The following is a 125,026-nucleotide window of genomic DNA, read 5'->3' as shown; positions in this document are numbered from 1 at the left end:
CCTGCCAGGAGCTGGAGTCCAGCTGCCTCTTGCAAGTTTACAGGTTGCCCACCAGGTCCCAGTGGAAGAAAAGCTGGATGGGGATTAAACTTCCACTAACTTTCCTGACAGAGAGGCTCAACCCTCCTTCCGTCCTCCAATTTACTAGTTGGGCTTGCTCATGGCGGAGCATGGGAAGGGGGGGGCAGTCAGCATCTTCTTCAGAGAAGTCTTCCTCCATGTTTAGCTGCCCCCTGGTGTTCCTGCTCCTTCAATGGCGGCAGGGCAGGCAGACATTATACAGGCGCAGCTGCTTTCTGGAGGCTGCTGGTGGCGAGAGCTTCACCTGTTGATTATCTGCCTGCACAAAGGTGACAGGCTGCAGGGCGCTCACGGCCGTTTCCCGGCCTCCTAATAGCTTGTTGTGGAAACTCTTGTGGGGATAAACATGCCTGGAAATACTTCGGCACCCACCCTGCCCCTCCAGGCTTGCTCATTTCCCCTGGCAACTTAGGTAATGCATAAATTTGGAAGAGGTGGTGGGAGGATTTCTCCTTCCCTCTGTGGAGGGATTCTTGTCCACTCGAGAAGGGGAGGAAGGGGCCAGGCCAGGAGCGAGTCCCCGCAGAAAGCAAAACCACGGCCTAGAAAAGCCTCTCTGCCCTCCTTTTTCTCCTTCCTTTCTGGGACCTAGTGGTGTTGCGGGGACACAATTTGCAAAATCTCCAAAGGTGCCTGTGGTTTGTGGAGCCCAGCCAAAGTCAGCAAGGCTCTGGAGACAGAAGAGAAGGGATTGGCAGCCTCTGTGTGTGTGTGTGTGTGTGTGTGTGTGTGCGCGCGCATAACACATATCCGTGACTGTATCGTTATGACTACCCCTGTTTTTAGCAAAGCTTTGGTTAACTCCATGCATGAAATCACACCGCCTGTAAAATTAGAAAGAGGGCTCACAAACCACAGAGTTCACAGGAAAAAAAAAACAGACACACACACATGCACACACACTCAAAACATTTCCATTTGCAGCACTCAAATAGCTTCCACCTAGAGGAGGCAGGAGGCCTTCAGACCGCCGCCCCCAAGGTAAAACAACAGGAAGGGAAGGGGGAAAGGGACAAGGTTCCCCCCAAATTCTTCAGAGCACCATTGCTCGACAGGGACTCTGTGATGTTTAACAAGTAGGTGACATGCAGGCATCCAAGAGGTGACGTTCCCCACTTTTCATTCCTCAGTGCAAATAAACTCTAGGCCTGGAAGTAACCCTTGGGTAGCTCTACAATCCTAGGAAATGACTACAACTCCCACCCTGACCATTGGTCGTGCTTGCTGACATTGTGAGAGCCCAAGCTTAGCAACAGATTCCCTGTTTCTGACTTAAGCTAGGTAAGACTTAATTTTTTACTATTTAAAAGATATCCTGTGGGGTTGTGGGAAGTGAATGTACAATACGGGGATTTTTTGTTTTGTTTTAAAAAATTAAAATGCATTTTAAATTTATCACGTACCTTAGTGTCTTCTATAGCACTTTTAAGGCACAGTAAACTTATATACGTCTCGTCCACCCTTCATCATATGATCTGAGACAGGGAAAGCCAGGGTAAAAATACCGGTAAAACAAAAATGGAAAAGTACAGAAAAACGAGTTCGAACAGAGCTTATGAAATCAGACAAAAGCACAACTCTTGTCCGTCTATTATGCTGATTTCCAGCAGCTTTCCTGGGTCTCAAGCAAAAGTCTTTTTGATTGTTTTCTAGGACCTCCTAACTGGAGAGATTGAGACTTGAACCATATATTGCCTGTATGCAATGCATGTACTTTCCCATCAGGCTATGCTCCCATCCTAATACAGGAAGAAAACCAACAGGTGAAGCCTCATCCATCATTAACATCCCCCCATCCCCCACAATGCCAGGGAAACCTGCGCTTGCTGAATTTATGCATGTTTTACAGAGTTTACATGAACAGGAGCCCTGCCCCAGAAGGTGGCAGTAGCCCTAAGGAAAGACGTTGCAGGATCACATTGAGCAACTTATTAATAGCAACATTTTCGTTCTTGGAAACTTATGCTGACAAGTTGGGGAAGGGACAAAAGGATATGAGGATTTAGAATAATAATCGGATTTACACACATTCAAGGTATCTTTAAGCTTAGTATTGTAATAGCACTTAAGGTACAGACAGCATGCTTTATAATCCTGTGAAGTACAGTGGTACCTTCGGGTTACATACGCTTCAGGTTACAGACTCTGCTACCCAGAAATAACGTTTCAGATTAAGAACTTTGCTTCAGGGTAAGAACAGAAATCGTGCTCTGGTGGCGAAGTAGCAGCGGGTCCCATTAGCTAAAGTGGTGCTTCAGGTTAAGAACAGTTTCAGGTTAAGAACGGACCTCCGGAACGAATTAAGTACGTAACCAGAGGTACCACTGTATTTCCATTATCTTATTCATAGGAGGGCCTTCTGCACATAGTTATGGACAAGTGCTGTAGCACCGTCCAGCAAACTGTTCACGGGGTCCCAGCTCACCTCACTCAGTGAGCAGGCCATTATCTCTGTAGCTCTGCAGATGTTTGGTTAAGAACTTCCAAGGGCATTTGCTTCCTTCTGAAAGGATCATTACAGGGAGATTAGTCTGCCCCACCCAAGGGCTAGAAAATAAATTCAGAAATATGAGCATGTAAGCAACATTCAGGAGCGAGGAGAAGGGTCACGGCTCAGTCAGTAGAGTAGAGTACAGGGGTCAGCAAATTTCAGCAGGGTGCCGGGGGAACTATCCCTCAGACCTTGTGGGGGGCCGGACTATATTTTGAGGAAAACAAAACAAAACACGAATTCCTATGCCCCACAATCACCCAGAGATGCATTTTAATAAAAGGACACACATCCTACTCATGTAAAAACACGCTGATTCCCGGACCGTCCGCGGGCCGGATTGAGAAAGTGATTGGGCCGGATCCAGCCCTCGGGCCTTAGTTTGCCCACCCATAGTAGAGTACATGCAGGAATTCCCAGGTGCAACCTTCAGTATCTCCACTGAACAAAAATCAGATGGCAGTTGATGGGGAAGTCCTTTGCAGGACACCCTGGAAAGCTGGTGCAGGTCAAAGTGGATGATCAGGGGCTAGATCAAAGCTTTCCAAACTTTTCATGTTGGTGACACACACTTTTTAGACATTCATCATTTCGTGACAAAGTAATTCAGTTTTACTAGCAAACCAGAGCTTAAACTAACCCCTTTCCAGCCCCAGGAGGAAAGCGGGGAGCATTTGTGCGACACCCACACCCACACACTGCAGCCGACACACGAACGTGTCGCGACACAGTTTGGAAAGCTCTGGGCTAGATGGACCTATTGCCTGACAGTGTAAGAACGTTTCCTATTATTGCTCCAGGCATCATATTATATGGCGGTATTTCACTTAAAGCTAGGTTTTGCTTGCTTGCTTGTGTGTTGATGTTGTTGTTTAAAAAAAAAAAACTTCAAAAGCTAGTCACTTTAAATGCAAGAAGAGTGTGCCAGGTGGGAAATTAGTTCTGATATCATTGCTATGGTATCACAATCAGCTAATGCTTTTTAAACAAAAAATAAATCAAGTTATTGTTTGTACAGTCAAAGCAAGCTGCTAAAGTAACTCTGCAGCTATTTTGTGACAGGGTGTTTTGTAATGTCCGTTTCAAGGTAATCGTCGGCTCATAGAAATGGACTGAAGCCAATCCTGTGTGTGGAGTCTAAAGTCAATAAGCATGGGGAACCTTGTGGCTCTCCTGATGTTGGACAACAGCTCCTATCACCCCCTGACCATTTGCTATGCTGGCTGTGGCTGACGGGAATTAAGAGTCCAACAACATCTAGAGACTACAAGTTCTGTCTCCTTCTACGCTGCTCAGCTTCCCTTAAACTTAGTATGTACAGAGCCTTTTCCTTGAAGTCCTTTGTATCTATAACTTCAAATACATTCCTGATCGTTACCCCCAATTCTAACTGGAGCCTCATCCTGAAGTTGAGGCTCAGTACTTTGGCCACCTCATGAGAAGAGAAGACTCCCTAGAAAAGACCCTGATGTTGGGAAAGATGGAGGGCACAGGAGAAGGGGACGACAGAGGATGAGATGGTTTGGACAGTGTTCTCGAAGCTACTAACATGAGGTTTGCCAAACTGCGAGAAGGCAGTGAAGGATAGGCGTGCCTGGCGTGCTCCTCGTCCATGGGGTCACGAAGAGTCGGACACGACTGAACGAACTGAACAACAACAACCCAACCACACAATCCAGTATAGGTAGTCAGCGGTCTCGCTGATTCATGTAGTTAGCAGCATGCAATGTTACTTGCGCCATTAAGTTCACTGCATTCTAGATACACCTCCAGATATCTGACAAGTAGGGGAACATACAGACATGTTTAGCTGTCCCTTTTCCAGAATATGTGGCTGTAGATTCATGGGATACTTTTTAGACTACAGAACGGCCTTTATCAACCTGGTGCCCTCAAAATGCTTTGAATTACAACTCCCATCGGCCACAGCCAGAACAGCTGATGGGAGTTAGAAACATTCTGGAGGACACCAGGTTGATGGAAGCTGCTGCAGAAACATAGCATTTTGAGGAGAGGTGAAAGGTGATGGGATTCTGTTTGTTTTCCCACAAACCTACCAGTTGATCAAATGAATATCTCGCCGAGGTAGACCCTTAGACTGGTGCCTGCAATGCGAAAGTCTGTTAAATCTGTTATAGAGTGCTGGTTGAAAACCATGGCCACATTCTAGGGGTTCTTAGAACAGACATAGATGCCTGAGTTTATTATGACAGTGCTAGAAAGTGTTTGCAGAGACAGAGAATTCTAGAACTGGGTCACAGAAAAAAAGGCAACTTAAATGTTGCATTTGGAAGTGTCTGGAGCAACACCAGATCTTGGTATAGTTGGGCAATGTTTTTGGCCAACTGCAAGCCTACATAAATTTATTTATTCATCACCAATAAATTAGATTAATAAAGTGAAGGCCTCTGGCTTTCATGGGTTGTAGGGAAGTCTGTGTGCTTGCCTATTCTGCTTACCATAGTATGACATATCAGCTCTTGCACGAGAGTCTGAGCGGGCCACAGCTGCAGTCCTTAGGTGATGATAGTTCTGAAACTGTCAACAGGGTTTGCCTTCTTAGGATCCACAGAGTTTTGAAAAACAGAACTACATACCTAAGGGAGAATGGTTACATTTCCACTATTTCTGACTGAAGGATTGCCTTCTCAGGATTTGACGTATAATAACTGGCTTGCTGAATCAGACCATTTAGGTCACCAAAAAGCTCACAAATTGTACAAGATGGGTCGGATAGCCATGCTGTGTTCAATCTTAGCATCTGCTACTCAGGGATAGAAGGGAGGTTTCATTCTGAAAATAGGGAGTGCCAGACTGAGTATGGTTTGAAGAAATATGAGGGGCTACCACCTTTCTAAAGCTTGGTGCCACAATACATGCCACCTTGCATACAATGATAGTCAAAAGCTGGGGTACAAATGTCCAAAAATCAACAAAAACTACAACTTTATTATAACCAAAAACCATTGACAGGCTTATCCTTCATGAATAGCATGCTGCAGTTATGTAGACACAAGCGTTGAAGAAATAATTGGGTAACCTGCAGTCCTATGCATGTCTACTCAGAAGTAAGCCCCAGGTAAATGTGTATAAGGTTGCAGTCTTAGTCACTTCCGCTCTTGACAGAATATCTCATTCTAATATTTCCACTAAGTCGGTATTTCTTTGACTCCACTGCTAAATTAGATAATGCAAAGAGGACTAAGGTGTTAAGTTTTGGCAGTAAACTTACCTTATTTCTTCCTGGTTGGCTTATCTTAATGCCCGTCTGTAGCTAACAGGAGTTGCATGCTGAAAAAAAGCTTTTTGCACCAGTGCGATTTATAGACAGCATTTGGCGCTGAAAAGTTAAGTCACTGCAACTTACTTATCTCTAAGGTTTCCTAGTTTCTATTATGGGATGTATGGCACAACCGATCATTTGATTAGCAGGTTTCATAACCATTATCTATCCGGATGCCGTTTTTTGAATCACTCCAAATACAATAAGAGTTTTGCTTTTCATTATCTGGAACAAGATCAGGGCAACACATACCCAGCAAACAGACACTGATCTACCAGTCTTACCAATTCGTGGGTAGCATTGAAAGAATCACAAAATGAGCTGTCTGATCCCTAGAAATGCCTGGACTCTGTTGTCTGACCTCCAGGCTGCACGTCTAGCTATTGTGAAACCAAGGGGGACTTCAAAGTGGTTTAGAGTATGGCATGGTTTGATGGGGAGAGATATGTCTGCCATTCAAACACAAAATGCAAAAAAAGGTTCCCCTGTGTTGCAAGTCTCAAGCAGAATATGAAAAAAGGCAACATGTAGACCAATGATAGGGCAAAATGTTTCTTGTAATGTCAAATAGTATACAGCAAACTTTTATAATGTCAAATAATAAGCAACGAAGACAGCATTGCGGGTAAATACACTGTTTCGGTATGTCTTCTGCAGTTCATAACTTGATAAACAAACATACGGCCATGACCACTACTCCACGCAAGAAGTTTGTTTATCAAGTTATGAACTGAAGAAGACACACCGAAACATACCGAAACAGTGTACTTACCCGCAATGCTGTCTTTGTTGCTTACTATTTGACATTATAAAAGTTTGCTGTATACTATTTGACATTACAAGAAACGTTTTGCCCTATCATTGGTCTACATGTTGCCTTTTTCATATTCAAACACAAAGACATTCTGCAGCACCCAAGCAAGACTTTGGGCCTGGCCCATGTCTCCAGATCTGATTCCACAGCTACAAGGAGCACGTTAGTGTTTTAAGAGCAACAATATTTTATTCACTTCTGTAATCAAATGTCGTAGAAAGAACTTTTGTCACCTCATCTTCTAAACGAAGCATAAAATGAAGCCTAAGGCGGCACTGTGGTTGTCACAACTGACAAGATAATTAGAACTCTTCTAGCTCCTTGATCTCCGCAGATTTGCAGGTATGCAGGAGAGGAACAGGTGAATGCAACTAGCAAACTGAAATGCAGGAGAGTGTGGACAGCTCTGCGTGAAGATTTAACTTGCTGGAGACAGTTCTCTGTAGCCATTTGAAGCAGAGAAGGAGGAAAGGGAGAGAGTTTAAACCAGGATGGGGAACTTGTGGCCCTCCAGAGATTGGTGGACTTCTCCATCCCTGATTATTGGCTGTACTGGATTGGAGCTGATGGGAGTTGTTCCAGCAACATCTGGAGAGCCTTGCCTCTGGTTTAAAACCTAATTGAAGAAACAGATACAGAGCAAGCATCTCTCTCTCTCTCTCTCTTATGGGCTTGAACATGAGAGCAGAGCTAGCTATTACTAAAAACATGGATCTGCTGTAGAGAATGGAAGCACTGTGTTCAGTTTTTGCCTTCTACTCCAGGATGCATAATACAACATGCAAATACACCGTGCATTTAAACCACATTTAAAGTGCATTATTGTCGTCGTCCCCAAAAAAAGAATCCTGGGAATAGTAGTTTGTTAAGGATTCTGGAAATTGTCTCTTTGTTAGGGGTCTACTACAGTTCCCAGAATTCTTTGAGGGAAGTAAAGTGCTTTAAATGCATGGCATGTACTCAGCCATAGTGTCTTGACATCACAATGCATCTCTGCCTGACTTCACTTGTTGCTGCCAACAGGGACAAGTGAGTACTGTACATCATATAATGACTGACTGCAGGGCGGAGGGTAAACTTTGTGATATACTGTGGCACATGGGAGGGACCTCTTGACACAGGTTTTTCATTTTGGATGACAGCCTTGAGTTCCATACGTTGTCTGGTTCTGTCCTTAAAATATGCATTCGAAGCCACCCTAATGTCTTCCTGAATCCATTCAGTTTCTAGGCCAAAAACCACACATGATGCTCCCTTGTTATGAGGATGTTTCTATCTTCACCGCTTCCAATGTGTGCCTGCATTTACCCAAACTGCTCCTGGGAAGCTGCAATTTAGAGCAGAGGTTTGTGCAGGCAAGCAGGTGCTTAACTTCCTGCGTGCCCCTTTTCTTATAAAATCTACCCCCTGCAAAATTCATTTTTTCCCTCGAGGGTGGGGGAAATCTCTCTCTTCTTCTGTGGGGCGAAAAGCTGGACATGTGGCGTATTTGACAGGGAAAATGGGAGTTAAGCATCTCCCCTACTGTTGTGAACGTATTGCAGCTTAATACGAAAGTAGGCACGCTCTGCGTGCACATTTACTTTCCACGTAAAAGCAAACTCCAAGATACAGCCTGTTGCTCAGTCTCTCTCACAAGCACCTGTGCAATATGGCAGTTACTGCAAGATCATTGCACTTCACTGTTTAATGTGTTTTATGGCTAACCTTCCAACTGAATTTCTCATGCCACCGACTGAAGAGCTTTGCTTTTGCAAAGAGACCTGCAGCTGGTGTTGCCAACGATAGACAGGCAGATACTTCTAGGCAACCTCAGCTGCCCAGCACCAGGTGCAGAGGTTGCCAGCTGCTTATATTTGGATTCCCACTGGGGAAGGTAAAGCAGATGCAATCTACAAAGAAAACTAGACACAGAACTCAAAAACTATTTTTTGCTTTTGGGAAACGGCATCATTTACATCTGAATGGGGGCAACATTCACCCCGCAGTCCAGTGAAACATCAACATTTGTTCGGAGAAATGCAGTTCAATGATTCCTGTATGCTGATAAAATAGCCAAAGCAAAAAAAAAAAAAAAAAACCAAAAAAAAAAACACACACACACACACAACCTGAAAGTTAGAGCAGCTCATAAGGCTGTTTAAGAATTTCCTGGATACCATCTATTTATATGAGCAGGCCTTCCAGACAAACCTATTTCTTCCCCTGCAATTTTCAGCTGATTGGGTTTCATTGTTTGGGCAGCAATCCTGTGTATGCTTACCTGAAAGAAAACCCAACTGAACTCAGTGGGACTTATTTCCAAGTAGACATGCATAGGAGTACAGTGTTAGTCAATTAAGAACGTTGACCCTTTGAACTAAAGCAATCAAAAGATACCATTCAGAAATACTGACATGGAGTCCAATCTTCGAAATGTTTACTTTTATTTCATTTAGAGGGGCTTCCTCCCAGGTACATGAGCAAATCTTAGCACTTTTGCTTAGAAGTAAAATTTACTGAATTCAGTTTGAACTTCTGAATGCATATAATTAAATTCAGGGTATTGGGTAAAGAGATTTGATTTGATGTAATATTTGTATTCTGCTTTCCTCACAACAAATGTTCAGCTCAGAGTGACTCAATGATAGTAGCATTAAAATCATCAAACATTACAATAGCTACAATATAAAAAGGAGCATATTGATAAAGCAAAAAAGCATCAGAACAAAGCAGCACTCAGCAAAAATTGCTGTCATGTCACATAGAATGTTAGCAGAAGTCCACTTTTGCAAGATTTTTTAAATAATTGTGTAAATACTAAAAGTTGAACAGCATGTATCATCATCTGGATTGTACTTCAGTGCTCTCATGAAATGCAGTCAAGAGTAAACTAACAGGAGCGGATTTTTAGAAGTTCAGATGTGTTTCATAACTTTTTGTGCTAGCTGCTTTGAGGACACATACAGCCTGTATATATATTCACTTGAAAGTACATCGCACTGTGTCCAGCTGAGTGTGCATAGGATTTCAGCTTTAATCTGAAAACTCACTCCAGATTACATAATTTTGGCCCAATCTCTTTCCCCCTGAATAGCTTGCGTCATCATCCTAAGTTAGGAAAGACAATTCCCCCCCCCCCCCGACACTTTATTTCAAACATCACATCATGTTCTTGCTGTCAGGTTATTGTTGTAGTTTTTTAAAAATATTTTTATTAACTATTTTCTTGGTTTACAAAAGTATGTGCAATGTCTCTTTTTTCATGTCTTTTCTACTGATCAGTTACATTTGATATGAGACATTAGTGTTTTGTACAGTAAAAGGTTGGGGAAGAAGGGGGGAGAGGAGGGGTGGGATGGTAAAACTTAGATTCTTTTATATAGAGTATTTGTGGGGTTGTGTCAGTGTCAACTGGGTAGGTTCTTTTTCTATTCGCTTATTGATTTGTATGCGGTTGGTGGGTTCTTCTTGTTGTCTTGTTGGGCTGTGTATGTGATAAAGGGAAGCCAAACTGGGTTAAAGGTATGCTTGTGCTGAGAGCAGGTGGATTATAAACTCTTTATAAAGTGAGTGGTCATTATTATCTTGGAAAATGTTCAGTAGGGTCAGTTCTGGGGTGAATTCTAATACCTGTTTAGGTTATCTATCTATCTATCTATCTATCTATCTATCTATCTATCTATCTATCTATCTATCTCCTGTAGGACTACCGTCCAGAAGGGTTGGATTTGGGAGCATTCCCACCACATGCGGAGGTATGTGCCTGTGGAGGTGCAGCCTCTCCAACATCTAGGTGAGGTTCCTAGGTATATCAGCGCCAGTTTCCGTGGAGTTAGTTACCATCTGTAGATGAGTTTCAGAGTTGAGTTCCCTTCTTTTGGCTGAGATGGATTCTAGTCCATTGGATGGGGTTAATTTCATAGCCCATGTCTTGCTCCTGTTGCTCTTTGATTGCATCAATGGGGGGGTTGTGGGTTTTTGGAGCAGCATTTTGTATATTGTGGATACCATCCCTTTGCCGTGTCTCTCTGCTGTCAGGAGAAGGTTTTTTAAGCTGGTCAAGGGCCTAGCGGCTGCTGATTTAACTGCTGGATTAAGAAGGTGTGTAGTTGGTGGTGTGTTAGCCAGGGTATTTGAGTGTCAGGAAAGACAATATCTGAGAGCTGAAAAGAAGAAAGTTATGCACAGAGTACAAAAAATATGCCATCTTTTTCATGAGGGAGAGTTCCCTAAATACTTATTTCTCCTTAGATATTGTACTGAATTATCAGCAGTGTTTTCCCCTGCCTAAAGTTCAGCAGGGTTTTTGCACCACCAGCTGCCATTTCTTTGATCTCCATCCTCACTTTTTCCTCTATGGGGGGGGGGGAGGTGTCACTATTTTTTCTTCCTGTGGCCCACATCTTTTTGTGAGTCCCTCTGTGTGTTTCTTTTTCCCCCTCTCCTATTCTGCCCTGGATTTATCTGCTTCCTGTGGTTGCTGCAGCAGTTTCATTAGTAATTTCTGCATTTTTGTTTCTCGCATGGCATTTTTACCCCATTTTCTTCTAGATTTTTCCATTTCTTCCTGCAACCAGTCCTAGGTTTCTTTCTTCCTTGTACTCATTCTGCAGAGCATCTGTGGCATAAACTTCATTCTTCTGATTGCTTTTGTTTACATGCTGCTTTCTGATTCTCTGTCTTAAGCTAAGTAATCTTTTCATTTTCTTATTCATAATTATCATATATCTCCAAAGTGTATTTTCCTGTTAGTAAACATTTTTGTATGTTTTGTACTATTGTTGTATTTTTTTCTTGATTTTATTGTTATGTAGTCAAGGGTAATAATGTTCAGCTGTTTTAATAAAATAATGAACAGCAAAGGCAGCTGGTGAGTGAAGTTAGATCTGTCCATTGCCTCATTTCAATGCACATTCCCATTTGATGGACATCTCACCAGTTTTATTCAAGAGATTTCTATGCCACCTCCAGTAAAATTCCCAGGGCAGTTTATAGTAACCGATACAGTATTTTGAGAAACACTTGAACAAGTAACTGTTTAGCATCTATTAAATCATGGAAAAAATTTATTATATAGTTACATATACACAAAGTTAAAATTCCAGTCAATAGTGTCATTTGGAACACATTTCAGTAGGGCATGAATCTGTGGGTCATTTGGTAAGCAGAGGTCTTAAAACTAAAATTAGTGTTTTTGCCATTTTTCTCATAAACATTTTCCAATTTTACTTGGTTTAAACAGAATTTCATTTCCTTTAAAAATGCTGAGACCAGTCATATGGTAACATTTACACTTTCCATACAAAATTCAATGTACATTTTTATGCAGGGCCAAGGATATATAAATATATACAAAATAGACATTATTTGTAGTTAACATACTCTGATCAGGTCCATTAGCAACACATCAAAAGCAGATGCACAGAACAGTTAATAAAGGTTTCTTTAATCCTTTAGAACGAAGTGTGACCATTAATTATTATATAAAATAGCACAAGTAAAGGCTTTAGATTGGAAACTTTGGTGGTTTCCAATAATAGAGGTTATTTTAATTAAAAATAAGACACTCAACCAGATAAATGTAATATCTGATACATCCATCATGATCACAAACAGTTTATGTAAAAAGACACATTTGTTCACAGAGCATTAAATATTGCACAAGTACACTTTTCCTTTGAAGACTAAGGACTTCTCATGTTTACAAACTGTAGTATGGTCCTTGAGTGGGAAGAAGTTGTGAGTGTGCATTTTCTAGCATGAGAAGCATACGGGAAATATTAATACTGTTAGAGTTGACATCCACCCAACCTCTTCCCAGTCCTACTCTATGGCAACAACAAGTTGGAGATAAAAGATTTGGCAAACACAGAGGCCAATAGTAAGGTGCAACACATCACACGTCAGGTAAGATGTAAGAGCCAGTCAAGTCCAAGAACTTTAAGACAGTCCTCTTGACCGTGGAATAAGCTCCTAGAGAATGAAGGCCAATAACATTCACAGTGATCACACAGTAGTAGAGTAAGATTCCACTCTTTTTTGGTTATTTTCCTTCTGAACGATTGTGTCTGGTGTTTCAGTGTTTTCAGTATCACTGTCACTACTGTTTGCCGTGGCTGGAGTCAAGTCCATCGGACCAGTCCTCCTGTGCAAGTGAAAATGGACCCCAGACTCCTGAACGTGGTTTGAGATAAAGTCTTCATCGGACGAATGCAAGGACTCATCATCTCCTATCAAATGGTTCACAATATGGATCCCATCAAAGGCGTGTGGGCCTGGGAAGGGCGTCTTGCCTTTTAGGCTTCTGATCTGTAAAAAGAAAGGACAGACACATACAAGCATTAGCCAACAGGCCTATCATTTCAGCTCAAGAAAGGAGAATATGCCCATATTCAACTCATCATTTATATCTTAAAGGACATCCACAAGTTATAAGAACAGGAGTAGCATTTGAGTGTACTAAAAATCACTGCTCACCCTCACCAGAAACAAAAACAAATGCATGTATACATATATAATGATCCCAAGCTATCCGTCCTTTCATGAGCTGCGTTCATGCTGATTGAAGATGGGAGGTGATTTTTGCCAATTCCTCCTTCCTCCCTGTGACCCCCAGCCATACCGGTACTTCCCCTCCCACTGTTCAGGAAAGTACCCCAAGATTTCTAGGTGGCAGAGGGGGTTGCTTCCTAGACAGCATTACACGGCATGAGGCAGGGGTGGGGTGGGAAATCTGGGGTTTGACATGGTGCAAAGGCCAAAGTTCAGAAAAAAATGTGTTATAGTAAAGAAGTACTTTCCCCTTAAGAGAAAATAAAACAGAACACAAGCACAGCAAGCTTTCACACTTTTACTCCACTGTCTCCTTCAATACAGTGGTACCTGGGTTTGCAACCATTTTAGATTACATCTGTTTTGGATTACGACCACGTCAAACCCTGAAGTGTGTGTCCCTTTTTTTGGATTACAACCCATTTTTTTTATTACAACCAATTTTTAATATTTTTTTTTGGAGGCCCCATTGGCGAAAGCGCGCCTTGGGTTACAACCTGTTTTGGTTTAGAACCGGACCTCCGGAACGGATTATGGTTGTAAACCAAGGTATCACTGTACACCTTTAGTTCACTATAGCATTCGGTAATCAGCAGAGTACATAAACACAGCCACATTTACTTAAAATTCATGTTAAAGGCACCATCTTCTGTTCACATTGACTGGACAATTAAATGCTATTCCTGGTGCCCATTCTTAGAATTTACAGTGTAATGGTTAGAAACATAAAAAGATAGAGCAAATACTCTTGCTATTAAAAAAAAAGGGGGCGGGGGAGAGACATTGACTGAGGAAAAGCTGCATTCCAGAGATTTCTAAAGCCATTTCGCCAGCTTGTTGAACAAGCGCTTTATTAGTGCAGTGATCTATACATTTCAATAATTCTGCAAATGGAACAACCTAGATGCCAGGCCAAAGGGTGACATGCTCAGTCCCTACATGCAAAGCACTTTAAGTAGGATGTTACACTGTAAACAGAGGGACTGCTGAAATGAAATCAAGATGTTAGATGGGGTCAGGAACCTTTTTTTCTGCTGAGGGGTGTGTTTTGTGGGGGTACTTTGTTAGGGGTGCATGCTGGAGGTGGGCAAGGCAAAAGGCAAATGTTTGGCAAGGTATTTCCCTTTCCCCACTTTCTCCTTCCCTTCCCACGTTGAAATTAGGCTGTGGTTCATGTGCAGCCCCCAGGCCGCAAGTTCCCCCAGTCCTGAGTTAAGCCCTTATACAAACTGAAATTGCCATGGCTGCTTTGCATGCAGTTTATGCACAGTGGGCGACTCAAGCTGAAGCCACATATTGAGCTATGAGTTTTATTTAAGAGTATTTCACAAGCGACACTTTGTGGGATAGTCCACTATAGCTAGCAATGGTGTCTGACAGAACTAGGAGCCCTCTCTAAACCTGATCTTGTGTAAATATTCACAAGCAGAGCTGTAGAATTCCTCTTTCTGGTTCTGTATTATGACAAAAAGAGGGGGAGAGACAGAAAGACACCGTATGGGACATTTTTCAACTTTACGCATGAATAAACCAGCCACCTTAGGACCAATTTCAACATCTTATTTTGAAGCTTTCTTAAGTTTTAAAATAGACATATTCACATCCAAATGATCCTTAAAGTGACCCACACGCCTTCTGAATACCTCGCAATATTTAAAAACAGCACAGTAATATAACCGAAAGGAACAAACGAACAGCGAAATCACTGTGGATAGCTCAGTCAGCAGAGCATAAGACTCTTAATTTCAAGGTTGTGGGTTCGAGCCCTACCTTGGGCAAGAGATTCCTGCACTGCAGGGAGTTGGACTAGATGACCCTCGTGGTTCCTTCCAATTCAACAGTTCTATGATTCTCCTTATGCTGCTATTGTAGTACAAGGGGTTTGAAAATTTGCCTGAAACGTGCAATGATGCAACATGTCCATGACGGGCTCTTGAGTTAATGAGATGGTTAGTGTTCAGTATGTGTCAGGATTAAGGAAGGCTCCATAGGCTTTAGACAAAAAAGTTTTTTAAACCAAGGTTCAACAGACGGACAAGGAAGCTATTCTCTCCACCTCAACAAAGTTGGCTATGAGTTTACCCTAAGTGAGAAGATACCACATTCCAAAATGGGGAAGAGTACTGTGACCTTCCAGATAGAGGAAAAATGATCAATAGTTCTTGTCCCTAGTTCCAGCCCTTGACACCCTCCTTCCACTTGTTTGAACATCACACAGAAGGTGGGTGCCATTTCCCAGTTTATAACTAAGGAAGAACATTCCAGGTCTTAGCTCCAACTGCAGGAGAGGGGCCTATTTTCAAAACCAGAACTGGAACAAGTCATACTGTTTGTATCCCTTTTGACGGAACAGAACTAGGGATACTGATCACGAAAGAACATTCTTTGTTAATACTAAAAAGCGGCAGAAAATCTCTTGTGTTACCGAAATAAATCTGAATTACCCATTCTAAATAGATATGTGGACTCAAGCCCCTTTTAATTTGGTTTAATGGAAGAAGCATGGCATCAGAACACGGGGCTGATCCACGGCGCATGGTATTAAGGAATGGAAATTCTCAAGAGATCCTGCCAAATTTAAATATAAGACACCATAGCATGCTGGCTACTGTCCCAACTATCCCATGGCTTTTATGGAGTTGTCAAAAATTACAACTGCCCATCATTAATGGTCTCCAGTTATGGTTGAAAGTGGCAAAATTGACTAGTGGCTCAAAAGTACCTGATTATACTTACACTTTATGTACTCATTATTTACCAGGCTGTGGATTATTATATTTGAGAACACAAAGTAGCCATGCTTAGGAAAAGTAATCAAATTCATTCCACTTGAACTTTCTCATAACATGCTCTTACCTGTTGCTGACTGTCAACCCAAGCATAAGCAAAAAGAAAAAGACAGCAGAGAAAAATTTAGAGGTTTAAACATTCCTAAATAACCCAGATTAAAAACACACAAACTAAGGTAGCATGTTAAAATACAAATATGTGCTTGAATCAACTCAAGTTAATTTCAAGGGCAGATTGATTTTTCTGGGGGAAAATAGAATATTAATTTCTATAGTCATTTCCTTGTTAAGACTGTGTGTGTGTGTGTGTGTGTGTGTGTGTGCGCGACTGTAAACATTTAGTGCAAAATTCAGTGGTTAAGTCAAAGTTTGTGAAGAAGCTAGCTGTATTGCCTTGATATCAAACATGAACTTTCTGAAAGTAAGATCTTTAGAATTACGGTACTTCCATTACCACAAATATAAAAGGTTAAAATCTTATCAGTTATTACTTCCTTCAAAGAATCTTGTAGAAATGCAGTTTTGTGGTGGTTCTGAGAATTATTAGAGATCTCTGCTTTTTTGAACAGTTAGCATTTAACTCTTTCTCCTGTGTTTCCCTGATCTAAACTACTCTCTCTCAAGCTGCCATTAGCTCCACATTGGCGTTTTCCACCATATGCAGGGATGGTAGGAAGTGGAAACCAACAACTTACGGGGGGGGGCAAGTTCCCCACCCCTGCTGATGTATATAAGATATCAACACAGTTCACATGTCACACTAAACCAGTTTCATGAGATGCAGAAAACCAGGAAGGAGCCACCACAAGCCTTAGTTTCCCTGTCCCTTTTTGTGTCATGTGGACAGTTTGTAACAAATTCTGGTAACTTTCAAAACAAGCCAACTTCAAAAATGTGTTTTTGAAGCTGCCTTTTTCAACTGGATTTTGTTTTAAACCTTTAACCCAGATCTCAAAATATCTCAGTTGGTAGAGCACGAGACTCTCAGGGTTATAGTTCAAGCCCCACATTGGGCAAAAAGATTCATGCACTGCAGAGAGTTGGACTAGATGACCCTCGTGGTCCTTGCCAATTCTACAGTTCTTTGATTCTATGATCTAGATAACAGGACAAGCCAACTGAGGGGAAGTGAAATTTAATGTTGCTGAAGTCCTTCTCCTGACCATATGAGGAGAGGAAAGGGATAGAGTGAGCATGTGAGCCTGAGGATCAGAGTGGTTCCTCCCTGTTCATGTTTGTCTTACAAAACAAACAAACAAACAAACAAAATAATTTATTTATACCCCATCTGGCTGGGTTTCCCCAGCCACTCTGGGTGGCTCCCAGCAGAATATTAAAACAGAATAAAACATCAAACATTGAAAACTTCCCTAAACAGGGCTGCCTTCAGCTGTCTTCTAAAAGTCAGGTAGTTGTTTATTTCCTTGACATCTGATAGAAGGGTGTTCCACAGGGCGGGCGACACTACTGAGAAGACCCTCTGCCTGGTTCACTGTAACCTCACTTCTCACAGTGAGGGAACCGCCAGAAGGCCCTCGGAGCTGGACCTCAGTGTTGGCTGAGCAATGGGGGTGGAGACGTTCCTTCAAGTATACTGGGCTGAGGCCGTTTAGGGCTTTCAATGTCAGCACCAACACTTTGAATTGTGTTCGGAAACTTATTGTGAGCCAATGTAGCTCTTTCAGGACCATAGTTTACTGTGATGTATGCAACAGTCCACTGTAATGAAGCAGCTTTGTCACAGCAAACCTCCCTAGGTTATGCAGTTGACAAGAATACAGAAGCATGAAGGCTGTACATTTAAGGTTATGTAAAAGACTTAATATTGAATTTCTAAATTTCCTTTGTTCTGTTTTAAAAAATATCAAGGTGGTAGTGGTTGGGGTTTCCAGCTTTTAGCAGTTATCAAGAGCAAAACAGCCGAAAGGAAACAAGAGGCTAAGGCAGGGCAGCTGTACTGCTTACATGACAAAGATCAAAACTAGCGACACACTGAGACCAGAAGCTTTCAAGTCAGAACAGGAAAGCAACAACTTGATCAGGCAAGGTCATGACTTTTTCATCAGAGCATTACCATATAATCAAAAGTTTTGAAATCTTAATAGAAAGTACGTGATTGAAAAGATAGCAAGTAGTCAGAAGAACAGGCTTCCATGTCGTACTATGTAATTGCACCATCAAATTTCACTTCTCTCGTATGTTGTAAAGACGTTTAAAAGGCTTTTGGTGAATTTGGCCCTCGGGTGCCATTTTCAAGCAACACGTTTCAAAACAGAGAGAAGTTATTTAAAACAACAGCAACAAAACCCTCTCCTTTTTAGGTTGACATATAGAAATCAGCAACAAAAATTAAATGTAGGATTACAATCCTTGGCAGCTATTCAAGTGCCATGGCTCTGAGGCTATTTCTAGATCTCAATCCAAGTTTTTTTCTAGTAAACAGCTGGGAAAGGAAAGGTTGTTTAAGGTGACAGATTATGGCCTTGATGTCTATAACTGGGCCAGGAAAAGAAAATGATTTTTTTTTTTGTTCACTTATGTGTCAGCATCATCTACCGATTTTCTGTGATCTGTGCACATTCCAATTCTCGAAAAATCCACTCAGCCCTATCTAACCATAGCTAAAATTATGTCCAGACTTCATCCACTATTTCATTCCAACACCCCAATGCTGAAGTTAGAAATCTGCAAAATACAGTTTTCCGTCAATTTCTCTGAAGTGGGATGATTATAACCAACTCCCTTCTCTCTGCCCTTCTCTCAATGTTATTTGCCTATCAAAACTTTCTATTAAATGCATATATTGATTTGATATATTTTTCAGTAGTTTCCTCTCTTTCGCTATCTCTCCTCTCAAGGATGTCTCATGACTTAATGAAGGGAAAAACTCAAAAAAATAGAATATCGCGGAAAAGTCCATTTATGTAAGCAATTGTTTTCATTAGCTACTGGAGTTGAATATATGAGACAGACTCATGACATGCAAAGCGAGATATATCAAGCCTTTATTTGTTATAATTGTGATGATTATGGCTTACAGCTGATGAAAACCCCAAAGTTGAAATTGTTAATTTGGGGTTCTCATCAGCTGTACGCCATAATCATCACAATTATAACAAATAAGGGCTTGACATATCTCGCTTTGCATGTCATGAGTCTATCTCATATATTAGTTTCACCTTTTAAGTTGAATTACTGAAAGAAATGAACCTTTGCACGACATGCTAATTTTTCAAGTTTCACCTGTATGTGTTTTAGAGGTTCAGCAAAAGAGACATCTCTTCCACTAGATCATGGCAATAAACATTATTGAGAAGGAAACCATCAGCTCTGAAAGTGAAGTACTCCTTTTTGGGGGGCGGGGGATGCTAAACTCATTAACGAACATGAACAACATGATTTTCTAGAATTCTGTAGTGTTTCACCGACACTATACTGTTCCCACATACCTATGTTCGCCACTAAGATATAAGAATGAGGTTGAAAACAAAGTATGGAGCGAAACCCTATTATGAAAAATGCTACTGAATCCTCCGTTTTAAGCTATTCAGCATGAACAGCAGGTCTGGGTCTAAGAACGCACAAAACACAGCAAACACAGCTGAGGAACTATACTTATTTTAACTTAAGGTCCACCAAGCTGCTATTTTAGATTGGGTGTTTGCTAACCACATGACCTCACAAGCGCTATCTTATCACATCACAGTTTCCTCAGACTGACCACAACTATTGAAATCAGACTCCGGCAGCATAGAGGCTCAGTATCTGACACGTACTAGCAAAAACAGCAACTTTCTAGCTGTCCAATAGCTGCGCTGACTTATGGGAGGGCAAATCTGGTGGTCTTGTCTTAACTGCATTTGCAAGATACCATGTAAGGAAAGCACATGATTTATTGCTCTGTAAGCTTCAACCGCAAGTTGAAAAACTCACACTTTAAATCTGAGAGCTAACATGTTTCCTTTTCATGTCAGGGGGTTATGGGGCAAAAAAAAGTAATTTTTTAAAAAAAGGTTTGCGTTCTCTCCCATACTTGATTTGGGCTACAATGCTGCACCGTTGTTTGTTTGTTTTTGTTATTTAATTCTACCTAGAGTAAATGGCATATTACTTATTTATTTAGAGGGGGGGAAATCTCACCCTTAATCTTCCGAGTTGAGGCAAAGCTTTTAAATGCTTATCTTAAGATTATCGCAATGGCTGCACTTCAGCGTATTGAAAAAGCTTTGCTCGTGAAAGCCTGACAAGCATCACTCTGGCAGCGTGTGCCGATGAGCCCAAGGGCATGCAGATGAAGACGACAGCAAAGTGCTATGATAGACCCACAAAGCTGATGGAATTCCATTACAGACCATGATTACTGCAGGGGGTGGGGAACCTGCGGCTTTCTAGAACTTTGTTGGACACCAGCTCCCACCGACCTTGGCCAGCCTGGTCAATGGCCAGGGCTGATGAGGAGTTGTAGCCCAGCAATCAGAAGCTATGAATGCCATCAACAATGGCCATCTTTTGGGATGACTACTGCTAAGCAGTAGCTCACTCTTACCAGTCTGAAAGGTCTCCTAAGATGGTGCTGCTGGATGGAATGGCTGTTCCACCTCATGGAAACTGTGATGCGACACAGTTTCATCTTCCTTTACTCTAATATCCACACGAAGAAGCTGGGAGAGATTATCGAAAAGGTTTTGAAAGCAAATGGCTCCCATTTCTCTTTTTTTATCTGAACCAAGTTAAGTTGCAGAAGCTCTGGAGATGTAGGTAGGCTGGAGATCAGCAAATGAACTGAAACCAACATAAACCAAACCAACATGTCATTGGCTGGTAGTTCAATTAACCCTGTTTTGAATGGGGCTGCACTCTTCCTCCATAGTTTCAGGGTGCTTCTGGAAGCTCAGCTAATGATTGTAGCCAGGAATGTGTTCCCCCACCCCAGCTTCAGCCAATTTTAGCTGCAGCTGTTTCTGGAAAATAATAATCCGAAGCCAGTTACACTTGCTACAGCAGTTATCTTCAGGATGTCCTAGCCTAATGTAATTCACCTGGGGTTGCTTAAGAGTGGCATTCGGCATGTAGGCAGGAGTTGGGCAGCGGGAGTTCCCAATCAGCTTCTGGACCCAATTCAACATGTTTACTCTGACCAATAAAACCAAAAACAGATCCAGTTGGGGGAAAAAATATTGGAGAGAATGCACTTAGGTGGTCAGATGGGGCCCTGATCCAGACGCCAGCATGGTCTTAGACTGTCCTGCACAAAGGAAAGGGTATTTTCTTCAATTAACACCGTCATTATAGAATTCTCTCACTAGAAAGGTTTGGCAGCTCTGCTTGCTTCGTTTATAGAAAGGTGGTATACAGGTATATGAAGTAGCTCCATCGGCATGAGGATTTCCATTTACGCAGTGGAGCTTATCCTCCTTCTCCTTGTGCACCCCTACATCCCCCCAAATCTGATCTGGAGGGTAAAGGGAACCCTCAGAACAGATTCAGGCGGCATGTGGGCCGGGCCGGGCAAGTTCTGTTGCGCAGCCAGAGGCCACTTTGTTGGGTACTACCCTTTGCACTTGCTATATATTGCTATTTACCGTATGTTGCTTAAGTTAATTTTCTTGTGCTGGCGACAGGTCATTGTTGGTTTTAACAATGGGCAGAATGTGGCGGGCAGTAGTGCAGCTACGTAATTTTAGATTCTCGACTCAAAAGGTCTTCTGGGGCTGCCCCTTTAGACAACCATGTGTACTGCTTCGTTCGTGAAGCACAAATGACACAGCATTTTTCACTCCCAACTCTAGGGATTGGACACCATGCAGCAATCCTTATGTTGACCATGGTTCAATTTAGCCAGCACATGATCCCTTCCAATAGGCTTACATGTTTTAAAGAAAGAGAATTCCTAAAGTACAGTGGCAGTTTGAAGAAGCTGCCCGAGGAAGAGCAAACACTTATCAGGTGACTGGAAACGAATGCCAACCCATTCTCTTCCAAATACAATAATGCAACACTCTGTATAGCTTAACCATGGTGGTCTTAGTTATCTTACTTCTCCACGTTCCAAGAACATCATTAATCTACAGGGAGCCACGTTGCCCTAATGTTTTCTGTTTTGGATCAGCCTGTTCTCTGGTTAAAGAGGAAAAAACCTGCCAGAATTCAAGTGTTTTGTCCAATGTATATTCTGCGAGGTCTCAAGTAATTTAACTTTGACTCAGGGAATCATTCTGTGGAAAATAAAATTAGGAACCTCAACTTCAAACGATCTAGATGGGATTTTCCACTTATTTAAGGTTTATTCTGCTAGTAACTTTTCTGACTGAGATTCCTTTAATTCAGTTTCCTGGGTAAGTCTGGTTAGTTCTCTAGAATACTATTTCCTGAAGTCGAAGTTTTATTTAGCACATTTATGCCCTTTTGAAAAGCTCAAGGAAGTCGGCACTCTTAAACTCAGTAGAACAAAATGATCAAGTTACTAAAAGCGGAACAAGAAAATTGCAAAGCAGATATTAATGTACCTGGGCATCTTTCAGCAGTACATGTATTATTATTATTATTATTATTATTATTATTATTATTAAAAAGAGGGGGGAAGAGATCACTACAGGAACTTAAAAACCATACATGCCTCCAAAAGCCTTCTAAACAGAAATGTTTAGCCAACCAGTAGAAGGCAATTTATGATGGGCACGATGATCCATCCTCCCTTGAGAGAAATTGCAGAGCCTGGGCGCAGTGAAAGAAAAAGGTCCTTTCCTGCTCCCAACTAAGCACACTTCTGGGGAAACATAGGGAAACCTCTGGTCACAACCAGCTCGCCCAGCGAGGCAGAGCTGCATCAATAGCTTTCCAATGAGAAAAACAACCATGTTGGAAATACATGAGTGCCCCAGTGGAGCCAACCTGGCAGACCAGAGCTTGCCACTGCTGAGCGGCAGTGATTCTGCTGCCAGGAAACCATTGCTGTGGCTCCAACTCTCCAGGCAGGCTGCTCCAGCATCTGATGAAGATCTAAATACATGGGCAGGCTTGTATGGGAGTGGAAGGTCCTCCAGAAACCCTGGCCCCAAACCACGAACAGCTTTTAAGACTCTTCATCAGGAACAAAACTGGGAGACCGTGCGGCTGCTTCAATAATGAAGTTATATGCTCCCTGTTAACAGTTGCCACAGTCTGGACCGTTTATAGTTTTGGTGCTCTTCTCATAAGCAGCCCTATGTATATATTGCATAGTACAGAAACCCAAGTGCGATGTAACTAAGGCGCATGTCACCATGACCAGATCAGGAAAGCAAGTCCCTACATATGCTCCCTCTATTCAGCCTCGTCCCAAGGTGGCCCTTTGCATATATGGTCTGAATTATTTATCCACGAGTAATTACTTAGTGTTTACAATTTCATTTTTACAAGCGGAATCGTTTAAAAGCAGGGCATTTGATCTGCAGCTGAATGTCGATCTTCATTAAGTCCATCTTGAGTTAGTTCGAGAGAAGCACGATTGGAAGTCGAGATAGCGCCTCTATCAGAATCTGTTACCGTTTGCATTAGGTTGTTAGGACAGAAATATCAGATGGGTTGGAGCATAAGGTGCATGAAGATAGCAAGAATGAGCCTCAAGCTCTGATGCTGGAGAAAAAGAAAGTGCAATCTTTCTTTCTTTTTCGCGAAAAACTTCCTATCTGAATAAGCCAAGCAAGTGTTTTTGGTGTGGTTGGAAGTCAATGATACACAGCAATGATTGTTTACATATTATTTAGCTAAAAAGCATTCCCTTCTTATCACAGACCCCACCTGAGCAGTTTTGGGCCCCAGCTTATCTCATCTCCCCTTATGTGGAGAGCAAAAGAAGTCAAGCCATGAAGAGGCCATAAACGGGGTTCTTTGGGGCTGATTATATGAAATTGTGTTGTGCATATAGTGCTTGGGGTGAGTGCACATGAACCCCCAGCAAGAATAGTTTTTTTCTGGGCTATAGCTGGGAACCACTTTTAAATCACGCCAGGCATTATTATTGCTTGCACAGGCTAAAGAAGGAAGACTAGTCAAGGTTTATTGCATGCAGTTACTCTTCTCACAAGAAATGATACTAAGTGTGTGAAATATTAGTAAATATAGACTTACTTTTATAAATACCAATACCAGTATGTAAATAATATTACATAATGTATCCATTTAATTGCAGGGGGGAAAATACTGCATGCAGTTCATGCAATGCTCTATCCTAATAGAGGACATCACAGAATCCAACAATTTTTGAACTGGAAAAATATAGGAGGGGCTGTTTCGGAATAGAAAAGTTTTCAGAACAAGGTATCGGATGGAGTCTCAACTACTTCACCATATGAAACTGGAGGTTCAATTAATTCTGCAAAAACGCACGACAGCAAACAATCTGCTTTCGGCTCTCCCTTGGAAGAGTCCCTCAGCATTATAAATCAGGTATTACTGCCATGAGATTTACAATGCAGAAACTAGCTACTGTTGTTGTACAGGAAAATGCTATCAGAAGACGGAAAGGGTCAGAATCTGCATATTGTGGAACTACAGCAGACACAGAAAACTGTACGACACAAACGTGGGTTTTTTTTTTTTTTTTTGCACAGTTCCAAAGTTCTTCTTCAACTCTACGACTAGAAGCCACTATTCCTTGCTTCTGCCTCCCAAAGTATTTTGTGGTCTGCTAAGTTTGTGTGAGAAAGGCTATCAGTTGTAATCTTATGCACCACTCTTCTAATCTACATCGCACATTTGTTCCTTGCAACATCCAACAGGAAGCCAAGACAACTGTTTAGGAATACAGAGCATATAAAGAAGTAGCAGAAACTCCCCACTCCCCACCCCGCTGGGCAGTTTAGGCAGTTTATAAATCAATCAGTATGAACTGGGAACTAATGCAAGCGAGAGAATATACTCTAACACGGTCAACAATTTATTTTAGTCCAGACAGAATGAGGCTGTCTAAATATTTGTTCCGCTGACCCCTTCAAGACCCAATTTGAACTGATGATGGTTCCAATGCACCTTCCATTCTATGCATGGAACAAAAGTGGCAATGGAGCCAATATGCCTGACCTTTATGTCAAGCAGGAAGCACAAAAAGCAGGTGCTCCTTTTGTGTATCCCACCCCCCCCCCCTTCTTCAGCTTTCTCATAAACAACAACCATTTCAAAGCAGTTGTGGCCTTGCTTTCATAGAACGTAATAGTGGCCAAGAACAGTTCTGCTTCGAGTGGAAAGCCATCTTAAGTAGGGCTGCCATATTTCAAAAAGTGAAAATCGAGACCCAAAAGTTGTTGAGCTTTTTTAGTTTTGGGGTGGTGGTGGTGGTTGTTGTTTTGCAAAATCTCCTTTAAAAAATGAAGTTTTTGAGCTACTTTTAAAATGAAATTCGCCAAAAACCCACACTTCCGACATGGGTTACGTCTGGATTTTCACGGACATTTCAGAGATTTGCACCCGTACACTGTTTCTGAAGGCCAAATTCCGGAACCTTATCATTAGCCAAAACATGAGATAACGGCACTCTAGTCCAGTGTTTTTCAACCACTGTTCCGCGGCACACTAGTGTGCCGCGAGATGTTGCCTGGTGTGCCGTGGGAAAAATTGAAAAATTCAAGAGAATTACTTTATATATAGTCAATATAGGTACAGAGTTAAATTTTTTAACATTTTCTAATGGTGGTGTGCCTCGTGATTTTTTTCATGAAACAAGTGTGCCTTTGCCCAAAAAAGGTTGAAAAACACTGCTCTAGTCTGCACTACACAGGACAGAAAGCCCTCACACAAAGTCATCTTATTATTTTGCATCTACTGAATATAACTTTGGAAAGGCAAGCGAAAGGGCAGACCTTATTAAAGACCAAAGACCTTCCCAATGTTTCACATACACCACCTACTCTACTGGCACCATTGGTATAGTTTCACCACCAATTATTTAACAGAGACTATTTCATAATCTGGGGCATTCACGTAGTGCCTAATATTTTGCTAACTTTTAGGTGCAAAACTGAAATCCACTTGGTCTTCCTGAGAACTTCCATTTAGGTCAACTCCATCCAGACACATGATTTAGTCACCTATAATTATTTTTAAAGGTTTTATCTATTGTATCCTTTGCTTTTAATGATGATTTTTAAATATATTTATATTTTATTGTTTTGTGGATTTTAGCCATGCTTTAACTTTATTTATCAACCACTTAAAGAGGGTTTTGTGGGTCAGCAGTTTATAAATAAATAAATAAATAAATGCTCTACCTGCTGTATACTTCCAGTTTTTAAACATTGTTGTAACTCTTGTATACAAACATTTCAATTTCTCCTTTTGTTTTGTTTTTTTTATTTGTTAGATGCCTTGGGAAGATTTTAATGGAAGGCTGGATAAAATGTTTTAAACAGACCCCCACCCCCCACAAAATTTTTGCTTATAGTGAAGATTTTGGTGATGGCCTGTCCAAAAGTGAAGGGATGAAGAGCTTCAAAAATAGGGTTGGGAAGGTGAAAAATCCTTTTCCGCCCCTTAGGAAGGAGGGGGAGTTGCGGGCATCACGAGCCCAGCACGTGCGCAGGGGATGATCGCATCCCCTGCCATCACTGGCTGAGCCCTGGGCGCGGTGCCCAGCGTGCTGGCCAACCGGCTCAGCCGTTGGGTGTGGCTGGCTCAATTTAAGCCAGCGCGCGACCAGGGCTCAGCCTGCTCCTTTCCTGGCCCCTTCTGCGCGATTTCCCACCCTCCCACCCTCTAGGTAGCGCCCCTTAGTGTCCCATTAGGCAGGTGCTTTGACCTTGCTATGGACTACGGTTGGTCACCGTTAAGGGGCCTGGTAGGAATTTTTCCATTTGGCAAATTGGCTTCCGCCTGGTGGTTTTCGCCTACCTCGTAGCAACTCGTCACAACTTTGGTTTGGCGGTTAGGCATTGGATTATCCCCAGTTAGCATCTTGGGGGGGGGGAGGTTCGGCCATCACCTCCCCCCAGGCTCTGAAGGGTACTTAGAGTTTTGGATTTGGATTTACTTCAGTAAATGAGTCCGGGGGGGGCGTGTCCCTGTCCGAAGCCACGGTGGGTGAGGGCCAAAGGCACGCCCCAGTCCGGTGATCACTGGGTGAGTCCCTAGCTGATGTGCAGCAGCAGGGTTTCTCACCCATCAGTGGTTAACCCTTCTCGGACTGCCAGCACAACGTGCTGGAGTCGGATATTGTTAGTTAGTTCCAATGCCTAAGCCAATACCGCTCAACATCCGTAACCTATAAAGTTGTGGCCTTTTATGCCCATTAACCTTATTTTCGGTGTCCTGTGTCTTCATTTCACCACAGGAGGGATCGGGTATTGACACGCAAGAGGGGTTAGTACCGGTAGTTGCATGGAGTGGGATGGGAAGCTCTAGGGGGGTTAATGTGACTTGTTAAGCAGAGCACCTCATAAAAATATAAATACACATTAGGGCAGATCTTCAATAGGTAAAACTTTGTTGTATCCTATTTATAGCAGCTTAAAACATAAACAGGACCAGATTTTTTTGGTTGTTCAAAAATAAATAAATAAATCAGGAGTACCATACACTGATTTGTCTTTCAAACTTGAAAGTTGCAGGCATGCACACTAAAGTAACTTCTATTTCTTTCCCATGTTTTGCTTAGTCATCTGTGAATGTCTCCCTCGTTCAGTTGGCCAAAAGGTTGTGGTCGCATTGTGTATGCCACAACTTTAAAGGGAAGATTAGCTTACAAGGTTAACCATAGCATGCCTGTGAATGTTTAGAGAAGGCAAAGTGAGAGGAACCTTTAAACGTTTGGAGGGCAATTTTTTAAAAAAAATTTGCATTTATTGAGTACAGTCATACCTCTTCTTGCGAACGCTTCATGTTGCGTTTTCTTGGGTTAAGAACGCGGCAAACCCAGAAGTATTTACTTACGGGTTTCGCCGTGCGCGCACACGCAGAAGCGTTCTGAGCATAGCTGTCAACTTTCCCCTTTTCTTGCGAGGAATCCTATTCGGAATAAGGGAATTTCCCTTTTAAAAAGGGAAAAGTTGACAGCTATGGTTCTGGAGGAGACTCTTGAGAGTCTCATGGACTGCAAGAAGATCAAACCTGCAAAGATCATGGACTGCAAGAATATCAAACCTAGCCATTCTCAAAGAAATCAGCCCTGAGTGCTCACTAGAAGGACAGATCCTGAAGTTGAGGCTCCAGTACTTTGGCCACCTCATGAGAAGAGAAGACTCCCTAGAAAAGACCCTGATGTTGGGAAAGATGGAGGGCACAAGGAGAAGGGGACGGCAGAGGATGAGATGGTTGGACAGTGTTCTCGAAGCTACTAACATGAGTTTGGCCAAACTACAAGAGGCAGTGAAGAATAGGCGTGCCTGGCGTGCTCTGGTCCATAGGGTCACGAAGAGTCGGACACGACTGAACGACTGAACAACAACAACATGGTTCTGAGCGGTTCACACATGCGCAGAAGCACCGCTCTGGTTACGGACTTTTCAGGGTGCGAACGGCATCCTGGAACGGATCGTGTCCGCAACCAGAGGTACCACTGTATAGTGTTGTATAAGATATGCACTACAAGTCAGAGTGTGATTCTGAGGAAATTCCTGCTTCAATATTTTTTATTTATTTAATATATTAAATGAAATTACATCCCTTTGAAGTTGTGACATTTCATTGTCTCAGAACTCAAACCATTTGGCAAGTGGTTGGATGGCTTACTGCCAGGGGAACAATGCCATGTTTGGGATGGACTGCTGGGTAAAACTCGTAACTGCCCTTATCTATCCGCCTAGGATGTCTTCTCTAGCTCTCCCTCTGGGTTTTGAGACTTCAAAAGATGATCTATAAATTTTATACCTCTTTACAAAAGTCAGGTCAGAAATTCTTGGAATCCCAATTTGCATTAAGATTCATTAGAAGGTGTTTATATAACGCAGAAAGATGTGTTTTGTCATCCTGAAGTGCTGAACAACTCCAAAAGAGAAGATACAAGTGAGGTCTCTATTTAGAGTGAATAGGTAGATCTTCTAACAGAACTTTCATGTTAACATTAGCAGGTCCTAATTTTCCACAGAGTATCACAGAAGCAGAGTATTAATTTGATGAAAAAGCTGCATTCCTATGCTTGTTTATCTGGGAATAAGCCTCACTGTACAATGGGACTTGGCCACTATTCTTCCTTATTCTCAAACTTCTCTTCAATTATTAGGAGGTTTGGTTTTTTAAAAAAAAAAAAAATTAATAGTCTGCAAAATAATAGAATTATAGGATGTAGGCTGCAGTTCTTATACAGCGGTACCTCGGGTTACGAATGCTTCAGGTTACAAACTCCGCTAACCCGGAAGTAGTACCTCGGGTTACGAACTTTGCCCCAGGATGAGAATGGAAATCGTGTTGCGGTGGCAGCAGGAGGCCCCATTAGCGAAAGCGCGCCTCAGGTTAAGAACGGTTTCGGGTTAAGAACCGATCTCCTGGAACGAATTAAGTTCGTAACCTGAGGTACCACTGTATACATTTGGAAATACCTCTCCCCCACAGCCCAAATTGCTTTCCAAGCAGGTACTGGACTGAAAACACTTGCTTGAAGTCGCACATAAAATAAGCTCTTAACCTGCAACACCCTATATTAGAATGGGCGTCTGGGATATGGATCCCATTCACAGCAGGGCAGGGCAGTTAGACTGCATCCTTACATGGATACAAATTCATTTCAGATGCATATCTGAATCTTTACTGTATGTCCACAGTTCCAAGTCCACCAGCAAGTGATATGCACCTGTAGGCTGTTTGTATGCACAGATGTCCTTAGCTGGATTGGAGTATAAATGTTTAATGCAAGATGGTTGGATATTGATTTCTCAAGTGAGTTTAACGATTGTTAAAGGTGCTGTTGATAAAAAGGCAATAATCTCAAGTGAGATGGGCCCTACAAGAGTCCCAGGCACCTCTGAATCGTTGCTGATTTGTATGATTATTCATATACACTAGCAACAAAACTCCATCTCCCAGCTTCTTCTGTTGAAATCTACAATGTTCATGTTTTGGACAACGTGTACTGCCGCTATATTTTAGAACAATAATATTTTTGCACAAAATAAATCTTTTGTACAAGTATATCACGTTTCTTGATGGCAGAAAGAGGAAAGAATACAGACAGATCAACATTCACGTTAAGAATGGAAATGCGTAAAAAATTAGGACTGAAATAGTAAAGTCATTTAAAAACTAGAAGCTGTTTTATTTTCAATGCAGGAAGTTGTGTAAATTTATTTCACATACAGACAACTGCCTCTTAGGATGAAAAATCTAAATAAATCAAATGTTATTGGATTATTACACCTCTAACGCATATCATTCTTACAATTCATAATAAATAATTCTTAATTCAGTTGGGTTAGATGTTCCAGAACATTGTCAGATTATGGATGTTATCAAGTCATGATGAATCATTAAATGAAGAATGTTAAAAACACTGAAACAGTAATTACCTAGGATCAGCAAAAAAGCCCCACATAAACCAAGTGGTTCAAGATAACCGAAAGAAACCAAAGTGAGCAAAAATTATAATCTTCGGCTTACCTCATGATTGAGCTCTGCTATCTGATCTTTCAGTTCCCGGATATACTGGCTTGAGTCGGAATTATTAAGCTGTCCTTGAAATTTCCCTTCTTCTTTCTGTTCCAGAAAATATATTTATTAAAAAAAAAAGGTTGATCATGTGTTTCATCTGTAGTACCTTTATTCCCTTTTATACTATTTCAGAAAGGCGGATTCAGAAGATAACATCATACTTAGAATACACTACTGAAATCAATGAATTAAGTTATTGATTTCCACAGATCTGTTCCAAGTATGACTTACTGGATACCACCCAGAGCTTTCCAGTTTTATATAATGCATTACCTTTGTTTTCTTTACTATTAAAAAAAAAACACCCATGCTTATAACTACATTAAAAAAACAAGAATTTAAACAGAATACAAAACATGCATTCTATTTCAGAAATAATAATACTACCCCTCAACCCGCAGAACTCAGGGCAGTTCACAACGTAAAAATACTATATAAAAGCACAAAATACATTATAAAAACAGGAATAAAAAACCAAACAAACTAATACCCCCAGCCACCTCCCACAAGCACATTTAAAAGGAGTATAAAGTAAAATTAAAGTAAAAAGGTAGCGGGTGGGAAAAAGAATCTGTTTCAAAACCTTTTAACAATAGAATAGTAATTAATTATCCCCTTCAAACCTGACTTGAACACAGTGAAAAAACACAATATATTTTAATTAGCCCCAAATCTGTGGGGTAACCAGCCTCATATAACCAACATGCTTTATTTAATGCCATATAAACCTTAAAGTTTTCCGACTCGTTTTCATATTTTGGAAGTAATTTATACTTTCCTGAAATATAGTAACGACAATAATTTATTATTTATATGCCGCCCATCTGACTGGGTTACATTATTAGTGTTCGTAGAATCATAGAGTTGGCAGGGACACAATGGTCATCTAGTCCAAACCCCATGCAATGCAGGAATCTTGCCTCAAGCATCCATGACAGATGCTCCAACCTCTGTTTAAAAACTTCCAAGGAAAGAGTGTCCACCACCTCTCGTGGTCGTCTGCTCCACTACTCAGCAGCTCTCACTGTCAGAAAGTTTTTCCGAATGTTTAGTCAGAATCTCATTTCTTTCCACTTGAAACCACTGGTTCATGTCCTACCCTCCAGAGCAGGAGAAAACAAGCATGCTCACGCCCTCCATGTGACTGCCCTTAAGATATTTGAAGATGGCTATCATATCTCCTCTCAGTCTCCTCTTTTCCAGGCTAAACATACCCAGCTCCTTCAAGCGCTCCCCATAAGGCTTTCCAGACCCTTGATCATCTTGGTTACCCTCCTCTGCACACCTTCCAGCTTGTCAACATCCTTCTTAAATTGTGGTGCCCAGAACTGGACACAGTACTCCATGTGTGGTCTGACCAAGGCAGAATAGAGTGGGACTATTACTTTCCTTGATCTGGACGCTATATTTTCATTGATGCAGCCTAGAAAAACGTTAGCTTTGTTTTACTGCTAAATTACACTGTTGACTCATGTTAAGCTTGTGGTCCACCAAGACCCCTAGATCCTTTTCAGCTGCACTGCCAGGTGTCCCCCATCCTATATTTGTGCCTCTGGTTCTTCCTGCCTAAGTGCAGGAATAGGCAACTGATGCATGGTTTTCTAGGATTTTGTGTTTTTAATGTGGGCAATTAACTTTACCCCCAACATAATTTCCTTTTCTTTATTTTACAAGTAGGCGACATGCTTAGATTCTCGTTTGCCCCTCAATTTTTCAAGCTCCTGCATACTGCTAACTGCATTTAAACAAAATCTCTTCGGGAAATAAAATGTAGAGTTTGTAAGCACAATTCTGTGGGGCAGATTTGTAGAAGTTGATGAAAGATAAGATCTTCTTTAACGTAAGATTAGCAGAGGGTTAGCATAAGATTAGCATCTGCAGCTGGTTATTCCTGCCTAAGTGCAGAACCTTACATTTGTCCCTCTTGAAATTCATTTTGTTACCTTATGCCCAGTTCTCCAATCTGTTAAGGTCGTATTGAATTCTTATTCTGTCTTCTGTGGCATTAGCTACCCCTCCCAGTTTGGTGTCATCTGCAAATTTGATGAGCATCCCCTCAATTCCTTCATCCACGTCATTTATAAAGATGTTGAACAACAACAGAACCCTGCGGCACCCTCTTGTCCCTTTTTTCCAGGATGATGAGGAACCATACTCCCTGGGTTCCGTCAGACAACCAGCTACAAATCCACCTAGGAGTTACCTCGTTCAACCCACATTTTACCAGCTTCCATGTGAGAATATCAACTACCTTTCACTCAGAGTAGATCCATTGAAATCAATGGCCACAACTCCGATATGCAATAGGTTTTTAAACCAAGCACGCTGATCCCTCAGGATAAGTCTGGTTTGTTAATCAAAATGTGATTTTTAGAAAGTGCACAAATACTTAATTGTATGCTTCTGTTTTTTCGTAGCCACAGAAGCCACAGAAAGGAGAGATTCTATATAGGCTTAGCAGGGGGGGAAACCCTGCTTGCCAAGGTCTTGGCCATGAGAGATGGGGAATTCTGACTTCTTCTAAAAGCTTGGTGGCACATGAATCATGCTCACCTTTGGGGAAAACAGACATACTCTTATTTCATATCTAACTAATCGGATTATCCATAGTTTAGTGGGGGGGGGAATGGATTGCGGAAGTTAAGTTATCTTGTACCCTGTCTCAGTTTGGTCTGCTTTATGAACTTTTGCTATTACATGGTGATGACATTTTACACTGAACACATAAATTAAGTTTATTCATTAGGGCAGTTGTGAGGGATGCATGGCCTTTTGGTGACTGGGATGATTCATTTTAGGTTTTCAGAAAACACATCACACTGCTGAAGAGTACAACAGAGTTTCCTGTAATTGCAAAAATAGAAATTCTCTCTTTAGAACTCTGCAAGTCCTGGATATTAAAGAAAAGTGCTTTAAGATATGAAGACAGGCTTCTTTCTACGAAAGGTAGGAGTTTACTGTTGGGAAGGTGCCTTTAGTTTTTCCTTAAATGTGAATGCTGGAGACCACAGATAAATTTGTTCTGCAGAACATGCTAAATCTGAACACTGGCTATTGAACACTGACACACAGAAACAACACAGATTTCTTGTGTGAAGTTTAACTTTTTGTACTTTAAAAAGCATGAAAAACACATTAGCAGATATATATACTTTTGATTAACTTATATATTAGTAGCCTACTTATGTAAAAAAAATTGAGATCCTAATATCAGTGCAAATACTCTCAATTAAATCCTCTTAATTTGGGGTTCAAAAAAATAAGGTCTCATCTTATACTTGGGGGCGTCTTATACATGGAAATATATGGTAGTTAGAAAAAGAAAGTATTCAAATTACCGTAGATCAGCATTTCCCAACCTTGGGTCTCCAGTTGTTGGACTACAACTCCCATCATCCCTAGCTAGCAGGATCAGCAGTCAAGGATGATGGGAATTGTAGTCCAAAAACAGTTGAAGACCCAGGTTTGGGAAACTCTGTCAGGGACTGACATATAAAGCATAAATTAAGCCCCCACCAATGTTTTGCCTGGGTGTGTTTTTTTTGGGGGGGAGGGGAGGAACCAAACACTTTTAGCTAGTCCCCCTGACAGCCTCTCCAAACTGTGATTTAAATAGGGACTTGGTTGTAATTTCAGTAGTAATGTGGGTGTAGCAATACTAAGGGCACTTTAGATGTTTAATGCCAACGTGTCTTACACTTACACCTAAGCTCTTCACAGAAAGCTGTATGCTTTAAGGTAATTGCTGTGACCCAGCTCCGACCCTGAAAGTGGAACTCCTAGATTCTCAAATGAGTAAAACTACTTTGAAGAAGAAAGGCATCTGATGCTATTATTTTTTCCACTGAATCTTTCGTATGCCTCCAGGCTTACGGACACCAAGAAGTTAGCTGGCGATTCGTGTTTTCAATTGCAGTCTTTTTTATCATGCGTGCATATACGTTTGCTGTAAACAGCTTTGCCTTTTTAAAATGTAGTATATAAGTATTTTTTTAATTTATAAACAAGTAAATAAATCTGGAACAGCTTTAAGAAAGAGCTATGAACTATACACTTCTGAGCAGCAGGCACACTGCACACAAAATACTTTGCTGCAATTTTATGAGACTTGAAGTATTGTATCACTGAAGGGATTTGAGTTCCTTGCGCTTCGTAACAGCAGCAATTAGATTTTGGCAGGGTAGGAAGCGGCCACCAGGATTTTGGTTTCAGAATCTTCACACAAGTTTGACTTGAAAGGAAAGCTCTGTGGCTTCCTCAGAGAAATTGTCTGAGGCAAGTCAATGCTATACTCTCAACGTTATAATTATTATTAATAATAATCAAATTAAGTGCTGTGTTTTAAGACACAGTTTAGCAATGTCTTCTCGGTCAGCAGGTGTAAGATAAAGGACCCCTGGACGGTTAAGTCCAGTCAAAGGCGACTATGGGGTTGCGGCGCTCATCTCGCTTTCAGGCCGAGGGAGCTGGCGTTTGTCCACAGACAGCTTTCCAGGTCATGTGGCCAGCATGACTAAACCGCTTCCGATGCAATGGAACACCACAACAGAAACCAAAGCACACGGAAAGGCCATTTACTTTCCTGCCGCAGCGGTACCTATTTATCTATTTGCACTGGCGTGCTTTCGAACTGCTAGATTGGCAGGAGCTGGGACAGAGCAATGGGAGCTCACCCCGTCGCAGGGATTCGAACCGCAGACCTTCTGATCAGCAAGCCCAAGAGGCTCAGTGGTTTAGACTACAGCGCCACCCGCATCCCAATTGTATGTCCCAATAGGCTCTGCCCACTTCGTGTACATCATCATGCTTAGACTGGACAGCAAGCCTTCCCACCCAAGCAGCTAAAGAACCACGTCAGAACTGTTGTGTATGTACAGCCCCAGTGCTATGTTTAACACACTCTGAAGACTTGAACATACCTATATGCAAGTCCACTCATTTCTGCCTACTTCTGAATGCCATCAGTCAAGTGTCTTAATAGAGACCACTGAAAAGCACTTCTCTGTGGTAGTATTCCAAGTGGTCGGTGAATCAGTGTGGCGTAGCAGGGTTAGAACATAAGACTAGGACGCCGAGGTTCAAATCACCATTTAAGCTGGCTAGGTAACTTTGGGAAAGACCCTGATGTTGGGAAAGATGGAGGGCACAAGGAGAAGGGGACGAGAGAGGACGAGATGGTTGGACAGTGTTCTTGAAGCTACCAACATGAGTCTGACCAACATGAGTCTGCGGGAGGCAGTGGAATACAGGAGTGCCTGGCACACTCTGGTCCATGGGGTCACGAAGAGTCAGTCATGACTAAACAAAAACAACAACAACAACAACAACAACAACAGGTGACTTTGAGAGAGTCACCCTCTTCTCTCAGCTTAATGAACTTTGCAGGGTGGTTACCAGGATAAAACGGAGAAGGAAAACCGTATGCATTTTGGAAGGAAGGAAGTAAATAAAAATAAAACATATTATACTTTTATATATATAAAAAAGCAGATTTCAAGTTGTGGAGTAGGAGTCAACAACGATTACTAGGCTCCTTTGGGCAGGGTATCAATTTAATAATAAGTGAATAAAATGTTAGCATATCCCATAGTTAATGCAAGTAAGGCATGGCTATTGGCATCTAAAGGGGAGTTCACACACAAGGGCGATGGAACCCTGTTGCCGATTCCTTAAGTCCAGTGTTAAGGGCAGGCAGAATTATGTCTACACTGAGAGGAAATGTTAAGAGTTACCCAACGTGTGTCAAACTGAAGGGGAAAAGAGTGAAAACACAAAGTGGTAGGAAGTAAAACAACAACAACAACAACAACAACAACAACAACAACAACAACAACAACAACAACAACAACAACACAAAATAAAGGAAACAAAGGGAACGGTTTATACTCTTACTTGGATTTCTAGTTCTGCAATATGTTGCTGGAGTTCTGCCACAGCTGCTATGCTATCTGCCTCTCGGAGCCTTACAGCCATTACTTCTTCTTTATTCTAGGAATAACAGGGGTGAAGAGGGAATAGAAAAAGTTCAGGAAAAAAAGTGAATCCAGGTAAGCTACAGGTAGCAAGCTGACTCACATTTCAGGAAATACTGATTTTGAGCCAGATGTATCCTTTTACTCTAAATTCATTCAACAAGCTACTTCAAGAGACTGACTGAACATGCTATCAAAACAAATACAATAATATTAATGATTTATTGGTGTTACGGACTCTCCTCCCCCTCCTTTTAAACAATTTGACCTGTGAGGTTTTAGTAAGCAAGGGTAGTCAGTCTGTGAATACAAGGATATGTAAAACATTTCTGAATGATGCCAAGGAGAATGTCCAACTGAAGGCAGTCTCTAAAGTTACATTTGCCATTGCAGATCTCTTTCCAGCATTCAAAACGTAAGAAAATTTAATACATGTTGAAGATACACCCTGCTCTGCACTTCTGCAGTCTGAAGTAGTAAAAGCTGGTCTGTCCCCTACGTGTTACATTTCTGCTTTTCCCATGTGTGTGAGGGTACGTGCACAAGAAGCACAATAAAAAGGGACAAATAATTAAAAACAGGAAACAAACTGTATGGTGCAGAATCTCATCCTGTCTTCAGAGGCGCATCCTCGACATAAACAGGCATCCAATTAGCATTTCCCTAGCCCTCAAAGCATATTATAAAACTGCACATTAGACCCAGTTGTTGCAGATGCATATACACACTCCTGGAAAGTCCCCTTACAAACGGCGCATGATTAAAATGTAAGGCGATGACTAGTTTTAGGATGATAAATGGTGCCAGGGATCGTCAAATGTTCTTAGATTTTTGCCTATGGCACCTCTGCTTACAATGGATTCTGTAATCCATCAAAACACTGAAATTGAACAACCTGCCTTTTACAAATATGAGGCAAACACCTGGAGTACAGAAATACACAACTCTCGTAATCATAAAGTGAAAGCGTTTTAAAAATCAAATGTGATGTCAGCTTGTTTTAATACAATTCTGTAATATAAATCAAATATCCATCATGGGAAAGCTTGCAGGTAGAATTTGCTAGTTCTCCAAGATATCTCGATTTTAAAGTACACAGATAGTGTTCACTGCATTTTTATTTTAGGTTACCTTGCATTCAATCTCTGCCTGCTTTCGCTTTGATTCGCTCAACTGAGCCACAAGTCCTTTGTTTTGAGCAGACAGATACTGGACCTTCCCTTGCAAACCAGAAATCTCTTGCTCTGCCCTCCGCAAATGGTTGCTATTTATCTGGTTCTGATGTTTAGGAACGATAACAAGGAAGAGAAAGAGGGATTACGTTAGCCTTGACTTCAGCCTTCTTATACATTCGCAGTAGTAAATATGTGGAAAACTAGTGTAAACCTAAGGGTTGTATCTTCCACTAGCAAAGCAAGACTATGAGCATTTACTTGCTTCTGCAACAGTTTGGCCAATCCCAATCTATTAACTGTGAAAAAAACTTTCTTTTTTGGGGTGGGGGATATAATTAATCAGTAACAGTGAATTAATTGAGGGAAAGGGTCAGAATTGATGGAAAGTTAAGAAGAAGAAGAAGAAGAAGAAGAAGAAGAAGAAGAAGAAGAAGAAGAAGAAGAAGAAGGAAAGATAGACACCAAGGGGAAAAAACAGACTCACTCGCACAGAGGGAAAACCTAAAAAAAAAAAAAAAAACCCAACAGGATTCACTACAAAACAGAAACAACTATCACACAAATAAACCAGAAACAAACGGCCAGAAGAACACCAGTGGAAAAAAGGTCTACTTCAAGGAACAGGTAGGTAGCTGTGTTGGTCTGCCATAGTCAAAACAAAATAAAAAATAAAAATATCCTTCCAGTAGCACCTTAGAGACCAACTAAGTTTGTTCTTGGTATGAGCTTTCGTGTGCTACTGGAAGGATTTTTTTTATTTGCTTCAAGGAAGGCAGAGAAAAAAACCCAACTGTTACTCTTACGGGAGGAGCAACTTAGAAGTTTCTCTAAGCGTTGGTGTTTTTTCCCTGCTTTCAGGCAAGTGGAGGATACTAATCCCCACTCGGTGGTGTACTCGTACCCACTCAAGAACGAAAAGTTACACTTAGCTGTATTTTTTATGTACTTGTTTTGTGTGTGTGCTGCTTATATGAATGTGCTGCTTATTCAAAACAAGCTATTTGTACTCACGTCTCTCTTATGACACATACTGCACATGTGATCAGATAGAACAATTGCACCCCCTACAGGCTGAAAGTATTATGGAAACAAGTGACTTTTGCTGCATAACAGATAAAATACCGGTAATTCCAGTTACAGGTAGGTAGCCGTGTTGGTCTGCCATAGTCAAAAAAAAAAAAAAAAAAATTTCCTTCCAGTTGCACCTTAGAGACCAACTAAGTTTGTTCTTGGTATGAGTTTTCGTGTGCATGCACACTTCTTCAGATAAAATAATATTAAATAAGATTGGTGCAATCACGAATGGATTTTTAGTTCTGGTATTGGTCTGTTTATTAACATGCTACATAGTTATTTTTACTGATGGAGGACGTTCAATCGTTTTAACAGCTGCTTCTCGTTGTTGTTTTCTGCTACTTTAAGTAATTTAGTTTTTATGTTTTGCCTTACTGTTCTTCGCTACCTTTTATATGGAAGATAGAAATGTCTTAGCTAGTGCTTTTATTGCCAGAGAGCATATACTGGTAGGAGAAGCTGGATCAAAACACAGTTTCACGCCAACAAAACATATTGCCTAAGAATCCACATATTTCCACCCAGTAATCAATTTTTTTAGACCAGTCTAGGTTATAATATAAGTGTCAGTCTATTAAGGCTGACTTCACTATATTCTAAGTGACTTTAAAAGTGGCACCACAATTTCAAGATTGGACAAACCCCACACAATATTTATTACAGGTTAGAAAGTACAACAGTATCATTAAATAATTCTCCTCTCTACTGCTCATTGCCAGCATCCTTCAGACATTAGTAGCACTTCGAACTTATACATTGGATCTGACTAAGATCTACACAAAGTAAACCTACTGAAATTAACAGACCCAAGTTAGTCATGCCCATTGATTTCACTGGGTCTGCTCTCAATGGACAGAGCTCTATACTTCCCAGCTCCAAACCCAACATACTACATTTAGCTATGCAAGTGATTTTCATACTTTGCCCTTAGGGAATTATTTCCATGCAATCCCTGAAATTCAGTTTCCTCTGGGTGACGAGTGCCCTTACCTGTGTTTCCATTTCCATCATCCTTTGCTTTACTTCTTTCAGCTCTGCTTGTGTTTCTGCTTCTCGGAGCCTGACTGTCATGAGTTCATCTTGCAATTCATTTACAGCGTTCTTTTTAGGGGGGTCTTTCCACCTCCCGGTAGTGCGAACTAGATGGCGCTAAAAACATGGCTAGGTTTTAACAAAACCCCCAACTTGAATTAAAATAAAAAATAAAAATCTTCTTTTTTTATTAAAAATTTATAAGATTTTCCAATTTAAAAGCACAAATCAATACATGGTTAAACTCCCCATACTCCCCCCTCTCCCACTGAGGGGAGCAGCATATACAAAAAACCCCTCTCACAGAGGTAGCAAAAATCATTTCACGTTTAACCTCATATTTTCTAAATCATAGCTTAATCCTGGCATAAATCATAGCTTCAACTGGCATAAGGATGCAGGAGAATTCATTCAACTTGAGTAACCAAAAGCAGGAAAAATATGGAACATGAAGATTAAGGCAGCAATTTTTCAGCAGCCGAGCACTAAACTGCACATATAAAGTGGCACCTCGAGTTACAAACGCCTCAGGTTACAAACGCTTCAGGTTACAAACTCCACTAACCTGGAAGAGTTACCTCAAGTTGAGAACTTTGCCCCAGGATGAGAATGGAAATCGTGCATAGCTGTGAATTTCTCCCCCCTTTTAAGGGAAATTCCCTTATTCCAAATAGGATTCCTCGCAAGAAAAGGGAAAAGTTGACAGCTATGAAAAAGTGTGCCAGCGGTGCAGCGGCAGCAAGAGGCCCCATTAGCGAAAGCATGCCTCTAGTTAAGAACAGTTTCAGGTTAAGAATGGACCTCCAGAACAAATTAAGTTCGTATCTAGAGGTACCACTGTACCACGCCAATATCTTGAATATTTTTGCTAATGTTTTAAAAAATTGCCCAGCTGTGGAAATACTTGCTGTCTCCTCAAAATTTCTCACTCCAAAACAAGGTTTAAATTGCTTAAGACAGCATTATTTGAAGTCCTTGGTGACAGATGACTAAAAGCCACTCTAAGATTATAACGTATAGTTGCTTGGGCGTTACTCTCATTGAACTTTACTATTCAGTGGAAGTTACTTCTGAGTAAATAAGCTTCAAGACATTCTGCTAACACAGAAATCTGCACATTTCGCAGAAAGTTTAAAGCTATCTCAGCTGCAGGGGCAAATGTAAAACCTCCATTTGCTAAAGGCAGGAGATTAAAATGAATGGCAGGAGCTCTTTGCAACTGGGACTCATTCACTTGCTGTCTCTTCTCATGATTTCCAGCCTTTTCACGCATCCCTCTTGTACGCTAGCTCTCTGCAAGTCCAGTTTACATTGTCGAATCATTGTCTATAGCCTTACCTGCCAGTGTTCCTCCAAATCTTTAACTTGTTGTCTAAGTTCTTTTAGACCCATCAGAGCTTCTGCTTCTCTTAGTTTCACTGCAATCAATTCTTCTTGAAGTCTAGCAATATTGTTCTCATCGGGGAAAGAGCTATTCCTCTGCAAACAAAGCAAGCTCTTAAGAAACTCAGAGTATAAGGCAGGCTATTTGCATTAAACGATACATGGCGTAAGTGAAAGAAACACATGGGTCATCTAGCTCAAACCTCTTGCAACTGCATAATACTTTTTGAGGCGGCATTTCAGAAATACAAAGCACAGAAAGAACCCCCCCCACACACACACAAAAAAAAACTTGAAGGACATTAAAATCTTCACAAATGAAAATGCATTGGATCAATGGGCTTAAAGTGTCAGTGAAACAAAACTCTCTTTCTTGAGCAGGATCATTGTACAGTGGTGCCCCGCTAGACGAATGCCTCGCTAGACGAAAAACTTGCTAGACGAACGACATTCGTCTAGCGGAAGCTGCCCCGCAAGACGAAAAAGTCAATGGGGCTGCTTCGCAAGACGGAAATTTTTTGTCTTTTTTTTTCGCTAGACGAAAAAACCGCTAGACAAAAAAATTCGTAGAACGAATTATTTTCATCTAGCGGGGCACCACTGTATAAGGAAAGGGGGCCTGCTAGCCTATTAGTTAGTTCATTCATAAAATTTACACACTGCTTGATTGTAAAAAAATAAATAAAAGTAAAACCTCAAAGCAGTTTACAAAAAGATAAAACAATAAAAATCAAGGGGGGGCAGGCGAAATACAAACCTGCTCTAAGGCATACAAAATTTAAAACATTAAAACGGGTTAAAGTTACCTCAACTTTCTAAGCATCTAGGTAGGTTTGTCTAAACAATAATATTTTCCGCGTGCACTGAAAAGAGTAAAGCGAAGGGGCCTGCTTGATCTCAATAGGAAGGGAGCTCTGAAATGCAAATGCGGAACGGTTTTTATGGGCCAATTCTGGCAATTGAAGCAGCCAAGTGGGCCCATGTGGGGCAAGGCAATCTTGTTGTTAAGGGCTTTAGATACTAATAGGAGGCCTTTGGTTGATCTGATTTACATCCCATGCCTTTTTAAAATGGTTGTTTTTTAGGGGGGGCTATTGGGTTGTTGGTTTTATTTTTATTAGGTATTTTGTGGTTTTATACCTTGATTTTATTCTGTGAACTGCCCTGAGGACCCCCCCCCCCCGTGGTAAAGGACAGTATATAAATTCGATAAGCAACAGCAACACCTTGAACTTGGCCCGGTAGCAGCACACAAGAATTCAATATGGATAAAACAGGCAGGCAGAACTATTATAGCCCACGCTAAAAGCAGCTTGCCTGAAGTATAAAGAGAGAACTTCTCTAGGGAGAGTTCCTAAAAGCAGGAGCTTCAATAGAAAAAAGGCTCGTCTTGTGCCCCAAACAACTGTGCTTCCGAGAAGGACACACGCCCTCCCCATGCTAAATGTAGTTGTGCCAAAGGGGACCTATGTTATGTTACAATTCCAAGGTTTCACTCTGCAAAGCATTCTGGTTTGGACTTGCCTTTTCCATCTCAAGAACCTTATCTTGCATTTCCTTCAAGGCACAGTGGGATTCCGCTTGGCTCAGCCTTGCTTGCACCAACTCTTTCTCCAGCTGCAGGACGAAGTCTTCGCTATAGCGGGGGCTGCACTTTTGCTATATGGAGGGAGTAGGTTCAGCATTAAATGAGAGGAAGCAGTGGCCTTTTAAAAAGTGCAAGCATACTCAGAAAGCAAGAGGGTGCAATGGAGGGGGGGGGTGCTGCTGCTGTGAACTATGAAGGCTTTCCACCCCCTCAGGCATTTCCATTCAGACTTACAGCATCACAGCAAGCACAGACAAACTTCATTCCCACTAGGGAGCAGACACTAAAAAAAAAAAAAACCTAACCCCCCCCCCCCGCTAACTTAGGAACCAGTCCTATTTTACAGTGATTTTTTATAATACCCCAAACCTGAAGTTTAAGTAGTGCAATAGGTTGCTTTTTTAAAAGCTGTGGTAACACACCTCCAGTTTTCTGAGGTTTTGTTTTGGTCATCCTGTGAGTCAGAATTTTTCAGCATTTTGTGGCGCCACTGCAAGTTTGTCCCTGTTGACAAGCTAGACCCAATCTTCAAGATACAGCAGGGGCTATTTTGAGGATTAAATATTTTTACTTCGCCAGCTAGCCATTAAGTCATTGTGTTCTCCCAAGTACAGTTCAATGTTGAGTCAGCCAGTCTGCTGTGGTGACTAATGAAAGGCCGGGCCTTGCAATTCCAGGCCATCTTTATATTTGGCAAAGCCGCTAGAGCTATTCTCCTAAAAGCACAATGGAGCTTCAGAGTGCACTTGCTGGAAACTACTCTTCACGGCAACAAGATTTGCGCCTCTGTTGCTGAGGATCTAGCTAAAAGGGTATTGTGGTGGATCTCCCTCATGCCTTTCACCAGCGATATCACCATCGCCGCATTCAAGATGTCACCATTTCCTGCAAGTCGCAGCCAATAAACCAGAGAGTTTGTCAGGTTTTCTGGGCATCATAGAGTTAATGATGCAAGAGGCGTTCTGATCCTGGGAGTTTAGCCTTGCCCACTGTGATACGGGCACTTTCCTTTGTCTAGAAGAAGGGGAGGTTTGGTTTCACTTTCCCCTTCGCCTCACTCTGTGTTCGTGTATCGTTACTGCTAGATGTGAGTTTGTTAGTTTGCTGCAAGCATGCAGCTCAAGTCTGTAGGACTTGTGTGTGTGTGCTACTAAATAAAGCCTAGTTTAGTTTAGTAGCACTGGCGTCTGTCAAGTTATTTCACGACGCCACGGAGCAGACCTCAACAAGCCATTCGTCGCTGCGATTCAACTCTGCTAAACTCTGCTGAACGGAAGAACGCTCAGGGCGCAGCAGAAGTGTGCCTGGGCGCCATTGATGTCGGGGACGATCGTAAAGGTGATTGATTGCAGTGCCGGCCAGCAGCACTACTTGGGTCAAAGTTTTATGACCCAATATCAACACTATTCAAAACAGGTTATGGCTTAATGGCTTAATTGCTTTATTGCCAAGAAGCTACGCTTTGATGGCGAGGCGTCCTGAGGAGATTGATTGCCAGGACGGGAGGTCTGCATGTCTGCGGGGCCGGCAGCCGATAGCCCAGCTGGAGGACTGTTTTGTGCCATGCTTTTGAGGCACAAAGCAGGGAAACCTCGCTGGTGAAGAGAAGCCGTTTTCCGGAGCTGGGAGCTGAGAGGCGAGTGCTGAGTTTGCAGCCACGTGAGTTAACTCAAGCCCCAGGGGGGAGATGGCGCAGTCCCATGAGAGTTTCGTGCCACCTTTTCCAAGGTTGGATGGGAGAAACTGGCAAGATTGGGCCAAGAAAATGGAGATATTTCTGATTGCTAAAGATCTTTGGACTTGTACTCAGAGCCCACCAGTTCAAGCCCCTGCTGCTGAAGCTGCTGCAGCACTTAAGAAAGACCAGAGGGCTACTGCTCACATAGTCATGGGCATAGAGGAAGAGCTGATGGTGCACATAGACGCTGCCACTAACGCCCACCAAATTTGGGAGTGTCTTAAGCGTGTGTTTCAAAGAACGTCAGCTGGTGCCAAACTTCATACAACTAGACAGCTGTTTGAGTTACGTTTGCAAGAAGGAGGCTGTGTGCGTCAACATGTGGCCAAAATGCTGGCACTCTTCAACAAGTTGAGACAGCTGAATGTTCCTTTTTCAGAGGAACAAAAGGTCTATATCCTTTTGAGCTCACTAGACCCCAGTTATGAGACTCTTTCCCTAACGCTGGAGTCCATGCCTGCAAGCCAGTTGAATCTGGACTATGTTACTGGGAGGCTGCAGGACGAACAGGACCGGAGGCAGAGAGAGAAAGGGAAAGCTGTTAAGGGGGGTTGCTTTTTGCCTAAGCCCAGGAGTGGAGAAAACGCTGAGAGCTCTGTTAAAGCTTTTGCAGCTAAGCGCTGTTATCTATGCAATTCTGATAACCATCTTCAGGCAGACTGCGACCAGGCTGACTTCAAAGATGGTTTCCATGGCAACCGGGAGATGAAAGGAAGACCACATCGTGGGAGAAGAGGACCTTCCAGAGCAAGCAGAGGAGGGGCTGGAGCCCACTGCAAAGCAGCTGCATATGCCTTGGTTGGAAAGACAGTTGCTACCCCCAAGCTGCGTTGGTTAATAGACAGTGGTGCGGGGAGACATCTAGCGCCACCTAGCAGCCAGTTGCGGAACTGCAGGCCGATCCAAGATGCAACTGCAGTCACTCTGGCTGATTCAACCACAAGACCTGTTACCAAAACTGGTGTTATGTTCATGCCTTGTCTTAATGATGATATTGATGTGTATGTTTTAGATGGTATGAAATTTGGTTTACTTTCTGTTTCAGCTTTAGACAATGCAGGTTATCTGGTCAGTTTTGGGAACCAGGTATGCACCATCTCCAAAGATGGGAAACAATTGGTCCAGGTGAAAGGCCATGATGGGGTGTATATGCTGGAAACTGACAACAGCGCCACAGAGAGGGCGCAGGGTGCTGAAACAAGTAATGGCATCTCTGAGGAGACTCAAGCTCAGTATGCCAACTTACCCACGCATGATCAGTGTTTGCATTTATGGCATCGCAGATTCTCGCACGTGAATTGGAAATACGTGCGCAAGCAGGTAGAGTGCACTGATGGTTGTAAAATGAAGGAGTGCTCCAAGTTTCTAGACTGTAGAGCTTGTAAAAGAGCCAAAGTGCATTCTTGCAGCTACCCATCATCTGATAGGGTGACCAAGCAAGCTTTCGAGCTTGTGCATGCGGATCTCTGTGGTCCGATGGGGGTGCCAAGCATGGGTAATTCTCGTTATGTTCTTTGTCTCACTGATGATTTTAGTCGAGCAGGATGGATTTTCACGCTCAAAGACAAGGGGCAAACAGCGAAGGAGATTATAGAATGGGTGAAAGCAGTAGAGGTGGAGTTTGGAACCCGCGTGAAAGCGTTTCAGACAGACCGAGGCACAGAATTTACTGCATCTAAGCTGCAGGATTTCTTTCGTGCCAAAGGTATCAAGCATAGAAAAACTGCTCCTTATTCTCCTCAAGAGAATGGTGTTTCTGAGAGGAGGAATAGAACAATGCAGGAGGCAGTAGATGCTCTCTTGTTTGATTCAGGCTTGCCAAGATGCTATTGGGCTGAAGCCTGGAGAACTGTCTGCCACACTCTTAACAGGACATACAGTTCCGTGATAGGGACCACGCCCTACTTTCTACTTTATGGAAAGAAGCCCAAGGTCCACTATTTTCGGACTTTCGGGGCAGAAGCTTGGGTTCTTATCCCCAAACATTTACGTAGAAAGGGCAGTCCAAGATCACAAAAGTTGATTTTCTGTGGCTACGAGACAGGTTCGAAAGCCTGGAGATTTGCTTTCCCAGATGGCGATCGTTCACGAGTCATAATCAGCAGGAGCGCTGAGTTTTGTGAGCAGCAAGGCTGGAAAAGGATTCACGGAAATCCTGAGGTGCTCACAGATCCGTTCAGCGATCTTGACTATGAAGATCAGCCAGTTACATCAGCTAGTCGTGCAGAAGGTGGTCAACCTGCTGGTGTTTCGGGCCGCATTCCCGAACACGACCAGGGTGCAGTGTCAGAGGGGGCAATCCCAAAGAGACAGGTGAAGACAGAACCAAGGAGTGCACCCACATCACCAGAAGTAGCTAGGAGAGGCAAGCGAGGTAGGTCTCCAAGGTCCCCAACGGGGAGACCCAGTCCAGGGGGACATAGCAAGCGCAGTAGGTCGCTTGGTGGTTCACCAGACGCCAGGGACTCCCAGGCTGAGTCTAGCACGTCTGGATCAGGGGGCGAGTCACCGGTGGTGCCACGGCGTTCCAAGCGCACTACAAAGGGGAAACCTCCTGACAAGTTCCAAGCCACTAATGTTTGGGCCGGTTTCGCTCACTGCGAACCGGAAAGCTTCGCTGAGGTGCAGAGATTACCTCAGGCAGAATCCAGCAAGTGGCAACAAGCAATGGAGAAAGAACTTAGTGCCATGAAATCTCTTGGAGTTTTCACGCTGACCACTCTGCCAGCTGGACAGCAAGCTGTGAGCTGTCGCTGGGTCTATAGACTGAAACCTACTGCAAGTGGAGAGCCACAATATAAGGCTAGATTGGTGGCAAGAGGTTTCAGCCAGAGACCAGGAGTGCATTACTCACAAGTCTATGCACCCACGTCACGTAGTGAAACAATGAGACTGCTTCTTGCTGTAGCAGCGCAAAGAGGCGCAGAAGCTGCTCATTTTGACATTGATGTCGCCTACTTAAACGCACCGCTGCAGGAGGAAATCTATATGCTACCTCCTCCGGGTTTTGAGGGCGACAGGTCAGGTCTGGTAAATCTGCTGAGCCGAGAGGCAGCAAAGCCCAGTGTGATGAACAGCTCCAATGTTGGGTGGATGCTGATTGGGCTTGTGGCTCAGACAGAAAGTCAATTTCTGGAATAGTTGTAAAATTTGGAGGTTCGGTTATTGGCTGGAGGTCAAAAAAGCAGAGTTTAATTGCTCTATCATCCACTGAGGCAGAGTTCAGTGCTCTTTCAGAAATGTGTCGAGAGCTTGAATTCTACAGGTGCCTAGTGCAAGAAGTCTGTGAGAAGTGTTACCTACCCATCACCATATGGGAGGATAACCAGCCATGCCTAAAGCTGGCTGAATCCGGCCAATTCAACGCACGAACCAAACACCTGGATATTCGGTTCAAAAATGTGCATGAGAGCGTTAGGACAAATGTGGTCAAGCTGAGATACTGTCCTAGCGAAATGAATCTTGCCGATGGATTCACAAAGCCCTTGAGTTTCCAGAAACACGAAGGTTTCTGTGATGGGTTAAATGTTGAATGAAATGCATGTATGTCTACCCAGGATTGCGAACGAGAGGGGGTGTCAGGTTTTCTGGGCATCATAGAGTTAATGATGCAAGAGGCGTTCTGATCCTGGGAGTTTAGCCTTGCCCACTGTGATACGGGCACTTTCCTTTGTCTAGAAGAAGGGGAGGTTTGGTTTCACTTTCCCCTTCGCCTCACTCTGTGTTCGTGTATCGTTACTGCTAGATGTGAGTTTGTTAGTTTGCTGCAAGCATGCAGCTCAAGTCTGTAGGACTTGTGTGTGTGTGCTACTAAATAAAGCCTAGTTTAGTTTAGTAGCACTGGCGTCTGTCAAGTTATTTCACGACGCCACGGAGCAGACCTCAACAAGCCATTCGTCGCTGCGATTCAACTCTGCTAAACTCTGCTGAACGGAAGAACGCTCAGGGCGCAGCAGAAGTGTGCCTGGGCGCCATTGATGTCGGGGACGATCGTAAAGGTGATTGATTGCAGTGCCGGCCAGCAGCACTACTTGGGTCAAAGTTTTATGACCCAATATCAACACTATTCAAAACAGAGTTTAATGACAGAACCCCAAAGGGTTATGCATAGAACAATCTAATACAGTACAATAGCACATTGTTTTTACACTATAGGTTAGTGGAAAGATGTATGAAAAGCGAAGGCATGTAAGCCATGGGGGTAAGTATTTTCTTCCTGGTGTTCCCCGTAGGGTGGGGAGGAGAGAAAGAATGTTTTTAAATATGCAATGCTTATTTTGGCAAACTTAAACTTACTGTTACAGGTGGGTAGCCGTGTTGGTCTGCCATAGTCGAAACAAAATAGAAAATTCTTTCCAGTAGCACCTTAGAGACCAACTGAGTTTGTTCTTGGTATGAGCTTTCGTGTGCGTGCACACTGAAAGAAGAAGAAGAAGTGTGCATGCACACGAAAGCTCATACCAAGAACAAACTCAGTTGGTCTCTAAGGTGCTACTGGAAAGAATTTTCTATTTTGTTTAAACTTACTGCTTAAACAAAAAAAAAACCTACCGTTTACAACTTAGCATATAGAATTGTGTTTTGCTGGTTTATGTTTACAGACAAATTCTAAGGATGTTTGCTGAGAAGACCATACTTTCGGTTAGCGGCACTTAGGCCCAGGTAAGTATAGACTGCAGCATTGAAAATATGCTAACTTAGGACGCTGCAATTCTATACCTGCCTACTCGGAGTAAGGCCCATTTCCCCCCCAATGCTGGCTAGCGCTGATGGGAGGACAACATCTGGAGGTTTCCCAATCTGGTGTACAGTGAGGTTGCAGAGTGAGGTTTCTTTTATAAGCAAAAGGTACGGGAGATGCTTCTAAGCAGCAAATCGTAAATAAACAAAGGTCCTGTCTGTTTTTCTCGTGAAAAGAGCAACACTCTCCACGTGTAGAAATGCATATTAGAGCTGAGTGAGCTGCGTTTCTACAATGTACCCAGGACTTACCATTCTCTAATGCTGTGGGGACTGCCTTACATTTGAAAACAAAAGTTCCTACGGCGCATTTTGAGCGAATAAAATCTCATATCGAAAAGCATTTCACTCATTCCAAAAGAGAAAATATTTAATAGAGCTTCAGGGGTGGGGGCGGAGATTGCAGTGCCACCTACGTAGATACACTTCTTACCTTAAATCTCCGTTTAAATGAAATTTCAGTGACATACACTCCCACGTGAAAGAAAGTCTGAGAGTCAGTTCGTTGGAAACTAAGCTTAACGAGCCTGCTTTTAGAGAAGTGTGCGATAAAAATGGGAAGGGTTCCAAAATTTGGGCTTTTTCAGACTCTCGGTGTTGTTGTTTTTATAAAAAGCTATGTTAGTCCCTCTTGTTCTTTGTTTTATCACCTCAGTCTGCACTGTATGTACGAAATGCTTTTTAACCTCCTTATCCTCCCAATCACCTTGAGACAGTGACTTATCCAAGGCCGTCTCCATTTGATTCATAGATAAGTAAGGAGCACCAACCCCAATCTGTAGCATTAAATACCAAGCAATTCAAAATTATTTCACGGTAACAATCACCCACCAAGGACGGGAAAAGAAACACAAAGCCTAGAAATTTGCGTTTGGTGAGTATAATAATCTCCCCTTAGCTTTCCCAGGAATACAGCCTCTGTCTTTACACTTGCACAACAGTCTCCAACACAATAGTAACACAACACTATAGGAATCCAAATCAATTATTCAGACTAGCTATATTTCTATTCCTTCCCCTGTCCCCCATCAGATGTATTCATTTACATGTATATTTTAATACCTATGAAAATATCGTTTTTAATTGCACATTTCATTATAAGGCATATATTCAATTTTGGATTATTCCATACATTGATTATGAGAAAGCTAAAGAACAAAGTAGGAAGTTTCCCATTTTGTTTTGGTTCCAATAATATTACTTGTGAGAAACAAATTATGGAACAAAATTAAAAGCTACCAAGATCAATGACCTTTCACATAAAGTTTATTATTCAGGGCAGGCTAGAAAGGAACATTTATGTTGTCATAATTAATTACTCATCTTCCAGTAATAAACACACACACACACACGAATTTCTTAAACAACGGCCAGGTGAATTGAGGGCACACGTTTTACCCAAGGAAACAATCATACTGACATTATGTCAGTATTTTAAAGTATACGATTGAAACCACAGGCATCTATTTAAAAAATAAAAATAAAAAAGTCAAATTATTGGTTGAGCAGCATCATCTTAAGCACATTCACCTGTCAGTCACACAAAGTTCAATCGCCTTACTGCCTAAGTGGTCAAATTTTATTTCTCTTTTTTTCCCACTAGGTGGTGCCCTATAATTTTTAAACGGCCCTGAAAACTACTGTGCTAAGGATGATCAACCTTAAGGCCTGCTGTCTGCTCAGGCTACGGATAGAGGGGAATCAACCTTTAAGCAGATTTAAGGTTCGGTTATTCCAACCCAACCGAGCCCTGTTTTGCATTGAACTGTGTCCTCTGTTCAAGCTCCTTATGCATCACCAGACTTTCAGTTCTCATCAGGGGGCATAGCAAGGGAGGGCATAGGGGGCGGACCGCCCCATGTTTCATAATGGAGAGGGTGACAAATTATCAAGGAACAATTACTGCCCTACCAGGGCGGTTCATAAAAAAACTTTTTTTAAAATGCCTGCTCCAAAGGTCTTATCTTACTATACTAGGGATTATATAGCTATATATGAAATTTCATGCATATCGGTTAATATCTTGACCCTCCTCCACCAAAATAACTGTTTACTTTGGCTGTTTTCCTATGTCGTGAAGGCTGAAATTTCAGTTCAGTGGAGCACTTACTGTTCCCAACCCTAACCCTGTGGAAAGCCATCTAATTAGACTTTAATTTGATTCTGAGATGTTTTTAGGAGGTAATTTAATTATTGTTTGATTTTATACCAATGTTATGTATCTGATGTTAGCCACCCTGAGCCCGACTTCGGCCGGGGAGGGCGGGATATAAATAAAAGTTTATTATTGTTGTTGTTGTTGTTGTTATTATTACTTGTTATTATTCCTTTGTAAGAAAATATGAAATAACGTAAAACCATTTTTGCGGGGGGGGGATCAATGGGGGTGTGTGACAAGAAATTTTCCGCACCGGCTACCACCTGACCTTCCTTCGCCTCTGGTTCCCATCATCTTGTTGGCTATATTGGTTGCTAGTGATAGAGTTGGGAGTCTAACAACCTCCGAAGGGTTAGGAACCCTCTAATTATTAAAAACAAGCTAATTCGTTTTCACTTAATTTTTATTCATGCATATATGACAGAAAGCAATATATTTAAGAGGAACAGAACAGAGATCATGCCATGTCCAACAGAAATAACCAGAAGTGAATGAGAAAGGTATAGAGATTAGGTTACTACCAGGTACCTTACCCCTTGTTGCTGTTGCTGGAGCTCCCTGATGGTATTCTCAGCTTGCTCCAGTTTAGTAATGGCCTCATTACTCTGCTGTTTGATGGTGGCCAGCTCCCGTTTTATGAGGTAGTTTTCCTCAGCCTCCTGGGCCCTTGTCACTTGTCCCTTAGGACATAATTTTCTTTTTAAAGCAATTGGAGGACCGATCCAGGGAAGACCGAGAGTTTTACATATTTATTCTGCCATATGGTTAAAATCTTGCAAATCATCACAGAACTGTTACAGCCAGTGCATCAATTTAGTGAAGTAAAAGCAGTTTAGCACTGCATCGCATTAAACGCTTTTAGTATCTGCCAGCAAGGTCAATTGTGTATTTGCATTCAGCAGAACTCTGTTCATGCATATATTACTCCATTGTGCATGCACATCTGTTAGAAGTTTGTAGCTGGTCTACAGAATTAGTGCTGAAACAGAATTAAGAGCCCAGCAATTACTCAGAATTTCAGGTGCCATTAGAATGAACGTGCAGAGATATGCCTAAATATTATTCTAACACAGAACTGCTAGATTACAGTTGTTTAAATTTACTAGGGTATATATTCAGTTGTAAAAATGCATGTAGTTATTAATGCATGCATTAAAAACAGAAAGCTGTTTTTTGAGAGTCGGAAAGAGTGAGATACTAAAGAAGTATACCTGTATCAATCTATCTGCCAAGGAAGCACTTTCCTACAAAAAGGAAAAAAATTCAGATAGGAGTAAGGGGGGGGGGGAAGGAAAACCAAGTGACAAAATCAACGGTGGAGAATTATGCCCAAATTCTACCAACTTTCCATATACAGTGAACTTCCAAATATTTGTTTCTTTCACCCATTAAAGGTGGCACAGTTTAACAGCCAAATCTCAGCAGCACAGGCAGAAGACTTAATTCGGAAAAATAACACTGAGCTTCAAATTTAACAATATTGGTTTAAAGAGGGTAAGCTGTCTAACTTTCAGTTGGCAGTTTATTGCATGGAGCAAGCATTATGCAGATTCATGTAGAGCTCACTTGATCAAGCTTTGCGAAGTGAAAGGAGGTATAATTTGAGCACATTTTAAAGTTCAGCTAGCGAAGGGGCAGAGCCATTTGTACAACAGCAGTATTTAAAAGGTAGGAGTCTAGTGATGCAAAATGTCAGGAACGAAGAACAGTGAATATATGCAAATTATATCTGATCTGATTTCGGACAACTCTTATCACTAACGCTATTACAGTTTAATCTTCCCTTGTTCTGATTTTGCAGCAAAATAGAATCTTCACAGCAATCTAATAATCCAGGCAACTTTCAACCCGGAAACGTACAATTTAACCCATGCACATCAGGTAGTTTACACCTCTCTTAATGCACTTACAAATTCACAGAGAGGGCAGAAAGAGTTAACATATCCACATGAAAATTGCTGCATCAAGGAGCCAAATGAAGCTGTATCAGTAGAAGTAGAAATGTATTAATTAGCATAAATTAGGTGGAAACTATCTTCAAGCTGAACGCACAATTGTTCTCTGAGGTGAGATTTGTTTAAGAACAAAATTTCCATCTTGCTTTCCTACTTTTGTTTTATGACAGTAACGGCCATTCTGTTCCCCTTGGAACCAGGAATGCACATTGGGAAAAGTTCACTTTCCACGTTTATGGGAAAGACCAAACCTCACTCCCCACATAGGGAGAACTCCTCTTTTAAGTAACAAATGAAGACTTCTGCCAACTATAATTTCAAAAACTAGGAAGCTATAGCTGTAAAAGGCTTGAAGGCCTAGGGAAAAAAATACCAGAAACAGGAATCCAATCTATTCCTATCCAACATCCACTAGAGATGGACAGCGTATTCTTTAGTCCAGTTAATGGGAACAAGTATTCTAGACCCAAGGGGAAAGGCCACAATATCGTAAGATTATTGGGCAGAAGGAAATTTCCACATGACAAAGAAAAACCATGAGAAAGTGATTTGGGTGTAGAAAAAAAACAAAACCTGCCCTTCCAGAGTTGCCCCAATGCTTGAAGAAGAAACACCTTCTTGCCTTCTACCAAAAGGATTGCCAGCCACTCTCATAACGGTTAACGAACAAGTATCAGTCTCCAGAAGCTTATAGCAGTATGTCGTGCTACAGCAAGCTTAAATTCTTGCAAGATTGGCATGTTGGCAAGAAGGTGGCTGTCAGTGTCTCTAGGTGCTAAGGGCAATTGCAACAGACTGGAAAACAGGTCTATAGAACCTTTAGAAGGACTGGGTTAGATCTGGACTAGACATTTCCATCACCTGCATTGTTTGGATGCCATCGTTTCCTGGACACTGGAAAAGTAATCAATGTGGATTTTATTTGAGAACAACTCTGTACTGTCTTGGAATTCAGAACAATATAGAAAAACATATCACAACCTTGCTCAGAATATAACAGGGCAATGTTACAAAAACCTCCTCTTTTTAGAGAACCGCGTCCCTATCACTAAGGCAAAACGAAAAGAAAATAAAGAATTCATAATAGGTTCTCCTGTTCCTCCAACTGCCCTTGCTCATTGAAAGAACTGAGTTAAAAAAGCAGTAAAATTACTACCATTGTAGTGGGACTAAAAAAAGCGGCAACGCTGAATGAGAGGATCATCTTCTAGAGGAGGAGCAGCAGAAGAAGAAGAGTTTGGATTTGATATCCTGCTTTATCACTAACCGAAGGAGTCTCAAAGCGGCTAACACTCTCCTTTCCCTTCCTCCCCCACAACAAACACTCTGTGAGGTGAGTGGGGCTGAGAGACTTCAGAGAAGTGTGACTAGCCCAAGGTCACCCAGCAGCTGCATGTGGAGGAGCGGAGACACGAACCCGGTTCACCAGATTACGAGTCTTCCGCTCTTAACCACTACAGCACACTGGCTCCCATGCTGCCTCAGGCTTGCTATCCGTTGTCTAGTCAAGGCCAATGCGACATGTAAAGAACAGATCCGCAGGAGAGGATGACTTCCTAAGACTGTTTTCCCACCAGTGCCACAAATATACTCGAAAATTTTCAAGAGGCTGAAAGAATGGAACTGAAGTTCTTCCAAGGCGTCCAAAACACCTACCCACAACAAACCTAGGTACAGACACAGTTCAGTTTTTTGCTTCAAACACTGCCTCTTCAACTACTCAAATTAACAGACTGCCTATACTAAATGGAACACTTGGGATTTTTTTAAAAATAAAATAATAAAAGCACACATTCCTCGGCGCTTTATAAACTGTTCATATTATTACGCCCGTGTCAGTTATTCTGAAAAAACCCAACAACATAAAATGCTCAACTCTCCTGTTTCAAGAAGTGTTTGTGCACCGCCATTCAACAACCCAAGGGATGACTGTTTCGTCTATCACTAGTTTCTCTGATTCTGGAACCCTGCAGTCCTGCTTCCCCCTTGCCATCAAATGATCAGTAGTGTCCACATGCTTGGAATAAGAAGAAGGAAGCTCTAGTGGCTTTAAGACAAGAAGGAGAAGGAAGAAAATGTTTCCAGGTAGAGTCAGGGTTCTTCATGCAGCTAAAGTGGGCCAAGAGATTGAGATGAGGCAGAACAGAAACAGCGAGAAGCCCTTATTTTCCACAGCTCTTTGGTGAAAAAGGTAAGAAGGATGGGTGTTCTACTCTCAACCCGCTTGGGAACAAAAATCACAATCCAAACTAAGAGCCTTCCCTTATCTACCACACTTTATTACAGCTATCTGCTCTATCCTAAATTAAGAATGAGCTCTCTCTACTATTCAGTCCAGGGACTGAACTTGAACAGAATGCCACTGAATTAAGGAAGAAGACTGCAAGTCAAAGCTGTATATGTGTTGTGGTTTCTATGGTGTGCTGTACAAAAATAAATAAATAGAAACTTGCTTTCGGTTTCTGAATATATTCTATACAGTGGCTATGCAAAGTGCGAAATCATTTCAGACACCTGGCTTAATGTTTCAGTGCATTTGGTGATGCAAAGAACCAAAATAACGTTGGCACAAAACTGGTAGAATGGAGACACCTTGATAACTGGTATCTGGTTAATGCACAGTAGGAACAAGCTGGCTTTGTCCCAGCTTCCTTCCAACAAGGAGATTGTCCAAGGACACTGATCTTCCATCCAAAATTCATTACATACATATTTCAGTTTCACTGTCTGACTTTTCATAAACCCAATGCCTTGTTCTTCGATAAAACCGTTAATTATTAAGGGGCCACAGAACGCTTTGTTGAATTCACTTCTTTAGTTACGGTTGTATGGAAAGCAAGTGCTCATAATTTAGAACCCTAAATTGTCTAATTTATGAAGAAGCGTCATGACACTGCTGTAAAGCAGACATTAGCAGTGTTGTTCTTGCCATGCTATTCCTATTAGCACAGCTATTCAGAACTGCACCGGTATTGTAAAATTTGTAATCAAATACAGGATAATGGCGACTAGAATACTTACTTTTTCTAATGTTTCAATGCGCTGTTTTAAAAGTCTGTTTTCTGTCTGTAATCTCTGAAAAGCAAGCAAAATTAACTGAGACCTAAATGCAGGGAGGAGAGAGGAAGAATTCAGTAACCTGCAAGGCCCACTGAAGTTACAAGATACAATACCACCTGGTAAGCATTACATGGAAACATCCTAGATTTCTCCCCTAATTATTCCCTTATAAGTACAGGTGGGTAGCCGTGTTGGTCTGCCATAGTCGAAACAAAATAGAAAATTCTTTCCAGTAGCACCTTAGAGACCAACTGAGTTTGTTCTTGGTATGAGCTTTCGTGTGCATGCACACTTAGTGTATCTGAAGAAGTGTGCATGCACACAAAAGCTCATACCAAGAACAAACTCAGTTGGTCTCTTAGGTGCTACTGGAAAGAATTTTCTATTTTATTCCCTTATAAGAGTTTCAAAGCAGATGGGCAATTTAAATTAACTGAGAAGTCCCAACGATCTCTTTATATGCATGGTGCCTCTACTTTTGGATACTGATTCCACACACTTGTGGCGAAGTCATGCTTCTATGAATGTTGTTATATTGGAAGGTCGTATGATCAATTATAAATTATACAAACTAATGCCCAGCATCACAAAGAGCTGGATCCTAAAAACATTTCCTTGAAAGCAAGGCTGTGGATGCAGCCTGTTAATTCAAATCAGTAGAAGGCCTTCTGAAATTATCAGTGTTGCTAAATTGCTTGCTATCACAACACGGATAGCTTTTATTTTTTAAAAATGAAATGTTGCTGGGATGCAACGTGGAACCTTTGAGAAAAGTAAGTTTAAGGTCTGACGGTCGCTTTGGGTGACGCTGCAGGGTGGAGTGTCAACCAGTCAGGAGAGAATAGAGAGTTTTAAAAGAGCAAAGCTGACAGTTAAAACTGTGAGATAGTGCTTGGAAAGGACTTGGGATGGGTGGATCGGGATTTGCTAGGCAGGGCAACTCATGAGTATTTCCCTGAGGGGAAGGAAAAGATCCTAGAAGCGGGCTGGAAGAGTTCTTACTGGCGTAGTAGGACACACAGCCATTCAAGGACGACTCTGTTTAATTAGAAACAGTTCTAAAGTGGAAGTTTTGAGTAAAGTTCTCAGTTATTTCTGTAAAACATTTCTGTCTGTGCCTTATCAGGGTCACCATTAAGCTTTAACCCTCATTGAGTGTGTTGAAGTAAAATTCCAGTTTTGCTTCCGTCGGGACTGGTCCTTACTTTGAGGGATAAATGGTCACGAGTTTCCTTTTCACATCTTCAAGAGTCATTGCTGGTCGATATTAGCAAACCCTGCCACGTACGGAGAATCTCAGACCTCTCAAATGTTACTCCCAGGGAGTTTCTAATTTCTAAAGCACCCCAAACCCAGCCACATTCCCTCGCTCGCATCTTTACTTAGGGAGCCTGCCACATAAGGGTTTTATTTTCTTACATATTCCTCCACAAAACAATCATATCCCAGCCCACAGATCTTTCACCGCAGCTTTGTTTTAAATGTACCTTTGAAAAGTGGAAAGTTACAGGTACCATATTAGCTTTCCATAATAAATGAGAATGCACTATGGAAAGTTAATATGGAACTTGCTTCCACAAAAGAAGACTTGTTATTTATTCATTACCTTTGTATCCTGCCTTTCTTCCAAGAACCTCAGGACAGCATATATATACAGGTAAGGATTGAAAATATCCACATTAGTTTCAACACTCTCTCACAAAATTCCACTTACTTTAATTTCAACTTGTTCTTCCATTTCTTTTGTTTTTATAGTGGTATATTCTTTTTCTAACCTGAAGAAAAAATGTAAGACATTACAATTTATTTATTTTTAGTACTGTGTGCATGTGCTGAACAGAATAAGTAACATGCAGATTGACTGTCGATATTGCTCGGCGGGACTCCCACCAAAGCTTTTGTTTTCCATTCACTAAAGCTGATTTTCCTCTCCTTTACCCTGAAACTGTAAGTCCATGAAAAAGCCACGATTCTTTGTAATTCTTTTCACCATGTCTATGGTCTTAGGTCTCACTGTACGTGAGGTTTTGTCTAAACACACATAGTGATGTAGAAAAAGAAAACCACGCAAAAACATCACCATGGAGTAGTTTGCACAAGTGCCTATTTTGCTGTAAGATTACTTGTTGGAAAGCAATACCTGTCAGCATGTGCCTGGCAAAATGAAAACTTGTATAATCTTCACCCAACAAGGTAAACCTCTTCTTCCTATGTATATCCTTAAAAAGATAAAGGCAAAGGACCCCTGACAGTTAAGTCCAGTCACAGACGACTCTGGGGTTGTGGCGCTCATCTTGCTTTACAGGCCAAGGGAGCCGGTGTTTGTCCGCAGACAGTTTTTCCAGGTCATGTGGCCAGCATGACTAAACCACTTCTGGCAAAACCAGAGCAGCACATGGAAACACCGTTTACCTTCCCGCCGGAGTGTTACCTATTTATCTACTTGCAATTTTTTTGGCATGCTTCTGAACTGCTGGATTTGCAGGAGCTGGGACCGAGCAACAGGAGCTCACCCCATCGCGGGGATTCGAACCGCCGACCTTCTAATGCAGGAATATGCAGTTGTCCCATATGGGGATCGAACCTGCAACCCTGGCATTATGAGTACCACGCTCTAACCAACTGAGCTATCCGCTTGTAGGGAAAGTGTTGCGTGAAATTGTCGATATATGAATTAAGTGCCCGTGCTTCAGCATCTGATGCCTCATTTAGAACACAACAGAAAACTCACACCAAGTCGTACTGCTTTCAATAAGCAATTATAAATGGGAATTGTGAAGCCTATTTCAAAAGCCCATAGCTAAAGTGCAGTGTGATAAGATTGCTTTCTGAACAACAACAAAAAAGGGTCTTAGCAGTAGATCTGCTAAGATTGTTTTTCTTAAAAGAAAAGAAGTTAAGACATTATATCTAGTGGGACCCCTTTAGTTCCCTGAAGATTCTTTGATCCAGTGGAGGGAAAGTAGGAAACAGGCAAGAACAGAAGCTTCCACTTGGCTCAAAGTTTTCCATGAATGCAACAACAGGAATAGATGCCATCCAAAAACAGATTTTAATTTTAATATTATTATTTTTTTGCCCATCAGGTCCTAAACAGTAGCTTTTGATACACAAATCTCCATCAAGCTCTTTTTTAGTGGCACGCTTGTCTGTTTTGCCTGAAGATTTTCTGAAGCTCAATACCTAGTTTACCATTTTGTGACTTTCAGTTGATCTGGATAAAGTTACTTTGCTAACAATGCTTGTACGTATCTCCAAAAGGCCAAGGTGGCTGATGTATCCCCCTCCCCCAGGTGTGATACACAGTACTCTAGTTAGTATCATTGGCAAAGAAACTGGTGAGACTCTTAAACGGAAGCAATGTTAACAAGATTTTAAAGCAATTCAAAACCCAGCAACTGTTTTAGAGCACATGTGCTATTTCATGCAAAACGTACTACCTACTTTTTCATCTTTTTTGCATTGTATTTGACCTGGTAAGCTGCTTGGATTAATTTATCTGGCCCACCATCAAACTGACGCGGAACGACCTTCTGAAAGTGCTAAAAACAAAGCACACCGTCACGGTAATTAATACCAACATTATACGCAAACATTCCAGCTATTTGATATGTCAATGTCACATTTAGCTTACTTGTAACATCCCTTCCATGTCGAGCTGCATCAGTTCTGCTTGATTCATTTGGAGTAGTGCTAATCCGACCCGAAACACTATCTCCAAACCCTAGGAATAAGGTATGTGTTTTATTTCAGGTAAGCATTTCTGATATCTAATATAGATATATTTTCCCATTTAGCTGAATACTGACAAAATTAAGATTGACAGATCTCAGCGCCACACTTAAAACAAATGAGGCTCTGCTTAGATTGACACAGAATGTCAAGTTTCATCCAAGCATAGGAGCAAACTGCTAGGGACCGAGGTCCCTTCCACCCACACCCAATAAAATATTTAAGGGGACCGCCCTCCGCCCCCCAAATTGATGGGCATTGTCATTAAAATGGTTTGCATGTGTTGTGTCATGTGATCAATTATGCAAGGGGGGGGGGCCCTTACCTGGACTCCTGTAATATTTTACTCAAGTTGGCACCCCTGAACCCAACTAACAACCACAGTCTACATCAGAAATAGTTGCCTTGGGAGATACAGTGTTTTGATTGTGAAAACCGGCATTAGACAATAGCTTACCTCAGACATAAAGATATCAAATATTCTTGTTGCAATTGGTAATGGGAAAGATGTAAGAAAAATAGTTAAGAACCATGACGAGGCATACATAGAAGTATGAAAACTCTGAGCCTGAAAATGCACATACAGCTCTGGCAGTTGCTCCTGAAAGAAAATTTACAGGTTTGTTTGTTTTTAGTTAAGACTTTCATAAAATAAGTATCTATCTATCTATCTATCTATCTATCTATCTATCTATCTATCTAAAGGACTACACTTTGAAATGGTGGTCTCCCTCTTTCAAGAATATGATTTATATTGTCTGAAGGCCACACACTGATTAGACAGTTCTCATGTAATTTACCTCAGACTGAATCGCTCTGCATTCCGCTGTGTGAAATCATCCATACCCATCTAATGGTTATGAAGCACTGGTGTTTTCTCTTACTGAGTATTAAAATAGGGATAACAAGGGAATATGAACAATATACTGGAGACAAAGCTGTTCAACTTTCTTAGTTCAGCGGGGTTTATAGACTGAAGCGCTGCTCTCTACTTCCTGTACTCTGGCAATTTCTCTGCACATCATTTCCTTTTGGAAGTGCTTTTAATTTATGGCCTTCCACCTCCCTTCCACCCAGTTCTCCTAATCCACTGCTGAGAAAGTGGGGAAATATCTGCAACTTTAAAAACAAAAAGAAACGAACTACAAAACATGCAACCGGTAAAAGATCTCATATTATATATATACCTGTATCATCCATTCAAACTGATACATACAAAGGCCAAGCTCAGCCATACTTGGCTTGAAGAGTTCTCGTAGTCGATAATCTTGCATTAATTTAACAAACACGCAAAACGCTTCCTCCTCGGGCATCTGTTTCGAAGGAGAATCAAGTCAGGAGCTTATTACTCATTGTCAAAGTCACTCTAAAAAAGCCCAATAAGTTTCCAATACTACATGGCTACAGGAATCATACAGGTATGTATCTGCGTATACAGGTATTTTCATCTGTAGCTTTTTTTATTGCAGTATCTGAACAAGTGAAAAGAACTGCTGTTTCTCAAGCTCTTGTGGCTTGGTAGTCTCATTGTGGCAGCTGTGGTTACATGGAAAAAGCATTGCAGATACTCCCTACATTACAAGCTCACACCCAGGTTTGGAAGCACTGGCCATATTTGGATTATCCATTTTCAGATTAATGAGCATGCGCAAGATTTCGGCTCCTGCACAAAGCTGCTTCACCTGCTTCTCCATGGGAGGGAACAAGCCAGGATGCTGCAGCTAACCATAGTTCATCATTGCATTTAAACTAGGACACTATGGCCAATGGCCTCCAAACAGGCAGAATAGGATGCCAGCGGGGCTTGAAGTTGGCTTCCAAACAAGCTAGGATGTGGAAATCATTAGCTGCTAGTTCAGATGTAAAGGCAAGCGACTTGTGTGAAGGGAAGAATGAGGCATTTTCACAAATGAAGATCAGGCATAGCTTGGCTTATTAAACTGAGATTTGTTTGTCTGAGTGTTGTCATTGCCTTCAAACACTTGCAACCTCTGGCCAATATTAAACATTTGCAGTAGGGTGTTGTTGTTTTTTTATTAAATAATAATAAGAGCCAGGAGAGTTAGTGGGTTATGTAAGCCATGCTGGGGAATCTCAAGCTTCCCCAGGAATTTTTATCCCGTAGAACAGGTTTTCTATTACTATAATCTGTAACATCTCTGCAGAATGAACATCATTGTGCCTGGGGCCAGGGGGAAAGCTACCTGTGGCCAAACATTTCTCTTTTAACAAGCAGGGAACAAATACACATGAATGCGCTATTTACATTCTAAGGGCTGGTCTCCAAAAGAGCAACAAGAAGCAAGGCTCCTTACTCACATTAAGCCTGGGCTTAAAATTTACTGAACTGTTACATAAAGCAATGTGCGTTCAAAGTCTGTAGTAAAGACCAGTTAAGATACCACACAAGAAGAGCCCCTGTTCATGGATCCTGTGTTACGCTTTATCATCATCCTGTACTGCTTTGGACAAAGCAAAATTTCAAAGTAATATATAGTTTCGCGAAGCAGTGTGGTTTACTTACCTGCATGAGAAGCAGTCCAACAATAAAAGCGCTTCCTTGGCAGTAGCCAACCTCGCGGTCCACTAATGAATAAGCCTAGAAAATGTTTTTTAAAAACCGTTAAGACCCCAAGCAACAGAAATCACAGCACATCTGCTTCCAAAACCCATCATATTTATATACCACCTTTTCTTCCAAGGAGCTCAAGGTGGGGTACATACTGTACATGGTTCTCCTGCTCCCCCATTTCATCCTCACAACAACCCTGTGAGGCAGGTTAGACTGAGAGTTGGTGATTGACTCCAAGCTCACCAAGTGAGCTTCATGGCTGAGTGGGAGATTCAAACCCTGCTCTCCCAGGTCCTAGTGCAGCACTCTACAAATACCTGTATTGCCCCACTCTGGTTTACACTACGAGGCAAACCACTTCCAGTATCCAAAGGAGCACAGAATACAGTAGTGGTCACAAAATTCTGCTTCTTGAGGATACCAGCTACCTATTACCTTTTAAGCATGTTTTTAGCTCTTATCGTTGCAGAAGCGTGTGGGGACTGCCTGCTAACATTTCAAAACCCAGAGAAGTTGCTGGATAAGGTTTTCCATTTCTGCCCCTGTCTTGAGCAGTAAATGCAGAAGTAACCAAAAGAAATGGTTCTAATTTGATCAATGTGCACAGGGCTGTATGCAATAGTGTTCATGCACAAGAAGAATGGCTGTCCAGACATGCAAAGGAAATTCCCCTTCATCTCCTCCCCCTGCAGGCCGCCACATGCCTCTTAAAACCTGCTCCAAAGGGTTGAGAGACCCCCCAGAGCCAATTCAGGATAAGAGGAGAAGTCATTTTGGCACCCTTTAATTCATACAGGTTGCAGACCTCAAGTTTCCTGGGCACATCGTCGTCATCACCATCAATATTTCCCTTATTATTATTTAACATAAGAAACACGAAGTGCACAGAGGTTCTGCTGATATCGGATTAAGTTTACATTCTACTGAAACCCAGAGGTTGTATGCATGCTAGCCTGAGAGGATCCTGGCTACAGGCTGAGATGCTAGGATGCCACAAACGCATGGCAAGAGGAAGAGGCAATCAATTACGCAGAGGTGCTGTAATGGAAGCAGATCTGAATGTCGGAGGGAAAGGACAGTACCCAAAGGTCAAATGACCACTCACAGAAAGTGTGGGGGAGTGAAGGAAGCAGATGGCTTCAGGAAGGAAGACTGGAGGCAGCAACAGGTCAAGATACGAGGAATGGAAAAAAGAAAGGGAAAAAAAGAACGGCAAGCAAATTTGCCTAATGGGCTCTTTTCTCAACCTTTGTACTAGTAGGGCTGGTATGAGGAGACAAGCACAGAAGGGGCTGTGTGCAGATTGTGAGAAGGAGCGTAGAGGCAATAAATGTTTGCAATTTTACCCCTCTGCTACCCACGACATGCTAAGTGAAAAACCAGCAATCCTAACTGGTAGGTGGCCAACATTTGCATGTGTGCTACTGGTTGAAAGTGGGGCAGAAGGCTGGGTAAAATAAAATTAAAATAAATAAACATTTGTTGTCACTACGCCACCTGTGTGCAGTGAAATTAAACGAGCCACACACACCCCATACACTCAGTCTTGTTCACACTCTGTGTACTTGTCGGACAAGACTGAGTGTATGGGGGTGGGGGCTTGTTTAATTTCACTGCACAAAGGTGGTGTAGTGACAATAAAGGGATGAACTTATCCTTGAAATCGTGAAGGCTTCCCTCTGTCCTGTACAACTACAGTGGTACGCTTCAGGTTACAGACTCCGCTAACCCAGAAATAGTACCTTGGGTTAAGAACTTTGCTTCAGGATGAGAACAGAAATTGTGTTCCGGCATCACAGTGGCAGTGGGAGGCCCCATTAGCTAAAGTGGTGCTTCAGGTTAAGAACAGTTTCAGGTTAAGAACGGACCTCCAGAACGAATTAAGTTCTTAACCCGAGGTACCACTGTATAGCTGTTAAATACATGTCCAAAAGAGCTGAGATCTTTCTTTCTAATGTTCCTGATTTGAGAGATATGAGCGTCGGTCTCCTGGTTATCCCAACCCTTCCAGCTGTATATTTGCATATTTTATATCCCATGGCATTAAAAAAGGAAAGCGTGTTAACTACGTATACCACCTCTGATATGCTTCGCAATGCACAAATAACGAGCTGCACCACACTTCCAATCAAAAGGAAACAGCAATCAGCAGGAAATGTTTCGAGTGCATTTGTATGAAAAAGTCAACTGACAGTTCAACATGAGCTCATTCTCTTGGCTGGCTTAATGTCTACAACAGATGTGCCTAACTTGCAACAACAGGGTAATTCTTCCCTTCGCTGTCAGAAAGTCTAATTGCAACTGATGAGCCCAAGTAATTCCCCAAGGGTCAGCCCACGTGCTGCATTCCGATATTTCTCTCATGGAAGTCTTACTCACATGAGCCATGCGATATGCAGGTCCCAATCTAACAGCAGTTAATGTCTTTGAAAGATGAAAATTACAGATGGAAGAAGATGGGAAAGTCGAGATCTACGATACACTCGCTTATACGCTACGCTGCTTGAGAACCAAAAAGTTATGGACGTTTCCTTTGTTTTAAAACAAATTTTTTTTAACAGTGCCCTGCACCAAAAGCCCTCCCCTAAATCACTATGATTGGTACACCATGGGAAAGTAATTCGCTGTGACTGAAAGCTAGTCTTATCCATCAAAAAGATCTCCCTTTCTCCCTTCAAAGATCTGGGACTTTTATCAGTCAACTTGTTTTCATTGCTTAGGGTGGCGCATTTTCCCGTAGAGCCAAACCACAGAGATACCCATTAGAAGCCTGGGGAGTCCCTCATCTGTCGTGAGACACCTTGTTAGTGATGGGATCCGACTCAGAAATGCAAAAATCCCCCATTTTGCCTTCTAATTTGGGGTACACATACAGCCGACGAACACTCATAAATATAAATTCAAGTGTATGTACATAAGCGAAAAAAGAGTGAGTATTACGCTAGGTTATACCAAGGGACCAGGGTGGACAAAAAAATCAATGGGGTTTTTTTAAAAGAAAAAATTGATTTTTTATTTAAATAGGATTTTTTTTATTTAAATAGGATTTTTTTTAAAAATTTAAATAGGATTTTTAAAATAAAATGCTTTTGGAGGAAAAATCTTTCTAAAGATACTTTTCTATTTAAGTTACATTACAGTCCAAATGCTATTAATCACAAAATAAGGATTTAAGTTTCTCATGTGAGCTAAAACTCAGTCTAAGTTTTTATTTATTTAAAAAAAAAACCGTTTAACCACATCAGTTAACAAACATGGATACATATGCTATAATGTTATTGTTTTAGTTAAATAAATTGTTTAAATTTTTATTAAGGAAATTTTTCTCCTTCCAATAAAGTACAGCAGAAAAGCTGTCCAAATATAAACAGTTAACTTATTAAACCTCACAATAATTTTGTAATTATCTATCTGTGTATTTCTAATGGTATAACCAAATCAGTCATTTTTTATATAACTGTAAAAAACTACTCTGAAAATGTATTATTCCAAAGATGGAACCTTCACCTGGTTGTAAATATTAAGATTATACCAGCAAGAATGAGTTTTTCTGTTTAAAAAAAAAAAAAGATTTAAATCACATCTTACTAACTAGTGATTTAAATCGTGATTTAAATCAAACTGATTTAAATCAAATCCATCCAGCAAGGGAGCATCTAATTTAGCACTCTACCTTCTTCATTAGCCAACTGGATGCACCTGGATGGAGACAGTTGGAGCATGGGTGTAGTCATGGGGGGGGGAGCACCCCCCAATCAAGTAAATCAATTTAAAAAACTTAACTAACTAAGGTTCTCTCTCCCCACCCCCAACATAAAGCCTGCACCCCTGACAACAGAAATCCCGGCTACACTCCTGAGATGGAGACAGATTTCCTTGCAACTCAACTCAGAAATAAAGTGTTATGAATAGGCTATATGCAGAGACCCTTCTACCCCCTGGATTCAGCAAATGCTGAAATATACATCAGGCTTGCTTCCTGATGAGGTGATCTGTCTGGGTGATGGGCCATTCAGGGGAAGTGGATCTGTGTGAGATGGCAAATGGCTAGGTGGTAGTTAGAAAAACACCAATGCTGGGGGGAGAGAAAGACAGGGCAATGTTTGATTTCTGTTTGAATCCAAGGCTTGGAACTACTGGAATCGTGTACCGCTTGGAGATTGGGGTGCCGTGCAACAATATGCTCAGCATATAGAGACATAGCTTGGGTGTCACGGCTTAAGTTTAGTGTCAGAGTGAGCATTTCATATTTATATACTGCTTAATCTGCAAAAGATTCTAAGATTTATGCTTTACGTTTAAAAAAACCCATTAAAATATGATAAAACACAACGGACTTACATTTTATCAAAACATAAATAAAATGGCAGTTTTAAAGCAAAATATAAATAAAACGGCATAATAATAATAATAATAATAATAATAATAATAATAATAATAATAATAATAATAATAATAATTTATTTGTACCCCGCCCATCTGGCTGGGTCTCCCTGGCCACTCTGGGCGGCTTCCAACAAGTATTAAAATACATTAGAATATCACAGATTCAAAACTTCCCTAAACAGGGCTGCCTTCAGCTATTTTCTAAATGTCAGGTAGTTGTTTATCTCTTTTATTTTATTTTATTTTAAAGCAAAATATAAATAAAATGGCAGTTTTAAAGCAAATATTTCCTTAAAACAATTACTTTTCCGTTAAGAAATATGAGCTGCAGACTTACCTTCATTACATTAAATAAAACCTCCTGCCCAAGGCTGTCTTTTTCCTTAAAAAAGTCGTGCTCGGGGTATGTCCTAGCAATGTCCCTTCTTATAAGCTTTTCAGAAGGTGAAGTCATTTTCAAGAGTTCCGAATATTGATCCTTAATTGGCATATTTTGAGCTGTGCATAAAAGCTGCCAAACTATTGCTCGGAAATGATGGGGTATCCCTTTTCGAACAAGTTCCTAGAGCATAAAAAAAAAATTGATGAGCATTTATTTATTAACTGCTCTACTTGCAATAATCTCAAAGCGTGCAGTTTACCGAAATGTTCTCATTTTTTCTAAGAAGGATGTGATAGCAGAAAGGCAAAAGAAAGAAAGAAAAGGCAAAAAGGGATAATATTGAACACAATTACGTTTTACTGTCTAGCACAGTCTACGATGCCAGGCATTACATTCTGAACTGCCAGATTTTAGAGAGTGATATTTCTAAATGCAGACACTCCCAATGACTAATGATTTTGATCACTGCCAATCAACAAACCTTAATCTGCTTCTCTTTCTTTTTGCGCACATCTTCCCAATCATTCACAATTCTTCCCCAAAGGATCCAGGAATCTTCCTCGAGGTGGCTGAGGTTACTAGAAGCTGACGAACTAGAAACAAGTGAGGACCCACTGTTTCTTCTTGACCCATCTACGGAGCGCAGCGATTTGCTGTCGGTCTCCAACAATCTGCGGTAAACACAAAACGCTTTGAATCTTCTGGACGTATTGAAAAGAACAGGCCAGATTTTGCATTTGGAATTGACAGCTCTGCCATGAACTAAACTTAAGCACGCTTGTTTGCACGACCTCCTTCATTACCCTTTGAGACTAAGCAAAGTAACAACCGAACCAAGTTTAAGTATTTTAGCGCTGGAATCAGAACCTTGTTCTTTGAAATGGTTCCCCCCCCCCCCGTAAGAGAGTATTTAATGAAGCTCATGAATCAAAAGGTAAATTATTAAGGGGAGAAATGGACCATACAGGTGTGTGTGTGTGAGTGTCACAGCCAGACTTCAAAAATGGAAATGGGGCATTTGCCAGGAAGAATCGGCAGGTATTGAAAAGGTCAAGTATTTACTTGCAAGAAACTGGAAAGGTGAAGAGATCCCGACAGTGGAAGAATGGCAGATGAAGCTAATGGACTTTATGGAACTCGCTGAACTGACCACGAGACTCCGAGACCAGAGGGAGGAGAAGGTGCAACAGGATTGGAAGAAATTTAAGGACTATTTAAAAAATCGTGAAAAGTTAGATATTTGAAGCAGAACTGGCTTGTTTAATTGGCTTTAGCTAGTTGATGTTAGATGAAAATAGTACACAAGAAGTAATGTTATGAATGGTTTAAAATATTTAGAAATGTCTAAGGATATGTTGTTTAAGTAATGAATTATATATGGTTAGTTAGTATCTTTATGATTATTAAGAATAGTGGTGAATGTTAAGAAAATAGTTACAAAGTTACCAAAGTGTATTGATATTGAACGCAGTTGAGAGAACGGGGGAAGTCCCCCCAAAGAAGATTGAAATTAGAATTAAACAATGATTTCTTTTGGTGTTCCTGTTTAGGTATGTATAGGTTTTTTTTTGTTATTCTTATGTTGTTTTAATGTGTTTGATGTGTGTTTTTTTGTTTTATCTTTTGTTAATTGTTTTTGTTTATTTGTTTGATGTATTTGTTGTTTAATGTAGAAAATAATAAAATCTTTTTTTAAAAAAAGAAAAAGAAAAGGTCAAGTATGTCCCCTGCTCCTGATCTGACCCTGTCTCCCCATTCCTATATTTGCAGCAATAGCATACACACATTCAGGGGAAATGTGTTTGCTGGCAATTCCATTCTAGATGTGTGAACAAGTCATAGCTAAATATTAAGCCCAACTTATTAGTAAAGTAAGTGAGGCTGAAACCATGAACATACCAAATAGTGACTAAGCCTCATTGAACAAATGAGTAAGTCCCGTTGATTGGACTGAACTGATGCTATCGTCATCATTTATCATCTCCCAATAACTGGGGGAAAGTTCACTTTCCACTCCTCTTATGGTCAGAAGCCCTATCAGCACTTATATATTGCTTACAATTTTGCTGTTCACTTGGTTCTACTTTGGGACACTTATCAATGACAGAATCAAGTTCCAAACTGTTTTCTCATTTGCGGTTTGCTCTTGCCAACCTTCACCCCCCCCATGCACCCAATTTCCATGCTCCATTCACAACCTCCTTTCTAAATATATTGGCCAAATGAGTTGAGATTACTAAACTTACCCTGCGCTTTTCCTTTAAGGCAGCCTTTGCCAAGCTGGCGCTCTCCAGATGTTTTGGACTACAGTTCCCATCACCCCCGGCCTGTCATGCTAGCTGGAGCTAATGGGAGTTGTAGTCCAAAAACATCTGGAGAACACCAAGTTGGCAAAGGCTGCCTTAAAGGAATAGTTGTTTGCTCATCAACTTTATAGAAATACTTTAAACAAGCATGTGCAACACTTGTTATGCTGAAAAGCAAATACCCAAATGCTTCTATATTTCCAGTTGTTAGCTTAATGAAAATTGCCAGTTAACAAAGGGAACGACAAATTCTCATAAATTGTCGAAGGAATGAGCCACCTATGATAGAACTAGACCACTTTATGGCTTAACATTAATTCAGGGAATATAGAATTAATGTTCTGGAGGTGGGAAGGGGGGCTTACAGAAGGCTCTGCTCCATTTTTACTTCTTTAGCTTTTTAGCATTTAAGATTATCATAAGCTTATGAATCAGCCGTAACAGCAGTTTTCCTGTCACTGTTTATGTTTAAAGCAACCATGCACTCAGTTAAAACAGCAATTATTTACCTGAACAGGCAAGACATGAGGATTATCTGTAACTAAAAATTAGGGTAGAACACAGGACGCCAAAGGCAGTTGAGTAGAAGTGGAAAGCAGAGAGAAAAGGAAGCAGGAGACCCAAATACAAGACTTGGAACTGTAACTCTTACCATCAGTGTGCAAGTGATGGACTACTTTTCGAATATTAAGACATGGCTCATGAAATTTAATAATTTCTTACCCAACTTGGTCTACAAGGCAAAACTGGTATGTTCCTTACACTTGCAAGACAAAAAGAAAACCTTTCCCTTACTAGCAGTGCAGTAAACAAGTCCAAACTCCAGATAAGCATAGAAAGTGTGGTTGCCTACTCTTGAAGAATGAAACAAACGCTTCACCATAGCAAGTCATAATTTTGCAAACCGGACTGCGGCAAACGTTTTCATTTTGAAGTATTTATCCTAATTCCCTGGTGTAACCCTTACCTTGATAAGTCCATGGCTCCTTTTTAATTCAGAATTTGCAGTTTATGATAACGTAAGCAGTCAGTAGAAAAGAAACCACTTCATTTCCATCAATGATTTACGTTCCTCAAACAGATTCCTGATTGGTTAAGAATGAACCATTCCAGTTTATATTGGAGGGGAACTTAACCCCGTGTAACTTAAAAAAATAAAGAAACTGAGTAGTTGTCCAGAGAAAGGTTCCCTACTTCCTTTTTTTTCACACTTCCGTTTTTTGTCAAATCTTTTGCACATGCTCAGGTCAAAGTTTGTTTTCCACGGTGACGGAATGTGTAATCTGAATCCTGCAGAGCTCCGAAGAACTGTTAGGTTCATACATTTAGTGAGTGAAAGCAGGCAATTCCTCAGGTTTCTAAGCAAGTTTTCAATAAGGCTTTCCAAACACTGGTATTCTGCTTTGATCTCTTAGGATTAAATCTAAAGGAATTTCCCATTTTAAGAGCACACACATACCAGCACCTGAAAATAGTTACTTCTGTTTTCTGAAGAATGTAAGTGTTGCCCAAACATTGAAAGAGAGCAAAAGTGAAACAGAGAATGGATGGACTAGGAGAGATCTGTGATAAAATGAAATGACACAAAAGGCACTCTAAAAGAAAAAGAGGACACAGCAACAACAAAAACCTACTGAAGTGTATAAAATTAGAAAGACGGGCACATGGGTGTATCCTTGCTGGCATTCATGACTTGTTTTTAGGAGGACAGATAACTACTGCTCTATTTGAGTGCTACAGGGAGAGAGGACTTAGAAGAAAATAGATTCATCTTATTTGCCTAACACAGGACAGTCTCTCGGAGACTCACAATCAAGCTAAGAAACAAACAAAAATTGTTAAAAGCGGCCATCGAAAGGTAACAAATCAATACACGAAACATAAAACACCAGCTTCTTAAACAAAACAAAAAATCACCAAATTAGAGGACACCCAACATACAGCCTTAGCACAGCAGGACCATATTCCATCAAGAAAAATACATTAATAATTTTAAAATTTAAAATACTTGGGCAATGACATGGAAGGGATAGCTTTGACAGTGGTGATAAGGGACAGCTGATACACAATGGGTACCTGTAACACTCCTGTAGTTCACTGTTTACAGCAATCAACCACAACTAACATAGCTTGCTTTGAATTGTGAATGTTCCTCCTGCCAGCCCCTGTGGGTGACACATGCGTCACAAACCAACCATAGTCTAGCTTGTCTTGTTGCATGGCCCCAGATCGTGGTTTGCTTTATCTGTTTCAAACAAACTACACATGGAAAACTAGAAAGACAAGCCAAGGTTTGTTCTTGGCTTTTTTTGTTTTGTTTTGTTTAGCACTCACAGTTGGTTTGCAACAAGCAAGTGAACTATGATATGGGTTCACAAGACAGGGGAAACTATTTTTGCTGCACGTAGCATGGGGGGTGGGCTGTGGGGGAGGCACAGTCACAAATTAAGCCATGGTTTGGCAAATACCGTGTGGACAAGGCCGAGGAAGAACACACAAAACGCCAAGGCACAGGGACCTTGAAGAAGAGACATTGCTCAAGTCAGTTGTATTAGATCTTTTCTGCGTTCAAGCCTATCGAGAAAGGCATTCAACAACAACAAAACAACACAAATGTACTGCAGTCTTACGTACAATATTTGGGTGAGGTTGTAGTGTCACAACCCTTTATTGTGACAAAAACTATGGTTCGTCTGGTCGGGGAGGGATATGAAACTGAACCGGAATGCAAGGTATGCAAGTCTTGATTAAGAAAGACATCCCAGCGTTTTTTTTCCGAAAAACCAGATGGAAACTTGGGAGATTTAAAGGAAATTATATGTTCCACATCTTTGAACACAACTAGCTTAGCTTTTCAAGAAAGCACAGGAACGTGCTGCTGTTGTTGTTGTTTTAAAACCAAGCCACCCACCTGCACAATTCAACATGCCACAGGCTGCCCAGACTCACTCACCTGGCAGCAGACGCATATGACAGAATGGCTACACCCCAGGCTACTGGATACCTTCCAAGCTGAGCTTATCGCCTTGCCAGGTAATTATACGGCTCGCGACCAATGGCCAGACAAATAAGCTGGAAAACATGCCCCGCCACTGGAACCGATTTCAGAACCTGAGCACCACCAGGAAAGCTAAGCTGCCACTCACCTGTTTTGCTCTTCTAATTTGGCCAATAGCTCTAAGTCATCGGCACTCAAATCCGCGGGGGACAACGGAGACAATGCTGGAGTCGAGAGCGTGGTAGAGGAGGATGCCGTGTGTAATGAAGCAGATGGACTTGCCACCTGGCTGGCCATTTGACTGACAGTGTTCTTCACCCATGAGAGAGTAGAACTCAGCTTCCCTGTAACCTTGTCTGTCGCCACCTGAGGAGGAAAGCATGCAAGGAGGCATTTAACAGCTCCCTGGTCAGGAATGGCAAGCACAGTCATGGGTGTTTAGCTGGATCTCTCCAGTGGTTTCACCCCCCCCCCACCTCTGTTTTGTCTCCTTCCCTTTCCATGCAACTGTAATTTGTTAAGCCACATCTCAGGTATCTACTAATGATCACTGGTGCTTTTATTTAATGAGGAGAAAGAACTGATAGAAAAGCAAGCATTTGCAAGTTCTGAAAAAGCGACATCTAAAGCTTTCAGGTACGTCAGCCTTACTAATAAGATTTCCGCAAAGTCCCAAAGCCAAATTTTACTAGCTGGCCGGCTCACAGATATCTTACCAGTCGTTTGCGTATTAACAAAGAAGAGAACAAGTGCGACGGATTTTTGAGCTTTTTTTTTTTTAAGGAAATCATAGTTGTTGAGCTTTTCTTGGGAAATCATAGGTAAAAATACCCCCATAAATAGGACATTGCAAGGGGCAGGCTTCTGCTGGGGGGGGGGCAGAACCTCAGATAAGTTATTACTTTCAATGCTTTTCAATAATATTTGTGGATCTAAGGGGAGCAGCTGCCCCCCCCCAGCCCTCCCTTGGCTACACCCATGACCAGTGCTATTTCACATTTACAATAAAAAACAAAGGAGTTTTGTGGCACCTGAAAGACTAACATTTTTTTAATGGCATGAGCATCTGCGGACTCAAACCTACTTCTTTGGATGCATGAAGTGAAATCTTAGCTGGCAGGTATATGAAGAAAAAAGAATCGAGGTGGGAAATGGATGGCAAAAAATTACAGCCGGTGATAATTGAGAGATTTAAATGTATGTTAAACACCTTTTGCAGTAGCAGATGGGTGATAAAAAAAATTCCCTAAGCATTGCTGAGATGATGAGCAGTGAGATAGCCAGGTTTGCTTCAGGATTAACCATGAAATCATTCTTGGATAAAACAAAATGAGATTTCAGGGAGCTCCAAAAATGGGAATGCACGCACAATTCAATGTACTGTAAAGTGATTAACACTGAGTCTTCTTTGTTGTTGCCAACTTCACATATAAACTAATGGGGTCTGTACTGACCAGGAGCAAGACCCTTGAGGATACAGTAGAGTCTTAGTTTGCCTACCCATGATATAGACCTTTGACCCGAGTCAACAGGGCACCCCTTATCAAGGGTATCAGGGGTTTTTTGTTTTGCTTTGCTACAGGGTGAACTGTACTAGTCCTGCTCCCCGTTTACTCCTGCAGGCCTCTGGTGCCAATGTTTGTCTCTGATTCACCTCCATAAATTTGAATACAGAGAACAATGCCAACCCGGAACCAACTATCTCATTTGCCAGCCGTATTTACATGCAAGAGGTTTCTTCTCGCTGGTGATGTACTTCACAAGCCAAGACATTTGTTTTCTTTGGCACAATGGAAGCAACCAAGAGCGAGGCAGAAATTGCTCTGTGCCAAGAAAAGAGGGAAAACTTTCACTCCGAGAAAGTGCTTCTACATTAGTGGAACCCAAAAACACCAGATTATTATTTTTTTAATAGCCACTGACTGAACTTGAAAGGAGAAGTAAAAACTGCAGAAGTAAATATGCATAATTTTAACGTGCTTAAAAAAACCCACAAAGCCTCAAAGAACAGCAAATGTTCCCTCTTCTTTTAAAGCAACGACAGGTATTTATTACCCCACAAAGCAAGTTTCCAGAGAACTTGAAAATGTTGTTTAGTCTGAGCCCTGGGGTTTTCTAGTTCGCATGACTTGTTGAAGCTTTAATTTGAAATACTTCTGCAGAACTGCAAAATACGGTCACTATGTACAGTACCTGTAAATGCCAGCACAGGTTAGCATTTTTGTTTCTCAGGTAACACAATCGTCATGTTTAGCAAAAGCAAGAAAGGGAAGTGTCAAGGTAGGCTTGACCTTTCCAGTTTGTCTCTTACAAGTGCTGGGCACAAATATATCCATGTTTCACACAGCAGCCTACTGAAAATGTTCTTCGGAGACTTCACGTACAGGATCATTTAAGGGCCAAATCAGACAAGTTGGGGCAGCTTTGTTGTTTATTCACATGTCTTCTCTGAACCCACATTAAACAGAGGGGTTTTTGTTTTTTTTACAACTAAAAGGGCACATGGAGAAAGAAAGTTGTACTTTCCCCTGCCTGTTGCCTCAAGCACTTTTCTGCCCAGATTTTCTCACTCCAGGTTTTGGAGTCAGCTGAAAAGAGGTTGCCCTTGGTGACAGATATTTAGTTTTCCTCACCGACATACCCATATTATTGTAAAATTTAATCTACTTAATACATGTACAGTACCGAATAATCTCTCTGTGTATTTGTAGTTACAGGTAGGTAGCCGTGTTGGTCTGCCATAGTTAAAAAAAAAAAAAAAAATCCTTCCAGTAGCTCCTTAGAGACCAACTAAGTTTTTTCTTGGTATGAGCTTTCGTGTGCATGCACACTTCTGTTTCAGTGTCTCTGAAGAAGTGTGCATGCACACGAAAGCTCATACCAAGAACAAACTTAGTTGATCTCTAAGGTGACACTGGAAGGATTTTTTTTTGATTTTTTTATTTTATATTTTGTTTTGTGTATTTGTACATACTGTATATGTAAATGTGATTTTTACTCCTGTTAGTACATGTTACAGAATACAATGCTTAATGGATAGCTTTAAAGGAAATTGGTGTACATTATGCATTAGGGTAAAAAAATGTTCAGATTCCTGCATTGCAGGGGGTTGGACTAGATGACCCTTGGGCCCCTTCCATCTCTACAAGTCTATGAACTCAATGAATTAATAATGAACCAACTGTGAAGTTGATGGTCCACTGCAGAATGGAAAATGGATTCGCCAAGTTCTATCTAAGCCATGGACATTACTAATCTACACTTACTTAATGCCTTCATGTACCATAAAACACACTAATGGTTACTTTACTGCTGTTTAATTATAGCCACCAGTATCTTAAATATTATGCTGCTACAATAAGTTAAGTTGTCATTTTAACAGGGGACCAATGTCTAAATGAGGTGTTTGCAAGAGTGTAATGCGTATTATTTTGTGGGAAGAAATTATAGAAGAAGTTGAAGACTAAAACTCCAAATGATGTTTTTAAGACTTCACAATTTTATAGCATTTTCCCATAAAACAGAAATCATTCAGAAATTTTGTTAATCCCGGCCTTCAGAAAGATTAAAGAGATAATCTAAGTCAGGGAATACCAATATGTATAAAGAATGACTTTTCCAATTAAGAATAAGTATATTCAAATTGCAATAAAAATACTGGCTAGCAATGTTATTAGAAAGTTACAGGAACGCAAGATCCTGAATATCCCGTTTAAAAAACGAGTTAGAAGATATAAGTTACTCCTTTTCACATTCAGCTCTTCAATATGACTAACCATTATCATATATTAATATATTTTTACTTTATTCTCTTTGAACATTATTTATTCAGTTAAGTGGATTGTGGTGAATGGAGCTATTAAACCCAACACTTAAGAAAAAAAACTTCTGTTAAAAATAACATGAATTGACACAAAATTACTGTTTTAGATAAGAATTGGCATAGTCTTATATTTGCAATGACCTACAGATGTACTTAGCTTTCCTTTTCCTGCGCTATCAGGGTAAGCAAGATAATATCCAACCAATAAAAACAAACAGGCAGAGCAAAAAAAGTGGGAAAGCAGCCAAGCAGAAAACAATTTATACTCAGCAAGAACTGAAATAAGATTTACAACAGAATCCTATCTTTGACGTGCACCTGCTGAATGAAACTATTAAATCAGGCCAGACAAATCTCTTTTTTGATAAGTTACAAGTTTGGTGGATCAGGGGAATGTTGTGGATCTCGATTTCAGGAAGGCTTCTAACAAAGTCTCCCTTGTTATTCTTGTGAAAAAGCTGGTAAAACGTGGACTGGGCAAGGTAACTGTTAGGTGGGTTTGTAGCTGGTTGACTGACCGAACCCAAAAAGTGCTCACTAATGGTTTCTTATCACCCTGGAACAAAGTGAGAAGTGGGGTGCCACCAGGGTTCTGTCCTGGGCCCGTTGTTGTTCAACGTCTTTATAAATGACTTGGGCGAAGGAATTGAGGGGATGCTCATCAAATTTGCAGATGACACCAAACTGGGAGGGGTAGCTAATGTCACAGAAGACAGAATCAGAATTCAATATGACCTTAACAGATAGGAGAACTGGGCCCAAAGTAACAAAATAATTTCAACAAATGTTAAGGTTCTACACACCTCGGCAGGAATAACCAGCTGCACAAATATAAGATGGGAGACAGCTGGCTTGCCAGTAGCACATGCCAAAAGGATCTAGGGGTCTTAGTGGACCACAAGCTTAACATGAATCAACAGTGTGATGCTGCAGCAAAAATGCTAATGCTATTCTAGGCTGTGTCAATGGAAGTCTAGTGCCCAGATCAATGGAAATGTTCTATCCTGCCTTGGTCGGACCACACCTAGAGTACTCTATCCAGTTCTGGGTGCCACAATTTAAGAAAGATATTGACAAGCTGGAATGTGTGCAGAGGAGAGCACTCAAGATCATCAAGGGTCTGGAAACCAAGCCTTAAGTGGAACAGTTCAGGGAGTTGGGACGTTTAGCATGGAAAAGAGAAGACTGAGAGGAGATATGATAGCCATCTTCAAACATCTACAGGGCTGCTACATGGAAGATGGAGCAAGCTTGTTTTCTCCTGCTCCGGAAGGTAGGAACCAAATCAAGGGCTTCAAGTTAAAAGGAAGGAGATTCTGATTAAACACCAGGAAGAACTTTGACAATAAGAGCTGTCTGACAGCCAATATTTTAAAAATGTTTCTCGTCTTAAAAGTTCAGTAGAGGACAGTTTTTGATCGTGTGTGACCCCAGCTTGTGTGTTAGGATGCTAATCATATTTCCATGAAAATTCTATCGGTACCAGTGAAACATCCATTCTATTTACATAGCAAGTTTAGGATCAGGATGCAAGAATGGAAAAACAATTTTAAAGGAGTAACAGATGCTAATCTTATGCTAACCCTATGCTCATCCTACATTAAAGTAGATCTTATCTTTCATCACCTTCTGCAAATCTCCAGACCCACGGAACTGTGTGCTTCAAGGTTGTTTTACATGGGGATCAGTCACTAAAAATTAGGGCCGCTCTGCCCATTATATATCAGCAGATTGCAGTTTTCCCCAGCTAAATAAGCAGCAAGGAACTGCTTTTGGGTTTCCTCGGTCTTGCCCCAATGGGATACAGTATATACACATTTACCTCATGCATGCTACAGTTTATTGGTGTATATATTAAATGTTTTGTACACTGCTACAAAAAAAGGAAAGAAATGAGGAAAGCAGCCTTAGAAGACAGCCCTAAGAGATACACACAGCTCTCACCACATTTATTTGGAAAGAGGTCCAGTTGGGTTTAATTGCATTTACTTTCAAGCTATCTCAATACTTTACTGCTAGTGGTAGGTCTCCCTCCCTCCCTTTCAGAGGGGAAAATGCAGCTGTTAAAACAGTGAGATTCTACTCCTGCTATTTCTTCCCACAACCCACTAGTGCCAGCTTAACCCTAGCCCTAGCACCTGGTCCTTACAGACTTTACAGATTTTATTTGTATGGACAGGTGGAGTCCCCCAACCCCCAGGCGACCCCCGAGCAGAATAATGACACAAGACACCGTGCTATGGGATTAAAATTGGCCACAACTTTATTAAGATTCAGGTGTAGGGAGACCTTGGCTCAGGCATTGGGTGTTTATCCTTCCCAGCACCCAGCCGGGGACCTGGGAAACGTCAGGGTTATCCAGAATGTGTGGGGATTGGGCTGGCTCTGGAGAACATATGTTCAAGCTGAGAGCCCGCCCCCCGCTTTGCCACCACTGGTGGGAGAGAGCAATGACAACCTCTCGGCGTATGGACAATGCCTCCCCCCAATACCCCTTTAACGGAGAACCCTGTTATCGCCGCCACACTGGGGGTGTGGAGTCACCGCCCCACACGCCCTCCCCCCAGTTAGGAAGATGACTAAAGGATTCCGCCCAAGGCCTGAAACCGCCAAAGTTGTGACGAATTGCTATGGGAAAGGCGAAACCTGCCAATGCAGGGAAATTCCTTTCCGGCCCTTCAACTGTGGCCTTGGTATAGCAGTGCCTGCGTGCCTGTGGAAAAGAGTAGTCCCTCCCCTTACTTGGCCAATCCCTTGGCAACGCCTTCCCCAGGTGGGATTGGATGGTTAACTGGGTAGGCGGAGACCCCAGGTATCCCCTCTGGGGGAGGGCGCAGCCAGCCGAACTCCCAGGTGTCACCCAGGAATTCAGGGGGCTGTGCGCGACCACGCAAACGTCGCCCCCCCATTTGATGTGGGGAGTGGTCATTCCTGAAGAGATTTTGTTTAAATGCAGTTAGCAGTATGCAGGAGCTTAAAAAACTGAAGGGCAAATGAGAATCTTAAGCATGTCACCTACTTGTAAAATAAAGAAAAGGGAATTATGTTGGGGTAAAGTTGGACAATGCTCTTGAAGCGACTAGCATGAGTTTGGCCAAACTGCGGGAGGCAGTGAAAGATAGGCGTGCCTGGCGTGCTCTGGTCCATGGGGTCACGAAGAGTTGGACACGACTGAACGACTGAACAACAACAGTCAATTGTCCACATTAAAAACACAAAATCCTAGAAAACCATGCACCAATTGCCTATTCCTAGTTAGTCTTCCTCTAGTCTTCATGCACCTCCTTAATACAAGCCCTGCCTTTCTATACACATCTTATCAACCATCTGCAGAAAAACCATGTGCCGGTAATTTCCCTCTAACCACAAAACACCAGGCCTCAGCATCAAACAATGTGGAGGTGGTGAGGAAATTGGGTCAAGGGGAAAACACACAGTACCCCATGACTTTTCAATACGCACCTGACAGCCACTCCCCCAAACATTGATGTGAGCTTCTATGGCCTTGCTCAAAATCCCAACAACCATCAGAAAAACTAAAAAATAGTGTCAAAATGTAAGTAAATCTCAAAGAAGACTATAGTAGCCTAGTGCCACAGCAAGGTAACAAGTGCTGAGCTGCCTTAGGGACAAATTGCATGCTATTACGGTGAAATCCTTGATTGATTGATCTCCTGGTGTTTTGAGTTTGTTTGTTTTTAACTACAGTGAATGCATCTGCATGCAGGGAAAGAAGATGCTGATTTGATCAGTAAAGCAGCATTGAAAAAATGCAGCGGGAGGGGGAAGGTTACCTCCCTCAGTCTAAATAACCCTTTCCCAAAAATACTGTCTGCTGATTTGCAAGGGGAGATAGAGAGAGAGAGAATGCAGGCATGATACAGGCACTTATATATTTCCGTGTGGAGCAGCGTGAGAGCAGCAATTAAGAATGGGACAATTGTGCAAGGGCAAGTGTTAAACATCTCCACCACCACCCCGGCACCAGAATCAAATCAGTCCCCCCCCCCACTTTGCCCAATCCAACTATATTTAGTACAGACAAAATGAGACAAGTGATAATAAACCAACTGTAATGTGTGGCTTGGCCTTCAGCCTATCTCCCAGAGTATTTAAGCTGGATATCCTAGGCAGGGGTGGTCAAATTCTAAGAGACTGCGATCTACTCACACAGTTAAAAACTGGCAGTGATCTACCCCCTTTCGGGGGGTTCAGATCACAGTTCTTGAGTTTCTTTAGGGAGGAGGAAAGCGACAGTGAGTTTTTTTAGGAAGGAAAGCCCTGTTTTTGGTGGTTCAGGTCATTTTAGGGGTGCAGGGCAAAGATGTTGAGTTTTTTTAGGGGAGACAAAGTTATTTAGCTTCTTTGGGGGAGCCACTGATCTACCAGTGATCTACCACAGATGTCCAGTGATCTACTGGTAGATCACGATCTACCTGTTGGACATGCCTGTAGGGGGATAGCCCTTTCTCTCTCTCTTTAACTCAGCAAACATAGTTGTTCCAACTGTAGCAAGCTTTTGCTTTTCCCTCAAGGTCAGCTTTCTCCTCCCTACAAAGATGCCTGTACAAAATAAGATTTCAGCCTCCTCCCACTCCACTCACTACTCCATGGGGGAATTCCAAACACCCATTGTCTGCAGCTTTTCCCACATCTTTGTGGATCAGCTAAGCCCCACGGGCAAATCAAGAGTGGGAATAGGGAGGGGAAATGCCTCTATCCCTGTATACATGCTGTCTCTAGATTCAGAAGTGCATAGTTTTCGGCTATGCTGAATGATGCACTTTCACCCAAGTCTCCATCATTGGTTTGAGCAACCCTCTCTGATCTGAGCACGCACCTCTGTTTATTCTCTCAAAAGTTTTATCACAATATCTTCTGGGGTGAATTTTCGAGGAAACATAAACTCTTCGAAAAGCAAACTGAACTTCCCGGAAAGCTATCCTGGACTGAACCTCGGCATGCCGAGTATACAAATAGCTGACTTAACAGGGATTTTTTTAAAAACACTTTTTACAGGAAGTGGGTTATTATTCTGTGGAAAAATGGCAATATCCTTATGCAAGCTCATCACTCTTATGCAAGCCTTCTGGTTTAGAATTAGTCAATCTGAAGATCATGTATGTCCAAATTGCAACTCAGCAATTTGAGCTAGCGAGCAGAGAATCAGGAACGTTTAAACAGGCGGATCAATATTTCCAACGCCTCGGGGATGCAAGAGGACCAGTCACTTTTAAATATCTAGCATCTTCTGAAGGACCACCTCAATTCATTCTACTGCCATTTAAGCAGTAAGAGATAGGCACCAGTTAACATGGTTCATGTAGAAACTTGTATTTCAGTTTGATTCTGTTAGGTGCTTGCAAACCAGCTGAAATCAACATGTTACCCCTCGTAAAGGCCACTGGGCTCAAACTAGATGTCTTGAGTAATTCGCTCCCCCAGGCAAGATCCACACATATCAACAGAATCTCTCTTCTTCCACTGCAAGGGTAATGGAATCTTCTTATGAGAATGAGCAGCATCATTAATAAAACCTTGCTGTTATCCCAGAGTGTCCTATAGGATACCATAGCTGGGCAAAGGGAAGGGAAAAAAGCAGCTCAGGAAAAATGGTTTCAAGCCTTAAACTGGGAAAACATACCAGTCTCCATAATGGGTTGTGCAACCAAGCCAAGTCAAAAGGACCAGAGGCCTAGAGCTTATTTTTCCAACACAGTGTCTCAGACATACGGTACTTAAGCTTCTCTAAGGAACTAACTCCACGCCTGAGCTCCTTTGGGGCTCTTCCCTCCTCCCCATCTCAACCAACTGTTTTGCAGGAGAGAATGCAGAGATCTTAAAATGTATGCCGTTGTGTGTGCATCTATGTAGCTTGCCGCTGCGATAAAAGGATCTCCAAAATGGGTGTATCTGATTTAAGACACCTCCACCTATGACGGAGAATTTTACACGCAAGACAAGAAAAATTCTTCTTTGCCATATGTGGTTGGGATGGGATTGTGAAGGCTCCCCTGGACTTAGTGAGGACTGACGGGAGCCACTCAGTTCTTAAGTTGGGGGAAGTTTCACCCATGATATATCCCTCTTCCCGTGCATGCATCCCATGGGTTGAAATCAATCCTCAAACAATTGAGCTACAAGGCTGACGTTTTTATGTCGCGCCATCTGCGGGTGCAACCTTTCTGTGGTTAAGCAGAAAGCGCTCTGCCCGTACTCTGGGGAACTCTTGCTGATGGCTGAGCATCTGTAAGGAAACACCCCGGTCCCATCTCTGAGGGATTATGCCCTCATTGCCCTGTCTGATAAAGCCGGATCAGGTCCCTTCACTTGGAGCTGGTGCTCAGCCTGGGAGAGCCAAGAAGGGACGTTGCTGCCACAAAGACTAACCACAGACACACACAACACAGGGGTCGTTCCCCCACCGCAGAGAGGAAATCCGGTGGGTGGAAAGGAGGAGGAGGAGGAAACCCCAACGAAATCCCGCACCGGCGCAAGCAGCGCGCTCTCCGATATTGCTGTTGCGATTCCTTTTGCAGCCAAGCGCCTGCAAGACGCGGGGAAGGGAGAGCATTCAGAGCAGCCCTCTTTGCAAGGCCACAACAGGCCCGAGGAGACAGAGAGAGAGAGAGAGAGAGAGAGAGAGAGAGAGAGAGAGAGAGAGAGAGAGAGGGAGGCGTCCACACCTTCCTGTCATTCGCGTCTCCAGGGCGCAGCGCGACGAGGGGTCTCCCGTGCGCCCCTGGCCCTCTCCAAGGCCACCGGGCTCCCCCACCCAGGCACCCTTCCCCCCGGGGCGATGGGTGGGTGGGCTCTTCCCATGGAGTCTCCTCCTCCTCCCTGGGGTGCAAAGGAGCGATGGGGGCCAGGAGGGGCGACGCTCGCTCACCTTGGAAGCCTTTGCCAGGGAGGGGAGGCGAGAACATCAGTTTCCTGGGCAGCCAGCCCGGCCCGGAGCCGCCGCCGCCACCGCTGCTTGCTGCTACTGCTTCCTCGGAGCTCCCCGCCCGGACGGCGTCTCGCCTTTCTTCGTCCTCTCTTTCCCCCCTTCCTTCCTTCCCTCCCTCCTTCTCTCTCCACCCTTTCTCGAGCAGCTCCAGCCTCGAGAAAGCGGGCCACGTCCCTGGGAGAGAGACCCGCGCGCAGGCGCACGGTGCGCCCCCTCCGCCGTCGGGGCAGGCGACTCGAGGCTGGACGAGAAGGTGAACGGCGAGGAAAGGAACGTCGCCGGACAGCCGGGCTGCAACGCCCCGCGGTTTGGCTTGGGAGGAAGGCCGGCCTCTCGGCTGGGCTGCCTTCCCTGCCGAGGAAATAATGCAGGCTGAGCGGCGTCCAGCAGCCGGGCAGCTTTTCTCGCGCGTGGTTTTGCTGCCCTGAATGCTAACTTGCTTCTCTGCTTTCTCCCGGCAGGGGAAAGGGCACTATCTCCTTAGGAGAAAACAAGATCTATGATGGGAACTGTGTTGTCATAACACATGGGTTCTTCCTTCCTAGCCATACTTCTTTCCTTCCTTCCTTCCTTCCTTCCTTCCTTCCTTCCTTCCTTCCTTCCTTCTCTTCTTCTTCCTCTTCCTCCTCCTCTTCTTCAAATTTGTATACCGCCCCCATAATAAAATATTAAACATTTTAAAAAAACTTATGTATACAGGATTACCTTCAGACAGTTTGGAGGGGCGGTGTCAGATAACTCCATGCCCTCCAACATTTATGCAATGAAAACAGGGACATCCTACCATACCCTCCCAACATTTCTCCGATTAAAATAGGGGTGTCATAAGGGAAAGCGGGACATTCCAGGATCAAACCAGAAACCGGAATGGATTATGTAGATCCAAGACTGCCCCTGGAATACAGGGACGCTTCTGCTTTCTTTGTGAAATCTCAACAACAACAAAATAGTTTTTGAGCTTTTTAATGGGAAATTGCCAAAATCAACCCTAATTAGAATCATAATATAAAACCATACTTCCACTCTCCCATTTTCACAGACACACATGCAAGCAGTTCAATGGTCCTGTTTGACAGATTTCCCAAAGCCCCACCCGTTAGCCTCTCTAGAGGGGCAACATTGAGACTCCCAGCCTGTTTGTTTGTGTGTGTGTGTGTGTGTGTGTGTGTGTGTACACAAATGTGTTTAGGATGCCAAACTTGGTCTTTGACCCAGGTGAAATAAAGGCTAGTTTCACCCCTGTCCCAAGTCAGGAGATCACTGTTTTGTTGGGCCCAACCTATTACCAAACTAGTTGGCGACACTCACAAATCATTTATTATTATTTCCCCATTTATTAGACTTTAATTAGTCACTTGTCACCCAAAAGTCTACAAGCAACTTACAGTCATATATATTACAATACGCATTACCATGGGGGGAAAGGAGGAGAAATAATATAATCCATTAATATTTCATATCACATAACATCCATTTTTAAAATATTTATATATATACTCAAATAATAAAGCAATACTCAGACCCACTAATTAACAAATAAACAAAACCTCAGCCTCCCCCTAGTCCAAAAAATGTAGGAACTAAGGTTCCAGCCACTAAACAAGGCAGGAATCCTGAACAGACAAGTGAGTAAGCCTCACCTGCTAATGTTGAAAGCATTTAAAGACTCAGAAGCAGAGGGGTTGATAAACCATGGCAGCTCTAATTAAAGGCATGCATATTTATGGGTTTTTTTAAACTCTTTTGCTTTTGGTATGTTACCATAAGGAAATGAAAACATTAAAGGTAGCCTTTCCTTCCAACATGGGAAGTAGCTTTGATCGGTTAAACTGAAAAGTTCTAATTTTTTAAATTAGTGTTTGGGTTAAAAGCCAGATTGTTAAATGGCTAAACTTCTTGAGCGTAGTGACAGCCCCAACAACACAAATTCATACATACCTTTTTTTTGCTACAGAATATAGCTTCAGGTCAAGGAAATCTTTTAATACGGTACTTCCACTCAGGTTACTGTGAAACAACCTGCAGCCATTACCTCATTGCATGAGGTGTATGTCAGCAATATAAACTAGCCTCTATTATTATTATTATTATTATTATTATTTATTAATTAATTAAATTTCTATACCACTCTTCATCCGAAGATCATGGGGCAGTGTACAATATAAAAACACAAAAATACATAGCATAATAACAAACCAAAACGATAACCGCCCCGACACAGTTTAAAAGGCCAAAGCACAAGTCAGCCTTTTTATTTAAGAAGGACTTAGTGATGCTCAATTCTTCAGAGAATTGGGCTATATAAATTAGTCAACCAACTTCAGTACCAGTAGCAAAACGAAACGATAGAGTGGTATTCAACTAAGTTTTACTCAGCATAGACCTACTGAAATTAATGGACCTAACTTAGCCATGTTCATCGATTTCAATGAGTCTACGCCGAGTACAACTTATTTGAATATGTCATTTATACTACTACACTAAGCACCACTCCTAGCAATAACAGTATCAGAACAGGCCCTAAACTTTTTGATAACCAATAAAACTATATTCTACAGAACCATATTTACGAAAGTGAATAAAACCCAAGCATGTAAGTGTGTTTCTACTTATTTCATAAAATTTATATACTGTCTGATTGTTAAAAAAACAAACAAACCCTCAAAGCAGTTTGGTTCTAAACTTTCACTAGGAAGTGATTCTGAAAGTTAGGGGGGGGCGAAATCACTTTAAGTAGGTTATTTGTTGCCCTATCACAGAACCTTTAACACTGTACTTGTATACATTTTTTTTTTAATGAGTACAACAACTACTAGCTACCTGGGTTGTATCCAACATTAGTCATACTCGGAATAAAACCATTGAAATTAGCAAACATAATTAATTTATGTTAATTGGCTTTGAGTAGAACTTGGTTGACTACAACCAACTATCACATTAGGGCACCAAAAAACCCTTCATTTCTTTTTAAGGACTTTAATGTATAAAGCTTATTAAAAAATACTTTTGTGCTTACTACCGCCTTGAAACCCCTGCGCCTGGAGACAGTATCCATTGTAGAAGAAAGGAGTATTTCTCAATACTAAATGACATACCCCAAAGCGGAAAAGGGGCTTTAGGGCTTACCGGTATATAAATACAGTACCTCACTCCACCCCTCAGAAGAGGCGGAGCTAGTTACTTGGCTGGATTCTTCCTATGTGGAATACTGGTAATCATGTCTCCTGTTCTGTTCAGCATAGCATTGGTTGGGGAGTTCTAATAGATTACAGGATAATAGGTGTTTAAAGATTATGGGATTGATATTTACTTGAGAGTGGGAATTCAGTGAAATTTACTTATGAGTAGACACACATAGAGTATACCTCTTAGCCTTTTCTTCTCCCGAAGATATCCTGCAAAGCATTGGAGGTTTAGTATAAGAGTCTTGAAATTCCTGGGTGAGGAGGGAAAAGTGAGGAAAGCAATCAAGAGGAGCGCCGGGAATAACTTTTTGAGCAGCAGGGTCAAGGACCACTGCTTCAGCAAGTGGGGGTCCAGAGGGGCAGGAAGGCAGAGGCAGTGAAAGAAAAGCGGGGGGGGGGGACAGAGTCAGGCTCCGGGTTCTGTGTTGAGAGTTCAGATGTTCAGGGAGCAAAGTGATTTTTGGGGGGCAAAGGACAACTTCAGCATCATACGACAGAACTGCAATCAGCATAGAATTGGAGCGGCAGAACCAAGGTCCCTAAAGCCCTCTGTTTATTTGGCTTTCTACCCGAAAGCTTCAAACCATATTTTGGCACTGAATAGGTAGATGTTCATTGATAGAGCATTTGCCTGTATGCTGAAGGTGCTAAATTGAATCCACCTGGAACCCGGGAGAACTGCTGCCACTCAGTGTAGACAAGACTAGATTAGATGGACCAATGGTCTGATTCGGCAAAAGGTTACTATGGAATAAGCCTCCATCCCTATGCAGCCATGTTTTTCCCTAAAGACTAACATAGCCATGGTTCTTACTCAGCAGGAAAAGGCAGCCCTCTGCCTGCCCCCAGCCATTTCTTCTATGGAGAGCCTTGGTACAGTCTTTGAAATACTTTGGCCAGTATAATTAAATTTAGACTCTTGATTGAATTGGCCTATCTCCAGAGAGGACATTCCTATTGGAATGTTGTCTTGATTGTATTACTTTTTTCCTGTGCTAACGTGATCATGACTTAGGACTTCATCTCCCTTGAGGTGATAACTTAATACCATCTTCATGCTACTGATAGCCTCCCTTGCTTTGCTTGCTCAGGACATCAAAACACTGTTTTAAACTATTATTATTAAAGTAGGCAATACCAAAGCGGTGGGTCTCCTAGGCTCTTGTAGCCATTGATAGTTGAATCTGTCCTGTCCTCTTTCAAAACTGTCCAAGTTGGTAGCCATTACTGCCTCTCGTGGGAGCAAATTCTATTTGCTGTATAAAGAAGTAGCATATTTTGTCTGTCCTGAATCTCCCAAGATTCAGCTTCATTTAAGGGTCCCTGGAGTTTAGCATTTTGAGAGGGGTTTTCTCCCTTATCTGCGTTCTCCATTCCATACATACGGTAATCTTATACACCTCTACAGTATTATGTCTCCCTGTTTTTCTGAACAACAACAACAACAAAAACAAGCCCAAAATGTAGTAACTTTTCCTCACAGAGGCTTTGCTCCAGCTGCCTGATCATTTTTACTTGCCCTTTTATAAAGTGGGTTTACAGGAAGGTCAAACAGCGTCTGTAGAAACCTTTCTGGTTTATAAGCTTACATGTACCTGTAGAATGTTTATGTGACAAGTTCCTCCGCAGACGAATTAGGACTGCTGTGGTCTCAGTCCTTCTGCTCAGACTATCTTAGTAATAGTCCATGTAAGTTTGTGTAGTGGAACATTCTGCAAAGGAGAGAGATGGGAGGAGGAATACAGTACTTAGATTCCTTTTGCAGCGTCCTTGTTAGTAGGCTACCCCCGTCAATTCTGCTTTGTTAATCCTGTAGCTCTGCATCTTTCCTTTGCAAAATTGCTATCTTTACTGAACATGCTTATAAGTTTTGACTTGAACTTCTGAACAGGATACCTGCTTGGGCAGGAGGTTGACATATACATGCCAGCTCCTGGTATAGCTGTCAACTTTTCCCATTTCTTGCGAGGAATCCTATTCGGAATAAGGGAATTTCCCTTAAAAAAGGGGAAAGTTGACAGCTATGGCTCCTGGAATATTTCTAAACAACAAAGGACTACACTAAGCAGGGCAGCTATTTCCTTTTCAGCTTGCCAATCAGAAAGTCAGTGGCTCGAATCTGTGCAATGAGGTGAGCTCCCGTTGCTCTGTCCCAGCTTCTGCTAACCTAGCAGTTCCAAAACATACCAGTGCGAGTAGATAAATAGGTACCACTGCGGCAGGAAGGTAAACTGCATTTCCGTGTGCTTTGGCTTCTGTCATGGTGTTCCGTTGTGCCAGAAGTGGCTTAGCCATGATGGCCACATGACCCTTGAAAGCTGGGGAAAAACATCGGCTTCCTCGGCCTGAAAAGTGAGGTGAGTGCTGCACTCCATAGTTACCTTTGACTGGACTTAACCATCCAGGGGTCCTTTACCTTTACCTTATTCAGCTTATAAGTGTAACATGGATGTGACAGTGTGACAAACTACAGTATAGATTCAACATCCTGACTGGGACATGGGCAGAGTATCATGTTTTGTGGATGTACAGCACTGAAATAGCTTCACAACTGGTTGTAGTATAAAACTTGTAGTGTTATGAATGGTGGATGTATTGTTCTATTGTGAGGGACATTGTGATTCATGGGCACATCACAATTACTATTGTCTATAGGGGAGCTCATGGTCTATTGGCCACCTCATGAGAAGAGAAGACTCCTTAGAAAAGACCCTGATGTTGGGAAAGATGGAGGGCACAAGGAGAAGGGGGCGACAGAAGATGAGATGGTTGGACAGTGTTCTCGAAGCTACTAACATGAGTTTGGCCAAACTGCGAGAGGCAGTGGAGGATAGGCGTGCCTGGCGTGCTCTGGTCCATGGGGTCACGAAGAGTCAGACACGACTGAACGACTGAACAACAACAACATAGGGGAGCTATTCTAGCTGTTTCCTCATTTCACGTTGCTTGAAATTTACTAGTGAGTTGGATTTGGTGCTGAGCATAGGAATCCTGCCCATCTCAAACTGGATTAAGCAGCACTGCACCAGCAGTGAACTTTCTGAAATTAGGGGCTCAGGCTTCATAATTCCAGTGAAAATGACAAATGTATAAAACATACTTTTAAAAATTATTCAGGAGACCACAGGATTCAATTTCTGTTTTTGTACTATTAAATGTTGTTCAGTCGTTCAGTTGTGTCTGACTCCTCCTGACCACATGGACCAGAGCACGCCAGGCACTCCTGTCTTCTACTGCCTCCCGCAGTTTGGCCAAACTCGTGCCAGTCGCTTTGAGAACACTGTCCAACCATCTCATCCTCTGTTGTCCCCTTCTCCTTGTGCCCTCCATCTTTCCCAACATCAGGGTCTTTTCTAGGGAGTCTTCTCTTCTCATGAGGTGGCCAAAGTACTATTTAATACTGTTTGTCTATTGTATATTTATTTTATATTGTAGTATACATGGCCCCAGTCCTCGGTATGAAGAATCCGCGTTGAAATGTATGAGCAAAAGCACCGAGGTGCCACTAGGTGGCGCACCCGCTGGCTTTCCGCTGAGAGCTTTGACGTTACACTCCGAGTGGTGAGGAGACCATGAGTTCCGACGACATGGATTGACGTCATCTCTGGCGGCGCAGAAAAAGGGACGCAGGAGCGAGCGGCGGGCGGGGATGAGCGCGTCTCTCCTCCAAGCCTCCAGGGGGCAGTGCTCTCTCCTTTTGCTGGCGGGTAGGGGAACCTCTCTCTGCCTTGTCGTCCAGGTGACGTGTAACGCCTGCGCATTGAGCTCGGCCTTTTCCCCCAGCGCTACGGCTTGCGGACGTTTCGCTGAGCGGCCCCCGGCCTAAGCGAAAGCGGACAGAACCGAGAACCATGGTCAGTACCGGCACCAAATGGGCCAAGATGGGAAGGGGAGAGTCGGCTCCGCTTTCTCGAACCCCGGCTGCCCGCTTCCTCGCTCGCTGCCGGCCGGATGGATTCGGATTGCGCAGCTGGCAGGCCCGGCTGCGGAAGCGAGTTCCAGCGTGGCCTAATGGCTGCAACCAGCCGCCTTTCAGCCGCTGCCAGTAGAAGGGCCGCGGTTGGTGCTCTCCCCAAACACGCCACCCCGGGTCGGTTTCTTCGGGTTGCCCCCTTTTGGTTCTGTTTGCATTTCCCTTCTTCGGTCCCGCTCGCACAGGGCCTCATTTTCTCCTCCTGCCTCCCAAGATCTTCCGGCCCTTGAGCGCAGCAGTGGCAAAGGGTTCGGGCCTTGCGTGTCTGAATGCCCCCCCAAAGGCGTGCACGCATGACTCCGAGCCTGTCTTAACGATAGCTGCGCGATCGGGAAGCGGAGGTGGGGAGGAAGCGTGATGGATAACTTGCAGGTCAAGACCCACGCCGTCTGAAGGCGTTGCGGGGATTTGGAAGGGAGAGTCCCGAATCGCAGGTCTTGTGTAAAGCAGCGTCCTTCTTTTCTGGAAGCTTTGCGCTGTGTTGTGTCCTGGGGGGGGGGGGTCAGCGATGCTTGGGGCGAGGCCCCTTTTTGGCCCCGTTTAAAGACTGTCTTGAAAGAACCACATGTCTTAGCGCGTGTAAACATCGACATCAGTTTCATCCCGACTTTGTCAAATATGTGTCACTGGCAAAGCTGGAGTTGCCGGCGTGCGTGTAACTTGCCAGGGCTTGTGGGAAGGGCCTGTGGACCTGTCGAGTTGTTTCCTATAGGAAAATGCAATGATGCCAGGGTGTAATGACTGAAGTAAGGCAAGGCATCGGTGGGATAGTTTTATTAACGTCTTCTCCCCTCTAGTGGATGGTCAGCATAAATCCTTCAGTTTTGGGAAGCCTTGATTTCCACATTGCCACCCAGACACCTTGCTACTTGCTACTTTCAAACTTAGTATTTACTATATTTTTCCTCATCATTACCATAAATGCTTTATGTAGTCCAATTGTAGTTACTGGATTCTGGAAAGCCTTGAAACTTCCAGTGACATGTTATATTAAAACAGTAAGTGTTTTGTAATTGAAGATGAAGGTGTCACTAATGGGTGCTAAGCACTTTGCTACTGAGCAGCTTGAAGACTTAGCTTTCCTCTGCATCATTGCCATAAAGAAGTCTTAAGTTTATAATGCGTGTTTTTAGGCTGTGCTCTTTTCAAACACATTTCCATTTTTCTCCTTCTTGACTAAGTTCCTGCTATCTTCACTTGCAAGATGGTTATGCAAATGTTTTTGACATTAATGTTTCTGTGTCATTTATTCAAGGGGTTCGTGAAAGTTGTCAAGAATAAGGCCTACTTCAAGAGGTATCAAGTCAAATTCCGAAGAAGGAGAGGTATGTTTTATCTTTGCAAGCTTTCAATAAATTAGATGGATGTGGCCTTGAACCTGCAGTTTCTAAATACATTCCAATCTGTCACCTTTTTGTTTCAGAGGGAAAGACTGATTACTATGCTCGTAAACGTTTGGTGATTCAAGATAAAAACAAGTACAACACCCCTAAATATAGGATGATTGTACGTGTCACCAACAGAGATATCATTTGCCAGGTAAGGTCTCCTTTCTGTCCTTGATTGTACTGCAGAGGTAGTTCTTGGGCAGAAACTATTCTGAACTCTAGAATAGGCCATATCCTGTGACAATACTTCCTTTTGTAGGAAAGCAAGACTTGGTAATGGATAAATTTGAGGAGGTGTCTTGAATGTTTTTTTCTAGGAAGAAATATTTAAAATAAGCAGAAAGGCCCTTTATGTTACCATCTCGAAACATTTTTTCATTCCCTGGAATTCTTTGCCAGGTATAGTTCAAACGAAATGGGTGAATTTCTATATTACTGCATTTCCACATTTCCTTATTGGCTGTTTCTCAAAGGAGCTTATTGAACAAAGCAGGTTCAGTTAAGTTGACTCCAAACTCTGCTTTCTGCTACTTAATTTCTGATGTGCTTCTCTATGCAAAGATGCATGTTGCATCTCAAAATGTTCGGCATGCTTTCATTAGGAACAAAAGAGCTACCAGCCTGTAGAAAATGCTGAGAGTGAAGGTGAAATTATTCTTTCACAAATCTTCGTATGGCATTTTCTTTTAACTGTTCTATTCTTCTAAAAATATTCCCCGACCCTTCCTGCTTATGAGAATCATATAGAAAAGAAGCAGGGAGCAAATTGCTTATACATTTCTCAGGCTATTTAACTGGCTTGGCTACCAACAAGCGAGCATTGAGAATTGTAGTTTTGCAAAAGGGCTAGTAATCACTAGTATAACTCTCAGTGCCTTTCCCAAACTAGAATTTCCATGGTTCTTTTGAGGAAGCCATAATTTAAGCTAGTGTAAAATCAGTTTTAAACTTACACTGCATGTGTTGCATTTCTGAATTTGGTAAGGACTTACAGAAATTTTCAGAATTCCATTTTGAGTGTAACTTCTGATCTTGGATAAGTGTATGTCAGTGGTTTTCAAAGCTGTAGATCTTTCCTTGTGTGAGTGTGTGTGAGAGAGATTTTATGCTTAATTTACCTGAATCTGGAATACAGGACTACTGCTGGACAGCTTTAAAAAGAACTCACTTCAATCTCACGGGGGAAGTTTAATTTTTTTTAAAAAAAAATATTAAAGTTTTCTTGGTTTACAAAAGTATGTGCAATGTCTCTTTTTCAGGTTACATTTTTTACAGATCAGTTTCATTTGTTGAGACATAAGTGTTACATTAGGAAGAAAAGGGGGAAAGAGGTGGAGGAGGGAATGATGAGTGGGGTAGGGTTGGGTGGCAATGCTTCTGTTCTACTTGACAAAGTTGCATTTGATGGCTTGCTGTTGTAGACCCTTTCACGTGGAAATTGCCATGTGCTAAGTAAATCTTCAGAAGTACTTTGATTTCCAAACCTATGAATGAAACAGGTTTCTTTAGTCTACACATCTCTTACTTTTTGACAACAGTGTTCAAATGACTTTGTAATTTGGGGTGCAAAAACTGGAAAAAAGGACTAAATATGTATATCATCACTGGAAGTCTTTCCCCTGTTACATTTTCATATTGGAATGCCTTGGACAACCTAGAAACAGTTAAGCTTGTGCCCTACAGTCCTGAGGAACCAGCTGTCCTGGATGAGAAGCTGAGTGGCAAACTGTCCTGGTCTTATAGCAGCACTTACCTAACTGCCCTTATTGCTGCCGCCACCATTCTTTATAGTTGAATAACTAAAATGCGGGACTATTGTAGCTACTGTGTGTGTGTATTCTCTCATTGTCTATGGCTTAAAGTACCAGTAGTCCTTCACAGTCAAGAGAGTCTAAACATGTTTCTCTGAGGGCATGAGAAAGAAGGAGCAGGATCAATAGATCAACGGGGGGCAAGGTGGGGACTGAGCAGATGATGAAGGGAGAGAATGATTTGGTCAGTGTCTTTTATAAGGTTTTTTTTTTTATTCCGACAAAGATCTAGCTGTTGCTGATATGTGCTTTACTCACTAAACTCACTCATGCTTCTTAGGTAGATATACATTGTTTACAGACATTGTGGGTACACTCTGGTTTGGGGGGGGAACATGGGGGAAGGTTGGCACTACAGGATTGCTGACTTTGATGGCACTCCTCTCAAACAGAGGGAAGACTGTAGTGAATTAATATTGCAGCTGTTTGGTTGGAGGTCACCCACTAACATTGCTTTTGTTGTCAGATCGCATATGCCAGAATTGAAGGTGACATGATTGTCTGTGCCGCATACGCTCACGAGCTGCCAAAGTATGGAGTGAAAGTAGGCTTGACCAACTACGCTGCTGCCTATTGCACAGGCTTGCTGATGGCCCGCAGGGTATGTATCTATTCTGAAAAATCAGAATAACATCTGCACCAGCTTATTTGACACAAATTGGGACACACGATTTAAAAATAATGGAAATTTAGGGTTTTATAGTACTGGCTTAAAGTGTATGTCTGTAGGAGGTGGGATATGCACATCAGCACTTACCCAGTCTGTTTCTGTTTTAGTTCTCAAGTACAAACCTGGGATTTTGTATGTATTAAGGCAGCACCTTGTAAAATGAACTGGGCAAAAAAAAAGATGACAGAACTTTGGGTTTGGGTGTGTATGTCTGTGCTTGTTTCATTTCAGCATATTAGCCACCAGTTATTCCTGAGTACTTGATGAAAGTAAAATTACCTCTCAGAATTCTTATATCAGTGGAATTTCTTTACTGCAAGATTCTATTTCCCTTCCTCTGTAGCTCTTGTTATGTTCCCCCACCTTTCAGCCATGGTTTTAAAGACATCCTTGCATTGTATGTGGTAGAGGTATGGCTAGCTCAACTTACAATTAGTAACTTGGAATTCTCACATTAGGGTGTTATCCAAATGACAAATCCCATGCTGAAAACGGGCTAGATAAAGTTTTGCTGACTGTGGTCTCAAAAAGTTGCTTCTGTAGAATCACTTGTGCACACGATTGACTCCTAAAAGATTGTTGGTGCATGAGTTTTTCCCCAGCCCTGGTGTTTTAAGGTTTTAATATCTTTAAAACAAACAGCTTACCATTCTGGTCACAACTGGCCCTTGGAGTGGGTTGCAAACTGCCTATCTTTCTGTCTCATGAAATATGGAATGTTTCACCGAAAGCCTGTTTTGGTCTCCAGTGCAGTAGATCTATGAAGAAGAACTTAGACCTGTTGCCTTGTTTGTTGCAGCTTCTGAACAAATTTGGCCTTGATAAGATCTACGAAGGTCAAGTTGAAGTGACGGGTGACGAGTATAATGTAGAAAGCGTGGATGGGCAACCTGGTGCTTTTACGTGCTATTTGGATGCAGGCCTTGCTCGCACTACCACTGGGAACAAAGTTTTCGGTGCTCTGAAGGGAGCTGTGGATGGTGGTCTTTCCATTCCACACAGGTAATTCCCGCCCCTGGGACTGATAGTTCAGACACTTCCCGTAGAAATGGAGGTGTGTTTGTTTTGAAATTTAAATTCAGTGAATTTAACTTTTGCCATAAGTGTTGTTGGTGGTGGTGGTGGTGGTGCTTAATGCTACTTGCTGCATCTTAAGTCACCTGGCCCTGGGTATGATACTCCCATTGCGGACTTCACTTGCCGTCTCCTCTCTACCACAGACTTCCACATACCAGACGCTCAGAGGTCTGGCTCATTTGAGAATTACCACCATTCATCACTTTGACGGCAGCAGTAGATTGTACAAGCAATACCCAGAATAGTAAAACAGGTTGTAATTTCTGCCGCCCCACCAAAAAAACCTTCATTACAGCACTCCTTAATAATTCACCTTTTTTTCCTTCTTGTCTTCAATCTGGCTGCTATGTGATGATGTCCCACTGACTTGAACATGTTGTAGTTGGTCCTTGGCATGTGTATGAGAGAGCTCAGTGTTTCAAGACGGGACTGATGGTGGCTGAAATTTCTGTCTGATCTTGACTGATTTTTGCTTAAGAAATGCTTTCTCTCAAATGTTAACGAGGATTCCTCAATTCATGTCTCTCAGTACCAAACGTTTCCCTGGTTATGACTCGGAGAGCAAAGAATTCAATGCAGAGGTCCACCGCAAGCACATCATGGGCCAGAATGTTGCCGATTACATGCGTTACTTGATGGAGGAAGATGAAGACGCTTACAAGAAACAGTTCTCCCAGTATATAAAGAACAACGTGACGCCTGATATGGTAAGATGCTTGATGTTCACAGTGATTGAAAAAGCAAGTACTAAGAGTGTGTGTTGCGTTGAACTGATATTGCTGGCAACAGACACTTTTATGGGAAAATACTAGCAAGTATCTGGGATCTCTCAGATCTCAGACCTAGTATCTCTGTTATGAGCCTTGCACATCCCTGAAAATATCTTGTTAAATAATGACCTATCATTCCATTTGTAAATCCACCACAGATACGTGTCCAGTTTCCTGACTGCTTGTAAATTCCCTGGTTAACTCCTAAATTGTCTTCCTTTCTGCTGTTTAAAAGGCTCAAAGCTTGCTCAGACCTTTGGAGTTCCTGTTTGATGAGAGAGCATCTTGATAGTAGTAGTCTTGGATTGGAAAGCAGGGGTGCAGAAAGCACTGGGATTTCAGTTGGACGTGAACAGTCAGAGGTGCACGAATTCCTTCTTTCTTGCACTGCTAAGTGGATATGAGGAAATTAGTCTTAAATCCAGCCTTGCAGGTGGCCACTCATCCAACACCAGCACACTTGTTATGATTCACAGATAAAATTGCTGATATGCAAGGCTGCTTTAAACCACATTAGTACTTTGGTTTGTGATAAATTTTTAGCATAATTTGCCCTTCAGAGGAAATGCATTTGTAGTATTAAGCCATTTGGTGTACTTGGGAACTCCAGAGCCCCTGTGGAAATTTTGCTTGCCCAAGTTCATGGACTGGTAACCAAGAAACGGTTAGGTTGGCTGCTTCAGAGTGGTTAGTTAGAAGAACAGGTGTTCACACATTTGCAAAATCATAAGTTATTGTTGAAAGTAAGATGCAAGTTTCCTAGTTGGAGGTGTTAGTCTCCACCCCCTCTGTTGATTTGGAGGAGGCTGAAAACCTCTGGACCACATAGATCTCTGTTTGTGTGTGTGTGAAGTTAGAGCCTGACTAAGTTACTTTTGCTTCTGTTAAGAAATCAAAACATTCAAGTGGCAAAGTGGCTGACCGCTTCTTGTGAGGGATGTCGGTACTCAGTGGTCAGTGGTCAATAGTCCCAGCCTGCTGGAGTACTAAAATTTGTAAAATCCAACTAGTGCTGTGTGTACGATGGATGTTCATACACAGGTGTTTCCCGCCCCCCACTTCCCCAAATGTGAATTTGCCCCAAGTTCTTGTAATTGTGGGTCTCTTTTATACGTACTTAAACACTGGAAGAAAGGTCATACTCACGAACTCTGTATTGATTTGTGTGTTCATTCTGTGTCCTTATCTAGAATAGATCTGTGGTATGTAGTTATGACAACATTGTATACGAGTTACTTTTAAAACATTACTTCCTATTATAGGGCGCGGGGGGGGGGGTGTCAAGTAAATTTTGCTCAACATGTACAAAATGTAAAACTGATTTCTAAAATCCTTATTTCAGATAGAAGAACTGTACAAAAAAGCCCATGCTGGAATACGTGAAAATCCAGTCCACGAAAAGAAACCCAAGAGGGAAGTCAAAAAGAAGAGGTGAGATGGTCATTTTCTCCTCCTGCAAGATGATATCCTATAAAGAAACGTCTGTTACTAAAAGTGCTGTGCCACTGAAACTTTTTAAAATGCATTAACAACTGATACTAGGATGGAAAGATTTCTTAGTTTTGTGGCAGGAATTTGCATTTTCAGAAACATTTTGGCTTATTGGGAAGCTTAGTGTAAAAGCCCTGTGTGCTTTTAACAGCTTGGTCTAGATCGTGTTAGGCTTGAGGGTTGCATCCAAGCTGCTAAGGCTCCTCCTGTGTTGCAGCCTCCTTCATGAGCTTGGTCCCGGCAGGAAGTTTTGCCTTTGCAAGCTGGGTGCTGCTTATGGACCTTAAGATCTCTCCTTAATGTAGATCAAAACAAAAAAGGATCTTACAAATGGCAGTACTGGCAGTTTGAATATGAGCAGCAGTAGAACAGAACTGATAACAATTCATTAAGTTCGTTATCACTTAACATGTATTTCATGGGCTGCTCTTAATTCGGTTGCAGGAGAAAAACAGTAGTTCCACTTAGTTCCTATGATTGTTCTGGCCTGCTTCTTAGGCCAGAGGTGTTTTGGTTTCATTGGTTATTAGTGTTCTTTGGTATGACAAACACAGTTTTCCATTCTTTGTTGAAAGTTACTGTCTCATAGGACAGTGGTTGCTTAGTTTTCAAGTTAATACAACACCTTTTGCTCTGGGAATGTCATCTTTTAAATCACCTCGTATCCTACTCTTCTACGAGTCTCCCACAGGCACTTGTAAAGCATTCACGGGTCACAGTCATGTTCATTTGCCTACCTAGTTTAGTTAGTGGTGAGTGTAAATCTCACAGAGCTTGGATGTATTCTTGGTGGACCTGCCAGTCTGTATTTGGTATAAATTAGCAAATCTAGCAGTGAACACTTGAGTGATGGAATGGGGCCATCTTTCCCTGAGGGTCTTGAAGGGTATTTGAGGGAGGCGATCATACATGTGCAGCCATTTTCTATAGCAGGTGAACAACCTGTGGCTTTAGGGCCACGTGTAATATTTGGCTAAATTTCAAAAGTCCCAGTTAGGTAATCTTTTCTTCTCAGCACAGCAAACAAAGGATCCCCATCTCTGCACTAAATCCTTGGCCCACAGTCAAGTGATTTGAATTATTTTATGCAGCCACATAAGAAAACTTTCCCCTTCCCTTCCATGTTAAGACTCACATCAGGTAGACTTAAATATAGTTGGAAAATTAAGCCACTGTAGAACTGACAACCCCAGAAATTGGGGGGGGGGGAGGCAGTGACATAGTAGGTCCTCTGCTGTAAGCATATGATGCTGAGTTATAATAATCCTGCCTTCTGAGGATGTCACATACTTGCTGTTGTATAGCATACAGGCATGTTTAGAATGACCTGACATTCCTGGGAAGAATGTCACTGCCTCTCAATACCTGACGTTTACATGGTAAAAAAAATATATAGCCCTGAGTGGCACAGTGATGGATTAAAAAGGTAGAAAAAGTAAATGGTGGCCTGTAGAGTGGCACTTTGAAATAGTAGGTTGGTGTCAAGTTTTTCCGTTTAAAAAAAATGTTCCTAAGGCTCATGCCTTATGCTTAACGCATCAGCAACACTAACACAATCTCTTATTTGCAGGTGGAACCGTCCCAAGTTATCCCTTGCCCAGAAGAAAGATCGTGTGGCTCAAAAGAAGGCTAGCTTCCTAAGGGCCCAGGAGCGTGTGGCTGATAGCTAAGAGGCCTTCCATAATTTTCTATGGAGATGTCAGAAAAGAATAAACTTATTGAACCAATGTTGTAAGCATTGACTTACTGATGCTACATCATAGCTGCTGTTGGATAACTGAACACCTGCTGGCTTCTTCTTTTTACCTGCTTTATTCTTTTATTTAAAATACAGATTCCACCCCTTTGCATTTATATCCCTCTTTTCTTCTGTCAGGGAGTCCAAGGTGCCATAGGTGTGGTTTCTGGGCAGTTAACCCATCTAAGTGCTTAGCTTCAGGAAAGTGGTGGTCTCATGTGGCCTTCAGAGTATGTGAGAAGATTGGAGTTTGCTTCTTTTGCATGTGTTGGGCTCCTGCCTATCAAGTACAGATTAATTATTGAGAATGATTTCTCAGCCAATCAGGACAAAAGCTTTAAGGCGCACTACCAGAATCCCTGTTCTGTCCAACTTCCATAGCCTAAATTAGGGCTTTCTCAAAATGGAACCTTGAGAGGGATGCAGATCAGAGCGGCCCTTGCTCCATCATGGAGTCTGTTGGTGCTCAGCTGAGGACCTCTTTGGATATTTGAAGTCCACTTTCTTAGTCCATTCAGGTCTTGGAAGTGCAAACCAACCCCAATCCCTCAACTGGGTTCAGCTCTAGGAACAGTAGTTATTTTTCCATTTATCAACCTGGAACTTAGCATCACTCCCAAGCCTTAGGGGAGGAGGAAAATAGGGTGGGCTTTAGAGAATAGAAATGGCATGCAATTATGCTGCTGTATGTGTGCATGAAGCATCTTCTGTGTTGCTTGTCTCATTCAGTCAAAGTGGCAGAACAGGCGCTTTGGAGAAGAATGTTGGCTTTTTTTAAAACAAACACCTTTCCTTCTGTATGGTAGCAGGCACAGTTCTAACATTTGAGGTACGAGCCATGGAGAGAGAAGGCAGCACCTTCCTCTAAACCAAGCAGTCCTCAAAATATGAATGGAGAGTGGGAAGATTCAGATGGCAGCACTCAGTGGGTCTAAGTATGACTGTCTGAATCCAATTCACAGGTCTGACAAAAGGAAAGTTGTGCTGTAAATACTTGTAAAAGCAAAAGTGTTAGAAAAACCTGCCTACTTCCTCACATGTTCCACTAAAGAATGATGTGCTGTTAGACCTTGAAGAAATTCCAATGTTGAAGCATTTGCTAAGACGCAGGAAGGATAATCTGATAGAAGATTTAAGGGCTAGATGTGGCAGGACCAGACATAATGCCCAACCGTCCAGCAGATTTATCAATATTTTTTTTCTGGAAGAACACAGACAAATTTGAGAAACTTGCCCAGTATCAGATTCCCTCTACATTTCTCTGTAGCAAGACCTGCCTTATCCATCTCATCCCTGATGCTGAAGGTGAGCAGTGTGACACAATAGGTGATATTACATGAGACTTTGGATGTAGTCCCTACTTTGCCTAGGTGCCTCTTTGTTCCTGAAGCAAATTGTTATCTCAAAGCCTCAGTTGTGAGGATAACTTTCCATGAAGCAGCCTGACTACGTACTAATACAAAAGGGGTAAGTCCAGCTGGCACTGAAATGTCATCAAAGGGGCCAAGCAGACCTTGCTGGGGAGATCATTTCATCAATGAGATCCACAACTAGAGTCCCTCTCCTTATTGCCACACCCAGCGTCCCTCAGAGGAGAGACCTGTGGAGGGCTTGAGGATCTAAGTGTCTAGGTAGGTTCATGCTGAAGAGAAAGTCCAGAAGAGAGTGAGATCCTGAGTCATACTACTTCTGTTAAAATGGGTCTTGGAAGCATACAGGCAGCCAGTATGTAGTTGCAATTGGTGGTCTTTAAACCGTTCACCTCAAAACTGTCAATAGGTAGCCCCATCTGCAATATGAAGCATTCAGACAGCTTTCAAAAGCAGTCCCATGTAAAGTGCATTGCAATAGTCCATCCAATACTGTTACTACCCAGGCAAAGGTACAGTAATGATTGGGCCACTAGGGGGCAGTACAAACTAGTAATGACAAGAATTTAAGTTGACCCTTTGAAGAAGTGAGGCAAAGTAGCCTATTGACTGGATTTCATGCCAGTTCAGGTTTCCCACTGATGAACTGGCAAGGTCTACTGTGAAGCAGTTTAGACTTTGATCTGTTAATTATTTCATTACCAGATGGGGTAATGCAATTATATAGTGTATCAGGCCTTGTAAAAAGGAATAAGCTTATGTTATCAAGCAGGTATAAAATGGGAACCTGATGGTACAAATGAACCAGTTTTGTCCATTCTACCCCATTTGGTTTCCTGTATTTGCAGGGACCCACTAGAACACATGGATCCATGAGTGCTTAGCTTTCATGCCCAAGAACCAGCTAACCTTTTGGTCATTCCATTATCCTATGAAGATCATGAATACTTTACTTTCACCAGAAAATTGAGGTCTTTCCCCTCCTATTCTATTAGAAGTTGCTGTTCCACACCACTGCCAGAATGGGGAAATAATTCCAGTTTATTGTAAACAATTCATATTCAAAATGAAGTCTCCTGGAGATGGTGATTTAACAGCAATAAAAATGAAATACAGTACAAACTGCACTGCTGACAAGTTCCATTATTCGAAAATTTCAAATGTCTAGAAATATTTGGCTCAATATTTTTTCCCCACTGAGCAATGACTTTAACAATATTGACATTCAGGTTTATCCAGCATGGATATGCCTAGTAAGATAAAAGATTTGTTTAGTGGTTGCAAATATTAAATGCTGCCTCTTAAATAACATCTGTTAATTTAAAAACAAAGTGGACATTGTGCAAGAACATTGTTAGTAAAAATATTTACACAAGGCAAAAATGCGCAAGATTCTAGAGCAAATTATTAACACTTTACACATTGTACAGGGAACAAAGATGGGTTTGCTTTGTTAAGTGCATGTTCATTATGTGGGGGGGGGGAATCTTTTAAGTTGTGTTGACAAAAGAGCATGTTAAATACAAGAAACCCAGATGAAGAGATACATTAATGTAAGAGACTTCGTCATTTTTCCCCTCTTATAACAGAAATACCAAAGAATTAAGTGAAGGGTGAAGAGAGTGAACTCTTGTCAAGCTAAATACGCTCAAGAGCTCTGTCAAACAATGACATTTGAATAGGTAGAAGTGGATGATTGTTGCAGCATGTCAACAACAAGGAATTAAAGTAAAATACCAGCTATATGTGTTCAAATTTGCCATATTTGTTCAGAACTGGAGACTGTGCCCCTAGCCCTACAAGAACATATAAAATAGATATTGAAAAGTACCACACGATTCTGAAAACAACTGGTGGGTGGTCTAGACACACACCCTACCATTGTCTTGCTTCACTTTGCTATTTTGTAAGCAACATTACAACTCAGGACCATTAAATGCAATTTCCTTGCAGTCTGCCACATGTTCTAGAAAAAGCTTCAATGCTGCACAATGTGTTCCAGAGTCAACTTCAAAATATCCAGATTTTCAAAGTAACATGGTAAGTTTGACCCACAAAGCCAGAGCAATTAACTTATACGACTTTTGGATGAATGGGTTTGCATTCAAGAATTTTGGCTTACTTGGTTCAGGAACACAGCTGTGTGAGATCAATATTAAGCATATTTGTTTCTTCAATATCAATGCTTAACTATAGAAATTGACAGGACTTACCCTATATTTCTACACACACTTCGGAGTTGCTGAGCTGTAATGGAATTACTTCAGAATAAACATGTGACAGAATTTGGCTGTTGGATGCTTACCTTTGGCCAGACTGGTTTTTAACATTTTACCATCAGACAAACCACAGCTGGGTTAATTGCACTAAAGTTATGAGTTTGCCAACTCATGTATAAAATCAGTTTTAGTGTCCCACAACTCTTTGCCTTCAGACTGTGTAATACCTTTTGTTACACATCTGCTTACATTAAGACCCATATGATTGCAATTTATCAGTTTAGTGTCATTAAATATTGCTGATACAAGATGTGTGGGTGCTTAAAATCAACTGCTAGCATGGGAAAATATCTACTTTTAACTAGGAAGTTTCAACAACTTAGTAACATTCAATGTACGCATGAGGTAAATGTGTATACAAATGTATAAATGTAACAAAAAGTTCTGGTTTCAAAAACCTCCAGTTAAAACATGTTCAATTGTCACACTGAGCTTCTTTCTTAAAAATCACTAATGTGCAAATTCTGCCATGCTAAAATTAGTAAACAATCTCAAAAATATTATTTTCATTTATAAACAGTAGCTTCGATTCTACCATGTTAATTTCTAATAGTGGTGGGTCTTGTGGCCAATGTTTGTAAAGTTACTTGCACTTTTCAAAAACTCCTCAAAGAAAAAATTAAAAGCACTACAAACCATTTTGTAATTTGGGGAAGTGACGAGAAGAAGGGGTAGGGAGCAGCAAGAAAAAGGGTGCGGTAACTTACAACACTGTTTAAGGGATGCAGCCTTTGGGCTTGTGGAATTCTTCAGAACTCGACTTCAAAAGCCTCACAGGATGCAAACAGCTAGCATCTCAGGCTGAAGGTTACTTTACAACCCTTTCTTTGACAAGCTACATTTTCACATGCAGGGAGTATTTGAAGTGCCTATGTACTTGAACATGATTTGTATTCAGAAGTAGGACAGGTCATCTAGGATTGTACCATGTGAATTTTTTCCTCAACAGGAAAGTTTTGCTAAAAAAAAAAATTGATTCTGCTCTTCTAAAATTATCTTAAATGTGAATAAGGGCAAGGGGAGAATGTGTAACCTGTATTCTTTCCCTAATGGGAGTGTTATAGCCATATGGCTTCAGTAGTCTCTGCCAGGCAGATATTTAGAGAACATACATTTTCCAACTGGAAAAAAATATCACTGGTGGCTGTGTTTGAAGGAGCATTGATGAGAGAGGAGACTAAATAAAGATTTTTTTTCAACGTTGAAGCTGTGTTTGAAAAAAAAGTAGTCAGCTCCTACAGCAGCAACAATGTTCTTCTGAGACAAAGAAACTAAGAATCATTTGTATGAGATATTTTCTTCCACAGTAGAGTTTTCAGGTTGTTGAGTATCAAGGAATGCTCCATCTCCATCTGGTTTGCTGAAACTTTCAGGGCAATGCATGAGTACAGCTGTTTCTCTAACTCTTCATGTATTTCCAGAGGAGCCCCACGAAGCAGGTAATCTTTGAGCAACTGGCACACCTTTGCCAAATTTGGCTGAATTATTTCTGTGGTACATTTCATTTTACTTTGGTCACATACAGTTCTACAATCTGATCCATACACACAATCCAGGTCAGACTCACAGTGACGATCTTTGATTAGTTCTTTCAGGTTCATTTCTGGCACTATTTTTCTCATGTCCACCATTTTTAAGTCATATTTATCATTGTAACCCAGGTTTTTGGCACTCGTGTCGCACATAAGAAAATTCCCATAAGGTCCATGGAAAATGTCTTCCACAAATTCTAGAAGCCCTATGGCTATTTTGGCCTTTCTAGGCCACGATGGAGTAAACCACTGATCTATGCTTCTTCTGAATCCAGAGGGAATGAAAAGTTCTATGATCCACGGAAGGCTTATTCCAAAAAGAGAGGTATATTCAACTTTTTCCATCACATATAGATCTCCACAAAAACCTAACAGTTTGGGAGTATGTTCTTTATCCTGGAGAATTACCATGAGCAGAAATTCATTCAGCTGGAGAAGCGCCCATGCTGACTTTGCTTCTGGCAAGGAAACTCGACCATCTTTGTTCCCATCAGCAACAGACAAGATGAGATTAACCAGCTCAGGAAGATTCCCCTGCTCTCCTAGTTTTGCCTAGAAAGAAACAAAAGATATATGATAAAATTATGTATGGGTGTTTTTTTTTAAGTGACAACCAACATAAAGCTGTAAATGCTGGTGCGTATTTCTCATTCTCAGTTCCTGTTTCTAGTAATGTTAGGGAGGCTATTCTGGTTCAAAGGCATTTAGGAACAAAGTTTATAACTGAGCTGCATGGTGCTCTGTGCTAAGTAGTGCAGCCATATTAGCATTATTGTATTGTTCTGTAATAGCTGAGGTGGTATTTTTACAGTCACAAAAGAATTTGAAAATCTCAACTCTTATCTTCAGAAAGAATTTTGTCCAGTTATCCATTTAAAAGAGAACTCCAAAACCTCTTTACAACGACACACCAAATTGAAGTTTTACCACTTACTTTATAATAAGTGGTGGCTTTTAGGTTTTCAAATAATCCATCATGCAGTCTAGTCCCGAAGCAATACCTATATTAGGGGTGGTGAACCTCAGGGGAATGAGCCAATCTTGGCCAGTGAGGCTATTTCTCCCAAACCCCACTTACCTGTCCATCAGTTAGTAACATCAGCTGGTGGGCGGGAGGGTGTCACTTCTGCCAAGTACTGCTTCATGGGAAACATGATGGCAAAGCAGACCTCTGCAGCCAGCTGGATTGAAACTTATGAGTCATGGGGGTGTGGAGAGTGTGCATATGAACTTAACAGTGCTTAGTTTCTCTTTTGGTTGCTATTTTGTTAATGTTGTTCTATTGATTATATATGCTGTATGGATTTGTTATGTGTTCAGCTTATTTTGTTGCTTGTTGCTTTGTTAACCATGTTCCATAAATTGTAATTGTGTTACTGATGATTTGTTATTTATTCCATATGATTATGCTGTATTTGTGTGATGTTTCATTACGTTCTATCATGTTATTGCTATTTATTGTTTGTAAGCCTTGAGATTCATTTGAATGACAAGAAGCATAGAAATATATCAAATCAAATCAAACCTTCTGCTTATCAGCTGGTGAGCAGAGGGTTCAGCCTTGCTTGGTGCACTTTGCCAATGGATTCTATGCAGGGAACGGCCTGGCAAAGCAAACCCCTCAGCCCACCTCCACAGGTCAACACCTTACAAATTACATCACCAAAAAGGTTCCCCATCCCTGGCCTATGTAAAAATTGGGTGGTGGGTGGGGGATTGGGGACATCACCAGTACTTTGAGCTCACTAGCCACCACTGGAGGTGGGTGGTGAGAGTAAATACTCACTTTAAAGAGACCATAGACCATCTCCTTGAATTTCTGAACTGTAGTTCCTCTAGTTGGTTTATCAAACAGAATAGTTTTCTTCCTCGGTTCTAGTTCAGTTCTGAGATCAATGTGAGCAATTTCTTCCATTTGGCATTTTATAACACCTTGTAGATTGCCCCAGGCTCCTAAATACATCTACACAACACAGGAGAGAGAGAGATTCTGGAACTGACTAAATTTCCAACTTAATTGATGAAACAACTTTCATTAGCATGGTGCCTCTGTTAATTGGACAGATTTAATGTTTATATACAAGTACTAACAAAAGTAGCACTGGCAGCAAGTGCTTTCTTAGAAACGTCCCTGTTCTTTTCATGCACAGAAGAGAATGCCATTGATAAGGTAGTGCCTACTGAGATGGGTGCATGAATCAAAAAGTATGCTCATTTTCTTCTTCAGGACTAGTGATTTTAAAACAGTAGAAATATGCCTATGAATAGTCATGTAATACTCAGATAAACTATTGTCTAAGATTTCTTTAACTTAGTAACAGTCCTGCTCAGTATAATACTTTGGGGTTAACAGAAGGCAGAATCAGGGTAACTGCCTGTGTATCAGGGATGGGACAGTTAAAGTACAAGATATGTAGTATTTAAAAGCTATTCAAAGTTTTTAGTAGTCTGGCAGCAAACTCATGTCATGTATAAGGATCTCAGTTTCTCAACTATGTACTTCACTTTGCACTGATCATGATAGATATTCAAAATGTACTGCATTGGAATGCAAATACTATACCACCCAGATGGTTATTTAGTGATATACTAAACAAGCATATTTAGTGATATGCTCACTTTTTAAAGTGAGCACTATATTCTACCACTTTTATGGGGAGATTTTTTTTAAAGGGCTGAAATTCCTACATAGAAAATAATGAAAAGAGGGGTGTTTGTAGTTTGTATCAAATAGATCCATCTACAGAAGTTTAAGTATGCATTCTTTTAATCCAGCATTGAATTTAAATCACTGTTTTAGAATCCTGCCATATTCATTTTCTTTCCATTAACTATGAGTGATGACAAGCTCAGACACTTATTGAATGTAAAGCAAATCCAAATGCCAAACCTTAGTTTGAAGCATTAGCCTTTCAAAATATTACTAAAGTATATTAAAAATAGATTATTCCATAAAAAGATCTAGACCTAGCTAAAGTTTAACTGTGACTAAGCAACATAACTCATTTCATTGGGTGGTATTCAACTATAGACTTATATAAATTAATGGACCTAACTTAGTCATGTTCATCAAGTAAATCTTAGCTGAATACCACCCACTGTTTCAATGATAATCAGAAGTAGCTGGGTTGGGGTCATAATGTTCTCCACTGGCTGGTGATTCAGATTTCTTTTTTTTTGCAATAGAACTGCATGACGTTACAAACCATTCTAGCCAAAGTCCTTTTAGACGGTAACAAAATGCAAACAAAATGCTGTGGCACCCACATCCTAACAGGTGCTCTTCTTCTCTGGTCCAGCCACCCTTAAACATGTCACACTAAGGGGCTTCTGGAAGGTGAGTGTGTGCCCTTTTTCTATTAGTCAGGAGACATAACTTCCCAGTCACCACTCCCCCTAGTGCTATAAAATGTTAAAGGGTTAAGGCTACTATCGCCAAACCTGAGTACCCTCTTGCTATGTCTTTCCTGAAGCATTCTAGTATAAGATAAACTAGTGTAAGCTAATGAGAACTTCCTCATAATGCTAGTCCTCTAGCCAGAATACTATAAGGTGCTCAAAATGGCCAGTCTCCCAATTCTTCAAATGACACCTTTGACATCCCATAAATCCTGGAAGTCACTGAACACACATAGGGTTGTTATTGTTGTTTGTTGTTTTAAAAAGTTTAATTTTCTTTGAAATTTACAAATGAATTAACTTCAATACACTGACGTAGTCTAAATATGCAGAAACTGTTATTTTTCAGGTGGAATTATTTTCCTGCCAAATTTACCACCCAAGTTCGGTATTAGAAGAAATGATGCTGCCAGTATCCAACATTTTTAAATCATGAGGCAGTATATATAACATGAATATTTTTGAGTTCATTTCTTCTGCATTTCATTCAGAAGTCCTTTTGACAGTAATATACCAAAGTTGTCCAATTACCAGATTTATCACTGCTTAATGTTTTTTATGAACTTGACAAAAATATAGAGCGGACATACCTGATTGTTGGGCTTGGTTGACAAACATTTTCCAAAATACAGAGTTTGTCTTGTACATAGGCTACTACATGCTGATCCATCAATAACTCCAGTCTTGTACTTATCACACTGGAAAAAATGGCAGAGAAGACCACTATATGAGTATCAATACATTTTCTACCTCCAATGATTGGGTATCATTGTTGAATGCTCTTCTAGAAGGTACAGTGATAACCAAAAACTGGGATGGCTTTGAAGGAAGATTAGGCAAATTTATGGGAAGTCTATTGTTGGCTATGCTACGATGGCTATGTTCTGCCTCCCCTGTTAGAGACAACATGATTCTGAATTCCAGTTGCAGGGTGCCAGAAATGCACAAACAGTTGTCATATTTGAAAGCTTCCCATGGGCATCTGGTTGGCCACTGTGACAAGAGGTCACTGAACTAGATGAATCTTTGGCCTGATTCAGCAGGGCTCTTCCTATGTTCTTATATTAAATTGGGTTAATTACCGGTATTTGAAGAAATATTGAGTGCACAGAAAAAAAGTTATTGTCTGAGCCTATACCTCATTTTGATACACAGTACTGTAGTGCATAACAACAAATTGCTGAAAATTGTGCTATTTACTATGCGCAATAGCAAAAGATAACATTGGTTTATTTTCTATATATAATAATAATTATATATAAAATTAAAATATTTTAAGACTGTACTTACAATTATTTTCTTGCAATCATGCCCTCTACAAAGTTCTGTGTAAGATGAATACTGAACATAAATAATCCAGCTGCCAATAAATACCCCTAGCCAGGAGAAGAAGAGATACTTCATCCGCATGTAAGAGAAGCGAACCTTTAGGTAGAGAGACAAGGGGGGGGGGAGTTTCAGTAATATTTTATGACATCTTGCATAAACTAATTTCACTGTGCTAAGTAATTGCTTTGGTAGTAAATAAAATGCAAATTGGCATAAACTTCAATCGAAATAAAGTAGAGAATTTTATTTTACAGCACTGAAAGCAAACTCAATTACAGTACATTTATTTTCAGTTCTCTCCAGAAACCTCTGGGTGGACCACTGGGAGTTTGAGTTTTGTCCTCATATAACAGGCATAGGCAAACTCGGCCCTCCAGATGTTTTGGGACTACAACTCCTATCATCCGTAGCTAACAGGACCAGTGGTCAGGGATGAAGGGAATTGTAGTCTCAAAACATCTGAAGGGCCAAGTTTGCCTATGCCTGTCATATAACCACCATGTGAAGTAGGTAGGAGTAACTGGAAGGAGAATTAGAAAGTAATAATTAATCACCACTTGTTAAAACTGGTCCAGAATAATCCAGTATCTATTCAGATTGATATATACCAATAACACAGAATTGTAGAAGTGGTTCTTTTATTTTCACCTGAGTAGGGAAAGTATCTTATCATTTATATCTCACTTGTCAGCACCAGCAACAGCAAGAAATAGCCGTTTCTGAACTTAAGAATTAACGATTTTACACATGCACACATTTTCTATGGAAGTTTTAGGTATTATCATGACTAGGATTAAGACTTGGGGGAATGAAGATTCAAATCCCCACTTAGCCATGATGCTCACTGGGTGACCTTGGGCCACAGGGTTGCTGTGTGGATAACACTGGAGAAGGGAAGAACCATGTATACCACTTTAGCTCCTTGGTGGAAAAGTGGGCTATAACTGTAACAACAACAACAACAACACTATCACAACAGTATATTCCAAGTAGCCTGACACAGCAACTAGCCAGCTGGCACTACCAATGTTTTAGAAGATCCAATATCTATATCCATACATAAGTTTAGCTCTGGAATTCATGTAACAAGCCGCTTTTGATTAAATACCACATTTGAAAAGAATGCAAAGGGTGGCAGGTTAGCCCCCTTTGCAAAGTGCTTCAGTACCAATATTTCTTTACTCTCCCACTTTATTGGCCTGGGAAGCCAGCTACTAGATATGTCTTAGAGGTATTCACTCACCACTTATATAGTGCATATGCTATGCTTATTTTTTCAAACAAAAGGTATGCAATATTATCGCTCAAGAAACAAAACTATCAAAAGCTCCAATTCAGGAAGGTGCAGATCAGAGGTATGTGGAAGAAAACCTAATTGTCTTTTATCCTTGAAACATGATCCCTTCAAATCAAGTTTCAGGTCAGAGATGGGTCACTAAAAGAAAAGTCATTCTTTGCCTGCCCGCATTGTACCCAACCTTCAGTTTCCTTTATATGAAGAGACAAACAAAATACAAAAAACACAATTATTCATATATAAAGGTTTGCTTGAAGTTAACAGGAGTCAAATTTGACTGTGCCTGGCAAACTAGTTGGAGTGTTCATGCCACACCTTCCACAGGTTTTGAATGCATTTCTCTCCCACCCCCCAGCAAGAAAGTGAGACTTACTGCACTACTCCCTTTTTAAAAACATTGGCAGACTTGGGTCCACAGAATGCATGTGGTATCTCCCTGTCTGTAAAATTCATTCGTACCGTTGCTTACTTATGCTGTCACTCTTTTTTGGCTCCTTTTACAGGTGTACCACTTACGTTTTTAAGTAGATTTTGAAGAGAGGAAAGAAACTATTCTGTTCCACACTCCACCAAATTATTGTGAGACAGAGTTTCTATTTATTCCCAGACATCCAAGTCTAAGGCTGAAACAGGCATTTCATGCAAAATCATTACCCACTCTCCCCACGTCAACTTCAAAAATAAGCAAAATGGAGAGGGCTGCCTCACAAATCTCTGCTCAAACCACCCCACTACCACTTCAAATCATCCCACGAAACCTCCTCACCCACAGCATGTATGGAGTCTGATGGGGGCCGGGGAGGAAGAGTTGCTGTAAGGGTTAATTAGGAGTGGATATGCAACAGGCAGGGGAAAGAGCTGAGCACCCATGCCTGCTGATTCTCTGTTTCCTTCTGTTCCTTCCAAAGGTGCCTTTAAAAAAATGCCAGTGTGGATTTGCATGCAATTGTTTGTAATGTTGATGCTGTTCCTTGGAGACAACAATGCAGGTGAAGCTGCATCCCCTGACTAGATAATAATGGTAAAGGGACCCCTGACCATTAGGTTCAGTCACAGATGACTCTGGGGTTGCGGTGCTCATCTCGCTTTACTGGCCGAGGGAGCCGGCGTACAGCTTCCGGGTCATGTGGCCAGCATGACTAAGCCGCTTCTGGCGAAGCAGAGCAGTGCATGGAAACGCCGTTTACCTTCCCGTCGGAGCGGTACCTATTTATCTACTTGCACTTTCATGTGCTTTCGAACTGCAAGGTTGGCAGGAGCAGAGACCGAACAATGGGAGCTCACCCTATTGCGGGGATTTGAACCGTTGACTTTCTGATCAGCAAGCCCTAGGCCAGGGGTAGTCAACCCAAGGCCCATGGGCCGGATGTGGCCCAATCGTCTTCTCAATCCCGCCCACAGATGGTCCGGGAATCATTGTGTTTTTACATGAGTAGAATGTGTCCTTTTATTTAAAATGCATCTCTGGGTTATTTGTGAGACCTGACTGGTGTTTTTACATGAGTGGAATGTGTGCTTTTATTTAAAATGCATCTCTGGGTTATTTGTGGGGCATAGGAATTCATTCATTTCCCCCCCAAAAATATAGTGTGGTCCACCACATGGTCTGAGGGACGGTGGACCGGCTCACGGCTGAAAAAGGTTGCTGACCCCTGCCCTAGGCTCTGTGGTTTAACCCACAGCGCTACCTGCATCCCTTTTGACTAGATAGTAGATCCTGATTAATAACGCCCTTTTTTGTTAACCCAGAAGTACTGTTGTAAGAATCTAGCATAGTCTTAGATTTACATTTATACAACTGGCTGAAATTTAACAATATGCGGCATTGTGAAAGAAGGGAAATGAGAAGAGAGAAGTTACAACATGGGGGAGCGGAAGTCTACTCACAACCTCATGACATGGATGGCATTCACATACCCTCCAATATTTCTTCAGTGAAAATAGGGACATCCCATTCCATAATGATAATTTTACTGTTTATATCCCACACATCTTACTGGGTTGCCCCAGCCACTCTGGGCAGCTTCCAACATATATAATAACATAATAAAACAATAACATTAAAAAACCCTTCCCTATACAGGATTGCCTTCAGATGGCTCAGGGGTCAGATAACTCCATACCCTCCAACATTTCTCCAATGAAAATAGAGACATGCTAAGGAAAAGTGGGACATTCCGAGATCAAATCAGAAACCGGGATGGCTTCTCTAAATCAGGGGTGTCCCTGGAAAATAGGGACACTTGGAGATTATCAATTCATATGCACAGATATTTTAAAAAGGAAGAATTTTCAGGATGGACCTGTTTTCTCTGATTGTATAGTCTAATTTTGGCTTATACAATGTATTTGTATGTCTTGGATTTGGTTTTGTACTAAATATGAGTTACTGAAATTGATATACTGTATTGGATATAAGTCTTAGTAGGTGCCAAACCTTCACAGACAATGAGGCTGAACACTTATAAGCAATCATAGAAAAGCTATCACCAGTGTGCCCTGGTTATTTTTATGGGGTCTAGGAGATAGTCAACTGGCCACTACTGGAAAAAAGTATGATGGATCAAGCCATTTTTATGTGCAAAGCAGGGCTCACTGACAAAACATGGAATTCAACAATTAGACAGATTACACTGAAACAGATACCAGGTCCATTGGAAAGAAGCTAAATATATTGTTTGCATCCTTCTTGTTTATTATTTATTTAAAATATTTCTTATCTACTTTTCATTGCCTTCACCTACAAAGATATCACACCAGGGAAGGTACTTCCTCGAGAAAATGAATTGGTCCAGCATCAGAAGAGGCTTTATGGCGAAAGGAAATTAACCCATAATAACCAGAACGGTAATCTCCAAACACCAGACTGTATTTCCTTTCTCTACAAAAGTAAGTTATGAAGGAAGTCAGATTAAAGACTCAAGTGCTATGGCATGCAAGAATGAGCAATAAAACTGCAGACTAATCTCAAGCCTATTAAGTGCACATCAACAAGAGTTAGACAGAATGTTTATTTTTTAACATTAGAAAAACAGATACTGCTAAATAAAACTCTCCGCATAATATTTACTGTGTGTATAAAGCCTACTGAAAATCACATTTATGGCACAATAGCCAATAATATTACTAATACAGAGAATTTCACATTTGCCAGTATCACAAGGCTTCATTTATTTATATTTTACTTCCCAGTGTGCTTTGAAAGACTAACAGTTTAAAAGCTACAATGTCAAAGTTACCAGCCAATAAAATCCATTGAAATAAATTCAACTAATTAGCAGCAGATAGCATCAACAGCCAGTGAAACCCATCATAATTTAGAATAAACCCAAATTCTTATAAAGGTCTATTTTTACCAGTGTCCTCAATATAGAAAGGCAGACTGACTGGGCAGGGGTTTCTTTAAGCAGGAAGCAGTTGCTAAAGAGGCTCTGACCTTGTGATAGATGGGACAACCATAGCTAAGGCTCTTCAAGACAATCCTGATGACGCTTGTGTGGGGAGGGAATATGGTAGACTACAATAGCTCAGAGGCAGAGCATCTCCTTCGCATGCAGAAGGTTCCAGGTTCAATCCCTAGCATCTCCAGCTAAGGATGGGAGGGAACCCTGCCTGAAATCCTGGAGAGCTGTTGCCAGTCAGTGTGCAGGCAATGCTGAGCTACATGGACCAACAGTCCGACATGATACTCTATAAGGTAGCTTCCTATATTTCTGCAGGTGACCAGAGTTCAAACAATGTCATTATTTTAAGAGTACATAAAAAGCATCTTCAGATGCTCCAAGTAACTGGAAACTAGTACAGCTAGCCACCTGAAGTCACTTTCTGGCCATTGCATCCTGGACTCTAAATAATGACAAACTGCCCTGCAAATAATGTTTTTTGATACGGTTGATGACTTCTTTTCTTTCATTTCTACATTAATGTGAATATAACAGTTTTCTTTTCTTTTCAAATGATTCAAAGACTATACTATGTTAATTATGAAAACTTTAAAAAGACTATATGTAATAATAAGTAATAAGTAATAGCTTTATAATTGTTTACTGGTAAGTCAATTTCTTATTTTCTCTAGGGTGCTGAAATGCCTCTCCTTTCATATAATCTTTCTTGAGACAAAGATCTAATGCACATTGTAATTAAATGTAACTAAGAGTACTGTGAAACTTTTCTGTTTGCTAATAAAAATTATGAAAAACAAAACAAATTAAAATATCCAGGAGGTGTCATGGAAATGAGCTGGCAAAGAGCACTTCCACTGATGTGACCTTAAAATAATTAGATGTTCAATATAAAAACTTACACATCTATGAATACTAAAGAAAATGGCTTTGTTAAGTGATAAGAGGTTATTTACAGATATACAAGCCAACTCTGCATCAGTTCCCCACAAAGCTTTAACTAGTCATGCTAAGTCAAAGTAAAATAACAAGTATTTGAAAAAAACTTACATCAGAATAAAATTGTTTCAGAGCTAGCAAATGATTTTCTTTCCCTTACTGCCTTTCTCATTCCCACTAATCCTCTTGGAAATGAACCAAACACCACAGAAAGAAAAAACGCAAATGACGACACCTAGCAAGGCATTTACAGAGTCAATATTCTGCTAAACAGTGTGAACTGCATGGTAATTAGTTATTCACCATGTGAGATGCATCTCAAACAGCACAATTTCTGGCAAAAGTCGAGTCTGGAAAGGTTCCAGAGCACATTGATACTAGAAACAGACCTAGTCAGAGATGATGATGAATAAGATGCAGTGCTTTGAGCTATTGTATTTTAATATTAATAGGCTACAAAAGAAGTTTAAAGCAGCCTTCTGCTGTTCCACATCTCCTTGCTTTAGTTCCCCAGATCCTTCATTTTCTGCCTTCCCTGTTGCATATAAGATTTGTCCTGCTGCCAGGAACTTAGAAAAAAGTGGAGCCAGGGAGCTTCATAATCACCCCTTCCCCCCTCACTACCATAACCAGGGAAAACACAGCAGAGATTTCTGAATACAGCAAGTCTTGGCTTTCACTCTGAAATAAGGGATAGCCAGCAAGTCAAGTCCCATGGCATGGCTAAGGAACACACACAAAAATTATGTTGTGGTTGCCAGGAGCAGCACAAGGAAGCAGATGGTGGCAGGAGACGGACATGCTTATTCAGTTGCCACTCAGCTGCTCATGGGGTGAGGGAAATTCTACTTCCCCAGACAAGCTGTAATTACAAGGCTAGTTTTAAGTAAAACATGGTCTGGTAAAATAAAAAAGTGTTTTATCACCTATAATCATGTTTGTTTTGCACAAAGCATGAACAGTAATTCTAAACTAACAGTTCTATCAAATTTCTGGCAAGTAATATTGTAGTTTGGTCAAACAACCAAATCAAGTACAATAATTGAAATTATGTGGCTTCCTGTGGATTTCTAGCTTCAGTGTTTTTATAGAAGCCCATGAGATTTAAAATCCAGATTAAATGGGAATCTTAACCACATGCAGCCACAGTTAAGCTCAATGCCAACACATCCCCTAATTAAATTTAAGTGCCAAGAGAGAAGCCAGTACAGCAAGCACCCATTCTAGAGGCTACCTCCCAAGCTCTTAACCATTTTTAAGAGGGAGCCATCAGCCCTCCTACAAGGATTACTAACCCATGAGAGTGGAGATCCCTATAACACTTAAAGTATGTAACAGTCTTTAAAAAAAACTTAAAAAAAACTCCCTTCCTTCCTCTCTTTGTCAAGGCAATACAAGGGCAGAGCAGCAAACTTCATCTACTGCAAACAAAGTTCTAAAAGTGAAGATGTCAGATCTTCAATCGCAGGTAAACAAATCAGAAAACATTAGTGTTCCCCATATAATTTCGTTGTCATAAAAGATGTCAAAGTAGTTATTTCTATTAACCATGTTTTTAACATCCACACATAGCAAACACAAGGCAACTGTATCATGATGTCTTTCGAAAACAACATTACTAAGAGCAGCTCTGTGTAGTTTAAAAGTTGCTTTCCCTTTCTTTAAAAAAAAAGACTCCTTTATTTTATTTTATACAGTACTCTGTTTCTTTTTTGGGGGGTTCATTACAGTTACAGAACTAAGTTAGAATATGTACTAAATTAGAATAAGATTAAGATGCTAACTGGATACATAAGAAATGTGTGTATTACAGAAAACAGCTTACAAATATGGCACCAAATGCATTTGTCAATTATAAATCTCTTATAAGTACAGTACTGTACTTTTAAAACAAGTGTTTGAATATGGAACTGAACAAAAATGCTGCAATGTGCTTCATTGAATCAGCTTCTAGAATTACCGGTACTTGTGGAGGAGGAAAACGATGGGGCATGAAACTGTTCCAAGGACACAAAGATGTGAGAACAAGCTAGAGGAAGGAGGCATGATGGAGATGCAATTGTGTTGGATTTTCATAGTGGGGAAAGGCTTGCAATTTATGTTGGAAGAAGAGCAAGCTATGAAGCAAAAATGTAGGACAAGGGCACAACTTTAAGATACCTATACTTTGCAGGTGTTATGTTTCACCAAAATAAGAAAGATGGCAATTTCCTCTGCTTTACAAATGGGAAAATGCATGTGCTCAGTCATTTTATGACTGAGCATATATATTCTATGCTGTGCTGCCTACACCATATGCAAATATACATGAACACACACCGAGTGAGAAGCATCTGATACAGAAACAAGATATAGTTCTTGCCCAGAGCAAAATATAGATCCCTGTTAATGCTGTTTATTTTTAGGACAGACTTACACACATACACAAAGATAAAATATTGAAGTATCTTGACCTTAGACAGAGAGTTACATTTGTCTGACCTTGCAAGTAGTCACATCACCCTGTTTAGCAGAATGTTTGCATAGCTCTCTCTCCAATGTACCCTAACCAAAATTACTTTAAATACTGGCTGAAATGTTTAATGATGTTGCCTTTGTTATCCTAATCTTGATTTCTTTGTAAGCTACCTTGATTATTTTTTTTACTGAAGGGCAGAGTATACCCTTTAAATAAAAATAAAACAGAATACAGTTAACAGGCTTCCTAATTGACCACCTTAGCGCCAAATCACTAACCCTTTCTGTGTTCCATGTTGCTACTAGATAGTCATTTGAAAACACAAGGCAAACTGAGGACAAAGACTATGCTGCTCTTCCTTGCTTCTGCCTCCCTAAAAGTCTGCACAACCAAGAGCCTCAATTTTATCCAAAGTAGCTCTATTGTACTAATATAAGTTTTCAACCATGTACAAAAATGCAAAATAGCAAAAACGAAACAAAACACAAAAACCAACAGATACAGATCACCAGTAAAACACCCAGTTCTATAAAGTACCACGGAAGTGCCTTCAAATTAGTAACTTCTGACTGCTTGGGATACGTTCCTAATCAATGAAGTTGGTTCAAATTTCCAGCTTGGCCAATGAAAAGCACCAGTCTTTCCAGGAAGCTGTGTGATAGGTGCAATTCTTCCAACTTTTTGTGCTTCTTTTAAAAGACACCCCCCCAAATGTACTGGTACATAATTCTCTGCTTTACAACACACCATATAGCATTAAAATATATTTTAAAAATTGCACATGAACTTAACTGGTTACCAACAAAAGATACCTGAAGTTCTATCCTCACTTCACCAGCCAAAGGAATGAACAAACTTCTTCTGAGTTTATACCAGCTATAGCAGCCTTCAGCTGCTTCCTTCAAGACACCATCATGAACCTGGTGCCCTCCAGATATTTTAGACTATATCTCCTATTAATGCAGCCAGCACCATGCTGCCTGGGGTTGATAGGTATCATAGTCCAAAACACCCAGGGGCTAACAGGTTGGCAAAGGAACAATCTTTCATAATTTCATTTGTGCCATATAGGTTTTAATCAATATAAATGCAAAGTGAAAGCAGACACCACACTGACCATGTTACAAAAATACTGATAAAACAAACATTTCACTTAAAACACTGGGGTAACTGTCTGCAGTGCCTAAGTAGACAATTGTGCATAACATGTAGGAAACATTTTTAATATATATATATACCGTATTTTTCGCTCCATTGGACGCACCGGACCATAGGGCGCACCTCATTTTTAGAGGAGGAAACAAGGAAAAAATATTTTTCTGGTTTTCCTCCTCTAAAAGCCCTGGGTGTTGTTGTTTTTTTTGTTTTTTTTAAGGATCAGCTAAAAGTTTTGCAGCTGTTTTTGCAAAGGCAAAAGGCCTTTTTTAGGATCAGCTAAAGGTTTTGCAGCTTTTTTGCAAAGGGAAAAGCCCTGGGTTTTTTTGTTTTTTTTTGTTTTTTGAGGATCAGCTAAAGGTTTTGCAGCTTTTTTGCTAAGGGAAAAGCCCTGGTTTTTTGTGTTTTTTTTAGGATCAGCTAAAGGTTTTGCAGCTTTTTTGCAAAGGGGGAAAAGCAAAGAGGAAAAGCCCCATTTTTATGGGGTTTAACTCACATTTCTGAAAAAATCTTAAGGAAAGGGAGCCATTTCTACTGTTTGCAGACAGATAATCTAATCAGCCAGTCACATGTCCTGGGGAAACAAACAACCTCCCTCTGCAGCACATTCAACAAAGGAGGGCGTGGCTGAAAGGGAGCAGGGACTCTTATCTCTCTCCCCATCTCTTGTTGATCAGCTGCTGAGCGGGGTCCTTTCAACACTCCCCTTTCTCTTTGTAAAATAAAAAGCACAATCTGCTTTTGGCCCCTGGGCAATCCAGCTCCAGGGACCACCATTCGCTCCATAAGACGCACAGGTATTTCCCCTTACTTTTCAGGAGGAAAAAAGTGCGTCTTATGGAGCAAAAAATACGGTATACACAGCACATGGATGAATTAAATCAAACACACAACTTCCTGGAATGACTAATATTCTTCTTCATTCAAGAGAATATGGTTAAGAACTTTGATTTCCTTGGAGGAAGTTATTATTCTTTGTAGGATACTTTGCTGCCTCCACTGCATCCTCAATTGCAGTCTGGTCTAAAGGAGGAGACTGAAATGGTGGTAGCTCACTGTGACCTGTTTGCAAAGCATTTTGAAGATAAAATTGCTTGCATCCACCAGGACCTTGACTCCAATGTTATAGCAGATGAAACCAGACCACTGTCTAGTACTGTTATATTGGATGAGTTTCTGTTAGCAAGGCTCGATGATGTGGACAAGGTGCTTGGATCAGTTAAGGTGACCACTTGTGATCTGGACCCTTCCCCTCTTGGCTGTTAAAAAATTGGTAGGGATGGGACAGCTGGCTGGGCCAGGGAGGTGATTAATGTCTCCTTGTGAGAGGGGGTGGTCCCTGCCTGCTTGAAGGAGGCAGTAGTAAAACCACTCCTTGAGAAACCCTCCCTGGCTTTGGGAAAATCTAAGTAATTATTGGCCAGTTGCCAATCCCTCTTTCTTGGGCAGGTGCTCTTGGAGGAAACTGATTTTCTAGATCCATTTCAATTGGAGTTTAGGCCTGGTTTTTGCACAGAAACTGCTTCGATCTTGCTGTATGCTGACCTATGTATCCTTCTCAATTCTCCTTGACCTCTCAGCAGCTTTCAACAGCATCAACTATGGTATCCTTCTGGAGTGGATGTCTGAGTTAGGGGTGGGTGGCACCACTTTGTAATGGTTCAGGTCCTAATTGGATGGTCAGTTCTAGAGGGTGATGCTTGGGGAGTGCTCTTCAGCCCCATGGAGCCTTCAGTGTGGGGTTCCTCAAGGTTCAATTTTATCCCCTATAACAACTACATGAAATCGCTGACTGGGGTCATCTGAAGTTTTGGAGTAAGTTGTCAGCAATATGCTGATGACATACTTCTTTACATCTGCTGGTGTGGCAGTGGACTGTTGTCTTGCCTTGGTAATGGACTGGAAGAGAGTCAACAAAATGAAGTTCAGTCCTGATAAGACTGAGGCACTGTTTGTGGGTGGTTCCCTAGAGGTTACACTCCCTCTGAATCAGTGAGTATGTAGCTTGGTGGTAATTTGGGGTCCATTGCTATGACTTGAGGCTCAGGTGCCCTCAGTGACACAGAGTGTCTTCCATTAGCTTCAGCTGGTAGCCTAGCTGTGCCCCCATCTGGACAAAGATAGCCAAACTTCTGTTGTCTGTGCTCTGGTACCATGGTAACATCTAGGTTAGATTACTGCAGAATGTTATACATAGGGCTGCCTCTGAAGATTGTTTAGAAACTTCACCAGCCAGGTTGCTCACTTGGCCAAAATGGTTTGAGCATATAACACCAATCCTAGCCTGAATACACTAGTTGCCAATTAGTTTCCAGGCCCAATTCAAAGTGCTGGTTTTGACCTATAAAGCCTTAAATGGCTCAGGATCACAATACCTCAGGGATTGCCTCTCCCCATATGAACCACCCCAGACCTTGTTACTATCATCTGAGGCCCTTCCTCATGTGCCTCCTCCATGAGAGGCTGGAGGTTGGCAACACAAGAACAGGCCTTCTTTGTGGTGGTTCCCTGCCTGTGAAATGCCCCAGGGAGGGCAAGGTTAGATAAGTGAAAGCACATGGATGTGTGATAAAAAGCATAGTATTTCCTCCACAGCTATTCTGATACAGATTTATGCATAACATACATACATATGATTGTCAAAGAGTCCTGCTGGATCAGGTCAGAGGCTCGTGTAGCCCAGTATCCCATTCTCACAACAACCAACAAAATTTATACAGAAAGTCCATAGGCAGGACATGATTGCAATAGTATTCTTATCACTTGTGCTCTCAAAGAACTAGTACATAACCAAAGGCAGATGAACATGCGTAAATCTAGTACATCTGGCTGTTTCTGTATTAGCCTCTCTAACAAGATTAACACTTTCTAAAGCACATTTTCTGCCTTTTAACATTGTGTCTTATCCTGCAGCTGACATGAAGCTGCAGCCTTTCAGCACAATATATTTCTGTAAACTGCATAGAGGCTTTCCTAGAATCAAGTGGCATATAAATTGTTGTTGAATTTATATATATAATATAGATTCAAATTGTTGAACTGTGGAGGCAAGAAACCAGCACGGGCACATCTGAAATCTGGAAAAGCGGTAAAAATTCATTGTGCAAACTCAAAAAAATCAAAGTTACATAGGGGGGACCCCAGAACCACTGAGGAGCCCTGAGGGGCCAGATTAAGCTAAAAAAAATGCTCCAAAACAGCAGGGACTGGGAAGGAGTGAGTGGGAGAGAGGAGAAGCAGAAGAGTGGGGAAAGCCTGGGCAAGCAAATGGCCAACCAGGGGCACTAACATGAATAAAATATTGGGGGGAGGGAGAGAGAAGTAAGCCCTGCCTCCCATAATCACAAGACTTGGCACAAATACCCTATTTGAATGGCAATGGCCATCAACTTTTGGGACAGTGCCCCCCTCAAATATTTTATTTGGGGGGCGCACAGGGTCTTCAGGCCCCTAGGAGTTGGCTCCTATGTTACACTTCCATCTCTCCATTACAACGCTTGGTAGGTTGGCATAGGATACAACTCCTGGGGGGCTTCGCTCCCCCATATATATATATATATATATATATATATCGCTAGCCCCCCCCCCGTTTTTGGGCATTGTCATTCCAACAGTGTGCGTGCGTTCGTGTCATGGGGTCAATTATGCGGGACAGGGCTTACCTGCCCCCCCCCACCAAAAACAAATTATTTTATTCAAGTTGGCACCCCCGCAGCGGGTAGGCTTGTTAAGGGGCAAACTCCAATGGAGCGGGGAGGGGGTGGTGGGAAGGAAAAGGGTGGTGGGTTTGTTGAGCGGCGGCAGACCTAACACGCGTTCGTAAGCGCGTGTTCCCCTGCAATCCCGTGGGAACGGCGCCCCGCGCGCCTCCCTTTCCTCCCGCCCAGGTGCGCCGCCCCTGCCTCGCGCACCTGCCGGCCTCGCTCCCTCCCCTCCGGCGCTGCGGCCGACGCCGGCGCCGCCTTCCTCCTCCTCCTCCTCTGCCCGCCGCAGCCACCCTTTCCAACCCCGGTCTCCGGCCCACCCGAGCGGGGCCGCCCACCCCGGACTCACCTGGCTGTAGTAGGGCTTCCTGAGCCAGGCCCCCGCAAAGAGCCTCCTCGCCATGGTAAGGGATGGCACATCCCCGCAGCGGGCCGCGGCGGAGTCTCCGGAGGAGGGCGGAGAAGAGGCGCTCGCTCTCCCCTGCGTCCGCCCGCCCGCCCACCTGGTCCTCGAGCGAAGCGGGGCTGAGGGGGACGAGGGGGCCGCCGGCCTTATTCTGTCACCGCCGACGAGGCAGCGAAACGTGCCCGAGTCGGGGGGGGGGCGGGGGAGAGGGGAGGCGGCAACGGCCCTCCCAACCCCGCCCCGCTTGGCAACTGTCAGAAGGCGGGCGGCGCGAGGGAAGAGGGCGGCTTTTTCTCCTCAGCTTTAAAGGGACCTGAGGGACTCTAGGAGGCGCCGCTTCTGCCGATACACGCCCTGTGGCGCCTCCTCTTTTCTCCCCCCACCCCCCTCAGCGTCGGAGCGGGGAGGCTTCCGGTTGCGGAGGGCGGCGACGTGGCGCGCAGCCCCGAATCTCCCCTACCGGCAGCCGCATCATCGCCCTCGAGTGCGGAAGTGGCCCTGGGTGGGTGGGTGATAGGAGCCAACTCCTGGGGGCTCAGGTCCTTTCAGCACCCACACCTCCGATAAAATATTTGATTTCCCCACCCCGCAGTTGATGAGCATTGCCATTCAAATAATAGTGTGCATTTGAGCGATGGGGTTTTCCTGCCCCCCCCCAATACTTTATTTCAGTTGGCACCCCTATGTGTGTCTTAAAGTTTAGGAACCCTTGCCCATTCCCCGCCTAGCTAGTTTTGCAATAACTAACGGGGTCTTTGCCTGCAGCTGCTAACCTTGCTGGTGGTGAAGCGGTGTTTCCTGGCTTGAACTACTGCAGTGCGCTCTACCTGGGGCTACCTTTGAAGGTGACCCGGAAACACCAACTAATCCAGAATGCGGCAGCTAGACTAACCAAGACCTACATTGGCTCCCAGGACTTTTCTGAGCACAATTCAAAGTGTTGGTGCCAGGCCCAAACAGGGGGGGGGGGAGGTCATATGGGCCACTTGGCCCGGGCCTCCGATTCCAAAGGGGGGCTCGGTCAGCGTATTCACAATCGCTCACCATTATTTAAATGTAAATACTTAAAATAATCCTTTTCCCTATGTATTTTTAAAAAGCACTATTGTATATCTATATTTTCCATTTTGTCTTTATATGCAGATACGGTTCAAGCCTTGAAACAATATATATTTTTTAAGGGCCACATTATCTACCTGGCCCGGGCCTCTGCCTGGCTCTGCAAGGGCCTGGTTGGTGCTGACCTTTAGAGCCTTAAACAGCCTCGGCCCAGTATACCTGAAGGAGCGTCTCTCCACCCCCACCGTTCAGCCTGGACACTGAGGTCCAGCACCGAGAGCCTTCTGGCAGTTCCCTCACAGCTGCGAGAAGTGAAACCACAGGGAACCAGGCGGAGGGCCTTCTCGGTAGTGGCGCCCGCCCTGTGGAACGCCCTCCCGCCAGACTTCAAGGAAATAAACGATTTGACTTTTAGAAGACATCTGAAAGCAGCCCTGTTTAGGAAAGTTTTTAATGTTTGATGTTCTATTCTGTCGGGAGCCACCCAGAGTGCCTGGGGAAACCCAGCCAGATGGGTGGGGTATAAATAATAAAATTATTATTATTACTATTATTATTAGAGAAGGTTGCCCCTGGGCATGTTTAGAGTGCTCTTCATTTGCCCCCAGCTGTGCAAGCGCGCACACACACACACACACACACACACACACAGAGCTATGCATATAGGGAGAACTTTATCATAATAAGGACATCAGGAGAGTCAGGCCAGTGGTCCATCTAGCCCAGCATCCTGTTCTCCCCATGACCAACTAGATACCCCTGTGAGCAGGACCTGAGCCTAAGAGCACTCTTTCCTCCTGCTGCTTTCCCCCCAGCCACTGGTATACAGAAGCATGCTGCCTCGGTAGAGGCAGAGCAAAGCCATCCAATAAGTAGCCGTAGTTAGCCTTATCCATAAATTTGTCCAAGCTCCTTTTAAAGACATCCAAGGTGGTGGCCACCACTTGCTACTGAGGACTACTAGTCACAA

The 125,026-nt window shown here is 41.8% G+C and overlaps 2 protein-coding genes and 1 non-coding gene across 8 annotated transcripts; 2 read left to right on the top strand and 1 right to left on the bottom strand.

Annotated features, from left to right (window-relative positions):
• Positions 1-11,699: 11,699 nt before the first annotated feature.
• Positions 11,700-123,083, bottom strand: LOC117048152 (divergent protein kinase domain 1A). Of its 6 annotated transcripts, none has more exons than XM_033151599.1 (21): positions 122,941-123,071; positions 109,599-109,733; positions 73,002-73,219; positions 68,031-68,220; positions 67,505-67,729; positions 62,734-62,808; positions 61,397-61,522; positions 60,667-60,810; positions 60,112-60,201; positions 59,922-60,019; positions 58,192-58,252; positions 56,439-56,492; positions 52,674-52,706; positions 51,996-52,142; positions 42,763-42,897; positions 41,194-41,334; positions 39,814-39,972; positions 37,706-37,852; positions 36,495-36,590; positions 30,552-30,647; positions 11,700-12,960 (listed from the first exon to the last, which is right to left on the bottom strand). In XM_033151599.1, exons 1-21 carry the CDS (start codon positions 122,992-122,994, stop codon positions 12,658-12,660), a joined length of 2,727 nt encoding a protein of 908 aa, XP_033007490.1. In that variant the 5' UTR covers positions 122,995-123,071; the 3' UTR covers positions 11,700-12,657. The 6 variants fall into 6 exon arrangements, with proteins under 6 accessions (XP_033007490.1, XP_033007484.1, XP_033007485.1 ...); XM_033151596.1 differs by lacking the exons at positions 109,599-109,733; positions 122,941-123,071 and adding exons at positions 16,060-16,069; positions 83,566-83,675 and having other exon boundaries at positions 12,780-12,960; XM_033151593.1 differs by lacking the exons at positions 109,599-109,733; positions 122,941-123,071 and adding an exon at positions 83,566-83,675.
• RPL5 (ribosomal protein L5) lies at positions 90,510-99,725 on the top strand. The gene is made up of 8 exons (XM_033151600.1): positions 90,510-90,664; positions 92,039-92,108; positions 92,207-92,322; positions 94,449-94,583; positions 95,452-95,654; positions 96,259-96,436; positions 97,842-97,930; positions 99,561-99,725. The coding sequence occupies exons 1-8, from the start codon at positions 90,662-90,664 to the stop codon at positions 99,658-99,660; spliced, it is 894 nt and encodes a 297-aa protein (XP_033007491.1). The 5' UTR covers positions 90,510-90,661; the 3' UTR covers positions 99,661-99,725.
• Positions 96,073-96,169, top strand: LOC117049322. The gene has a single exon (XR_004426950.1). It is a non-coding gene; the product is annotated as a small nucleolar RNA SNORD21 (small nucleolar RNA).
• Positions 123,084-125,026: the final 1,943 nt, after the last annotated feature.

The sequence above is a fragment of the Lacerta agilis genome, chromosome 6 (assembly GCF_009819535.1).
Source record: "Lacerta agilis isolate rLacAgi1 chromosome 6, rLacAgi1.pri, whole genome shotgun sequence".
In the NCBI taxonomy this organism is placed as follows: domain Eukaryota; kingdom Metazoa; phylum Chordata; class Lepidosauria; order Squamata; family Lacertidae; genus Lacerta; species Lacerta agilis.
This window is presented reverse-complemented; position numbering and strand designations above follow the sequence as displayed.

What these genes read in the sequence shown, in the direction of transcription:
- RPL5 (XM_033151600.1), top strand. An exon ending in CAAATTCCGAAGAAGGAGAG is followed by an intron (nt 92,109 to 92,206) that starts GTATGTTTTATC and finishes TTTTTGTTTCAG; the next exon opens with AGGGAAAGACTGATTACTAT. An exon ending in GGTCTTTCCATTCCACACAG is followed by an intron (nt 95,655 to 96,258) that starts GTAATTCCCGCC and finishes CATGTCTCTCAG; the next exon opens with TACCAAACGTTTCCCTGGTT.
- LOC117048152 (XM_033151599.1), bottom strand. Translation starts at nt 122,994, where the DNA reads ATGGCGAGGAGGCTCTTTGCGGGGGCCTGGCTCAGGAAGCCCTACTAC. An exon ending in GCATTGAAACATTAGAAAAA is followed by an intron (nt 52,707 to 56,438) that starts GTAAGTATTCTA and finishes TCCTTTTTGTAG; the next exon opens with GAAAGTGCTTCCTTGGCAGA. An exon ending in AGGCAGAGATTGAATGCAAG is followed by an intron (nt 36,591 to 37,705) that starts GTAACCTAAAAT and finishes TGTTATTCCTAG; the next exon opens with AATAAAGAAGAAGTAATGGC.